The sequence below is a fragment of the Cydia fagiglandana genome, chromosome 5, assembly GCF_963556715.1.
Source record: "Cydia fagiglandana chromosome 5, ilCydFagi1.1, whole genome shotgun sequence".
NCBI classification, from domain to species: Eukaryota; Metazoa; Arthropoda; class Insecta; order Lepidoptera; family Tortricidae; genus Cydia; species Cydia fagiglandana.
The window spans coordinates 14,341,888-14,470,346 of NC_085936.1; the positions used below are offsets into that span (position 1 = coordinate 14,341,888).

The 128,459-nt window shown below is 36.2% G+C and overlaps 1 protein-coding gene across 1 annotated transcript; it reads left to right on the top strand.

Moving 5' to 3' along the window:
• The first annotated feature begins 27,266 nt into the window (after positions 1-27,266).
• Positions 27,267-112,643, top strand: LOC134664743 (tachykinin-like peptides receptor 86C). Its single transcript, XM_063521490.1, has 10 exons — positions 27,267-27,290; positions 32,083-32,284; positions 48,284-48,395; positions 64,920-65,021; positions 82,621-82,755; positions 85,509-85,586; positions 96,186-96,336; positions 98,045-98,241; positions 106,240-106,377; positions 112,509-112,643. Exons 1-10 carry the CDS (start codon positions 27,267-27,269, stop codon positions 112,615-112,617), a joined length of 1,248 nt encoding a protein of 415 aa, XP_063377560.1. The 3' UTR covers positions 112,618-112,643.
• Positions 112,644-128,459: the final 15,816 nt, after the last annotated feature.

The following is a 128,459-nucleotide window of genomic DNA, read 5'->3' on the forward strand; positions in this document are numbered from 1 at the left end:
TACACATATTTTTGAGAAAGTATCAACCTCTTACACCCCGAATTATAGACATGACGTAGAAAACTTTTTTAAAAATTGTAGGGTTCCGTAACAAAAAGATAAAAATGAGACCTTATTACTATAAGACTCCACTGTCCGTCTGTCTGTCAACAGGCTGTATGTCATGAACCGTGATAGATAGACAGTTGAAAATTTCAGAGAATGATATATTTCTGTTGCCGCTATAACAACAAATACTAAAAACAAAATAAAATAAATATTTGAGTGGGGCTTCCATACAACAAACGTGATTCTTGCCGTTTTTTGCGTAATGGTACGGAACCCTTCGTGCGCGAGTCCGACTCGCACTTAGCCAGTTTTATGACTACTCATTTATATATTCCAATCATATTTGTCTCTCGACCTAACTGTATGTTATCCTATACTTAATCTACTCTTTTCTTACAGATGCCGTTTCTCACGCCGTCACGTCGCAAATAGCATGGATTTTATGAATTGCGTGACACAATGAGAACCATAGTGAATATAAGTGAACAATCGAATTGTTTTGTGTGAAATGATGGGTTTTAACATGACTATGGACGCAGAAACAGAATTTGTGGGATCCTTGAAGAATCTTACGAAAATGCAAGAGGTTGAGGTAAGTACTTAACATTTTGTATACTATGTAGTATATGTTTGATATGTAAGTAAGTAACTATTTATTACGATTACGATGGGCGTACCTTAGAAGCAAATAGGTTGCACAATTTACTACAAATATAAATTATAGGTTTCAATTAGAAGTGCGTTGTGACTGTATTGCGGCAGCATCATAAATAATTAATATACTGGAGTCAGTTACGGATCGCTGCCATATATGACCCAAAAAATTTTTATTAAGCTATGAGCTTCATCACATATGATCTCTGAGTAATTCTAAGCATTTCTAGCCTCGGAGGCGATAAGAAGCGTGCGTCTAGTCGAGGAGGGCGGAGTACAAAGATGGCCGCCACCCGTCATCATACAAAAAAATCTGTTCTGGTCTTGGTGGCTACTAGGGCAAGTTTGGTATCATTTTCGTATAAACCGAAAACGTGAAATTCATTGCTGATATTTGTTTTTTTCAGTTTCATAGTATTTTTGCAAGAAAAACGTAAAAAGATAAAAATTTGGGATGGAGGTTTTTGCTTTGAGAGCTAATAACTTTTGTATAGTGGCCAAAAGTATCATACAAAAAATACTATAATAAAGCGCAATTCATGGAGCTTCTAAACATATACATGTTTAGTAATATCCTAGTGCAAAAAGATGGTGAAAAAATAATTAAATGACCGCAGCGAGGGTAGTTGGACTCTCGCTAGGCGGCGTTTATCTTACAAAATGGTCGAGTACGAGTATCTACGTAGGTAACTATGCTTACTTTGCTAGATTTTATGATGACGAATAAAATGCTTTCTGTATATTTAATGTCCGCAATTTCCAGTACACAGACATAATTCTGGTATAGGTTAAAAAAATAAACACAGGTATCCCCATGTCTAAAGAGGAGGGCGGCTCGCTTAACAAATAAGATCATGTACAACCGCAATTTCAGGTTGGGTTAGGTTAGGTTCGTTAGTTACCTTTTATCCCTCAGAGCAGAAAATAGAAGCCCCGCGAGGCGGGGCTTCGTTGGTTTGTCACCAAGTCATACTTGCATAACCTATATTAGTATGACAAATATACATAGCTGTTATGATTTCTAAATGTAAGCTCTCCGCATAATAGTTATTTGTTTTACAAGGGGGCAAAGTTGTTGTTTAACCGCTCGTGCTAATATTGATACCCGATCAAGCGAAAGATTTCAAAATTGAACCACGAGCGTAGTGAGTGGTTCGAAAAATGGAATCTTGAGCGTTGTAAGGGTTTCAAAGAACGAAGGTTAAACGAAATTTGCCGCCGAGTGAAACACAGAATTTTTCACCACACCAACCTGAAGCAAATATTAAATGTAAAATATCAAACAAAATCAAACCAAATCAAATCCAAATGAATGTTATGTGCAGGTTGAAGTTATTTATTAAAAACAACAAGTAAGTACCTATAAAATTACTTAAAGTGAGTTATAGAATGAAAATTATCGTGAAAATAAATATTTTGCCTCTTCCTAAGTAGTACAATTTCTCTTATAAATAGTGTTTTAATATTATCAGCAAAAATAAGAGCGCTATTTTATTAGAATAATTTCATTTATAATAGTTATTTCTCGGACCCAATTTTGGACCCGGGTATATCCTTAAACTACGTTCAAAAGAGGGGTATGGGCACTGTAAATGTCATCTCGCTTTGTGTGGTAGGGCACAGCACAGCGGATGTCATTCCAGATCTATCCGAGCAGAGCCCAACTGGGGAACTACGTACTTACCTCCACCTTACAGAAAACACCGGTCAAATAACACTAGGCCCCACTCAAATCGTTGCAAGTGCATTAAAATTCAAGTGCATAAAATTATGTCTGTATGATGAATTATGTATGGATGAAAGTATTTTATTCGTCATAATAAAATCTAGCAAAGTAAGCATACCTACGTAGATACTCGTACTCGATCATTTTGTAAGATAAACGACGGTCCGCAAGATAAACGAAAGTCCAACTACCCGCGCTGCGGTCATTTAATAATTTTTTCACCATCTTTTTGCAGTAGGATATTACTCAACGTGTATATGTTTAGAATCTGCATGAATTACGCTTTATTATAGTATTTTTTATATGATATTTTTGGCCACTATACAAAAGTTATTAGCTCTCAAAGCAAATATCTCCATCCTAAATTTTCATCTTTTTACGTTTTTCTTGTAAAATTACTATGAAGCTGAAAAAAACAAATATCAGCAATGAATTCTACGTCTCCGGTTTATACGAAAATGATACCAAACTTGCCCTAGTAGCCACCAGGACCAGAACAGATTTTTTTGAATGATGACGGGTGGCGGCCATCTTTGTACCCCCCTCCCCTTATTGCCTCCCAGGCTTGAAATGCTTAGAATTACTCAAAGATCATATGTGATGAAGCTCATAGCTTAATAAAATTTTTTTGGGTAAACTTCATAACTGACTCCGCTAATAATAATATGTTTTAACACAAAGATCAAAAACAAAGAAACCCCGTTCGAATCCTGGTAAGAGCATTTATGAAGATGTTTGCTTCGATTTTGACGGACTTTTTCGTCTAAAAATAAAGTTGTGCTCAAATTATTTTGAACACCTCGCTCGCTTAGCAACTTCTGCCGACTGTAGCATAAATGTAAAACAAGCGTTGTCATTGTTTATACAGCGGTAGTCCTAATTAATGTTCTGGTGATTATATAACAAACAGCAATTAATTATGATAATGATTTACGACATTAAACTAATTTATGTTAATCCTTACATTTACATTGAGTGCTTTTACTTTTTAAATTTCGGTTCAGATGCGATAGTGAACTTTTTATTTGTATGTAATGAGTTTATTTCTGCATATTTTCTACATTTGGTAAGTTATGTAAAGTACCGTCAACCGGGGTGAATACGGATGACTGGGGTGAATTGGGACCAAACTTAAAATGTGTTTTACCTTTACCTGACTGTATCTTAAATGCTCACATAAATTGTAACATACTAAATGTACTATTCTTTCTAATGTACTGTTTCTGAATGATGCAATTTGCGTGGGTATTTTTGTTAGAAATTGGAAAGTATTTTTTTTTTAAGTTTTGTCTGTATTCACCCCAGTCATCCCTATTCACCCCGGTTGACGATACCTAAACGAATTTGAATTTATTGCTGCTTCTTTTATACCAAATACTTAAAACATAGATTGTACTCCTCAAACGGTGACACTTTTGTTCAACAACTTTTAAAAATTATGAAGTATTTAGACTCCCTATTTTTCATACAAAATAAATATTATCTTCAATGGACGCCACCGCCATGCCATATCATTTGCGATTGACGTTGCTTGTCACGCCTTAAACATAACAAAATTCGCAATACATTGCGTGTTAGAATAAACTTAAAAGTGTATTAAAAATCAAACCACAACTTATTTTTAAAAGTTGCTGAACAAATGTTGATCCGTATGAGGAGTACAGCCTACAGTTAAATTTTTTGCTCGTATTACAGGCCACACCCGGTATTAGATGAAAGCTGTGCGCGATGTTCCGGGAAAAAGGGAAATATCGTTAAAGTTACGTCACAGGGATTATTTTTAATTAGGTACTCATCTTTTATAATGTTACGGGATAGCCTAAAATTAATATGTTCTTCATTAACGTTCAAAGAAATAAATTTAGCATGTGCCACTTTGGGTTCTCGTAAATTACGTACCTACCTATAAATTTTCCCCGTATCACCCAAACGGCAATCAAATTATCCCTACAACATATTAAATAAACTGAATACCTACCCATTACTTATTTGGCAATCGCTGGCACGTGTTCTATTCAAACTCTATATAAGTATGTACCTATGCATCCGGCTTAAAAAACGATTTTAAGATTTAAAAAATAAGACACCAATAATATATCTTATTATATTATTCCAAAATAAGTTACGGCAAATATGTAACAATTATGAATCTAATGCATAAAAAATGTTTATTTCATAGGAAAAAGACAGTAGAAAGACAAATAAATAACTTATGAACTAAATACATCTATAAATAATACAGGCTTTGCCTTCCCCTCATCTGGGAACACTTCTCGACAGTGACTCAATGCGTGTGGCTGTAGCTCTCCGCCTGGGCTGCGATGTTTGTATACCTCACAAATGCATCTGCGGCTCCACGGTGGAAGCTAATGGCCATCACGCTTTGAGTTGCTGTCGCTGTTCAGGGAGATTTCCCAGACACCACGCGCTTAACGACATCGTCCGTATGGCCCTAATATCCGCGAACATACCGTGTGTTCTGGAACCACCTGGCCTCTGTCGCACCGATGGCAAACGGCCGGACGGGTTAACTTTGGTGCCCTGGCAGAAAGGAAAGTGCCTACTATGGGACGCGACGTGCGTCAGCACTTTCGCCGCCTCGCACCTAAACCGGACGGTGCAGACAGCAGGCGCTGCGGCAGAGCTGGCAGCGTTAAGAAAGCGCATAAAATACTCCGACCTTGAGGCGAATTATTATTTTGTGCCACTCGCCTTCGAGGTAACGGGGTGTTGGGGGTCTGACGCCATAGCTTTTATAAGGGAGGTGGGAGGTAGAATCAGGGAGAGGATCTCTGACGCTCGCGTGGGTTCGTACCTGGTGCAAAGGTTGGCCATCGCTATCCAACGTGGTAACGCGGCAAGTATAATGGGCACCTTTGCACCCGGTACAGCCCGCGGAGGCCTTTTAGATTAAAATATTTTAATATTTAGATATATTTAAGTTACTTTTGTATGATTATTTATGTACCCTGTATATTCTTAATAAAATTGGTTTTCTTCAATTAAAACTAACAACCCTAAATATATCTATTTAAAATAAAATAAAGAATATAAAACTACTCAAAGAGACCTCCCCGCGCTACCCCCGGCGCAAAGGTGCCCATCACACTCGCTGCGTTACCGCGTTGAATTGCGAATAATGTGGCCATCTTAATGTTCTTAATGATCTGATACGTTGGGATCATATTTTAAAAGTGTCATCGTAAGAATTCCTTTCAATAATTACGTTGTACAATTATTTTCTTACGATAGGATGACTGGATAGCGTTTCATGTAATTTTAATGCCTGAAATATGAAAATAAATTTAATTAGCGCAACTCAAGCAAGACGCGAAAAGCAAACATGAGTCGCTTAACTTCAGACTCTTGTAAATCCTTCCGTCAGATTATGGGATTTTGGTATTATGAAAAGGTAAAACCTTGGATATATCTTTGTTAAGAGGTTCGAATGGATTTACCCGAATTTAAAGTTAAGCGACACGTGCCAACCATTATATGCAAGCAAATACAACTCATCTGCTAGGTACATCATGTACAGGCTTTAATTTCAGGATTTTCAAAGTATACTTGGTTACGGGAAATCTTATCTCTACAAAGGAATGAAATAAAAATACCCAGATAGATACTTTCAGCCTTTAAGATCTGAAATCGCGCCTGAGGCATGAAAAATAAAAATAAACCATCAAGAATATCAAGATACGGTTTTTGACAAAAGTGTAAATGTTTTGTTCAATTTTGGCGAGGGTGCAATAGTTATTTGTTTTACAAGGGGGCAAAGTTGTTGTTTAACCGCTCGTGCTAATATTGATACCCGAGCAACCGAAAGATTCCAAAATTGAACCACGAGCGTAGCGAGTGGTTCGAAAAATGGAATCTTGAGCATTTCGAGGGTTTCAAAGCACGAGGGTTAAACAAAATTTGCCCCCGAGTGAAACACAAAATTTTTCACCACACCAACCCGAAGCAAATATTAAATGTAAAATATCAAACAAAATCAAACCTAATTAAATCCAAATGAATGTTATTAAATATTTATCATCCAAAATCATCATTTAAAAGTCAATCTTACTAGCAAACATAAGAAAACAACTCAAAATTTGCATTTGATTTCTTTGCCTCACATGTGAATAAAATGCAACTTTGCTATCAGTTTTTGAAGTGCAGAGTAAGCCTTTCCGAGCTGGTGTGGTGAAAAATAATACTATCGGCTGTCGACGTATTGTGGTTGTTTGTAATAGAATGTTATCGTTATTTTCTTACAGTTTGCATTTTGTTTACGCCTTAGGTGTAATTCAGGTTGATGGATTTAAAATTACCTTTGAATTTACTACTTTGTTTAAGTAGAAAAGGGGAAAATATTCTTGGAGAAACAGGATTTTTATTTTAGGGTTCTGTAAACAAAATGGCAAGTAAGAAATCCTGTTTATAATTTCGTCATGTCCGTGTGTCCGTCTGTGCGTCTGTCCCTTCGTGTGTCTTATTCGTATGTCCCAGCCGTTTTACTCTAAAACTATAAGATATATTTTAATGAAAATTTTGAACGTCGGTGTATCTTGTAAATTACTACATGCTTTATAAGTAAATATACATTAGTATGTATAAGTAAAAATAACCACGATCATCCAATATGAAGATAGGATTACAGAGAACCTATCCGAAGCATTTGTACTACTCCTCTGGGGCCAAATTCGACACGTACAACTGTCAGATTTCGCATCCACGTCAAATCAACAGTTGATTTTATCGCATACTGAGTTATGATTCCATCAACGGTGGATAATATCATTTGGTACAACTAAAACTCCACTCTAAACTAAGGATGGTTCGGTTTAGTTTGCTTGTCACCCTAACTGTGGATTGTTAATGTCAAATATTAACATTGTACGTATTCGAGAACTTATGATTTTTCCCACATCAACGGGATATCAACACGATACGTCAAACGTCGCTTGTCGAATAGGGGTCCTGATTTTATTTCGAATTCGGGCCCTAATCCAAAACACGCTAGAGGCGTATCCTGAAAACAAGGTATACCTAAAAAATCCCTTTTTTAATATCGTTCCTCGGCTTTCGTTTCCATTTATAACATTGTGTTTTATTTACTGATATATGAGGTTTAAATAGACTTAGCCGCCGTAATATATATTGTTTTATTTCGGCTTCTATAGCTTAAGGGCGTGTTTACCCGTTAATTGTATTAGGCATTGTAAATGGGCTTACTATTGCTATGTAAAATAAATACAAATAACACAATTTCATTATATTGATTGCAATACTTTTGTACATCAATATTTGAAGGTTTTAATATTTTCCGAACAATTCAAAATCTCAATTATTTAAAACACTTCTGTTCAAAATAGGCGTACTTAATATTACTTTATGGAACTCCTGTAATGAAAATCTTTACGATCCGTTAAAATTAAAATAAAATCTCACCTTTATACTAAAAATGTCGTCAAAGTTAGGGCTATAAAATATATTTTATGCTGCCCTGGATAAAAGCTTGCCCAAAATGTTTTCGAGTGCATAAAAATGATATAATTTTTTAGTACACGTAACGTGTGATTTTATCTCGGAAATGGAACATTTGATAAAATGGAAACGTTACCTATATTTTTATGAGCAATTTAACATTGGATAATATATCTATATAATAAAATTACCCGAGTAGCTTTGGTAATGACATGCGTTATACAATGAGGCAAAATAAACCATTAAAGTGTATTGGCGTCGGTTATTGTGATTAGATAGGTACATCCATAAAAATCACGTGATGAAAAATTACACCTTCTTATCATGTTCATTCGAGCAATAAGCATACTTTGATTACCTAATTATTTCTGAAATAACTTGCTAAACGATCCATCAAAGGAAAATGTAACTGAAACGACTCGTTTGGAAAATGCAAAGGAGAAAAGTTTCTTTTGAGTGATCCTATAAGTTTTCTCATAAATCCACACATAATATTTTCCTTTTTAATTTTCCTTTCTAGGAACTTATTTGAAAGTATGGTTCCAGCCAATCATTTGAAGTGATTGTTGAACGTAGCGGGCAATTTATTGAGTTCTTTCAACAACAATTAAAAAACAAAAACATGAGTTCGTCCATTACTACAATATATTTATGCAAGCTGCTGTTTACTGCAAATTTATTCACTAAATAAGCTAATTCAAGGTTACCTTATACATTTTAAAACACTAACGTAAGTAAGTAATTCAAAACAGTGATAGGATTCGACATTCTAATTGTTTCAAGCCTAACAACTGCATGGACCGTTAATTTTGAAACCTTGTTAACTAATTCCTGTTTCAAGGTATATAAAAGTCGGGTGATCCAATTCCATATCATTCAAACCATCGCATTTGAAGGAATAACAATATCAAGATGTTCGCTAAGGTATGTTTTAATTTTATTACATACAAGAGTATCTCAAAAGCTTAAAGCTAGCCTAAAAATAAAACAACATTATCTTTCAGTTTGAATTTGATTGTTTCAGTTTCAGTGTGAATTTGTAATTCCTTATAAAATATGTATATCCGATACGACGACCTTATAAACCCGATTTATTTTTAGCATCAACCTGCTGGGCCTTTCATGACAATATTTTTGTCATACCTCTGTATACCGGGTATGGCCTGTAATAAGAGCAAAAAATTAAACTGTAGGCTGAACTCCGCATACTGACCAACATTAGTTCAGCGACTTTTAAAAATAACTTGCATTTAGATTTTTAATACACTTTAAAGTTTATTCTAAGACGCAATGTATTGCGAATTTTGTCATGTTTTAAAGCGTGACAAGCAAAGTCAATCACAATGATAATGACGTCCATTGAAGATAATATTTATTTTGTATGAAAAATAGGAAGTCAAAAGTGTATGGAGTGGAGCAAAGTACTGACTGTGAGTCGTTACAAAGGGACATCGACTCGGTTTTTTTCTGGAGCACCGAAAACAAGCTGCTGTTCAACCCGGCTAAGTGTTGCGTCTGCACTTTCAGCCGTGCTCATATGCCGTTGCATGCACAATATATGCTGGGGTCCGAGCCTATAAACCGCGTGTGTTCTATTAAAGATCTGGGTGTGGTCTTCGATACGCGGCTCACTTTTCATGAGCATATCCTTACGCTTGCTGCCAACTGCTTTCGAAGACTGGGCTTCGTTATACGCAACCTTCGTCAGTTTAACGATCCTGTTGCTATCAGGCTTGTCTATAATTCACTTGTAAGAAGCAAGCTTGAGACATCATCGATCGTTTGGCATCCCTACGAATCTACCTACAGTTTGCTTCTTGAAAAGGTACAAAAAGCCTTTTTAAGGTTTTTATACAAGAAAATGTTTGGATATTACCCGTTTCTTTATCCGACAAAGTATCTCCTTGGGGCCTTAGGTTACAACTCTTTGGAGGTGAGACGTAACCTTAGCTTACTGACGTTGGCGTGTCGGACCCTGCGCGGTGATTCGGACTGTCCAGAATTGGTGAGTCGACTTGTACGACTACATGTGCCAGACATCCCCAGGATAGCCCTCAGACCGCGGCGACGCGGTCTGTTGGCTTTGCCAGCGGGACGCACCGTGTCACGACTGAACTCTCCGCTGCTCCGTGCCCTCACACAGTTGAATGCACTCTTGGCATCAGTACCCGAGTGCGACCTGTTTGCGTGGCGTTGGGTGTCTGTGAGAAATGAATGCATAAGATTCTGTGAGGTGATGGATGCGAGGCCTACATCCGTAAAAGTGTAATTGTGGATGTGATAAGGGACTAGTGATTTGTAATTGTGTTATTTGTAATTGTTTGTTTGTACCTGATTGTTATATGTACCTTTGGTATATGTTAATGTTAAGTTTCATGGCGCATTGGATCTGTCTGTAAGGTCATGTAAACATTTTTTCAAATAAAATAAAATAAAATAAAATAAAAAGCCTTCATAATTTTTAAAAGTCGTTGAAATAAAGTATCACCGTTTGAGGAGTACAATCTATGTTTTAATTATTTGCTCGTGTTACAGGCCACACCCGGTATATGTGTAATAATAAGTTAGCTTTATGTTACGGCTGAAATATAAATAAGTACTCAAGCTCCGTGATTGTTAATCCATTTAGGATTCTAGCAATAGTTGAATTAAAAGAATAACTTAACTTGGAACTTAAGATAGAATCAAAACCATTGCAGCGCCATCTGGCCATTAAAGCGCGTTTATTCTTATTGTATTGCTTTAATAAAGAGCGGGTTCTAGCTAAATTGGACATTCCATAGCGCAAGTATTGAACAACCAATTTAGCTAGGACCCCAAATTGCTCAACAATCACGGAACGTGGCTGTATTAAAATACAAATAGGTATAGTAATTTTGGAGTTTTGTATCCAGATGTTTATACAGTGCCATTATACTAATTACTTTGAGAGATACGAAAAGTTCACCGATTTGCAAATAGTAATTTAATGGCCCGTTTCTAGTGACTTCGCATTTAAAACCAAATTCATTTACGAAGTTTTAAACAAAGTGATTTTTTAAAAGCATTTTAGTGGATTACATTTTTAAGTTTTTTAACATTTTAGCTTATTTTTCATTCCATATTCGTACGTTTGCGTACATGCTGAATCTAAGGATTGCGTTATAATGATATTTTAAAACTTAAATGTACTATATTCTGAAAAAAAAAAGAAATGAATAGACAAGAAATAGCTGGTAAACAACAAACAAGTTGGTATAAAACCAAGTTACTTTTGCATTTAATTATGTCTACATCCGAGCAAGAATATGGACAATAAAGACCCAGAATATTCAATCCTTTATTTTACCATTTGTACATATTTAGTTATATAGCATAAATAAAATATCATCCCCCTAACGGATTATTTATTTTTATTTTATTTATGTAGGATTACCAACATAATAATATAAAAATCATGACCGATGCTTATCTAGAACCACAACTTATAGTTGAACTCGAAATTGCTACGATATTTGACTTAAATAAAGAACTATCATTTCAAACTTCAATATCGCTTCAGGCTATCTAGAACTTCTTAGACTTCGGTTTCGTATTCAGATTCGATTAATAATTTCTACTAATAACGAATATAGCGATTACAATGGGATTGATATCCAATAAAAATAATATACCTATTTCAAATACCAATGTGATGAGATAGAGAAGATATTCGATCTATTTACCTAATAAGGGCTTAGCCAGTAAGCCGTCTGTCCGACTGTAAGTCAATCTGTGTAGTCTAAATTGTCATGCTTAAAACGCCTCCTCCAATTGCATAAAGCACTAAAATTTAATTTTATTTCTCGCCTTAATAATGAGCTGATGACAAAGTGATCCCGTCACTGCGACGTTCTTCTATTTTAGATCGCCTTTCTTGCCGCTTGTCTCTTCGGTTTCGCCCATGCCGGTGGTCTATCTCTAGCCGGCTATGGCACTGGCCTCGGTTACGCTGGCTACGGCGCCGGCTTGGGCTACGGTGGCTACGGAGCCCCAGCGACTTCTTACGTGCGCCGCGTTGACTACAACACTGGCGTTGGTGGCTACGGCGCTGGTTAGGACTTGGTGCATACGGTCGTGGACTTGGTGTTCACACTGACTACGCTGGCTGGTAGGAGAAACCCGATACGAAACGTAATTTTCTTGTTAGTTATCTCAATCTCATTCACAATAGTCTTCATATAATATATAAAAGATAAACAAAAGTATTAATTATGAAACTTGTGAACATCATAATATGAGTGACAAACATATTCATTTGTAAATAATAAAAATAAAAGAATACAGCCATATGACCGCGTGTTGCTTCTTATTTTTAGTGCAATGATTAATATTTACTCAATATTTAAATACCCTGGTACGCTAATCTGGCATTTTAGCCCTAAGCCTGCGTTTCCACCCAAGATGTGTAACGGATGCGTACCAGGAAAATGTATAAGAACTAATAGAAAATTGTCAACTATAGCTGCGCTAAGGTACGAGTAAGGATATGGGTCAATTTCTGAACACGATTTTTTTTCTGTCCGTGATGAAAATCGCGGGTTAGCATCAGATAATACTTACCATTTTTTTTTACATAGAGAAGCCACACTTTTACACCGGGTTCCATATGAATTCACTGATTGATTTTTAGAGTACACTTAAAAATACCTAACGGCTCAAATTACTACTCCCGTGCCCTGTCCGGAATCTACTTTTGAGCATAATGAAAAATCCTACGAAAAATTCTACGTTAGTATCACTAATTTAGTGTCAAATACTTAAACAAGATGATATTTACTATCACTGAGTACATACACTATTAACTTCATTGTGGGAAATAACTCGTGATCGAAGTTTAAATTTTGTCCGAGCGCGCGAGTAAAATTTCGTCGGCAAAACTCAAAGGGCTCTGACAGCCGACGTCTGTATCTGAACCGCCTCGTGTCCCGCCTCACCTGTACTGGCAGTATTCGGCTGTTTCTCAAAGCAAGCGGATGTACGTCAAGCCACGGCGTGTTCGAGCAAATCACATAAGTATTTCAGAATCCGGGTGGGCGACAATTTTTTTCTAATTTCGATGCCCCTTATAAATTTTATTTCCCACATAGCTTTTCAATAACAATTGTCATATTTAGGAGCCCTTTATGTATCTTTATGTAAGCGATAACATAACAGTTTTGTTAAACACGATTTAAATTTTTGGCGAATTTTTATATTACGAATTCTAATTTCCGTGCCCTAATTCCCATGGAATATTTACCTAAAACAGCTGATTAAGTGGCACGGGAATTAGAAAGTATTACATTTATTGTCAACAATTTTTTAATTGGGGGCACTGTAAGTTAATTAGCAATGTTTACGTCATATTATTATTACATATATGTATATATATATAATATTGGCATTGAATATATATTATATGTAATAATAATATGACATATATCTTTCTATTTTACATTTAAGCACAAAAATCTATGAACGGTTTTTTAGTATAAGTACTATAGTACATACTTACAGGGTGGACCCGAATAACCCGGGCAATTTTAATACGTAAGGTAAGGTGGGGTAAGACGACACTGGGGTAAGACTATCACTTGTATGGAATCCTCGTACTGTTAGTCTTGCGCCACCTTACCTTATTTATTGATCATGTTATAACATTAAAATATTATATAAACATAAAACTATTTTTGGAATTATTACATATTATAATACTGTAAAATGTGTCGCATCAGCTGTGTTGCCGCCCGCGAGCCTCCCGCGCGCGCGCCCTCCCCCCGCCTCCTCCAAATCACGTCATCGTGTTTACGCGGATGTCGTCGCCGGTCCGAAAGTCGCATCGAACCGGATTAGTGTACCTGTAAAGGGTACTGAAGATCGAGCGGCTCCCAAGGAGAAGCTCCCTGTTGCCAGTGTGGATGAGGAGGATTTCACACTGGTATCGAGAAAGAAGAAGGCGCGCACGGCGCCTCGTAAGACTCAGTGTGGTACCGCCGAACCGGCTAATTCTGGCTTGCGGATTGCTACACCGAGTAAGGCGCTGTACGTATCGCGCCTGCATTATACCGCCACGGCTGCTGAAGTGGTGGAATATGTACACCAGAAGACCGGCTACACGCTGAGGGTGTTCCAGCTTCGATCGCGCCACTACGTGCACTTCAACTCTTTTGTGGTGCGCGTGCCGCGACCGCTGCAGGAGACCATCGAGTGCGCCGACTTCTGGCCGAAAGGTGTCGTGTTTCGGAGGTTCCGGGGCAAACTGCCGAATCCGACACAAGAGCAGCCGATGCAACGGAGCCACGCCGTTTTATCGTCTAAATAGTGTTTAGTTTTAAGTTTATAAAATACATATGTATGTTAGTCTGTAAGGTATTTGTAATATGGGCCTTGTTGCCTGAATTAAATTTCTAAATAAATAAATAAATACCCGTACCTAAGGTTACATGAAACAAAATGAACTAAATTTACAAAGGTTTTTTTTTTGTAAATTTGACAGCTGACAGCGTAAGCCGTATAAAGTTTAAATATCTGGGAGACCGAGCTTTGCTCGGAAAACATATACCTACCTACCTAAATACTCAAAAATGCGCGTTTTCCCAGAGACAACCAGCTAGATCGATTTTTCATCTCAGAAAACGCCCATATATGATCAAATTTCATCAAAATCGTTAGAGCTGTTTCCGAGATCCTCGAAATATATACAAGAATTGCTCGTTTAATAGATTAGTTGTTATAAATTAGCTTTTCTAATAGGTACAAGAAAAATTAAATATATCCTATTCTTACTATATTATAAATGCGAAAGTATCTCTGTCTGTCTGTCTGTTATCTCGTCACGCTTAAGTCGCTGAAACAATATCATCTTGATAATACATATTTGGCATGGAGATAGTTTGAGGCCTGAAGAAGGACAAAGGATCTGGGGCCACGGCAGTGCCGTCGCCAAGTCGAGCAAAACAAAGTGGCACGGCAAATCTCAATAACATTCTATCTAAATAACATTTAATTTGAGCATGTAGTCTAAGAATTAATACACTTTAAAATCCCTTAGTTTTGTCACTGGCACAATCACTCTCAATCAATATTATTTTAAGGTACTTCTAGCATACAAGTTCCAAATTTGAAACGTAATTAGGTTTTAGCTTTTTAAGCCAATAAAAATCTAATAATACTGCAATATTAGTCACGTTCTAAAGATAACTGCATAATTAAGTTTGTAATCCTATAGAAATATATGCGATAACAACGTTACCTTTTAGTTCCTACAATTAGTAGGGAAAGTAAAGGTACACTACAATGGACGATGTGAGTATGAATAAAGATGTATTATGATATGTATATACATAGTTTCAGTATGGTATGGGTATGATTACCCGAAAAGAAGGACAGCCTACAAAAAGAGATGGGATCCTATCAAAAAGAATTCATGTAAAAAGATGCAAATCTCGCAACGCAGTTCTTCTACTCTACTACAAAAAAGTTTTGGGATGTAATGTGAAACCAAGTCGGTTATTTTAGTCAGTGCCAGGGGGTATTTCTTTAGCAAGTTTTTTTTAGGAAGATTATGATATTTTTGAGAAATTACTTAACCAACCTACACTTCGAAGATTTTCCCGCAGGGCAGGGACACCCCGTATACCTATGTGTAAAGTAAGGTGGGGTAAGACTAACTTAGTTTATTTTGATCGGGGCAAGACTAACAGTATGAGGATTCCATACAAGTGATAGTCTTACCCCGGTGATAATCTTACCCCACCTTACCTCATATGTGTTCAAACAATGTTTTGGGTTATTAATTTATGAAGGCAGCATATTCTATTTCTTCAGATTAACTTACACAATAACTTCTTCTTACTGTGCCCCTATTTATTTCTTAGTATCATTTCCTATAAGACCATATACCAGATCATACACCTTGTACCTATCTACATGCAGATACATAGTGAAACTTTTTAATGAATAGTTTTGTATGTAAAGGCGGACAAGTTTACGAAACTACTCAAAGTATTGTTTTGAAATATGTACATTTTACTAAGAAAGAGAGATTAGTTGCCATTAAAATAAAGGAAAGGATTAGTCAAATACGTAGTTTTTAGTGTAACATACTTTCGTAGATTTGTCGTTCGAAACTAAAATTAAAGAAGGTAAATATGTCCGATGCCACTTCAGTATGGTTGCAGTATATTATTGTAGATTAAAATATACATAAATAATAGTTTTAAGTACCAAAATAAGTTAAGAAAACAATTCCCGTGCCGTGTTCTAATTTCCGTCCTAGTAAAATCTAATTTCCATGGACACACTAATTCCCGTGCCCTGACCAAAATTTTAAATTTAAATAACTTTTATAGTTTTATGAATATTTTTATCCCATAAGAAAATTAATATTTATTATATTTTTTATCAAATTCTCAGCATATTTTTTTTTGTGTAATGTTGGTATTTCAAAATTCCATGGGAATTAGACAAAAATGCTCGTTTGGTGAAATTGACCCATATGTAAATGAAAAGATTTATTTGGTTTTTAGCAAACACAGTCCTCGCTACGCATCTTCGCGCATGGCTTAATGTAATCGCAGCCTTATATACCGCCGAACAAATCATGACTTTCAAGAGAAGGTGGCAGGTGGCAACTTGCTGTAAAGTATACCTACTAATCCAATCATACGGAACATTACCTACACATACGAGTCACTAACGCGTGTAAGGCAGGCACGTGTAGAGTCGAAAACATGAATAAGCCATTGCTTATATATTTGCTTGCCATAGTACATTTGCTATGCTGAACAATAAAGTACAAAATGTATATTGCTGAAAGTATTCGAAGCTCAAAGACGACCACGGTTTACCGTGTATTACGGACACCACACCACTAAGCCTACATCAAATATTGCTTTAATTATATCGCTGGATCGGCTTGTGGTTTAATAAAAAAAATCGCGAATTTATTCCATTCCTTAATATTTACATATCATACAGAAGTTAAGCACTTAATTTTTCCAAGATCAATCTACATAAATTAGTAATTACTTAGCATTATTTATTTTAAATAAACAAAAGTTTCTAATAATGCGATCAAGAGCGAAATGTTTATGTAACTGTACGTTTTTAATTAACTTCGGAAATGAATGAGCTCTATCGATAGTTTTAATAAAATTGCCCTGTTGACAGTGAGAAATGGTTTTCATTCCGTAGCTTCATCGCTTTTCAGGCCGTAAGGTACACTCTCATTAATAATGAGCGTGAGTTAATAAAGTTTACAGATTAACCAATGGAATACAACCTGAGTTGTAGGTATCATATTTAATATTCATATAGTACTTATATTATGCTGTGCGTGCGCCTGGGCACTTACCGCGAGCCTCGAAAACCGAAGTGTCGTCTCAGCAAGCTATAGAAATAACACATCAGCCTAATGGAACGTTTGCAAGATTGATAGTGATCGTAAAAGACTTGCCAGCTGATAAAACCGATAGATACTTAAAGGACTGGTAAAAAAATCTGATTTAACATAAGAATGAGAATGTAATTTTCACGCCACTGTTCGGAAATGTGGCAATAGATGGCCTAAAACCAAGCTGGAAAGTAGGCAATAGCTGTAGCACCTGAACTACCACTACTACAATGTTTCATTGTTATCATCATCTGTCATTGGTGACAGTTCGCTACAGCAATGAGTATAATTTAAAACATAAAAAACAATAAAAGGTATTTTTTTGCGCAACTTTTTCCTTCAAAAATAAAATTAGATTATTTATAGAACCAATTTCTTGTTTAAAAAAAAAAGAAATGTCAAAACCATTCACTTCATTTTTTTTAACAATTATCCATTCAGTTCACGCTTAAGGCGTTTTTTACATTTATAGCTGTTTGTGGTTTTTTTTTTAGCAAAAACGCTTCTAATTTTAGAGTCGGTTTGAAGCAAATAACAGAAAAACGCCTCTTAAAAGTGGTAAAAAAAGTAAAAAAGGCGGGATCTGAAAATACTTACTGAATTGGATAGTGTAAATTGTGTTTGACTAAAAAATATAAGAAACGCGCTCGTAGCAATGTACAAATTGCAGAACATTCCCAAAAAGCGGAAACGTTCTCGAGAATGTTCTCAGAACATTCCTGCAACATGGAAATTATTGTTTAAACAAGAGAATATACTTGATAGGCATAACTTAAAACTAAATGTTATTATGCATATATTACTGTCTATTACAGTTAGCTATTTTGTTGATGTGATAAGTTTACCAATAAGTTGCTTAAATTCTCACTTTATATCAGAGAACATTTCGACTTTCGACAAATTTTTCCAAAATTTTTTTTTAGTTTCATTAGAATCTAGAGGCCTCTGTCTCCCGCCATGCCAAATCTTAGCGCGCTCGGACCAACTTGAAAAAATTAAAAAAAAAAGTCGGCCATTTTGTTTTTTTTTAATGCAGTTTGTTTTGTCTCGGGGCCCTCTATGACATTTGGTCGAGCACCCCCCACCTATCACGCACCGTTTAAAAGTTGCCATACAAAATAAAAGTGGCCAGTTTTCCCGCAATTGTAGCATTTTTCCAAAAAAAAATGTTTCATAGGTATCTAGGGGTCCCCGAGATTCCGTGACCAAAATTTCAGCGCGCTAGGACAAAATTCAAAAAGTTTAAAAAAAAAGTCGGCCATATTGAAAAAAAATGGCGGCGTCAAAAACTGCCAGGGTCCCTCTATGACATTTGGTCGAGCACCCCCCACCTAAGTCTGACCATTTGGCCGGGCCGTCATACATTTTTCTGACCGGAAGCGGACGACCAAAAGTCGGAATTTTCTGGGGGTAAGGACTACACCTAAACTATCGTGAATATTCATGGTATAAACTACAATAAATAAATAAATTCTCGTTCTCGAGAACATTCTCAGAAGTTACCGAGAATTTCTCATGTTGAAAGTTTCGCAACTTTGGAAAGTTCTCGTGCGTGCATTGCTACGCGCTCGCTATAAAAATGAGTTCTTCTAGTAAAGAAAATGATATTCTTACGCAGACGCCTACTGAAATTCAAGAGACAGTACAGGCAGTGGCTAGTAATTTGCTACCAGAGAAATCGCGGGCTAGTACTTATAGTTATGCAAATGTTTTCTTATTTCCTCGCAGTAGTCGTGAAAAGCACTATGTAATGCCTCGGCCGGAAACGCTAAAGATGGACTCGTATTATTCGAGGGCCTCCACTAACGTGTCGGCCCTCGCACTCACTCGTCCATCGTTTGGCGGTTTTCCGTCCTCTCCTACAATGTACTATAAGAAAATCACATTCCTGAGTTTTTTTCCTTAAAATAAAAAGTAGAGGTTGTCAATTTCTTTAATACGCTAACTTGTCTTAATTAGCTTCACTCAGATTTATTTTTATATACTGAATCCCTTTATTATTAAGTACCTAAATTGAAAGTTATTATAACATAATAGTAGTAGGTAATAACGACATAATCATATTAGACGCCTTTTAAGTACCTACTTAAATTAGTTACGAGACCTAATTTTCGAAGACATAATTGAACTAAATAGATTAAGTTTTCACTTTTTTTAATACCTGATGTAGTATTAAGTATACATAATTATTTATTTACATAGAACTTACAAAATAAAGGTACAAGTGCTTAAACGCCCGGGTGGCAGATAAAAATATCCACCCGTAAAATAAAATAAGAAAATCAGCAACAAAATAGTAGGTTTCGTAAGTGCTTGTACAAACAGCAACACAACAGCAACCTGTACATCGGTGGACCTTATTACAAAAGGCATAAGGTCCAACGATGTACAGTTAAACAGTGTGGGCGATATAATGTACTAGCCCCAAAGGAATAAAAGTTTTCAAGATTGTTCGTCAAAAGTGAAAAATGGTTCCTACCTACGTATAATATTACCGTTGGGAAATAGCAGGCAAACGGACTCTTACTTCTTAAGTACAACTGTCACGTACATTAGATTATTTGAGACTCGCGCAGAGACTACCGCCTAAAATATATTATAGACGCCGCAAAAAAAACAACTGATAACTGGCTTTAAAAACGTTATATTCAAATAATAAATACGGCAACATTTAGATGCGTCCTTAGCATCCAGGAGCTTAATTTGTTTAAAAAGCTTTGTAGTGTACGTAGATGGTAAATAATATTTTAATGTGGGAGTCGGCTTCTGTGATCCGTCTCAAATGAGTGATCTGGTTCCTTTGTAACACGATTCGTTTTCTACCGGCGAGAGCCAGATTTGAGGAGGGTAATGTAACCTACTGGAATCTTAGAGCACCTTGAACCGAATTAAGCGGCTCACTTCTGGAAATAGATTCGTTTGAAGTGGAGTATGTTACCGGGGCGAAAGTGGTTTCGCGTAATGAACACATGGTATTAAATTATGCTTAAATTTCACTTGACTGGCGGTTAGAAATTGTTTGCTTTTTCTCACCTATTACAAATTGGTTAATCCTATCATAAGTATTGCCTTTTCGGAGTCCCGTAGTCAACTAGGAACCTTTATAGTTTCGCCATGTCCGTCTGTTTGTCCGTCCGAGGCTTTGCTCCGCGATCATTAGTGCTAGGAAGCTGCAATTAAGTTAATTTTATTATGCCAACAAAGTGGTTACATAAAAACTAGAAAAAAGTTTTTACAAAAGTGGGGATAAATTTGTATTTAAATATAAATAAATAAATTTTTCATTTAGTTGAAATGTATGGTGAGGGGTCTGGTTGGATAGGTCTTTTAATACCTACAATAGGGGTCTTCAATCACCGCTTTATAAGACACCAGTGTTATTAGGGAATGCAAATCGGTTATTTTCGGTTATTTTTTGTATGGAAATAATCGGTTTTTAACCGAAACCGCGGTTTTTTCCATACAAAAAATAACCGATTTGCATTCCCTAAGTGTTATGAATTCCTACTGGTTGTTGATTGAAGAATCGCATTACATTGAAGCAATATCGCATAAAAAAACAGTATCGAGATTGAAACCAAATTGAACTTTCTGCTGAATTGAGCAGAGTAAAGAACTTTTTACTTAAGTACCTAATAAAATGCACTTTTATAGAAATATTGAAAATCTCAGCCAGCGGATATTGAACCAACATCTTGAACAAATACGTTGAAGATCACTTAAATAAAAACTAGAAAAAAGTTTTTACTAATGTGGGGATAAATTTTGTATTTAAATATAAATAAATAAAATTTTTATTTAGTTGAAATGTATGGTGAGGGGTTGGTTGGATAGGTCTTTCATTACCTACAAATAGGGGTCTTCACCACCCCTTTATAAGACACCAGTGTTATTAGGGAATGCAAATCGGTTATTTTCGGTTATTTTTTGTATGGAAATAATCGGTTTTTAACCGAAACCGCGGTTATTTCCATACAAAAAATAACCGATTTGCATTCCCTAAGTGTTATGAATTCCTACTGGTTGTTGATTGAAGAATCGCATTACATTGAAGCAATATCGCATAAAAAACAGTATCGAGATTGAAACCAAATTGAACTTTCTGCTGAATTGAGCAGAGTAAAGAACTTTTTACTTAAGTACCTAAAATGCACTTTTATAGAAATATTGAAAATCTCAGCCAGCGGATATTGAACCAACATCTTGAACAAACACGTTGAAGATCACTTGAAAATAAAGAAACGGAATGAAAAAGTTGAAAAAACTAATGCCGGCGTTTAACCGGATATCGAGTTTAATTAAAAGTGAAATGATTTGTTTTTATATTGACTATAAGAACGGATAAATTTGCAGTTTGGTTGGTACCGTAAAATGGGGTGAGTAGGGTCAAAACTGAAATTCAAACCTCGATAACATTTTATTTTTACATATGATAACTGAATGGTGTATATAATAAGTGTTCCGGACGGACGGACGGAAGTGTTATGTATTTTAGTTTTTATTTTATTTTGGGTAGTTCCATTTCATATCTTTGACGATAAAGAGGAAAACCCACCTCACCCCGTAGTGCCTCATAATTGGGGTGAGAGGGGTTTTCATACAAAGGTGATTTTAGAGCGCTTTTACTGAATAAAACGATATAGTGTCATGGGTTATCTAATGTCAGATATGTTTTCTTTTACACTCCGTTGATTGCACGAGTTCAACGCTGCGTTTACCGCATTAAACAACTAAAGTTGCAATGAATAAATTATTTATGATTTATGATAATTTTCATAACCTAATGGAATCAATTAACTTAAGATTAATAACAGTCTTTAACAACATTTAATTACGTATGTTTTTTTGTAAAATTCATCCTTTTATTAATAAATAAATATTATAAGACATTTTTACACAAATTGACTAAGCCCTACGGTAAGCTTAAGAAGGCTTGTCATGTGAGTACTCAGACAACGATATATATTTTTTTTTTTTTTTTCAATAGCCTAGTTTGTGTCCCACTGCTGGGCAAAGGCCTCCCCCTTCTTCCGCCACTCGTCACGGTTTTGTGCATGTTCCCGCCAGTCGCTGCAAAAAGCGTCAAGGTCATCCCGCCATCTCTTTTTTGGTCTACCTCTGCCCCGGCTAATCTGCGGTGTCCATTCGGTAGCCACTTTGGCCCACCGATCCGGGTGCATACGGCAGACGTGTCCCGCCCAATCCCACTTAAGCTTAGCGGCCTTAACACCCACATCTACTATACCAGTTCTGGAGCGCAGATCGGTGTTCCTAACCCGATCGGTTCTGCGAACTCCTAGTATGCTGCGCTCCATTGCTCGCTGACAAATCTTGAGTCGGGACTTCTGGGCTTCCGTTAATGACCAAGTTTGGGCGCCGTAAGTTAGGATAGGCAGGATACACATGTCGACGAGTTTGCGTTTTAGTGTCAGTGGAAGGTTGCCCTTCATTAGCGCCTTCATGGACCAGAAGCTCTTCCAGGCGTTTTCGATGCGTCGATCGATTTCTTTAGACTGCCTGTTATCGAAGGATGCTATCTGGCCCAAATAGATGTATTCATCGACATATTGGATATCCTGCCCATCAACGCTGACCGTATGTTTCGCGCCGTTGGTCATTAACTGGGTTTTGGCCCTGTTCATTGCGAGTCCGACTTCAAGACTTGCCGTGCTAAGGTCTTGTAGCATTTCTTGTAGATGGGGTGCAGTGTGGGAGAACAGAACTATGTCGTCGGCAAAACGCAGGTTAGTCAACCTTTTGCCGCCGACGTCAATGCCCATTGCTTCCCACCTGGTCGCTAGCTTTTCGAAAATCTGTTGTAGGCATGCGGTGAACAATTTCGGAGATAGAGGGTCGCCCTGCTTGACTCCCTTTTCAATGCGAAATTTAGGGCCAGGAACATGCAATTTAATGCTTGCTGTACTATGCCGATATATGGTTCCAACGAGTTCAATATAAGCATTTTCGATACGTTGCTCACGCATTGCGGAGAATACAGCAGAATGCTTGACACTGTCGAACGCTTTACTGTAATCTACGAAAGCCAGGTAGAGTGGTATTTTGAACTCGTTGGATCTTTCCATTATTTGATTGATGCTATGAAGGTGATCTGTAGTGGAAAAACTTGGACGGAAACCGGCTTGTTCTGGAGGCTGGTGTTTGTCAAGCAGGGGGGCTATTCTATTTTCGATAACTTTAATAAATAATTTGTAAATGTGAGATATTAAGCTGATAGGTCTATAATTTCCAATATCTGATTTATCACCTTTCTTATGAAGGAGAATAATATTTGAGTGGCAAAAGTCTTGGGGCAAACGACCAGAATATAAGATGGAGTTAAACAGATTTGTTAAGTGGGGCAACAAGGTGGTCTTTCCTGCTTTCAGAGCTTCTGTTGTTACGCAATCTTCCCCAGGGCTTTTCTGGTATTTCATACTTTTTAGTGCGATATTGACCTCATGCCCTGTAATGGGAGGAATGGTATCTGAACAGGAATAATTATCCCTAGTTGTAGACGCAGAAGGATCCGAATATAGAGATGAATAAAACTTCGTACATATATTGGTTATTTTGTCTCGATTGCTATATTTTTTCCCATCTGTGTCTCTTATACTTGTTATCCATGCCCTTTCTTGCTTAGCTCCATGTTTTGCTGCTCTGAGGGAAGTGTGTGTCTTTATGGCTATTTCTATTAATTTGGTGTTGAAGTTTCTTATGTCACGTCGTATCGCACGTTTTACTTTCTTATCTATGATTGAATATTGGTCTCTGTTATGTTTGTTTTGCTCTCTGTAGTCTATTAAATTTATTGTGTGTTGTGTTAGTTTGTTGGTCTTCACTTTTTGCTGTTTAATTTTTCTGCTTGCCATTTTAACGCTATTGGTAATATTGTTGAATTGTGACTGAACATCTGGGCTTGTGTCTAAATTCAAAAGGCTAAATTGGTTTCTTAATTCTAAGTTATATTGATCCTGGTTCATTATTAGAGTTTATATATAATATATAAATACTTAAATACATAGAACACAACCATGACTCAGGAACAAATATCTGTATCATAATACAAATAAATGCCCTTACCAGGATTCGAACCCGGAACCATCGGCTTCATAGGCAGGGTCACTATTAACCACTAGGCCAGACCGGTCGTCCTATCCTATGCAGTTTTCCTATTCACTTGGAGTATGCCTCTTTCACCATCAACCTTTTCCTTGGTTTTCCTTTCATCTTATATCCCTCCAGCTCCACATTCATTCATAACTTTTCCCGTCACTTGACTTTCATCCCTCGGTATCACACGCCCGTACCACGTTAGGTACGCCATGAATATAAATTGTTGAAGATAGGACCTTAAAATTTAGAACTTACTCGTATTTGTCAAATTATATAAAACTCCAAAGCACAGCTACTAACTTTAAGATATTGTTTAAGTAGGTAAGTAGATTTAAGAAAATTTCATAAGTTCGTAGAGCCTGTGTATGATAATAATAATTGTCTGAAAATAAAAACCTATACTTTTATAGTATGGCCAGGCGTGGCTCACTCCGCGATTTCATCGCTTTGCTACAAGTAGCTAAAAGTACATCCGTTCGACCCCAATTTTGGGGTTTGCCATAAGCCGCGTGTCGCCACCTAGCGGCCATATCTGTGCTGATCGTGACAGACGCATTTTGATAGAGAGTGAGTCTTCTGTACCTAGTACTATTACCTATTTATTCTGTGGTATGGCTCAGTTTCGTAGTTCGTGTATAATACCTTAGTACCTATCAGTTATCCTGACAGGTAAGCTCGGGGTATCAGAGAAAATCTGATTAGAATTGAAACGTTTGCTGTTTTTTACGTGACTGGAAATATAATGTCTCAAATTGGCTCAGACAGACTTTAATACACCTACAAACGTTTGTGGCTGTTTTCGGATGCGTGAAAATACCTGTCGCTACGTTACATTACGAATATTTCCTTTGAATTTTAAGCTAGTTAACATTGTATTTATATTAAAGAGCGTTTACTGAATAAAATGATATAGGTAAGGGAGATAACTCGTAGATATTAGAGAGCGTTTAGCGAATTATTGTTCATTCTGCTGGAATTAGGAACAACCATACTGAAGAAGAAGAAGAAGAAGAAGGCCCGGGTATGTCCTTAAACTACGTCCAGGACCCGGGTATGTCCTTAAACCACGTGAACCACGTCCAAGACCACCGGTGGACGGGCAGCAGCGTCCCTCAAATTCGGTGTACTCGACTGCGATCGCCAACCCGCCTGCCAAGCGTGGCGATTATGGCATTCACCCCCCAAAAAAGGGGGAGGCCTATGTTCAGCAGTGGACGTCTTATGGCTGAGATGATGATACTGAAGAAGTATTATTTTTGTGCTATATCAATAATACGAAGCAAGTGACTTGTAAGGTTCTTCAAGCAACTCTTCTTCTTCTTTCTTTTTTTTTCTTTTTTCTTTTTCTTCTTTGGTTCTTGTAAGGTTTGTAAGGTTGTAAGGGTCAGCAAGTTATTTGCCGTCAGAGTTGTCAGACAACTCGGACATTTAATTTTTATTCCAATGAACGCATTGTTAGCTGAAGATCCCCTTAACTAACAGTGCATTCATTGGAATAAAAAATTAAAGAGTTGTCCATACCCCAATGACCTTCGATCTAAATCCCTGTTTTCGAATATTTTTTGTAGCGTATCATAACTTTTAACCCTGGATCATCATGGAGTCTGAAAGACAGAGAAGATGGCCGATGGGGTCGAAAAGTGCTCGAGTGGAGACCACGGACTAGCCAGCGCAGCGTAGGACGTCCACCCACAAGATGGACAGACAACCTTGTTAAGGTCGCCGGAAGACGCTGGATGCGGGTTGCTTCCAACCGGAGATCCAAGGGGGAGGCCTATGTTCAGCAGTGGACGTCTTATGGCTGAGATGATGATGATGATACCTTTTAACAGCAACGGTTTTAAGCGATATAGTAGGTATCCGACTTCAAAGTTCATTATGTACCTTGGAGGTATTTGGCTACAAAGTTGAACAATTTTAGGCCTAAATATACATTCTGGTTATAACTTTTGTGTGAATTAGTTTAAAGTTTAACCTCTGACCACCTCTAACCTCGGGTAGCCCCTTAATATAAATTTTAGTGCGCATTGAAGAATATACTCTTACCAATCTACGAAAAAAAGGAGAGCTGATACAAGTTACTCCATCTCTTTGTAATGTCACTTGCTGTTGGTTGTTGTTACGAGTAATAGTTGCTTTACAAGTAAGTAAGTAAAGGTTGACAACGCTAAAATTTGTGCACATAATATAACAAATTAATAGAAATTAAATACAACGGTAAATGTGTGCAAGTCGGTTTGTGTAATGGAATGACTAGTATTTCGTTCGCGTTGGTTGGTGTAATTGTTTTATGTGGTACTCGGGATTGTTTAAATCACGTGCCTCGCAACGCTCAAAATTCCACTTTCTTCCTGTCTCACAGTTGCTCGGTTGTTAATGCGTGGGCCATACTGAAAGATTCTGGATTCTGATATATGTGACTTATTTTTTCTAAGTGGCCAGTCCAGGAATTTTCACTATGCCCCTAGTATTAGCACGAGGGAGCATCCTTGTCCCGTAAAACAAATAACTGTCCTCCTCCTTCTCCTGAATCCGTACTATCGACTTCAGGCGTCACTTTATTATTTCTTTTTAAAGCGATCTATAATAGCCTTGCTGCAAGGCTATTATGGATCGCTTTATCCACATTTATCCACGTGATAAAACAACTGTCACTTTTCAACTCTGCGGGATAGAAAGAGACGGACACCGTTTTATCACGCTGTCACGTAGACAAATACGACCATCATATCCGTACAGAGTCCATAGAATAAATAAAGGTGGAAATTACTGTTACCAACATTACACTATTAAGTTCGTGAATAAATGATACGTAATAACCCAAATCAAAGTGTCGATAGTTATTCTAATTCAATGAAAATGAATGACCTTTGTAGAATAGAGGTAAATAACAAAAATTTTAGTTTTATAGTCACCGGTGGTGTTGTTTGCTTATTTGACAGGTTTGCGTGATATTAAATCTGCCACATGTAATAAGATTGACGGACCGCTTGTTAAACCATAGTTTAATTTTATTTCTCCATGTTAGCAATTTAAAAACAATCCTGACCCTTCTCGGGATATCAGTCCCAAAAATTACAATGCAAAGGATGGCCATGAAAATTATTTAAACTAATGAAAATTAATATATTTTTAAAAAGAAATTTGTTTAGTATTGAATTAAAATTGACAATTTGTTGACATCTGTTGTTAATTATACCATTTAGATGTAAAAAAACGGTCCAGATTCAAAATCAGCAGGACCTGAAAATATAATAATTATTAAAACAAAATGCTAGCACACATGGAGTCTGAAAAACTGATCACCATGACTGATGTTGACTAAAGTAACTTTACCCGTCGAAGAAAATAAGTAATTAAATAAACTAAGCGTTTCCTAAAAATAATTTTACACCATCTTAATATACTTAGTACCGATAAAAGGTTTTTACGCTTAATTACGTACAATTTGCAATTCACCCAGTCATCATTCACTTGCCCTTTTCTCATTTTCTTATAGCTGTATGTATAGTTCGTTTTTTTTAGCATTATAAAGAACTTGGAAGAAGGTAAGCGATTTCGGCATGTCTTTTAATTGAAAAACGCTTATTACAAATCAGTAACTATCATTTATGAAAGCAGAAGAATATAAATGATCGTATTAGATTCATAATTGTTACATATTTGCCGTAACTTATTTTTAAAATGTGTTTTTCAATTAAAAGACACATCAAGATTGTTTACCTTATTTCTAATGCTAAAAAAAACGAACTATAAGGTATTCAACGGCCTGGCCTTTGTCTTTTTAAGGTACAAAGTAGACCACCAAGTTCGGTTGGTAATTAAATAATAATAAAGCCAAAAGTAACATCACAAAAAAATTTGAATCTTCTTTGATTCAATTTATTTTAGGGATCCCGTGTGGAATACTTACTAACCACGATGTTACGTTAAGTCCCCAGCAAGTTCGGTTCTCCATACAAACTAAGTTACGCTCTCATTTTAAAACGACTCGCTAGACTATACTGTTGCTCTGAAACTTTGTACTTACAATAAAATAAGGTACTGTAAAAAGTTTATGTAGGTAGCTACAGATACCGGAGTTAGAAAAATACAGGGAATTTAAGTTTAACATACAAAACTTGTTTACACAGAAGCGGTATCATCATCGCATTTTTGTCACTAGTCATGCCATGCGTCACTTTCGCACTTATATTTTTGTAAGAACGTGACAGGCATGGTGACAAATGATAAAGAGCTGGCCATCTTAGCCCTACGGACTAGAGTTAGACCAAGAAAAGTCTGCAGCGATTTTGATAGCCCACACAGTACAACTGTTATTTATAAGTCATAATTTCACAGAAGTTTGACGTTTGAAATAACACTTGCACTGCGTGGGCTATCAAAATCGCTGCAGATTTTTCTTGATCTAACTCTCATATACCTCATGTCTGTGCAAAGTTTCATTACAACTCGTACTTTTAAAATGAGAACGAACTCCGTTTGTATTGGAAAGTGAAATTCGGCCGCGTTGCTGGGGGCTCTTAATGAGGGAAATCATTATCCAGCAGCAACAAATTGGCTGGTAGGATCGGGAAAATACGCGGAATTCATGAATTATTAACCTAACAATTTGAGACAGGAAAATCGTCAGATGTGAAGTGGAAATTAAAAAAAGTCAATGGCATTCGCGAATATATTGAGGGGACTTCCGGTTCGAGCGCACTCTTGCTTAATTTCTTTCTTTTTTGCTCATTAATATTGTTTGAAGTGTATCGTACCTACAGTGGGCAGTGAATGGAAAATTAATTTTGAAACGCGTTTAACCACCATTGTGGGTTCAACGGCCGGTAGTCCACGTGCTACTCGCTATCGCTTTACAAAAGCTAATAAAATCACTGTAAGTATACAATCTTGTACTACCCGTACAATTTTATTCCTACCTATTTAAAGCTCCTAATACCTTGACATTGGCGAAATCACACTAGACTGAAGCCATAGTTTTAAAATATACGTAATGAATGTATAAATTGAGCACATACTTAATTCACAAAGCACTAAACTCTTTAGTGTGAAAGACTTACAATTAGATTTGAGATCAACATTGTCTATGGTATTTGACATGTCATTGTGTTAAGTAAAAAAAGTAGCTGTAAATATGCGTCGATATTTTTTATCGATATAACAGGTACCTAGTATAGGAAACATTCATTAAAGGCATAGACTAGGAATCCTCTAGATCGAGTTTAGAGCAATTATTTCATGCAACCGATGCGATGATGCCAAAAATGCGAGGGTGCGCGGGACGAGGTGAGCGAAGGTCCGTGCCGTGATTGGTCCGTTCAAAGACACGGACGTCACACAAAGACACTTTCGACTCGAACATGGAATAAAATTACCGTATGCGTGGCAGAGGGGGTGGCGCTACTATGTCAGTCTGGTGGATGTCTTGTCTGTGGTTAAAGGTGTCAAAGGATTATGCTTTTTTAGCCTACTTTGCTGTCCCGCTGCTGGGCATTCTAGAAATTTTGTAAATAGCATTAATTGAATTTTATTTACTTACTTTTGTTACTTTATATTAGAATTGCGTAAATGACTTCACAACGAGGCATCTGTCGTATTTTTGAAGTGACAACTTATTTAGCGGCGCTGAGCACTTTTTGAGGTGGGGAAAAAATTATAAACTCGATTCAGCGTAACGCGTAACGTAACGCTGACGTCATGTGTCACGGACAATGTTATTCACCAAAGAACTTAGTCATAACGTATCATAATTAGGTCAATTATTTAAAACTGGACTTTTATATTAAGCAATAAAGCTCAATGTTCTAATCTTGTTTATGATGTTTACTCTCCGACAGCAGATCACCCACTGACAGCGTGGCTACACTTTACGCCTCACCGGTCTCACCGCAAACAAGCATAATATATTGGCTGTCACAACTTTATAAAGCAGGGGTCGTCCTTCATTACGCAATCTTTTACAGGCCTATTCGGATTTCGAGATAATCACAAGATCTAGAGACGATTTAGAGATCAACAAGATCTACATTAGATATTGACTAGATGTGACTTGGATATCTAAGTCATAACTTGTCGAAATCGTTCAAGAGGACCTCCAGAATCGCGGAAACGTCAAAATTTACATATCTATCTTACAAATATCTTTAAATTATCCATATCGTAACTTGTTGAAGTCTAGTAGAAATCTAATTCATTTTCCGAATCGAGCCGTTACACATTTTCGACATAGGTCTAGAATGTACAAGATTGCCTGTCAAATATCAAAAGTGCAACGAAAATCGGAATGATATCTAGAGTTATTTGAAGTACTGAATTCTGAAATAATATGTTATTTACTTCTGTAACAGTATATTTCAAGATATAGGTAACCAATTAAACGTTAAACGTATCTGCTAAATATATCTTTCCATATTTTCCAGTCCGCTAATGATCACTAATACAAGTTTAAACTAAAATATTTAATCGCAGTCTCACATAATTCTTTAACTGGTTCAGTTATTAATTTTTGTGTACGTTAGGTTGTTAATGTTGTTACTACGATACTTTCTTGCGCTAACGTTAATTAATAAAAACGCTAACAACGCTAATATAAAAACTCTAAACAATGCCATAAATAAAAAGCGTGTTTTAAGTAATAAATAATAACTTGTCTAGTAATAGTTATCTAGACTATTACTTTTTATCCCTGTATAAATTAAAAGTGAAAAAAAAAATCCCCTTTTAATTTATTTCTAAGCTTATAGCATCGTTTGCAGACGTTTCTGTTTAATACAATATTAATTTATCTCTGCATATTATTTGCATCATTAAAAAAAAATGCAATGAAATTGTCGTGTCTTTTTGTATACATCTTGTCTTCAGCTTGTCTGTCCTCCTCACCAGACAGCAGCGTTTCGTGGTAGTTTTAGGTGTGCTGCCGCGAAGTGTTGGAACTTAATTCCGCCGCCTATCCGTGCACTGAAATCGCTTTACACTTTTAAATCTAAATATCGAGCATACTTATTAAACGAACAAATCACTTAATTGTCTATTTTCTGTTTGCCTGCTTGCTTAATCACGTTACCCAATAATCTCACGGTCCGCAACGTTAAGCTTGCTAAAAATGATAACTACCGTCTAATTTAAGTTCATTTTTTGTTGTAGTTTCCCTCTTTTATTGTATGATTGTATTTTGTAATCTGTGTTGAAGTGCGTGTTGTCACTCATCTAGTTTTAGTTTGGATGTAGATTAGTTTTAAGTCAGGTACCCACTGAAAATCAGCGTCATGGCTTGCCGCGGCATTATGCTGAGTGGGGATCCTGTTTAGCATCTAAGTAGTTTATGTAACTTGTTCTGTGTGTTATTCTATACCCAGATGTTAAATAAATGTATTTCTTCTTCTTCTTCTTCTTCTTCTTCTTCTTCTCATATAACTCATAAGGACCCGGGTATGTCCTTAAACTACGTCCAAGGCCACCGGTGGACGGGCAGCAGCGTCCTTCAAATTCGGTGTACTCGACTGCGATCGCCAACCCGCCTGCCAAGCGTGGCGATTATGGCATTCACCCCCCAAAAGGGGGAGGGCCCATGTTCAGATTGTTCAGCAGTGGACTTGTTATGGTGGAGATGATGATGATGATGATAATTCATAAAATAATTTCCTCTTAGTTTAAACAAGGCTCTTGTCCCCAGGTGGTGTACACGTGGGAAATGGACTTCAACCGGAGCGTGCTGAGCGCCTCGACGCTGCTGGTGCCGCGGACGACGGCGGCACCGGCGCCGGCGCCGGCGCCGGGCATGCCGGCGTGGGCGCACAACTCGTGGGTCTGTGTGTTCGCCGCCATGCTTGCGGTCGCTATAGGCGGCAATGCCATCGTTATATGGATAGTCACAGGTGAGCTATTAAAAAAAAACCGGGCAAGTGCGAGTCGGACTCGCGCACGAAGGGTTCCGTACCATAATCCAAAAAAAGGCAAAAAATAACGGTCACCCATCCAAGTACTCACCCCGCCCGACGTTGCTTAACTTAGGTCAAAAATCGCGTTATTGTATGGGAGCCCCACTTAAATCTTTATTTTATTCTGTTTTTAGTATTTGTTGTTATAGCGGCAACAGAAATACATCATCTGTGAAAATTTCAACTGTCTACCTATCACGGTTCGTGAGATACAGCCTGGTGACAGACGGACGGACGGACAGCGAAGTCTTAGTAATAGGGTCCCGTTTTACCCTTTGGGTACGGAACCCTAAAAATCAGCACTTAAATACCTAGTAGTAGGATGGACGGACGGACAGCAGAGTCTTAGTAACAGGGTTTTACCCTTTGGGTACGGAACCCTAAAAATGATTGATTTAACACAAGAGAATGCAGCTTTTGCTTCTCTTAAGCAAATTAAAAGTTACCGAAGTTTTGGTTAATAAAAAAATCTGCGTTAGCGTAAAACGTTTTCCAATCGCTTTATAGTAAGTGGTTGGTTGAAAAACTAAATTAGGGTTGCTTATGTCTCTGCGTCTGCAAGTATCAACTGGCAATATTCTGATATAATTATTAAGAAGCATTTAAGAAACCAAAAAATATCATGTAGGTACATATCTTTAGCATGAAACTGTAGATAATTTCACATACGACGCGATTCGTAAAACGAATTAGAGATTCACTAGATATGAAATAGTAATAATTTGTGTCGTTCCACGGCAAAAGTTACCATTGCCCGGCTGAATATTGGAGCGGCGTTAATAATAGCGTAAGCGCCAGCTGCCATAAGGTACCTTTTGCCATGGAACGCCACATATCTTTACTATTTCATGTCTAGTGAATCTCTAATTCATTTCCCGAATCGAGTCGATAAGCTCCATGACAGCTAGAGCTCGCGATATATTGGCGTGCAGCTGCCCACGTCCTGTATATAAATTATGAAGTTAATCACAATAAAAAAACACAAAAATTACATTGTAACTTCAGCGTATCAAACATACTTTTTATGGAGTTCTCATATTTAATTATAATCGTATTGTTGGCAAACCTTTTTTTAGAAGTTATTCGGTATTTTCTTAAATGAAAGCGACTCGCCCTAACTTTTGACTGACTTCTCGAAACAACTTTTTGTTTATTAGTTAATAATAGCTTTTATTACATTGTCATGTACATGCTGCTCGTTGTTGTTGACTGTATGGAGTTAATGGATATGGATAAGTACCCAAAAGTTAATAAGGATTTGGCTAAATAACTTTTATACGCGCCGGGAATAAAATACATCTTATTATATTTAGTTATAATATAACCTTTTCTCAAACTTGCAGTAAAATATTGAAGTTATGTCTCTTCGGGTTCCGAAGTATTACGTTTCGGACGCGACACACTGGAACCCGCCCATACATTGCTGTGTTTAAAACTCAACTTAGCAATTATGGGTATTTTGTACTGAAATTGAAATATATGTATGACCAGGGAAGTATTGTACCTCATTGCAGCAAAATACCTTCATTATCAGTTGTCATTACGTAGTTGCATTATGTCAAAGGTCTAAGATTTCATATGTCACGTTCAGTGGTAATTAGCATCGATTATTAAATAAACTTGTTTCAAGTTATAGCAGGAATAATAACTCAAAATCCGCAATGTCTCATCTTGAGCAAGGTATGTTGATTACGTTTTACGTATTTTATATTCTAAAAACACTTTTGTGTTTGTGATATTTGGACAATAATAACTTATATTGTAATTTAATAAAAATGGTCATAATTCCTATAATGGAAAACATCTTTTGATACTTTTTAGGCACGATAGCTAAAAAAGTGGTCGTTATTATTATTCTTTATTCGAAAGCAAAAGATGTTGTCCATTTTTCGAAAACGGACGAAATTTTTTGCTCTGACTATTTGATCAGGCGTTTTTACTGTAGCGAAAATGTAACTTTTTCGCACTAAAACAATGATTTAGTGCGTAATATTTTACCCTAAGGTTACTTCTATTCATTTCGACGGTTTCAGATGAGAAAAGCGATTCAATTTTACTTCAACGACGAGAATTGTGCAACACGATATTTAAAAGTAAATACAAAACAATGAAAAACAAATTTGAAGACCTTTATAAATTTTTAATGCTTAAAACCAACTGTCCTGATCATCTAAAACACAAAATCATCATAGAGGCACGTAATTTTAAGACTCAATTCAATATAAAGTGGGCCAAGTCTAACAGCTATAAAAAAACATTCTTAGAAAAAGAGAAGACATGGCTCAGCGGTGAATGCCGATTTAAACTGCATTTTTCAAAACCAGAACAACAAAAAGGAGGGAGACCTCAAAAAGATTTTGTGGAATCCAGTGATGGCTCAAAACGCAGAAAAACAGCAGTTTTACGCAGCAGTTATTCCGCTGACATGTTAACATATGCTGCACAAATGAAATTAAGGGCGGAGCGGAAGTTATTAGAAGCCAAACATGTACAGCAGGTAATAACACCAAAGGAAATTTCGGAAAATGATAATAAAAACAAACACCTAGTGACACCTGTACAAGCTTTGTCTTTGATGATGGAAGCTCAACTATCAAAGAAACAATACAATATAATAAAAAATTATGCCCCTGATGTGTTCCCATCCTATAAAATGGTGAAGAAGGAAAAAAACCAATGCTACCCAGAAAATGTGACATGTACAGACATTGAAGCAGAAGTGCCATTGCAGTCCTTATTGGATCATACAACTTCTCGTCTGTTACAAGTTCAAGAGGATGTTATCACATCATTCAATCCAGAATGCCAATTTACCATGCACTACAAATGGGGCTTTGATGGCTCTTCAAGTCGCACGCAATACATGCAGAAATTTGTTACTGAAGAATGTGACGATAAATACATGTTTCTCGCTTCTTTGGTTCCTGTACGATTAACAATGAATGAAGAAGACAAAAACATAGTTATTTGGAACAATCCGCGACCCTCTTCCCCTCGCTTCTGCAGACCTATAAAACTACAGTATAAAAAAGAGACAACGGATCATTCAAAAACAGTTAGAGATCAGATAGAACGTCAAAAAAGTAGTTTAATAAAAACAAATGTGCAACTAAAAGATAAAATATATTCAATTCAACACAAACTTTATTTCACAATGGTAGATGGAAAGGTCTGTAACGCATTGTCAGATACTAAATCTACTTTGAAATGTTTTTTATGCGAAGCTACTTCCGGTGAATTTAATGACTTGAAAAAAGTACTACAGAAACCTCTGAGAAAAGAATATTTAGCATTTGGTATATCTGTTTTACATGCTTGGATCCGACTTTTCGAAGCTTTGTTACACATGGCATATAAATTAGAGATACGATCTTGGAGTGTAAACAAAATGCACAAACCAAAAGTTGATCAAAATAAAAAAAGGATCCAGACAGAGTTTAAGGAAAAACTTTCCTTAATAATAGATCAACCAAAACCAGGTTTTGGCAATACTAATAATGGTAATGTGGCTCGAAAATTTTTCCAAAACTATCTAATATCAGCCAAAATAACTAAAATAGATGAAGAACTCATACGTCGCTTTTACATAATTTTACAAACGATTTCCAGTGGCTACAAAATCGATACGTGTAAATTCAAGACATACTGTCTAGAGACAGCAAAGTTATATGTAGACCTGTACCCGTGGTGTCGTATGACACCTACTGTTCATAAAATCCTTATTCATGGAGACGCAATAATATCTGAGCACCTGATTCCAATAGGCAATTTAAGTGAAGAGGCCCAGGAAGCGAGGAATAAGGATTTTAAAAACTATCGAGAGAGATTTAGTCGTAAAACTTCCAGAATCGACAACATGACGGATGTTTTTAATAGGCTCTTGGTTTCCTCTGATCCCCTCATCACCAGCATACGACCTCTGCCAATTATGAATACAAAAATATTTCACCCGGAAGCTGTCGATATGTTTATCGATGAATATGTACCTTTATCATAGGAATATTTTTTTTATACAAATATAATGTAAATAATAATTATTATAAGCACTACTTGACATTACGAATGCAGAATGGTACTTTTTTTGCTTAATTTTACTTTTTGTAGTTTTGAGCACAGCAATGTATGGGCGGGTTCCAGCGATGAGTGGAGGGACTAATAAATCTAATAATAAACTTTCATGTACCTGACCTTTATGTATGTGACCTTTTAACCAACATTGAAAATATCGGCAAATTTTCTAAACAGCTTTATATAAACGTTACTTTGAGAAACGCAAACCAAATACATAGGATTGCCATCGCTATAGAGCGCGGGAACGCTGCCATGTGTCACGCAGGCAGCAGGCACCTTGCCGAGGGGCACAGGCTCAGAAGGTAGGTTTTATTATATTTTCGTATATCATCATCATCATCTCCTCCTAGCCGTTTTCGGCTACAGCGCCTGCTATGCTACAGCTGAGAGCGTCGCTGGTGCGCTCTCAGGTGACTGACGTAGCCAATCCTTGCAGCAAATGTGCGGCCACATTCGCTGCATGTCAGCACCCCTCCGACGTAATTATACGTGATGGATTTTTGTATTTAATTATACTCTGTTACATTAACTGACGAACTGATTAATAAAGTTATATTGTCAATCTATTAGGCACCTTCGTAAACAAAACTGAAAATGAAATATTTATTGCAGACTGTGGTCCAAATTTATTTTGTTAGTAGTCAGTTCGGTTATAGTGTTCAAATTAAACCACTTTATTATTATTAAATATATTGGGTCACTCACATATTTTAAGTCGAAAAACGCTCGACATGTTTCACTCCGTACCGAGGAGTGTCATCAGGAGCTTGCGTTTACGGTGACGGACCGGCGCAGACTACGGGCCGCAGCTCTCCGCGCCCGATGACTCGGCGCAGGCGCCGGTGGCGGCAGGGGGAGCGAGAAACTACCCTCGTTTATGGCATTATTGTCAAATGATGGGTTGCACACAACACTCACTACGTTCCCGTTCCCGTTCTTAATATATTTAATATGTCTGTGTCTCACGGAAGTTTTGTCACTTTATTATTATATTATTTTATTCCATTTCGTAGCGTGAAACAACGTGAGTTTGTTAAAGCTACACTAAATTATGGTATTCGAAGTTGAACCTTCTGACCAACATTGGCTTTTCTGTAGACAACTTCAAAAATTGATGTTTTGGAAGGCTGACATTTAAATTCGACGCTCGCAGCTTAATGAAAGATGCCTCAAATAAAACTAAGATAGAGACACATGAATCGAATATGATAAAATTATACGTATAATACACTGCACTATATAGAAACAAACAATCTTATGCATTCTCAATAGGTATTTGAGTAAAATAGTTATGTAATAGGTTTGTGAAAAATATTGATTAGGTATTTATTTCGTTTAATGTAATTTTTTTCTGTAACTTATAAAAGGCCGACTAATTGCTGACTAATTCTATTATAAGCAATAGCTTTTTTATTCTTTTACACAAGTATCTTTAAAACATGTCATACGGACCGAAATTACATCTACTTGCTGTTGGGAGTTTTCCCAAAGTTTATTTCAACAAAAATGAGCTGACTGTGCTAGTTAGAATGTGAGCTTCCAAAGTTACAAACTAGGCATGGAATATCACATATGTATGGCAACTGTAGGGTTAACTTCTCTTACTTGTATATTGTACAAGAAACTAGACTAAACTTGAAGTTAGTTTATTTAGGTAGGTTTGTGGTATTGGTACAGATCGTATAGATTAGCAAACTTGTTGCCGATTTCATAACGTCTTAAACTTCTTTGCATGGTGATGGAAATTTCCATCATGACATTGTCCTATGAATTAAAGGTACTTGATATTTATGATTGATATTTATTCTTAAAACTGTCAACTTTCAACGCTAATTAATTTTCCGGTTATTTATTTAAATTTAGGTACGCAGTATTTTATTTATAAAAATTAAATTTTATTATGTATTTTATTTATAATTAAAATTACAAATATCGGAAAAATTTGAAAAATCTAGAACTTGATGTTTTTTTTTGTATGTGCTAATTATTTACTATTTTACCTAGAATCAGCATAAAAAAACGCACATATCCACTCAACCGTCCGGCCCGCGAGACTGTTTTCCTGTCAACCGTCCGGGGTTTTTTAGGTTTTTAGCGACGCACGCCCCGCGCAGCGCATTCACAACTTTCTACAAAAATTGTAACTACACTGCCATCTAAATTTTTTAGAGCTAACTATTTAGTTAGGCTACGTTGTCGCATCAAGAGAATTAGTAAATAATGCCGAAATATTCCGTTAGATGGCTCTGAAATCAATTCTTTCTTCCACCCCTTTGGATAGTAAGGTTCCCGCGGACGGTTAAGAGCATATTTTTTTCGGATACTATGCTATCGTCGGACGATCAAGTGGATATGTAACATAGCTGTTGCCCGCGACTTCGTCCGCGTGGAATCTTATCTTCAACATTTTACATCTTTAGCTACCTATAATTTTCATATCCAAGCAATGTTGAAATTAAGTACTTTTCTTTTTTAGCAAGTTGTATGAAGTTTTATTTCAAGTGGATTTTGATGTTGGTTGCTGAAATTACTTTTTACCCGACTGCGGCAACGCAAAAGGAGGGTTATGATTTTGACCGGTATGTATGTGGGTATGTATGTATGTATGTATGTTCATCTGTTCCCTCATAACTTCTAAAGTACTTATTATATTTTAACAAACGATGTGTCATTCGAATCGTCTCAATCGTCCGCTGGTTATAGGCTATATGGCGTCACAAAAAAATGAACAATGCGCCCTCTAGAGGTCATAAAGTCACGAACCAAAAAACTAAAATTAAGTAATGATGATGTGTTATACATCATTGGAAAGAGCTCAATTAGCACATTTCAAATATATAAATATTGTTAGCTTTTGCACCCGGCTTTGCTTGCATGCGCCAGATAAAACATTAATTTTTCGGTTAGGCGATTCGAACTATGAATCTACAAGCGCTCTGGATTCTATTCCGCGTGTTACGCGACTACGGCGATACAAGAAGGTTTTTGCAAAAGAAATTTGTTTGGCTGCTATACATGGTGTTTTTTTAATGTCCTGCAACATTTTATAACGTGAATAGGTATAGAAGTCCTGATCAGCCAAAATGTACGAGTATGAAACGGTCAATTTTTTTACAAGATACGTACGCGTTCCGAAGCCGGACGCCTTCGGCGCCCTCATACTAAACGTGTCGGGCGTAGCCCGACGTACGCGTTCCAAAGCCGGGCGCTTTCGGCGCCCTCATACTAAAAGAGTCGGGCGTAGCCCGACATACGCGTTCCAAAGCCGGGCGCCTTCGGCGCCCTCATACTAAAAGAGTCGGGCGGAGCCCGACGTACGCGTTCCAAAGCCGGGCGCCTTCGGCGCCCTCATACTAAAAGTGTCGGGCGTAGCCCGACGTACGCGTTCCAAAGCCGGGCGCCTTCGGCGCCCTCATACTAAAAGAGTCGGGCGGAGCCCGACGTACGCGTTCCAAAGCCGGGCGCCGAAGGCGCCCTCATACTAAAAGAGTCGGGCGTAGCCCGATGTACGCGTTCCAAAGCCGGGCGCCTTCGGCGCCCTCATACTAAAAGTGTCGGGCGTAGCCCGACGTACGCGTTCCAAAGCCGGGCGCCTTCGGCGCCCTCATACTAAAAGAGTCGGGCGAAGCCCGACGTACGCGTTCCAAAACCGGGCGCCTTCGGCGCCCTCATACTAAAAGTGTCGGGCGTAGCCCGACGTACGCGTTCCAAAGCCGGGCGCCTTCGGCGCCCTCATACTAAAAGTGTCGAGCGTAACCCGACGTACGCGTTCCAAAGCCGGGCGCCTTCGGTGCCCTCATACTAAAAGAGTCGGGCGTAGCCCGACGTACGCGTTCCAAATCCGGGCGCCTTCGGCGCCGTCATACTAAAAGAGTCGGGCGTAGCCCGACGTACGCGTTCCAAAACCGGGCGCCTTCGGCGCCGTCATAGGCACTAAAGGGCGCAGCCTGATATAGGCGGCGCTCTGCGTGCATTTCTGTACTGAGGACGCCCTCGCAAAAGTAATATAAAGTGACTTTCAAAAGTTAGTAACGAAATCATGACCCCAAAATTAATTAAATAAAAAATAAGTTCAAAAACTAAAACCCGACTACTGCAAATCACGCTCTAAAAAGTATGAAACAAGATAGAATTCTTATCTAAAATTATCAAGCAGGAAATATTATAAATGTTACCATTTTTTTATATAAAAATACAACGTAATATAATTTACTGAATTTTTTATATATTTACTGAGATTCAGAGGATAGCCGTGGTCGTATGCCACATTACTTTTATTTTAAGTTTATAATCGTGGCATACGACCACGGCGATCCTCTGAATCTCTGTAAATATATAAAAATCAATAAATTATATTACGTTGTATTTTTATATAAAAAAATGGTAACATTTATAATATTTCCTGCTTGATAATTTTAGATAAGAATTCTATCTTGTTTCATACTTTTTAGAGCGTGATTTGCAGTAGTCGGGTTTTAGTTTTTGAACTTATTTTTTATCTTGTATTCTCATAATAGGTACCTATGCCCTTAATACAAAGATTAAAGTTCCGCACTCACAAAATATCTGATCTCCATACAAACTTTCAACCTCTTTCTCACCACCTTGAGGAATGATTTTCAAAAGTGCTTGAATTCGTTTTCATGTTTTTTATTTTAATACCATTTTTTGCAAAAAGTTCAAGTTCCTAGCTTAAAATTAAATTTACACCCCAAGACGAACTTTCACCCCCTTTTTAACCCCCTTAGGGGTAGAATTTCCTAAAACGTTGCAATTACTTACTTTTTTTTGTAATCGGCTATTATGTCTTTCTAAGAAGTTTCAAAGCATTTATTTTATTTTATTTTTTTTATTTTATTTTATTTTAGTACATGGAAAACCAACAGCGCTATATATATCCAGAAATTACAATAGAATCACAGAGCCAATTATAGGTTCTCACTTATAGAAATATAATAAATTATAGAAAGTTTTTGCCCAACTTAGTTATACATACAAGTTCACAAAGCACAAGAACAGATGATCTGTATGTATATGATCTATGTTTACAAAAATAAATAAAGAGATGAAAACCTTTTACGGATAGTACACATTTAATAATGTACCGAGCCCTGACCTGCGCCAGAATTATTGTCACCCATGAAGTATCTAATTAATTTATTTTTTATTACTGGTATGCTATCACTATATATGTCAATATCACAATTTGTAAGAACTTTATTTAAACTCATGCCTGCCCTGCATATGAAGCTGTTTTTCCTATACCTAGTAGCAGCAGCTTGGTTATTACTAATGGGACGAAAATGCCTAAGCCTCCTTGACGGAACATTAAAATAGATCTTATTAAGCAAATTTGGACAATCTACATTACCTTTTATAATATTTACTAAGTAAACTATATCTGCAATTTCACGGCGCTTAACAAGTGGGATCAAATGATGTTTCTTACACAGCTTGAGGTAGTTGGTAGAACTATAATTAACTTGCATTTTGTAACAGAGAAATTTGACGAATTTTAACTGCATACTCTCAACCCTATCAACATAAATTTGATATTGAGGATTCCATATCTGAGATGCGTATTCTAGTTTGCTTCTCACGTAAGCGCAATACAAGATTTTGAGAGTTTTGGGACGGGTAAAACAGATTGAACTACGCATTATAAAACCAAGTGACCTGGAAGCTTTACCTACTATACTATCAATGTGCTCACTAAAAATAAGTTTGGAGTCATGAATAATACCTAAATCTCTCATGATTGCTACTCGCTGAAGAATGTTATTTTTAAGTGAATATGGGGTATATATATTATTTGATTTACGAGAGAAGGTTACTGTAGAACATTTAGAGGGGTTTAAATCTAATTTGTTTGTGATACAATAGGTATCGAGTCTTCTTAGATCAGATTGTAGTGCATATGCATCAGCCGGTGAGGTAATTTTAGCAAAAATTTTCATGTCGTCCGCAAAGCTGAGTAACTTAGAGAACTGGAAGCAGGTACTTATGTCATTCACAAAAATGTTAAATAGAAGTGGGCCCAATATAGACCCTTGGGGGACTCCACTTGGTATAGATACCCAGCTCGACATGTAATTATTAATCACCACTAACTGACACCGATTTTTTATGTACGACTTAAACCATCTTAGAAGATCCCCTCTGATACCAATCAAATAAAGCTTAGATATTAAGATATCGTGATCAATACGATCGAAAGCTTTACTGTAATCTGTATAGATAACATCCACCTGATGACCATTGTCCATCGACTCAGAGATAAAGTCATTGAGTAAAGCCAGGTTAGACACTGTGGACCTACGTTGAATGAAGCCATGTTGAGTATCATCGATAGAATTTTTTAATGCTGACGAAATCTGCATCTGGACTATTCTTTCTAAAACCTTGGCCAAAATACACAATTTAGAAATCGGTCTGTAATTAGACACATCCGTTTTTGAACCTTTTTTTAAAACTGGAGTTATAAAAGCTGATTTCCAAATCGCAGGAACGGTACATTCCACGAATGACCGACGGAACAGCAGTGAAATGGGTTTGGTTAACGCTTTGGCACAGTTTATGTAAAACAAGGCTGGCACCTGATCGGGGCCAGCTGATTTATTAGGATCGAGGCTTAGCAAGAGTTTGGTAACCAAGTCACTGTCAACAGAGATGTTGGCTATATCAATAGCCGAGTCGGTATAGTTAAGAGTGTTGTTACAACCGCGTGGATCGCTTGCGGCAGGGATTCCAGGGTCTAGGAAACTTGTTTTAAAATAATCAGAAAACGCATTACAAATATCATTCCCTGAATTCACAGTAACACCACTGTAACACATAGTACTAGGTATCCCAAAGGACTTTGAACGAGATTTTATAAAGGACCAAAATAATTTTGGATTTTTACTTATATTATTCTCAATCGTTTCAATATAATTTAAGAAACAACGTTTTTCCATACGCCTGACTCTTTCCCTCTGATACTCGAAGGAGAGCAAATCACACCTATTACCATACAACTTAAACCTACGATGATACTTGTGTTTTTCTTTGATGGCTTTCTTTAGCGAGGATGAGTACCAAACTGGGTATGAGCATTTGGAAATAAACTTGTGAGGGACATACTTATCTCTTAATTCTTCAAATTTAGAATAAAAATAATCAATACACTGATCAAAAGTACGGCCAAAGAACTCAACATCCCAGTCTATCAGTAAAAGTTCGAAATTAATTAAGTCATAATTGGCTTTGTTATAAAAGTATTTCATGACCGGTGCGGATTTTAGAGATGTACAAGAGACAAATGTTACATTAATGTTTAATGCCTTGTGATACGGGTCTATGGGTACAAGCGGGTTTAGGCACTCACACACAGTCACTACGTCATTGCACAACACAAGATCCAATATCTTACCGTATACGTTAGACACTCCATTATACTGGTACAAGTCAAGATAACTTAGCTCATCGATCAAATTACACTCATCCATGGAAGTATAGTTAGATGGTAATAAATGTCGGTTACTTGACGTCCACACGATGTTACTTAGATTAAAATCACCGATAATTAGGAATTTATCGTCAGGATTATTAATCATTACTTCTCCTAGTTTATCAAGAAAATTAGAGAGTTGACAAGAAAAAGAGTAACCCTGCCCTTGCTTGCATAAGTAAACAACACATAAATGTAGCTTAACCGTTCCATTATTAACCAACAAAGTGAGCCATAAGTCTTCCGCCGAAGAATGGTAGGTAGGCTGCGGATTGACGGCCAATTCTTTCCGCGTAGCAATAATAACACCGCCACCTCGACTCTGGCCCGTAAGCGCCAGGTCGCGGTCACGCCGCCAAACTACATACCTGCTATCAAAAAGTTCCGAATCCACGATACCGTCCACAAGCCATGTCTCTGTTAAAAATATTACATCATAGGAGGCAAATAGAATATTGCGATAGAAATCTATAGTTTTGGATCGAAGACCCCTAACATTCTGATAATAAACAGAGAGTATTCCGTTATAGTTACTAGACATTATAAGAGGCTAAAGATAAAACACAATAGCAATTACATAATCCATAGAAATACGAGGCAGATTTCGTCCCAATAGTGTTAAATATATAATTATCGTCGTTTTTATACAAGGTACTTAATAATAAGAAACAATTATTTACGTATAAAAATGTATAATCCCAACCAAGCATAGAAACTATTCCATAAGTGCGACAAGGCAAGCAATAACAATAAGACGCGTAAGTGCTATAATTGGCTATGAGCAAAAGCGAGACAATCGTATTTTGCATAGGATAATCATCACATGCATTTTGGTAACAATAACAAGCGCAGGCGACAGGCCGGGCAATAGGCGGCGATAACAAACAGCATTCCACAGAGCGTACGGTTCTCAAAGTTTTATAATAATCTTTAGGAAAATAAATCTCATAAAAAATATGTGTTTTTGAATACTGTAGTACTAATCTATAATAACTACACACTACAACAGTTTGTTTAAATCTGCCTGATTATTAATAACGAATATTTTTGACGCATCGTCCTTCCGCACGTGTATTTTTCCGTACTTTACCCATATATACATAAAACCTTTCGGCTTAAGTGACGTCTTTGCAGTGGTAAGCAACTTTTTGTAGTCCGGGGTTAGATGGTCATTTAGGAAGATATTCTGCGCGTTCCCAACAAAGCCGATTTCGCTAGCAATAAGTTTCTTTTTTGCACGAGCAGAAGCAACGAAATCCTCTTTTATGTAGCGGTTGATAAATCCTACAATGATCAGTTTCTCCTTATTATTGTATGTTGGCACCCGCGAAATGTAATTAATGCTTGTTTTCTGGACTGGGTAGTCAATCGCTATTGATATCAGATCGAGGATTTTGAATAAATCTTCGTTTTGCTTTAAGGGTACTCCTTTTATCTCAACGTTGTTGAGACGCTGCCACTGGTCCTTATTTATATTTTCGCTCTTGAGGGTGTCCAGTTCTTTGTTTATAGACTGAATATCGCTTTTAATACCCGTCAATTCCGATAACTTGCTCTCAGCTTTGTCCAACCGCTGTTTATGATCGTCTAGCGATGCGCTGTTGAAATCGCAGGTTTTTCTAAGCTCGTCGATTTCCTTCTTTATATCCTTGACATCACGCACAAGGCCCGGCATGCCCTCAAGCTGGCGCTGAACGGATTTTATTTCCAGCATGATGGCATCGAGTGAAGCGGCCTCTGTACTTTTGAGCGGCGATGACTGCTCTAAAACTCGACAATCTGGACATTTCCATTGAGTTCTACGCGCACCTAGTTTACGGTAACCGACTTCGGTTACTCCGGCGCAACAAAATCCAATTAATTTATTGCACGTTGTGCATTGGGCACAGTCATTCACCTCACTATTGCACCGAGCACAAAACATGATAACTAATTTTTATTCTCAAAGTTTGACGACCACTGACTTTGCTGTCGGGAACTGTACACGTGTTGTTCGTAAGAGGGCTAGTAGCGTACTGATGATATATACTATTTGTAATAGATTCAAACTTTGAACCCAATTTTAACCCTGTTAGGGGATGAATTTTACAAATCGCTGAAATCACTTTTATTGTCTTCTAATAATATCCCCAAATACAAAGATTCAAATCCCGCGCTCGAAAAAATGTATGATATCCATACAAACTTTCAACCCCGTTTTCACCACCATAGGGGATGAATTTTCAAAAACGCTGATATTAGTTTTCTTGTATTTTAATTTAATACCTTTTTACAAAGTTTCAAGTTCCTAGCTTCAAATAAAATTTGGACCTGAAGACGAACTTTCATCCCCTTTTTAACCCCCTTAGGGGTTGAAATTCCAAGAACGTTGCAATCACTTTTTTTTGTAATCGGCTATTATGCTCTCTAAGAAGTTTCAAAGCATTTGTAATGGATTAAAATTTTCAACCCTTTTTTAACCCTGTTAGGGGATGAATTTTACAAAACGCTGAAATTACTTTTCCTGTCTTCTAATAATATCCCTAAATACAAAGATTCAAGTCCACCACTCGAAAATAATTATGATTTCCATACAAACTTTCAACCCCTTTTTCACCACCTTAGGGGATGAATTTTCAAAAACGCTGAAATTAGTTTTCTTGTATTTTAATAAAATATCTTTTTACGAAGTTTCAAATTCCTAGCTTAAAAGAAAACTTTAACCCCATACAAACTTTCATCTCCTTTTTAACCCCCTTAGGGGTTGAATTTCTCAAAATCGCTTCTTATCTCTTGTTTTCTTTATAAACGCAATCTCGTGTGCAAATTTCAACTTTCTGGCTTTTGTAGTTTCGGCTCTGCGTTGATGAATCAGTCAGTCAGTCAGTCAGTCAGTCAGGACACTTGCATTTATATATATAGAAGATAGATAGATATATATAGATTTCGGGCAAAAAGAAAAAAATATGCAAAGAAGGGTTAAAATATCTGTAAATACCTACGTAATGGAAATACCTACACCGTGGGTTAGGAATAACGGGAACTTATGGCCCTTGCTTCCTTATTAGTGCATACATTTAATTTTTAAAATTTCACGATATTGCCTGCAAAAAGAAACTCAAACATTTTTTTACCTCGACTGGGCTAGGGATTGCCAGCCTTTTGTTAGTAAACTAGTCGTCTTTAACACACATAGCCAGTGTTTTTCCTTGTATTGCAGTAATGTACTGTCAAGTGTATAAATATGATTGCATACATCTTAATGTCCCATAGTGGGCTGATCTATACGATGCGAGAACTCGCTTGCGAGTTTCATACCATTGCGGGTTTTGATTGGTCGATTGAATTGGACGTAATCAACAGTCCGCAATGTATCTAAAATCGCATGCGAGTTCGCACACCGTCTAAATCAGCCCTATCAGCCCGAAATTCACCGAAAGTGAAGGTTAGGTACTTTGACAGTGTACATCACGCGGTGGGCACGACGACTCTGGAGTTCTTGGCCTTCAAAAGGTTAAGAAACGTTTTAAACTCCAAATTAATCTCGTCACACTGTAAACTTTCGATGTGAATAAATATAGTATTTCACACCCTTCATTAGTAGAGCCCAAGCCGTGTTATACTTGGCTACGAATTTCTACGACTTAAGTGTGACCGCCATCATCATCAAGTACGGTTCGTTAAACAGTCGTGTAAGGTAATTTTGCGACGCTTATTCTGTATAATTTGGCGCCAACCAAATAAATATTTGTAATAGAAAATCGGCATTTGTGAATTGACGATTTAAACACATTTTAAACCTGTCGTTTCGAATGCTGCTCCCTATGACAGCTCATTTGTAAGTATATGGAATTTATTTCGCATAAAATGTTTGTAGACATTTTTCGAAAGTTTAGCACACTTCCTAATAAATACGAATGTAACATTACAGTAACAAACATACGGTATAATTATATTTCTTTAATTAAGCCCAACCAATATACTTCGAGGAACTGTAATTGGGGCCCTCATCAAACGCGAGAGGTACATTCAAAGGTAAAATGTCAAAAGGGCATGACATAAATATCGCATGGAATGCCGGGGGTACTTATGTGCTGGGTCATCAGAGTAGTTATTGTAAAAAATATTTAAATTTTCATATGTACCTAACCCAGTGGTGGGCAAACTTTCTTCATGGGGGACCAGAAAGTTTAGGAAATTTAAGTAAAGGGCCAGAATTGTAGCCAAAATTGATTCTGATTTGTGACATTCGTGGGCCAATGCCATATACTAATTATTTCATAGGACCGGCGGCGGGCCGGATAAAATGCATTCGCGGGCCGGAGCTGGCCCGCGGGCCGTACTTTGCCCACCACTGACCTAACCCATTAATTATGGAAATATTCGTTTGTCCGCAGCCCATCGCCGTATGCGCACAGTAACCAACTACTTCCTAGTGAACCTGTCTTTCGCCGACCTTATGATGGCATCGTTAAACTGCCTCTTCAACTTCATCTACATGCTGCACAGGTGAGTACAAAAAATTTCTTTATTCGTATTTGTCTTCGTAAAAAAAGGTGAGGTAGGACCTTGAAATTTCACCCATAATATACTTTTCAACTAAAACTAACTATACTTTTCAAATGTTAGCTTCACTAAATTTTTTTAAATTCAATTAACAGGGTTTTTGGGGGTCCAACAGTTTCTATACGGTCCGCTTGACCGTATAGAAACTGGCTAGTCTACTATACAAAATAAGAGACGGAAATAACAAAGAATATACGAAGACCCAAAGTTAAGCTAACTAAGTTTGACTTCTGGGAAAAGTTCTTTTTCGCACATTTTCGTAGTTTTCGAGTAATTTGGACGACATCATTTGTCGAACTACCAAATACCATGTGCTTGTCGGGCTACTCATAATGGGAGTGAATATATACTACACAATAGGATATTATAATATTATAAATGCGAAATTAATTCTGTTTGGTACCTATGGTTTATATTTATGAATTGGGACAAACCTTTAAAATGTGATTTACCTGACAATTTTTTTAAAACAAACCACACACAAATTGTATCATTCGATCGAAAATAATAGTACATTTTGTTTGAAACATGTGTGGGTGGTTATTAAAAAAAAATTCAGGTAAGTCACATATTCAGTTTTGTCCCTTATTCACTCCGGCCATCCCTATTCATCTCTGTAATATAAATAACAAATATACATTATATAAATATACTGTCAGGTAAACAAAAGACTGAAGAATACACCTAGCAATGAAATCGAAAGTACTTCAATGTCTTCTGTTAAATGTGCCGATTTTATGTACTTACTCAAGTAGACGAAACCGGTTAGGTAGGTAGTACACCATTATTTAATTTCCTTAAGAGTCGCATGAACCCGGCCTTCGCGCGCCGCCAAACACTCGAAGCACTAATTTTAAAATGAAATTCTGTAATTTTAAAATGAAATTCTGTAATTTCATTTATGAAATTAAAGCAAGTAAGAGTTTTGCATAAAACATTCTACTCGCTCTATTTTCTTTGTATTTATAACATTTTTTTGCAACAAAAACTAGTACCAGACCTAGAAGTATGTCAAGAAAATCTAAACATGTCGTTTTAAAATGAAAGCGTAACTCGTTTTTATGGGAGCGGCTTGATTTGGTCATGTTGGTGTTCTCTTAATATTTTATTTGCATATAGATACATATTAGTAAATATTTTAGCACAACCTACTTTTAGGTCTCTTAATTTTTAAGTATGTACTGTTTTCTCCAAAAGTACTGGACCAATTAAGTTGAAATTTGGTACACATATGTAAATTTATGACCCAAAGACGGACATTTTACGTAAATAAATGAATTTTAAACATGAAGGCAACTTTTGGGGGCAAAATATGAAAATTAAAAAATTTAAAATTATGTTTTGTAAACTATATTGTGTTACATATCAAATGAAAGAGCTCATTTTGAGAATCTCAAATTTTTTTTTTCTAATTTTAAAATAAATATGTTAGAAGTTATTTAAGAAAATAGCCAATAAATGACCATCCTCCCACTTCATCTCCGAAACTACTGTGTCTAAAATTTTGAATAAAATGTTTAAAATAGTTCTTCACCTCTATAGATGACGGGAAAACCTATTAGAAATATGCAGTCAAGCATGAGTCGGACTAATTACTTTGTTTTTGATCCGACCCCTACGGGTTTTTTAAAGGCAATTCACTCGCGTTTCACATATAAAAAATAAAATGTTAAAAATGTACGGAACCCTAGGAACGCGAGCCCGACTCGCACTTGGCCGATTTTACTTTTTGGTAATACTCAACCGGCGGAGGCGTGACTGTACTGTAGTAGGTTACGCTCAGATGAAATTAGCGCTCGATTTATCACGGGATCGCCAGAAAAGCTGTTCTAGAGTTTTGCACCTCGCAATGTACACTCGAAGTGAATTGCCAGCGTAAAGGTGAGCATAACTAGAGCTGCATGAGGGTCACACATCCAAGTACTGACCCCGCCCGACGTTGCTTAACTTCGGTCAAAAATCACGTTTGTTGATGGGAGCCTCACTTAAATCTTAATTTTATTCTGTTTTTAGTATTTGTTGTTATAGCGGCAACAGAAATACATCATCTGTGAAAATTTCAGCTGTCTAGCTATCACGGTTCGTGTCGTGAGATACAGCCTGGTGACAGACGGACGGACGGACGGACGGACGGACAGCAGAGTCTTAGTAATAGGGTCCCGTTTTATCCTTTGGGTACGGAACCCTAAAAAGAAATGCGAATGATAGAATTTTTGAATTCGTGCGACAAAAAGAACACCAAAACTTTTTCATTTCCCAACAGGATAATAATTTCGTTTGCTCTTTGAGCTTGAACAAAACAGTGCATTTTTACGTTTTTTGTCGGGTTACACACGACGACTGAGGGCCTACCGCGAACCACGTTCGACGTGTTGCCTCCCTGTCACACTTACGTACGAATTTACAAGTGCGATAGAGAGGCAACACGTCGAACGAGGTTCACGGTAGGCTCTCTGTCCCAGTTTTGTATTCCTTTAACATATCAACCGTTTGCTTCAGCTACACCACTACAAGTGTGACCTACGATTTCGTGTAGTTTTTACGGATGTTGAGGTCTATTTAAGTTGTTCTGAGGCGATGCACATGGTATGAGTAAGATGTGGGAATAATAGTTCTGGCTAGGATTATCCCGTCAGCAACTGTACTAAGTTACAGGAAACTGGGACGTGTACGTAATTACGAATAGGTTTTTAATTACTTTAAGAACTACCTTTTTAAGGTTTAATGTCTAGTTTTAATACGACAGGGAATAATGAAGCTAACGAAAAAGAGTTACTTCTTTATCGTGTGATTTAATCTAATCGAAATTTACTTAGTAGGTAGGTACCAATTGTTTGGTGCCTGCATTTCGGCAACTTGGCCACCTAACTTTTTGAAGGTATTTTATTTAAATTATTTTTTAATTAAGATTGAATCTCCAATAATCATAAATTTTGAGATGTGGCCGCACAATGCCGTACATATTGCAGGCAGGCGGCGCAATCTTTTATTAATGAACTCAGATAACATTTATTAATGTTTAAGAATTACATCATTTATTATGAAAGGTGCTTATGTTACAGAGGTCGGCGAGGGTGAGCTACTTGCCTTATAATATAACATAACACATGCTAAATTATAAGACACCTACATCGCCTCTGGTTATATGGGAGTGAAATATGAAGGGCAGCTTAAAGATTCAGACGATGTACTACAGGGTACCTAGCCAAGGTGACAATAGCTTGCGCGATGACAACGAAACCATTTGTGTCTCTCTACCACGTGTTTGTGTGACAGCGACGGTTGCGTTTCGTTCGCTGCGAAGCGTAAACTTTGGCATATTGGCGGCCCACCCAGAAGATAATCTTGACATTATTTTGAATTCTAAGTGTCCACTTATTAATTACAAATTCATGTATATAAATGTTTTTTAATTATTTTTTACTGTAAAATTAATTGAAACCAAAAATTATTGCAGAAAAATCTTTATGGAATGACGGGTTAACGCATTCATTGCCAGTGCGAGCTACGTGCTAGTCCTTCTACACTCGTAGTCGATTACGTGGTTTTATCCGCATTGTAGCGAAAAACGTCTACGAACAGAGAACCCACCTGCTGCCGTATTCGAACTTCAAGATATTCACAAGAAACGACACGTACTAGATCCATTCTAGATACGTTATAGTTTAGATATCAACTAGTTCTCTTTTGCAGTGCAATTCGGGCAACCAATGTCACTTTACGTTAGATAGAGTAAGATATCTATTACATGTGAATTGGATCTCTAAGTCATATCCTGTGGAAATCGTTCAAGAGTATCTCCAGAATCGCGCAAATGTCAAATTTGACAGGTTAGATCTTAAACATATCGTTATCGTATCTTGGTGATGTCTAAAAGATCTATATTTCAAAATCCGAATCGGGCTCCTGGTCTACACAGCGCAGCGAGCCGCTAGCAGTTAATCTGTTAAACTCGTAAAAGAACCTCCCGCTTTTCATATTCAATAATTCATACTTAATAAGTAGGTATAATGTGTAGGGGGAAATTTAGACTGCGGGGTAATTTAAACTAATCGAAATAACTTCCATGCTTTACATTGTTAACTGGAGTGTCATATATGTCCAGATAGCGAAACAGATGTGTTGTGTGTGTTGTGTATGACTTTAGTTAATAATTTAAAACCTGGAAGATATTTCAATTAAATTAAACTAAACCTGCACCTTACTCAGGTAAATAAGTATTTTGCAAAAATCATGCAACTGAAAATAAATGCGCATTTATATACTTAAATCTTAAGCCTAAGTCGAGATCTTAATTTAAAAATTTTTTTACTCCTAAAGGATTAATGAGTTTGAAGTGGCATTCAATCTTTTGGTCGAGTTTTATTTGACATTACTCTTAGAACATTCACGAGATTTAATGAGAATCATATTAAATAATACCAAAGGTATTCTTTTTTATTCTTCGTCCCTGTATTGTTTGCTATTACGTTTGATTTTGAGTTGCACAATCAAGAGCGAAATTCTGTGTAAAAACTGTTATGGTGTTGAAATTACACAATGCTCGCGCTTTTTTTAGATCATAATACAGTTGCGAAAAATTGTATCAGCAATCTGCATTCCTTTCTCTAGTAACTTCATCGATTTTAAATCTGATTTCTTGACTTTCACTCGATAGTAAAAAAAATACGAGCATAAAATGCAATAAAATTTGTTAGAATATTTTCACAAAAGCTAAAAATATGTAAATTGCCTTTTTTGTTCAGACTTACAGAAAATAATATTCAAAAACATGATATCCCGGGCACGCACAGCCATCTCGCTCAGTCTTTTTAGATAAAATATTTTTTTTGTCAACACAAAATAAAAACCGGCCAAGTGCGAGTCGGACTCGCGTTCCAAGGGTTCCGTACATTACTAAATTTTTAACAATATATTTTTATATAAGTATGTTAATCGCGAGTGAATTGCCTTTAAAAACAGAGATGTGAAAAATACTTTATAAAAAGTATTTAAATACAAAATACAAATACTTCCTTGATATACTATTTCAAATGCAAAATACAAAATAGTTCTTGAATTTGTATTTAAAATACAATATACGAAATAGGTATTTTCAAAATATTTTTATAAATACAAATACTTTGCGAAGAAAGGTACTCTGAATAGTGAATACCTAGTCTGAATTAAAAGTATTAGGTACTCGAAATTTCGGAGTTGAAAAGACTCTCTTTATTCTTTGAAAACAGTGAGATCCAGTCTTCTATCTAAAGTACAAATTTCTAGTTGTTTGCTGATATAACCGGTAAAGGCCAATTTTTTTTAAAGCATTAATTTAGATTTGTAATGTTTTACAGCTATTATAATGCCTCTCGTTGGTGTGATGAAAACGTCTCGTTTGTGTTTCACCAGGACAGAAAAGTTTGTTCTCCTTTCGTGCCTTGAAACCATCGCAACACTCAAGATTCCACTTTTTTTAACCACTTACTACGCTTGTGGTCATGTGCTCATGTGTGACGTTACTAAACAGATTCAACAGTTCCATGTTAAATGAATGAGATTGTAACTCCTACGTACATTAATACCTACTATAAAGCATTTTGTATTTTGAAAATAGGAAATAGGCCCCAAAAACTATTTCAAATAAAATACAAAATAGTTTTCTTCAAAAGGTATTTAAATACAAAATAGGTATTTTGCATTTTGTATTTGCATTTTAAATATGTACAAGTATTTCAAATAAGTCACATCTCTGTTTAAAAAACCCGTAGGAGTCGGATCAAAAACTAAGTAATTGGTCCGACTCACGCTTGACTACATATTTCTAATAGGTTTTCCTGTCATCTATAGGTAAAGACCTATTTTATGTGTTTTTTTCAAAATTTTAGACCCAGTAATTTCGGAGATAAAGGGGGGGGGGGGGGAATGGTCAGTTTTTGCCTATTTTCTTGAATTACTTCTAAACTGTTTATTCTAAAATTATAAAAAAAATATGTTTGAGGTTCTCACATCGAGCTCTTTCATTTGATATGTAACACGATATAGTTTGAAAAACTTTATTTTTTGATTTTCTCATTTACCCCCTAAAAGTGGCCCCCATGTTTAAAATTCATTTGTTTACGTTACATGTCCGTCTTTGGCTCACAAACTTACATATGTGTACCAAATTTCAACTTAATTGGTCTAGTAGTTTCGGAGAAAATAGGCTGTGACAGACGGACAGACAGACAGACAGACAGACAGACGCACGAGTGATCCTATAAGGGTTCCGTTTTTTTCCTTTTGAGGTACGGAACCCTAAAAATTAAAAGGTATAACACAAAATTAACTAAAAACTTGATAATAATGGTAAAATGTAACATTGTAAAAATAATTTAGTAAAACATTTGTATAAAGCATTTGTGAAATTGACAAAGAAATAAGATAATTTAATAACAATACATACATAATATTAAATCATGGTTATGGCTAGGACTGTGCATAGTTATTTTAAATAATTTGATGTCATGATGAGTTTAAGTATTAACGGTATCAAAAGCATTCTGCATCAAAAGCATTTGTAATTTTTCAAAGCTTTGTAACTTGACTCCTTAAGTCACATGTCTATTTAAGAATATCTCAAAAATACAAATATTATTCGCGCTCCTGATGCGATTTACTATTAAGTGAATCGCATTACCGAATGATGTATGGAATGCAATAGATCAAAGCTGTAAATAGAGGAGCTGGGATCTGAAGCCTATTTTTTTGATAAATTGCTTTACCGCGTGTCTACAAAAACACCTTAAATTGTAATACAACAGGCGATAAAACAATAATGATACTTGAATATTTTTTATTCTTACATTTTAATGCATATTACAGATCCTAATTTAGGTCTTGTTCTATATTTATTAGTCAACAAACAATGAATCTGAAATACTTATATAAAACTACTTTATAATAAAATTAATACCTAAAATTATAAACTAAACTCATCTTAATTGTTTGTCTGTAATATAAAATTATTTAATAACGGTAGATAATAAGATTTTAATGATAGAATAAATCACTGAACCAAATTGTATGTGATTTGCATAAGAGATGTGTGTTTAAAAAGTCCGTTACGAGTATCCTGTAACAAAATCGTACATATAGGTACCTATACTACAAATTCCAAATTTGTCCCTGAAAAATGCAAATTCGGTCATATTTTCAGACATGTTTACTTAGGGCCCGATTCAGATTTTGAAATAGACATCTATTAGATATCTTTTGGACATCACCAAGATACGATAACGATATGATTAAGATCTAACCTGCCAAATATGACATTTGGGCGATTCTGGAGATACTCTTGAACGATTTCCACAGGATATGACTTAGAGATCCAATTCACATCTAATATATATCTTACTCTATCTAACGTAAAGGTGACATTGGTTGCCCGAATGGCGCTGCAAAAGAGAACTAGTTGATATCTAAACTATAACGTATCTAGAATGGATCTAGTACGTGTCGTCTCTTGTGAATATCTTGAAGTTTGAATACGGCAGTTAGGTATATTCATCAAGCATCAAACTGACTGCGGCGTACTAATCTATGAAATCTAATATCGTCATTATCGTGCATGAGTACTCTGATTTCGTATCGAAAATCACTCCGGTCTCGTTTTGTTTTTTTCGTCATTAAATTCTATCTAATATAATGCGAATTACTGTTGACAGTTTTATCATGATTTATGTTGACGAAATATAATTTGCAATTATTGGTCACGAAATAATTAAACTAAAAATTAAAATTAAAACTAAAACTAAACTCTAACAACTATATACACATATTTACAGATAAAAAATGGGAGCTAGCTCGGCGCCGCCGGATGGTAGAGTGCCCAGAAGGCTGGTGGCATTGCCGCGCTTTAAACATGATTTGTTCATTATAGTATGAAAATCAGCGGGTTGCCTCTTACTTTTTAATTTTATACTTTTTCGTTCTAAAAGCCGCCACAGACTGCCGGACCGCACCGCGACCTTGGTGCGCCGCACTTCGTAATAACATAATAAAAGTATTTTAAATATAAAATAACAATTTAATTACTAATATAAGTAATTTTTATCTTTTATTTTATATTATTTTCATGAATATAGTGCTAGATAACATTAAAAATCAATTTAATATCATACAAACGTTTAACTGTGGCTGTATAAGATTCTGCCTTTGCTCATTTACGCAAGTGTGAGGTTTAAAAAATATTTTTGGTGTATTCCATTTGGTTCCCGCCTTATGAAATCGAGTAAATAGAATTCAACGAAAGAAATCAAGAATAATTTGTTTTTAACAATTCACTTACATAATTTTTTATAAAAAAAAAAGGATCAACGTGGGATTAGTAAAATTAAACAAATACCAATTGTTACAGGCGAGGAAATAAAGACACTATTTTTCCTTTTTGTTTCCACCCTGTTTTTTGTGGGACGGGGACGCAGAGGAGTGCACCACTTTTCTGCACTAGAGCATAAACGTATCACTTTCTGCGCACCTTTTAGAACAACAACGACTCACTTTCAGAGCATGAGATATGAAAAATAATATTTAATATAAGTCGTATTTCATTTATTTGATACCTATGTAGGTATATTACTGCCACTATTAAAAAAATTCAATATACCTCTCTGGTATTGCGGCGGTCTATAGTCTGTTTTTTTTTAGCATTAGAAAGAACTTCGCAGAAGTAAGCTTGTGGTTCCAAATCCGGCACTTTTAGCGGTAATAATTTGAAGTAAATTATATGTATTGACCATGCTACATTAGATAATTCAATAATTATTAACAATTAAAGAGCCTGATAAAAACTGCACGCTTGCTTCTCTGGAGTTCTTTCTAATGCAAAAAAAAAGAACTATATGTGGAATCATCTATGTAAAGGGACCTTATACGCGCAGCGTTGTATTTGTATGGGCGCATCGTTTATAATGGCGGAAGCGCCATCGACAGTAAGGTCCCTTTTCATAGATAACGTCACATATGTGCGACGGTACTCGCTTACCATCAGGCGTAACGTCTGCTCGTCTGCCTCGTCCTATATCATAAAAAAAGTATTTAAGGTAAACGTACTAGTGCTCAACATGCTAATGCCCAACAGATGACACCTTGCCGTCACCTCTATTGGCAATGACTTAATTTTCAAGATGCCATGTACTGGGACCGCGTCGAGCACCAGTATGTTTACCTCACTTCCATAACACAGAGTTTACATTTACCTTGTTTACATTAATAACGCTTTTCTTAATATTAATTCGCCTTGAATAACATGACGCATAGAATATAAATAAGTGTACAAAAACACGATTATTAAAAGATTAAACGAACTTACCTGTAAATGAAGTTCTATCTGTATTATACGATATGCCTAGCCCGAGACATATCATGCATATATTATTTCATTCGCTATTCAATTGAATAATATATGATATGTCTCGGGCTAGGCATATCGTATAATCCGATTGACTGATTCTCTCGCCAGGTAAATAAATATAATGCAAGCATCCTTTCCGTATATTTTCTTTGAACATTAAACGTACTCGAGCAGAGATATATATAACTCCGTATAAGATAAATAAACTCTAAGAAAAAAACGTGCCTCGGAAATCAAGAAAAAGTCATTCTCACATAGATGGCGCACACACCTTTAGCCTATTCTCGGCTAGATGGCGTGACGACACCCATTCATATTTAACAATTTTAACACATATATATCAGTGAATGATTATGGATCAAAATGAAATAAAAATAATAAAATCATTTATCCATATACATATATACATTTTTTCATAATTTTATACGTTTTCATTTTGAGTTTTAGTCGTGTGTCGATAGATGGCGGTAAATTTTCTGTGACTACAACATTCACAATGACAGGACCCCTCTGTACTAATATCTATTCTTTTTGATATAATGCAAGCATCCTTTCCGTATATAGTAGGGTGACAAGCAAAAGTCACTAAGTACTATCAAAAAATTAAAGTAACAATGCACTTTATTACACTTGTAACACGGTTTATTGTCCAATAATTTTAATGGTGTTTGTTAGTGACTTTTGCTTGTCACCCGACGATATTTTCTATGAACATTAAACGTACGAGTATAACTTCGACCTCGAGAATCCTAATAATTGTAGGTAGGTACTTAATCGGGGCCCGCTTTTAACCCTCGAGGAGAGGAAGTGCAAAAAGAGGGGTATTATAAGTTTGACTGTCTGTCTGTATGTGGCATCGTAGATCTCAAACGGATGGACTGATTTCGATGCGGTTTTGCGTGAAAGCGAGATTTTTTAATACGGTGGTTCTTAGCTATGACGGATATAAATAAATTGATTCAGCAGTTTCAAGGGTTGCTGTTTTCCAATATGATGTCAGGCATTTATGGCATAAAATTGATGTTTTTATTTTATTTAAAAATCTTGAAATAACTATTAAATTTAAAATTTATAGCCACTAAGTAAGAAATTTTAAATATCCATTCTGAACTTAGCGGTAACCCGCCGTGACTTTAAATGTCAACTAAAATCTATAAAGATAATTATTTCTTTACTTTTTAAGTTTTTTTATTATTATTCTTTATTGCGAAATATGTGCAGGTTCGGTTAAGCGTCCTAGTTGGTAATCGACTGGAACATAGCAGCTTCTTTGTATGAGGCTGCCTTATCATTGCCAGGCCACGGATCACGAAGAAAAGACGATTTGAATATCAAAGGAAACGAAACAAATAGAAAAAGGGTTGGCACACAATCGTGCTACTGCGTAAATCCGGTTCGGTAAATGCCAGAAGCAAATGTTTTTAGTTGTTGGGAAATTGTTTGTATTTATACCGGGTGTGGCCTGTAATATGAGCAAAAAATTTAACTGTAGGCTGTACTCCTTATACTGATCAACAATAATTGTTCAGCGACTTTTGAAAATAACTTGTAGTTTGATTTTTAATACACTTTAAAGTTTATTTTAAGACGCAATATATTTCGATGTTTGCTATTTTTAAGTCGTGAAAAGCAACGTCAATCACAATGATATGGCGCGGCGATGGCGTCCATTAAAGATAATATTTATTTTGTATGAAAAATAGGGAGTCAAAATACTTCATAATTTTTAAAAGTTGTTGAAAAAAAGTGTCACCGTTTTGAGGAGTACAATCTATGTTTTAATTATTTGTTCGTGTTACAGGCCACACCCGGTATTTAAGTACCTATTTATCGAGAAAACAGGGTACGGCCGTGACTAATTTGTTTGTTTTGGTCGAATTCGTGGGGCACTACTGTGTTAATGTTAAGGGTTAAGTACCATTGTGTGTAGATATTAAGCAAGTTCATATCATAACTTTAACGAAATTAAAAGCGTGTTGAGTCATAGATAAATAAATTACGAAACAAGAATGGTACCGTAAAACGGGGTGAGTAGGTTTCGCGGGGAGAGTTGGGGAGAGAAGATTTGAGAGGGGGGTGAGAAGGGATTTTAAGGCTATTGTTACAAAAATAATGTATTCCAATTTAAAATGGGGCTACACTAATACGCATGATAAAAAAAATCGATCCAGTAATCTTCCAAAATCACCTTTGTATGAAAAACCCTTTCACCCCAAATACGAGGCACTACGGGGTGAGGTGGGTTTTCCTCTTTAACGTCAAAGTTATGAAATGGAACTACCCAAAATAAAATACAAACTAAAACCACTTATTATATACACCATTCAGTTTTCACATGTAAAAATAGAATTTTATCGAGGTTTGAAAGTCAAATTTCACCCAACTCACCCCATTTTACGGTACTCCTGTTTCCAGAAGTTTTCTTCCTAATGATGTATTTACTTGATGCGTCGTGCGTAGGCAGTTCGACTTCGCTGTCGTCAGTAAGGGACAGTGGCGAATTTGCACTGCCGTATTCGAACTTCAAGATATTCATAAGAGACGACAAGTAGTAGATCCATTCTAGATACGTTATAGTTTAGATATCAACTAGTTCTCTTTTGCAGCGCAATTCGGGCAACCAATGTCACTTTTACGTTAGATAGAGTAAGATATCTATTAGATGTGAATTGGATCTCTAAGCCATTTCCTGTGGAAATCGTTCAAGAGTATCTCCAGAATCGCGTAAATGTCTAATTTGACAGGCTAGATCTTTAACATATCGTTATCGTATCTTGGTGATGTCTAAAAGATATCTAATAGATGTCTATGTCGCAGTTTTTGCCGCCCTAGGCCCCAGGCCCTGTAGCCGCTTTTTCTCAGCACCCGTCATATTGACTACATTTTGAGTTACTTATTTCTTGTTATCATCAGCGAATTTTTTGTCACAATTTGCCGCCCCTAAATATCTTGCCGCCCTAGCCCCGGGCCTACTGGGCCTTACGGCAAATCCGCCACTGCACTGGCAAGGGAACCAATCAGCGATTCGGGAAATGAATTAGAGATTAACTAGATACGATACCTATACTTTTTATGAAATTACAGGGGATCACGTGATGCTTTCCATAAAAAAGGATGCGCCGGAAACTCAGGCCCGGACACGGTCCGGTCTAACGTGAGTCATCCTTAATTAGCTCCACTCATGATCTCATGCAACCATAGAGGTACATTAATATAGAGTTGAAACGGGGGAGGGGCCAAACGACCGAACGAGATGCACTTATGGAACTTTCAGTGGGAGTAGCAAAGAAAGCCGTATTATTGCTTGTCCTTGTCACAGTCTCACTTTTTGTTTGTTCCCCACCATAAATTTAGTATGGTTTATGGTGGGCAACAAATAACCCGACCGAATTACGTAGATTGTTTTGGTATATTGTCAGGAATGTTAAAACGTGTTTTTAATATTGTCGCATTGCGTATGTTTTGTCCCTCACGGAGGCAAGCGTATACCACTTCTATAGGATGCTACCTTCTATGCTTGCAACGCATTAGGTTCGCAATCTAAAACTGTCTTACGTATAGGTACAATGGAGACGCCATGTCTAAAATTTTCGGTACAAAATAGTCTGCCGTTTCTTTGCGGGGGAGGGGCACATCAAATGTACGTCATGTCAGATAAACGTCAGTCCATACATATGGTTGACCATTGGCCGCCTATTTTCGACAGAGGGGAACGCCTGTTAATGGCGGCTCCATTGTTAATTACTCCAAGATAGGTACATATTTTGTCATAAATACTTATATCTGAATTAAAAAGTTTTTTCAAACTGTTTTAGTGGACGCTGAGTGGCACGTAGGAATGTAGTTTGCCTCGATAGTCCTCGAATCTAAGTTGATCCGATAAAAACTTTAACTAATGATGAGGCTATAAGAATAAATCTCTTCTATAAAATTTGCTATCAAAAAAAGACGACCTGTTAGACTGATAAATTATCCCTCAATATGCCGCTTCAGGCGAGGCGCGAACGTTAGGCGATCCTCCCCCGGGTGAGCAATCGCCATCTCGCGTGAAGTGTGAGCCTACATAATTTATCTGATATATGGTGTCTTTCCACACTATTTGTTCTCCTAAGCCCGAAAGATTTGGTTTTAATTTGACATAATGTTATGTACTCTGGTTTTATGACCTGGATTCCTGCGTCTTTATTAAATCGTGTTGTGCCATGAATGTCGGGATAATTGTCATTAAGGCTGCCCTTGTCCAAAGAAAATTAAGTCTTTCCTCACCCCAAGTAATGTTATAGCATGTTTATCAAATAGAGAAAATGACATTTTAAAATAGGTATATTTTAAAATAGGTAAAATAGGTTTTAGGGTTTTTATTTTATTTTTATGTACAATTTAAGGATTAAATGTTTTAGGTTATTTTATATTATGAAATATGAATTAAAAGTGTTAATTGAACTTTTTCAATTAAAATTATTACCTAAATTTAAAAACAATTATGTACTTGCTCAACAGAAATATGTTTTCAATGAATACCCCTAAAGTCATACTTAAAAATGACTCAATTATCATTTAGTTGATGTAGTGAGTACATAATTGCAAAAATAACTAAATGAATATTAGTTTTTCGTTTTATCACACACATAAGTATTTTTTGTTGAACGACAAAAAATTGCTTTAGTAAGGTTAAAATGTTACAATGCAACTTTTCGAATTTAATTTTATTCAATTAGTTTTGAAACATGACCTAAATATAAATAAAATCGTAGACACTATTAAATAATTATGACCTCAATCAGTGAGGTTTATCTATTAATCTTGATAAATCAAGGCATGGACTATAAAAGCATGTAATTTCAATCTTTTATAGCATGTAAATTACAGGTCTACGAAAAAATGCAGCTATTTTCGAACGGATTACAGCGTCAAGTTATTTGTTCAACTGAAAGTAATTACGGGTTTCATGACGCCCCCTAGCAATTAGGGGTATCATATACCGGGTGTAGCCTGTAACATGAGCAAATAATTAAAACATAGATTCTACTCCTCAAACGGTGACACTATTGTTCAACAACTTTTAAAAATTATGAAGTATTTTGACTCCCTATTTTTCATACAAAATAAATATTATTTTCAATGGACGCCATCGCCGCGCTTGCTTGTCACGCCTTAAACATAACAAAATTCGCAATACAATGCATCTTAGAATAAACTTTAAAGTGTATTAAAAATCAAGCCACAAGTTATTTTTAAAGTCACTGAACAAATGTTGGACAGTATGAGGAGTACAGCCTACAGTTTAATTTTTTGCTCATATTACAGGCCACACCCGGTATATCGTTTTAATTTACCCATTAAAATGCTCTATAACGTTGTAATAAGCCTACATTACGTTCAACATTGAGTTGGTGATTAGGTAGAGTATAAAGCGACTGACTTAATTAGAAGGCTGTTTTTTACAAGCTTTTATTTAGTTTCACCTGACCGTTGTCTGTCTGTCTGTGTGTAATCAAATCATGCAAGTTAAATTTGATCCACTTCCCGGCTTCCGATTGAGCTGAAATTTTGCATACATACGTAAGTTGGGTGACAATGCAATATTATGGTGTCATCGAGCTGATCTGATGATGGAGACCGTAGGTGGCTATTAGGAACTCTGTGATAAAACAACGAAACTTAATTGTGTTTCGGGTTTTTAGAATTGTCTCGATGAGTATTAGTTGCCTGTGGAGAAAAAGTACAGTCGGCGATAAAAGCTTATACCTGTAATGAAATTTTTGCCCAAGAATTTATTTTTCTCATTTAACAAATTAACATGAATATTACACCTATATTATCACATATTTTTACTCTTGTCGGTGGAGCAATTTCCATGTTTGACGGTCCTATACCTATAAGCCAACACAAAGTAGTATAATTTGAATAGTGCCATTTTTTTTGTAGAAAGTATTTTTTTTATCTTACTCTCTCTCAGTACATTTTATGTGCATGTAAGACAAAATAATAAATTGTAATAATATATTTAAGGTAGGATTCTGGATAAAGGCCATCACATGGGGTAGGCCCATAGTAACGTACCCAGGAAAAAAGATATGAATTACACTTAGTTTTAAAATTAGTTACAATCTCTATTAAGTTAAAATTACTATCGAAAAGTTAAAAATATTTTTTTTCTCTTTAGCTTACCTTATTATTAATTGATGCCCAGTCTGTTTTTGTCTTAACTTTTCTTATCTATATGTACCTATCTCGTAATTATAAATTGAGTAATTTCAACATAAGTAGACAATTATAAATTATCTACAACCTTACAATCATTAAAATAGTTTCATGTCAACTTAACGATTAAATTCATAATTAATAAAGTTATACAACTGCTGGCGTCTAGCTAGCAAGTGAAAGATCCACCTTGAATTTTGTTAACGAAGATTGATTGGTTCATCAGTGATAGAATCTTGCTAACGCTCATAAATTAATATTTCATGAGTACGAAAGAGATTTCAAGACTATTGAAGTTCCATTGTCTCAACTTCAAGACTATTGAAGTTCCATCGTCTCAACTTCAAGACTATTGAAGTTCCATCGTCTCAACTTCAAGACTATTGAAGTTCCATCGTCTCAACTTCAAGACTATTGAAGTTCCATTGTCTCAACTTCAAGACAATTGAAGTTCCATTGTCTCTTTCGTAGACATCAAGACTGTCCGATTAAAATGAATTGAGTTAAAATGGACTGCTCAGCTGTAAACCCACTCGAATGTATCAAATTATTCGATTGATATCACGCACTATAATTAAAAATTCAGCGCCAGTACCTACACAATATAAAGGTACTTAATAATTGTGAAATCCACTGACGCTTCGAACTATGTTAAAGCTTTGATGGCGTGTGCTGGCAACCGTAGCGAAGCCATTTTTACTGCGTTATTTTGATACATTCTGTATCCAGATATTGCAGTGTCATAATATGATTTTAACTTAAAATTTAAATTTAAATTTTTAAGTATATATTTTCACATCGTATTTTGGCTTCTCTTTTTATTTTTCATTCCTCCTCCAATAGTATAAATTGAGTACCTATTTAATATTAAATGAGTGGTTTCTTTATAGCGACTGGGTGTTCGGAGTGAGGTACTGCCAGCTGAGCAACTTCATCGCCAACGTGACCGTTGCAGCTAGCGTGTTCACACTTACTGGCATATCCTTTGACAGGTAAGGTAGCTGTTATATACTATGCATTATTTTTCATAGAGATCCTGTTAGATAAGGTATTTTCAGACCCAACGTCATAATTACATTTTGGAGCACAGAGACGCTCAGTTGGTAACCTTGCAACTCAGCCGAATAGGGCGTAGCTAAGATGCCGATCGCTTACGCTCCGTAGCGATCGAAAGGCAACTGTCACTGTCGCACTAATATGGAAGAGTGATAAAGAGACATAATGCTTTTCGTTGTCGAAGCGATAGCGATTGTAACCTACAGGCAGGTTACTAGATAAGTTACTTTGATTTACTTACATCCGATTTAATTGTTTATGCGTTCTATAAAAAATACCTACCTAATAAGAGTTTTCATATTTCTTAGCAACATATTACACATAAAGCAGGATTCCTTCAGCAGCAGACTTCCAGGCCAATTCCTTGATATCAAAATGATATCTAAATCATATCATTTTGTTATCGCTCGTGCATCTCGTTCGCGCCAATACGTAGATATCATATACTCGTACATTGAAACGTTTGAATTGACCTCCTGAACATAATTCGGACAATCAAGGGGCATTCCATGAGCTGTCCGGTACAAACTCTTTTTTTCGTAAACCTAGATATAACCCACATTTTTCAACGTTCCAAGTCGATAATCACATCCTTTGTAACAGAAAAAAACTCATATATAATCATAAATAGGTACCTCCACATCTCTAGAAAATTGCGTTTGCACGGTGTTACAACAGAGGAGCGTTTCGATATTTTTTTCTTTATGGAATTTTTCCATAAAGAAAAAATATTATGTTTATTGAACAAAAAAGAACCATGGAATGGAATGGAAAGAAGGTCGTAAAACAAATGCTACCCCTGTACCCTGCTGATCAATACTAAAGTAGATAATAAATTATATGGACCCGGACGAGCTTTACTTGTACTTTTTGGGGTTCGAGATAACGTCGTTGAGAGAAGATTTAGAATAGAATAGAATAGAATAGAAATAATTTTATTCGTAAGCACAAACACAAAATAAAAACTTATACTAAACAGAGAAACATAAAAAAGAGAAAGTGCCACGAAATGGTCTCACCTCAGCATGTTGCTGGCGACTTCCAGCGCTGATCTTCCGATAAGACCATCCGGTGAAACAATCACGACAGGTAACATGAATAACAAGAGAATTAACAACAAAATTAATACATACACAAGACAAAGATAGTAATAAGAATACAAAAGACAAAGATAGCAATTAGTCAAGAATACATTACAATAAATTACTATGTATAGTTTTACTACGTACAGCTGCGTACAGCTACGTATTTAGACACACAATTTGTTCCGGAATGCAAGGCCGATGCTTTTTCATTGATTTGAATCAAACTAGGTGACATTGGGTTCTCATTTGATAAAATTAGCCTAGTAGCTTGTTTGTTACTGCACGACACCTTGCACTTTGAGACTATGCGCTGAAACTTGGCATAGTTGATTGTTAGCTGATCTTGAGCAGATACAGACCGGGAGCCGTCGAGAGCCACGTCTCATTTAGTGGGGGGAGGGGGGAAGTTCGACGCCGCCGCGCTTCACTTGGAGCAACATTTCTCTAAAACAATACCTATTAGGGCATGTGATATATCATTTTCGGATAAATTAAGGATGAAAAATCTAGTTTTGGAACTAAAACAATGCACTTTCTAACAAAAAAAAGCGTAAAGTAGAAAAGACTAAAAAACGTAACTATTTGTGATTTTTTCATAATTACCAATTTTTTTTTAAAAGTGTAGCAGGAATCTGAAAACAAAAAATACAGTCGTAAAGCTACACTTATTGCGTTTAAGAAAATATATAGTTTATTATACAAAACTGTTGATAAATGGGAGATAAAAAATAATATTACGCGTGGGTCAGAGTGATCTCAATACAAAATATTATGAATGTGGGAAAGTTACGTTACGTTAAGTTTTCAGATTCCTGCTACACTTTAAAAAAAAATGGTAATTATGAAAAAAACAAAAATACGTTTTTTAGTCTTTTCTACTTTATGCTTTTTTTTTGTTAGAAAGTGCATTGTTTTTGTTCCAAAACTAGATTCCTCATCCATAATTTATCCGAAAATGATATATCACATGCCCTAATAGGTATAGTTTTAGAGAAATATTGCTCCAAGTGAAGCGCGGCAGTGTCGAACTTCCCCCCCTCCCCCCCACTAAATGAGACGTGGTTCTCGATGTCTACCGGTCTGTTTCTGCTCAAGACCAGCTAACAATCAACTGTGCCAAGTTTCAGCGCATAGTCTCAAAGTGCAAGGTCCCCATACCACGGTGTACAGTAACGAACAATATAGTATTGTGTAGTATAAATAAAATTAATGATTATTCAAGCACACAGAAAAATAAAAAATCATTTTCTTTTTCCATTTCACGGTTAAGTAGGTACTTTGTTATTCAATACTTACGTTATGAAATATAAAGTGCGAAAATCCTACACGGCTTAAATAAGTCTGTATAAATATAACACGTGCCTATATATTTTACTGGAACACGAAAACGTGAGCATACTTGCATATATCTGCGAAAAAATGTTACTCTGAGGCATGAGGCGTAGGTACCATCGCTCATAATGTTGACTGTAGACCTTATGCCTTATGTAATAAGGTCACTGATGTACAGGAGTCTTTATGTATGTTAATGGTGATAACAGCAATTGCGAAATTAGATGCAAATAAATTCAGATGTTTTTATCTATCTTTTGCTGAGTATTTCAGACACGTTCTGGCATAATGTGACCCGAATTCTAAATCTAGACAAAAGTAAACTGTCCTTATTGTTGTTATAGATATTTTTCGCGACATCGCCATTGGCTTGAAATTTATCAATATCTGTAAGTATTTATTTTTCGACCTTCGCTCAAATCCATCAAAAAATATGTGACGTTCCACGGCAAAAGGTACCTTATGGCGGCTGGCGCTTACGTCGCATAGCACCGCAATAATATTGGAGCGGAATTAATAATAGCGTAAGCGCCAACCGCCATAAGGTAGGCCCGTGGCACCGTGGGACGTCACATATAGGTTTTTATGTACGAAAAATCATTTCGCAGCGTTCACACTGTTCACAGGATATAGAGGTGTCTGGATGTTTCTTCGGATTGAGATGTTACAAAAGGATCCCACGCGGTTTATTTTAGGTACCTTAGATCCTAGCTTAGAAGCGCTAGTGGCCTAGCGGTAAGAGCGTGCGACTTTCGATCCGGAGCTTGAGGGTTCATACCCCGGCTCGTACCAATGAATTTTTGGGAACTTATTCGAAAGAGTACGAAATATCATTTGGTGTTTTCCAGTTGCAACATCACAGTGGAAAACATCGTGAGGAAACCAGACCAATCCCACAATAAGTTTCCCCTCTGGGGTGAAAGGTTAGATGGCAGTCGATTACGTAAAATCTAGTGCCTACGTCAATTCTTGGTATTAGTTGTCGAACGGACTCCAAGGTCCAATGAGCCATTGCAAAGTGCCGGGATAACGCGAGGAAGAAGAGAGCACCAAGCCATCATACGTGTTTATTTCTATTATTCCCCCATACACCGGGTCAATTCACAAAAGAAACGGGTCATAGACTTTTTTAATGAGTTAAGGATACGACTTGGGGTCCCTTTGTTTCCCATAAAGTTTTGAGTCATAATGTATTGTTTGACACAATATATTATCGTTAGTCATAAAACTGAAACCGTTAACTTTTCAGGATTTTCCTAAGGTTATGCTATAGATAGGTTAGGTTAGGTTTGTTTAGTGGCAATCCTGAAAAGTTACGCGTTTCTGAGAAAAACCAATTATGACTAACGAAAATTCGGACAAACAATACATTATGACTTAAAACTATTTGAGAAACAATAGAGACCCTACGACTTTCCTGTAGATATCATGAAATAAATGGACTTTAAATTTAATTTTTTTTAATTATCATTTATTTAAGGACCAACTGAGATCATTTTTGTTAGTACTTACGACTATGACTTATAAACTAACTCTATATGCTATACAATGTCATTTTGTTACACATGTTATAGAGATAAATAAATTAATTGAAATGAGAAAGAAATGAAATTAAATCAAAATATGATATAAAAAAACGATTTGATTTAATGAAAATAAATAATAATATTAGAGCCTTAAATTACAAGTTAAAGTTAATAATGTCAATTAATAGAAAAATGTCAAAATATTGATTAAATGTCACTTCGATCAATTTCAATTTCTGCGCTTTCTTAGGTAGTTCGCCTCACAAGTTATGGTATCAGTGTACGTATTTTACATATTGGTTTAGGTGTATAGCACAGCCGTGGTTGAGATACACACAGTCTATACGTTCCGAGATCATTTTCAGGATACTGTTGGTACTGGCGCGGATCCGGCGCACCAGGGATGTACATCGCTTGCGCATACTCGCGTAGAAACAGTCAACCCGCGCCTCGGCAAACATCCCTGATGCACTACAGTATCGCGGCAGCCCCATCAGTACCCTGAAAGCGTTATTGAACTGAACCCGAAGAGCATTGTACCGTGTAGCTGTGTAGTTCGCCCATAGGCCGCTAGTATATAGGGAAGTACAGTACGCTCTGAAAAGAGTGACCTTGACCTGTTTAGAGCATTTAGCGAACCTACGGGCGATCATATTAGCTCTAATAGACAATGCTCTTCGTTCGCGTTCAATGTCTGTATCGTCTTTAAGGTCAGATGTCACAATATGTCCGAGATACTTAAATTGTGATACTACAGTGAGTACCTCCCCGTATAGTGTTATAGGTGGGATATCACATGGGCACTTGTTTCTAACCTTAAAGACCATACATTCGCTCTTTTTAACGTTGTATTTTAAACCATGACTATTCGCGTACCGTTCACATATACCTATCAGCTTGGTGAGCCCACAGGGAGAGGCACTCAGCAGCACCATATCGTCGGCGTAGCTGATATTGTTTACGCATACTCCATCAATATGGCACCCGATACGGGTGCTGCTGAGCTCCTCTATCAATGCGTTTACATACAGGTTGAAGAGCTTAGGCGAGGTCAATCCACCCTGCCTTACTCCACACTTCAACCTGTATGCATCCGAACATGCTCCCGCCCATCTAACTACATTCGATTGGTTTTGATACCAGTACTTCAGGACTTTGTTTAAGTCTGGTGGCATGTTAATGTCCTTTAGTTTTTGCCAGAGAATGTCATAATTAACCATATCGAATGCTTTCGATAGATCAAGGTAGCATGCGTATACATTTGTCTGTCGGTCCGTGTAGTATTTGACAGTATGCTTAAGACCCAAAATTGCACTTTCGGTCGACAAACCAGATCTAAAGCCAAATTGATTGTCGTGTAACTTTAGATACTTGTCAATATGAGAATTAAGCACACTGTCAAACACTTTGGCTACTATGGTCGCAAGCGAAATTGGCCTATAGTTGTTTTTGTCACTGATGTCACCGGTTTTGTTTTTTTACTATTGGCACCACCACAGTCCTCATCAGGTCATCTGGCAGGAACGCGTGGCTGATACAAAAAGTGTACAGCATGGCCAGTACTCTTGGTAGATGCGGTCCAGCATGCTGGAGGTGCTCAATACTGAGGCCGTCATGGCCCGGAGACTTACCCCTTGTCATACATCTAATGGCTTTCTCAACGTCGTGAGCCGTAAACTTGGTAGTTGTCCCCTGGCCATGACGAGACCCAGCATCCGCCCCTACCCCTGGAGACTGTGTTGATGTCAATGGTGACACAACTTGAAAAAAGCTTCTAAACATATTGGCTATGCTTTTACTGTCACTGATACCCTCGACGCTCACCGGAAGGCCCGGTTTGGGATTGAGTCTGTTAGTGGACTTCCAGAAACTCTTAAAATCTCGCTTAGAGTGGTGCTCGCATATAATATCCAACTTAATTTGTTCTTCATTCTTTTGACACCACTTTAAACGAGATCTAAAGATTCTTTTACTCTCACGCATTTCCTCAAACACTTTTCCTACTTTCGGTTTAGAGTGCAACAACCAAACCTGAAACTTTAAACGGGCCGTCCTATGAGCCTCGCTCACATACCTGTTCCAGCCAGCTATAGGTTTTTTCTTTTTGACAATATTCGGCCTTCCACTTACAATTGCTGATTCAGTTAAAGCGCTTATGATCTTACCGTAATATTCCACGATAACCTTTTCATGACTAGGGTCCGTACAAGTGTAATCCCAACACTGGCAGCCTTTAAAGCCAGAGTTTTTTGCCGGACTCTTATAGGCAATGCTTTGGAACAACCAAAACTTCTACCGCTTAAAAGCTGTTTGATTATATGTACATAATTGATTCAGCCACAGTAAACAATTCAAACAATATTAAACACTTCGTCAAAATAACCCCTCAGGCGGCAAACATCATTGACGAGTTGTTGCGATAAAATTGATGAGTTAATGATTTAAAATTCAAATTTAATTGATTTATACGGCGCGTTGCAGACTGCCTGCCATTTTTCGTGTTGTCAACAGAAAAACGCCGATTTTGCCGAACATTGTTGACCCAGCAGGCAAGTGATCATTCGGCATGCCACAGATGTCGTTAGAACGAGTTATTCCAATTTCGTCGTCGTTATTGCCAAAAATGCTCGTTACGGGTTTACGACTAAAACGGCAATGCGGTAGTTACAAAGTTGAAGACAATTATTCTTTGATTGAATAATAGCCGGAAAGATATACGCTTGCTTGAAATATGTTTTAAATTATAATAGCCTGAATTTATTAATATAATTTTACTAAGATATTTACAGATAGAATATGCAGGAATACCTACCTGACTGGAATCAGTAAAAAGCGAAATGAAAGTCAATTTATACATGTAAAGCATTTTCATTTACTGAATTAAGTACCTACTAAAGGATTTACATAAAAATTCTACAGAAAAAGCACATTTGTAATAGATGCATAAGTGTATATGCACCTGTACCGGAAAGAATATAAAGATATTGGTAGTAAATATACTTACTTACCTGTTAAACTAAAAACATTAATTGTTATAAATTATTTCCAATTCGGCATACCTACTTTCGGTCCGTAATGACTGGAGAATAAGTCAAGATAGATGTGTAGGAAAAAGTTAGACCAAGAAGATGGTGCCGGCACTGCCATATGTTTTATACCTCGTAGCTGAATATTCAAACAGCAGAGTGGTATCCTTCAGGAAGGTTCCTCCTCCGAATATTACTGAATACTGAATCTACAAATAGGTATACGGAGTCATACAAAAACTACAAAGCCATTATTGATGATAGTTGTTTTCCTGTACCATATTTAGGAAATTATTCATATTATATGTCTCAATTGTTTAACACATTCATTACCACTAAGTGCTACGGGTTACGCTCGTAGCGCGTAGCCACGGTTTCGTCGTATGTAGCGCGTAGTCGCTACGAACAGTGTACCCGACAGTCGGGTTCTTGGTGTTGAATATGTTAAAACCCTATTTGCTTATAGTACATATATTAACACCCAGGCTGAAATACAATCAGTAAACTGCACCCGAATCTGCATTTCACGTAGCGAGAATGGGTCGAAAATGTGTTGGTAAACCGCACTTTTTTGTGGCATTTTGATTCTCACCTCATTTTCCATTTAAATCAAAATTATTTATTGCAAACATATTACATAATTAAGGTAGGTAGGTAGGTAAAACGGTCATGCTACTGCTTCTCTTTACTCTAAAACTACTAAATTGATACGAATTGATTCGCTACTCTAAATTCCCTTTTAGAAGTATAAATTTTATGCAAGTAGGTAACATTCGCTACAGCAAATAACTTGTTAGCAGATTTCAGTCTGACGGATTTGTGCCCGCTCGTAGAAAAAGTGAAACGTTTTTTTCTTATATGTAAATTCGATGTGGACCTACCTGCAGACATACCCAAAAGTAAAGGGCTATAAACGTTAATATCACCGCTAAAATGTGCATTTCACGAAGGTATATGCTTTCCTCTCATACCGCGCAGGCAGGTTTCGAGTTTCAATACAGTTACAAGCACAATACTGCGAAATTGCATGGAGAAATTATGAATGAATTCATTGATAGAGTCACCATGCACTTTTGCGGCTTATGGTACTTACTTGAAACTAGCCAAACGGCCATGGGCGTAGTTGGTTACGTACAACCTTGTAATCAAATGCTGTGCCATATTAAGGGCTTTTATAGCTTTTAATGAAAATAAAAGCACATGCTACTATCACATCAAATGTTGACCTTCCGCACAAGCGTATAGGTTATAATAGTTACTACCTTAAATACAGTTACTTACAGTACCTATTTACAGTTAAACTATCATAAGGGTTCAATAAAGACAAATGGTTGTTATTTATGCCAAAGTACTTAGCAAAGTATTGAATAACAACTGAAAACGTTTGAAAAATAAAGTTACATTAACGAGCCATAAATATTAAATAAAGAATTATTCATGAAAAGATTTGCGACAGCGATATTGTATTCAAAAAGTTGGTAGATAACATTATCTATATAAAAAGTTAAAAACTGAAATATTTATCCCAGTGTTGATCCAGACGTTCTGTTGACGTCGTAGCATAATCTTCATAATATCTTTATTGCGTTAATGTTGGTACAAATAAATACAGGTGATATTTACAAAATTAAGGCAGAACATGAGACCCTGTTAGGGTATTGCAAAACTATAACTAAAACATACACAATAAATCTGTAACAAGAATAAAATAATACAAGACCGAAGAGCTGGCGGCTACCTCGCACAACGTATCAGCTTTGCGATACAGCGGGGAAATGCCGCCAGCATCCTTGGTACAATGCCTCAGGGGCCTATTTTAGATTTAAGCTAGTTATTAATTACGTTTAGTAGTAACACTGTATATATATTGTATGTAAATAAAATAAATGTTTTAAAAATAATAATACAACTATTTTTGATATCATATATATAAAATTGAAAAACCAGAACGGGATAAAAAACGAGAGAAGAAGCGAGATGGCGCCTTACAAATTTCTAAAAAAGTTTTTGACACGTTTCTCGAATACGACGCACGTATGATAAGAAAAAACTGTTCCAATCTATTATCTAAATATGAGAATATAACTAGAACATAAAATGTATCGCTTTCGATGCGTATTTAATTTACAATAAGCAAATGAAATTTTCAAAATAACTTTATTCGGCCATCTCTCGGCAACTCTCGGTTGCTTTCGTTTGGCGGTGCTACAGATTAGACCAAAAAATCCGTAAGTTAAAGTAAACTAAATTATGTTTGTCATGTTGGTATACAGGTATTTCTGAGTTTTTTACACGAAGTAAAATAAAAAGTGCTGTCAACCTCAACCTTAGTCTATAGAGCCCATACGAGTGATTTATGTCATATATGACTTATCATTCTTATCAATCAAAGTAATTACTATATTATTGTTATCAATTTGTATTTTGTTGTTTTAAATTTATTTTTGAGTTATATTATCCAGATTCACTTTAACGGCTTCGGCAAACATTGCCATTCGTCCGGGGAACGGGCTAAGAATGCTGAGATGGGCCAAAAATACAAAATTGATAGTAGTTATGTAGGTAGATTAAAGTGCATGTTCAGATATTATTGAGCGACCTGATAAAAATGAGCAAATATACAGTCAGCAGTCAGCCAAATATCGTAATATAATTTTGTTGCCAATAGAAATAAGGATGTGGTCCGATATAGTGGCGAAATATTGAGAGACAAAAGCGGCTAAATTCAGTGGTGGCTCGGACACTTAGAGAGAATGGGAGAGGATCGTGCCGTGAAGAGAGCGCAAGTACTTGGGACAACAAAATGGGAGACGCCCGAGTGGACGTCCTAGGTACCGCTGAAACGACGTAGTTGCTCAAGACCTGCTCAACCTCGGCCATGGCGACTGGCGAGAGCTATCGCAAGACCGAGAGGACTAGACTACCTATGTTTGTATGAAAAGGCGATTTAAGGGCGGTGGTCGTCCATATTCGTCTTAAGGCGAAAATTAATCTAATGAACGTTTTTGCAACTAGGCTTATAAGAACAAATAATAATTTTATCTTGAAACAAGTTTTAAATAAATACGTGTAGATGAAAAAATACAATCTTGCCTTTTATCAAATCACATCATTTTTTGACAAATTTGCGAATTGAGTTATCCAAATAACGGCTACAAATAAGAAATCCCTATCACAGTTTTAAACCATGGCAGGGTTGAATACATAATAATGTCGGTATTTAACTAAACATAAGACGAACTCTTTATTTCATTTACGCGAGCGGAGCTGCGGGCCCCGTCTAGTTTATATATGTAATTCAAAATAATCTTCTATGAAATAAAAACAGTTCTCAGTTAAATATCCATTCAAATGGTTAACAAATTTACCATATTTTTCATCTTTCGTTATTTCTTTATGAAGTTATTGTAAACTCGTATGGTTGTCATAATTATGAGGGCTCTTACTGCTCATTTGCAAGTTACTACTTGGTAGGGCTAATCTGTCTTTATGACGCAGGTTCATGTGATATGTGCAATGATCTTTGGCCTTAGAATATAGGGTTGGGTGCTTTCGGACAAATTTACAGGCTTCTAAAATATACTAAGATGATAGAGTCAATTTGATACCTAGTAATTTCTTAAACGGTCTACAACTTTCAGGGGTTTCTAGATGGTCAAGCAAATCTTGTCAGTAGATAAAGGCACGAAATTCAAATTTTCTATGAGACATCATCCCTTCGCGCCTGTATTTTTCAAATTTGCCGCCTTTTTCTACTGACAAGATCTGCTTGACCAAGTATATATTGGCGAGAATCCTGACGCATTTCTTTTTTTTTGTAGGATAAACAGATCTGTACGGATATGATGGTCGTTCTTGTCTACGTGACAGCGTGATAAAACAGTGCCCGTCACTCTCTATCCCACGGTGTTAAAAAGTGACAGTTATTTTATCACGTGGATTAAGATGGATAAAGCCATCCATAATACGCCGGCTGAAACCTCGGTGCTGTTATCCCACAAAATAATCCCATATTGGACGCGTAATACCTCATGGCCGGTTTTAAATCTGTATGTTTTTTTTTTATATTCCTAAGAGCATAGGTAAAACTAGATTTAAAGCAACGTTTTCTACATTTAGGTTTTCCTCAAGTTTATTAATGTTTCCATCAAGATTTATACCCAGCAGACTACAATTGTTTATTAATTGGAAATTTAAATACTTGCAATTTAATTCTAGTGGTTCTCTCTGATAAGGACGAAAATTAATTAAATTAGATTTTTTTAAGTTTAATTCTAGGTTGTGATCACCAAGCCATTTTATTATGATATCGAGTGTAGTAATTAATTTGGAAACTGCGTCATTATTATCCTGGCTTGATAAGACTATGAAGATATCATTTGCGGACATGATTCGCACTCGAGCTCTAACCTTTTTTGACATGATAGGTCATCCATGGCAGTATAAGTATTAAAAATATATCCCAACGAGGGCTTAAATTTACTTCCGAGACCTAGGAACAACTGGGTACTGATTGGGCCGACCAAATTGCTTGAGAAACATTTTACTACCACTAACTGGAATAAAAGTCGTAAAGTGGTCATAAAAGTGTTATTTTGTGACAGGTTATTGGGTGGCAGGTTGCTTTGACTAGGCATGTTATTTTTATGTGTGATAAATTGCTTTGGTGCCGTATCGTATTGTACAAAGTAGTATGACCAGTTAATCTAATATACAATCCACGAATAAGAATGAATCTTGAAAATTTGTAGGGTTCCGTACCTCAAAAGGAAATTATATTAATTCCTTTTGAGGTACGGAACCCTACAAATTTTTTAAGAAGTGTGTAACCCAGCGATAAAACGGTGATTGGCGTGATTGTTTATTATTTTTCTAATCCCTCTGTGTTGTTATTGGATGCTACAATCTAATAAACACTTTCAATACCAGCTAACTTCGACATTTAATTCACGTACGACTAAAAACTGCAAGCAATGTGTAACAGGACGTTATTTGGACGTTTTCTACTCGTATTTTCTCGATAGTTGTGTTCCAGTTTTCCAAATTGCAAGCTATTCTTTCCACGCAGCGTGCTGATTTCACACGGTATATACGAGTATATATTGTAACATTTGTAACTAGGTTGCACAAACTAAATCTGAAGGACTATCTAAGTTCTAACTTTAAATCTCATGCATATTATTCTATTACTAAGATCAGATACCAATCTTAATGCAGGCGATATGCATTATGCATATCATATATTTAATTTATTAATATATGTGATCTATAAAGTTCGAAATGATCTGCATATCGTAATATTCTCGTACACATGTTACATTAGAAAACTCAATAAATTGATTCTTTCCTATTATTCTCGTGCGCTTTAATGTGCATATTTGTTTCGTTTTTTTCATTGAATGAGTGATTTAATGTCTTATGTGACATCCAGTTGTTTTGACACTAGTCACAGTCACAGAATAATTGTTAAAAATATGTTTTTTTTACCCGTACTGCCTGCCGTATTCCAAATGATAAACTTACTTACTAAACTTACTTGATTGGCGCGATAACCTAAAATTAGTTTTGGCCTCTAACACAAGAGCACGCCACTTTGCTCGGTCCTGAGTGTTATCACGCCAGCTTTCGCTGACGCCGAGCTCATGGAGATCTGCCTCCACTCTATCTGCCCAATGATATTTAGGATGACCAACAGAACGGTGTCCAGTCGATCGACCCAAGTAGGCCTATTTGGCTGCCCGACCTTTACCCTTCCTTCACTCATTGGAAATAATATTAGTATTTGAAATAGAGCTACTACTACTAAGTAATATCGAGAGCTACTATTAAGATAACAAGCTTAAGTCTCATACCTACAATCACCTAATATAAACCTCTAATGCTATTGAATGCTTTGGGGTAATCTTACAAGATAAGCAGGCTTAATCTAAGCTATTATAATAAGAATATTATAGGCAGCGATATGAATAAGTCTCACTGATAAAATTATTATAGACGTGAAAGTTTGTGTACCCACTTATAACGTAATGGAATAGCGGATTTATATTATGAAGTTTAGCACATAGATAAACTACCCGTATAATGTGTACCCTATCTCACGATTTAATAATACGCCGTCGCTTTAACGCAGTTACTATGGAGGTTGAAACTTAAAGCCTTGCCCTCTTATTCATAAACGTTTACTAAAGTTGACAAGCCGATAATAATCGTTTGTGCCTTACCATACGTATTGGTATGGTGGAAAGGGACAAACGATTATTATCGGCTTGTCAACTTTAGTAAACGTTTATGAATAAGGGGGTTGGTTTCTAGTTATACGTAGGTCCACTGCCGGCTGCTGCATAATAATTAATTTACATTTGAAGACAGCAGCATTTCCATTGGCTCCGTATTTGACTGTGGCGCCTTCCTAGTATGGCGTATGGAGCACATTGCATGCCTACCTGACAGTTGACACTGTAGACAGCTGTCAAATAGTATGAAAATCCTGTTTCATTATAGTTCTCATTTTTCCTACGTATTTGCCTGTCGAAATACATAACACCATTTCACACATTGCCATAGTACTGCATCAACCCTTAATAAACGCCTTACAGAAAACGCTAACCAAAAATAATAGATAGTATAGAGGGGTCCTGTCATAGTAAATGTTGTAGTCACTGTAAATTTACTGCCATCTATCGACACACGACTATAACTCAAAATAAACACGTATAAAATTATCAAAAAAATTAATATATATATGGATAAATGATTTTATTATTTTTATATCATTTTGACCCATGTTCAGTCACTGATATCTATGTGTTAAAATTGTTAAATATGAAACGGTGTCGTCACGCCATCTAGCCGAGAATAGGCTAAAGGTGTGCTGATATCTATGTGTTAAAATTGTTAAATATGAAACGGTGTCGTCACGCCACCTAGCCGAGAATAGGCTAAAGGTGTGTGCGGCATCTATCCGAGGATGACTTTTTCTTTATTTCCGAGGCACGTTTTTTTCTTAGACTTTATTCATCTTATACGAAGTTACATATGTCTTTGCGCGAACTAAACTGATTAGTTGTGACAATACATATTAAGCGTCGGCGCTCACACCATGCCAATACTAATGCGAGTAATGCGGTACTATACGCGACGTAAACTCCTACGCCATAAGGTCCATTTTGATATGGATTGTCACAATTCATTTTGAAAATAAAGGGGATTATCTAGATTGGTTTGTTATATACAAACAAACTCTAAACTAATATACTGCTAGTCTGCAACAATTTTGTCAATGGTACCTTCTTATGATTATCTAATACATAAATTTATTTTTGCGTTGTTTGTTATGAACGTTTGTCCTCGTTTATTTATGACTAGTAATAACCATGCGTCATATTTATCATAGTAGTTATTTTAGTTGTAGCTTTATTGTAGTTTTTAATTTTAGTTTGTAATTGCTTTTTTTGTTTATATTACTTGTATTTCTTGTTTGAATAAATAAATATCTCTGCGTCATATCAGAAATTCAAGCTCCGATAAAACTTTCTTGTTAAATTGGGAATGATATTTGGTAATGACATTTATGTGGAATGCTTAAACAAGAGATTATCTTGTGAAATTATTAGTAATAACGAATAAATATGGATAGGTAATAAATTATTACCAATTCATATTTATTCGCCATTTAAATTGCAAACAACAACTGTTTTCAGAAACGAATCAAACGTTTTTGTTTTGTTTAAGTTGTGGTAAAATATTTTGAACGCAATTTGATTATAAATGGCTTCTCTACACAGCAGTTATAAAATATTAAAAGTAGAGTCAGAACTACAAAAGTGCAGCGTTTTTTATAGCCCAGGCAGTGCAAATGTTATTTATAAGTACGTCAAAATTTGATAGAAGTTGCACGGCTAAAATAACATTTGCACTGCGTGGGCTATCAAAATCGCTGCAGACTTTTGTTGATCTAACTCTACCTACAAAAGTATAAATTTATTAGTACTTTTTTCAAAATGTTCTTCACGGAGCACTTTGCTTTTGAAAATACGTTAAATGTGGTTCAACTATAAACACTTGTACTTTTTCCTCAGTCATCCGTTGACTACGAAAGCTGTAGAGGGTTCGAAAGTTAGGGATGTAGTATAAATTCAATATACACGATAAAATCCGTTTTCTTAGTTTTATTTTATTAACACTTGACTGACAAAAATAATACGGTAGCAAAATTATTTCATGCCTGTGTGGTACGTAGGTACCTTAAGGGTAACATTCCATTTCTAACGATAGCTGCACTACTGTCAATTTTACTATAGAAATTGACAATGACAGTAGTGCAGCTGCGGTTAGCAATGGAATGTTACCATTATCGTCACTGATTATCGGTACTGAACGAGTCGCTGTCATTGTCAATTTCCATAGTAAAATTGACAGTAGTGCAGCTGTCGTTGGAAATGGAATCTTACCCTAAGGTAGGTAGTTTGTTGACGTTTAATCATTAAACACAAGAATGTTCCAGTCTGTCGTCATGGAAACATACACAAGCACCTATAGAGCTATATATCTAACTGTGTACTAGTGTAGAAAAATTCCTAATCTAATTAATGTTTAACGTTCAACGGCAGCACTTGGCAAACTAATGTTGGTAACAATTAACAAATATATTGTCGAAACTTTGTATTGTTGAGATAGGCAAGTAATAATGGTGCTACTTTACCCCACGGTGCGATAATTAGCCCATTACGTATAATATAGTCAAAAACTTAAAGGGCCATATGTACAGTCTGCAGCAATAGTTGCTAAGCGGGCGAGGTGTTCAAAATGATCTTGACACGACTATAATGTTAAGAGAATAAGAGCGCGTTAAGGTAATTTTGAACACCTCGTCCGCTTAGCAACTTCTGCTGCTGACTGTAGTACTGTAAAACATTGTACGATATATTATGTGCCAATAGGTAATTAGGTAATATCCAATTTTTCGCACTTGTAAAGTAATGTACTATTAGGGAAACATTCCTTTAAAACGTTATATAAAAACAAGAATCGGCTACACAAAACAGCATTGTAATGGTCACGCTAATCACAGAAACGATTTATTAAACGAAGCACAATTTAATTACAGGGAAAAATTTACAATAATTAATAGGTGTTGGTATGATGAGGATGTTTTTTTGACTGTTATAGCAACGCACGCACGTCCTGTCACGGTCGCCAGATGTAATGGTCACGCGAATCACTGAAAAGATTAGTTAACGAGGCACAGTTTTATTTACAGAGAAAATTTACAAGAATATAGGTGTTGGTTTTATGAGGATGTTTTTCAGACTGATATGACAACGTATTCAACTTTTTACAATGACAAGTTTCTAGAATGAAATAAATAATTTTCAAAATATAAACCTAAATGAACCTCTTTACAGTAGTTAGAGCAGAATAAGTCACAAGCATGTCATCATACGAGTATTATGGTCTTCATCAGTAGTTCTATATCATCAAACACCGCTTTCCTAGAGAAAACGCACGACTTTAGTATAGTTCCTAGGTACAAAAAATATTCAAATCACAACAGGTGTGCCCATATTTGCCAAAGTTCTTTTCAAACAACAAAAAAGTTAAATTGGACCAGCTGTCTTCTTAGAAATCAGGAAACATACAAAAACAATATCCCGACGAATTGAGGACTCATTCTTTCACGAAGCCTTCTTCAGTAACAATTTTGTCGTTTTGTTTTGTTGGGAAATATTTGTTTTTAATGATCAGCAAAGATTTCTCAGCGGAATACAGAAAAATATGAACTAATGGTAATGCTATATCGGGAGAAAAGACTACGCAATTAGGGTAACGATAGCATTTTAACGAATTGTAACCAATAAATGATCAAAAGTATTCAATACAGCATCGTTTTCTTTAGTATTTTTTTGTTCAGTGTTATTCTATTAATGTGAATAAGGGTTAAATTAACGGTAATGTACATTATTATCTAAAATGTATTAAATTATTAATAATCATGACAAATAAGTATTTCAGAAAAGCGTTCATTTATTATAATATAATTACTAACCCCCTTATTCATTAACGCGCTGAAAGCCTCAATTAGCTAATAACCGTTCGTCTTTATCTGTCATTTTAACTTATGTATTTGTAAGAATGGGAGAGGACGTCACCGAAGTATCGAAACTGAAATTGAACTTGCATATATGCACGGTAGGTCTATGTTGCTCTGTGATCTGTTACCGAATAATCCGCCTTTGGCAGGTCCAATGACCTGCGGTGCAGATATATCGGTCATGGGCGTCCAAAAGGTTAACTAAGGGTAACATTCCATTTCCAACGATAGCTGCACTACTGTCAATTTTACTATGGAAATTGACAATGACAGCGACGCGTTCAGTACCGGTAGTGCAGCTGCGGTTAGAAATGGAATATTACCATAAATCAGGCCCGTAAAGGTTTATGAATAAGGTGGTAATTTTTCTCTTGTAAACAGGTCCTTTGCGATATAAATCTATTTATCTCAGTTAATGAATGATTAGTCTAAGGTTCACCTCGTAATAACAGCTTTAAATCCAGTTTTTATTGCAGGTACCAGGCGATAGTGCGGCCGATGCGGCCGCGGATGTCTAAGACGTGCTCACTTATCACGATAGCCGTCATCTGGGTGAGCGGCATGCTGCTTGCTGTGCCTTGTCTGCTCTACTCCACTACCAAGGAATACAGGTACCTACTATACAAACTGTTAACTGCTGAAAACGATTCAACGGCACAACTTCATTTTCCGAAGTACGCGCACCTCACTAGCGCATTGGAAGGCGCCATCTTGGATTGACGCCGGTGAGATCGATAGCGTCGTTTGGATTTTGATTATTATGCGTTTTTATAAAGAATTCCATCGTGGCGGAATGTTTCTTGTATTATACCTACTACCCATACACTAAACTGAAGATCGGGGTTGTAACGCAAACTTTGTTTCTTTTGCTACGACGTTGCGAGGGTGGAAGATAAACACGGATTTGCGGGTACTATATTAAATTAATGTACACGCTTACATTCGATTCGCTTGCCTAAATCAATGACTCTTATTCTTATACACAATAAAGTTATTGGCGCTCCATACTTTTTCAATCCCGTAATTTTTGGACAAAGCTTGTTTGAAGCACGTTTCTATGAGGTTGCTTTCCGCCAGGGCTGAATCCACTGCCGTCGAATCTATTCCGACCCAAATCGAATTAAAGATATAACTTTAGTGTGATTAGCGAAAATAAATTTAATATATGAAATAGCAGACAGACCCATGATTAACTATAAGTTAGAAAAAAATATAAATAGGTGTATCCGATATCCGAATATCTAGTGACGCGTCACACATTATTCGGAGGTAGGTAGGTAGGTAGGTTAATAATACTGAAAGAATGAGAACTATATGAATCAGGAGCCCGATTTCGAGTTAACAACATGTTACGGTGTAAACGGAATTAAAAAATCATGCTTTGTACCCTTATGTTTTTCTACGCCTTACAAAATAAAAAATAAGGTTTACAAAAGTGCAAACAGCTAATAAAAATGTGTGCAGAATTAAAATTACTCTGGTAAAACAAATCCGTAAGTAGAAAAGGTTGTGCGAAATTCATTATTTGTACGGGAGATCGATCCTTCGGACCTATATTTTTTATATTTGCCGCCTTTTTCTGCTGACAAAGCTGGATTGCCAGAATATAGATAGGTACCTACCCTGCCAATTTAAGTGCGCATTCAAGAAAATTCTAACGACACCAAACCCAATGAGCTTGCGTTGTTTTCTCTCTCCATTTTGATCTCCGTCATCAAATCATAATTGTTTCAGAGCTTTTTCCGTCTTTATTTTAAACGTTAGCATTCTTTTAAATACAGTTAACATATCGCTTTTTGTCAACATCAACGGAAGTATTCAAATTATCGTGTTTATTCATAAAAATTGAATATAAAAATAAACACAAAATACAATTGTATTGAGAGGGTGACTGACTGACAGTCCATTCGCTAGTGAGAATTTTTTTAAGAAAATTCATTCGCCCGTAAATAAAATCTCTCTGGTCTTTATCCATTTCTAGCTGATCGTCTGCAGGATAGAGCACCTAGATGCACCTAGGTATACGTGAGAAAATTATTTACGTATAATTTAGGTACCTAAACAAGATATCCGCTGAGTATATTGGCCAGCTCACTGAACTATTTTACTGAGGTGGAATAAGCAAATCCTATAGCATATCTTATCAAACGAATTTCCGCCGGCTGATTCAGCGCTACATTATTAGTTTCGAATACATATCGTTTTCCGACGAAGGACAATTTTGTATTGGTTAACTTCACTTCACTAAGTATAAAATTAAACACAGATATTATTCAAATGATGTTAAATGGGTTACTCACGCATTATTGTCGAATAAACGCTCGACATGTTTCAATCCAATTTCTGAGGATCTTCTTCATAGAGCACTGCAGAACTGCCTTTTCTGGTCAAGAGCGTGACGTGTACTACAAATCGATCGAAACATGTCGAGCGTTTATTCGACTTAATAATACGTGAATAACTAAGGAACTCATTAAAACTATTTTGGGAGTTTAAGATTTTAATTCCTAAACAATGTACCTATGTGCTTTATACGTATATAAATGTCACATCTGTAATGTGATTAGTTTTATTCATTACGTGATAAAAAGGAGCATTAATTCTGACGCAGGTGAGATTCTAGACCTGATTATACTACTTACGTAATTAATGCTGAAGTAATTCGCTAAATGAATTTTCTTCTGGTAATTTCCTTAATGGGTAGGTACGAAAATTACGGTTCTGTTGTTAAAACACCGCCGGTCCCGTATTCAGTGGAAAGTAATTCAATTTGAAATTGAAATAATACCAATTTATAGTGTTTTCAAAGGGAAAGGTAGGGTGACATTCGATTTCTTTTCGTTCCACGCCATTGACGTTTCAGGCCAATCCTTTTTTAAAGGGGCCCACTGATTAACAGTCCGCCGGACGGTATCGGCCTGTCAGTTAGAACAAAATTTTGACAGTTCCGAACAACTGACAGGCCGATACCGTTCGGCGGACTGTTAATCAGTGGCCCCCTTAACAAAAATAACTTGAATCCTAATGTTAATAATGTTATGTTCAGAGTTTTGGTACTTAGGTAGATACTTTAGTACAAAATTTAAATTTATCATTAATGATATATGATTCTCATCATGGCTTTCGGCATTGAGGGCCCATAAAGTCTATGCCCTGATTGATTAATACTCGTATACAATATATTATCGATTATTTATAGCTAGGTATACCTTATATTAAACTTTAAAAAACGTAAAAAAGAATTTTATACACCTAAATTTGGAAAAAAATGTTTACAGAACTATATATGTTCCTAAATCTAGGTTTTGTGAAATGCCATTTTCTCGGAACGTCAGAATTTATAATTTCGAAACATTGTTGGCAGGTCGAAAGGCACACTCAAGACGGCATGCTTGCTTGCTTGGCCGGACGGGCTGCCAGACGTGTCATACATGGATTTTGTGTAAGTAAAATATTAATTTTTACCTAAGTATTTACTTTATAAGTAGCCGTTCGCTCAGTTTTAAAATTGTACGTAGTATGAGAACTACAGTTTGAAGTTTATATTTCTCGATTTTGACTGGTAGGTATATATGATATTGTATACTTATCAAAATTGTGCAAAACGCATCGTTTATGAAATCGGTTGCAAATGGCGACTCTAGTGCCGCTAAAAACGAAACCGATTGGAGAACACCTTGAGCCCAAAACGGGGGTAAGTAGGTATTTAAATAAAATACCTACTATTTCTCGAGGCTTTTGTGTCTGCGAGTATATGCGGGTGTATTGATATTAATTAGCTAATTCATTAACAATGTCTCTAGTTAAAGTTTTTAACTAGCGACATCACTAATTGTGTTTGACAGACAATCGAGTCGAATAAGGTACATAGCAACAAGTATTTGGTTTTCAGACTTTAAAAACTGAAACTCTAATTTCGTTTGAGCCAAACCTCAAATCGTTTCGGACATTAACTGTCTGGAATTAATGTCCCAATTTTCATGCAGCCTTCATTTGCTATATGCTGCATATTAATAGACGTGGGCAAAATGTCCCAAAACAAATCAAACACAAAATTACTCTTACGCGGAGACTGATTTGGTTTGAAATACTTGTTACAGTTTTGATCTTCTTTTGATTAGACCTTGATGATCGTCACTAGGCATCTCACTTGTGCACTAAAAAGTGCGAGCGAGAAACCTAATGAGACAACTTTTTCACGCCTCCAGAAAGGGTGAGTTACCGGGGTTATAAAAATAAGATCAAAACCATAATTTTAACTCAGAATAGGCCTCCAGCTGTCTTATTCCAATATAAAGTAACAAGCTGCTTATTATTTATAAAATTTCCAAAAGTTTCGCTTCTGATGACCAATAGAAGCATCATATTTGACCGCCAATCTTCAATAAATTGAGGATTGATAGAAAATGGCTCGTATGTCTTTGAGTTTACGATTAAAAAAAACTTGTATTCTATTATTTGTGAATTGGATCAGGGGGCCGATTTTTGAATTCCGATCTCTCGATTTCGGCACTCATAAATCGGTGGAAAACGGACAAATGCTAATTTTTTTAAATACGAAAGATAGAACTTCGGAATGTAGTGGTATTGACCACTCATTTTCAATTCTATTAGTAGAATTTAAATGCCTAGTAGTGGAGATATTATTGAACAAAATACACGAAATCGAGCGGTCGAAATTCAAAAATCGGCCCCTGTACCCTGTACCTTCCTACCGTACAGTTATCTGCTCAGTCACAAATGAAATAAGCACTCATGATAATGCTGTATAAAAAATATGTCGTCTAGTTCGTCTACGTAGGCGTGGTAGTAACTGATGCAAGTCAGTTAATTAATCTTCCACATTCAAGACTTATTTTGGACGTGATTAAACGTGATTGATGGGTCTAAAGCTCTTAACGATATATTGTTTATTCAAAGGTCATTAAACACAAATGTCACATTTATCTAGATTTCTAGACGGACTTGTAAACATAGTGTTTGTTCATAGTGGTGTTTTACATATTATGAATTATAAAATATCGGCTTGATGCGACATGAATCAGATATGTCTGTATCAAAAGTGACGTTACATATAAAAACGTCGTAGATAAAATATGCTTTTACTTATAATTTCTGCGAAATATATTTTAGCTGCAGATAAAAGTGCGACAATAGGGCGTAAAATACGCAACAACTTTAATTTGCTTCGTTTCGGGCTCAAATACTAAGCCCTGACAAAACCCTTTTTGTGCTCACTACGACACATTGGTCGTCACAGTGCTTTCGAAAATTTTCGCTACAAAGTGTAATAAAAATACAGACTACCTACGGCTTTTATTATTAGGAATGCCATCTTATTTTCTGACGAAGCAACATTTGGTTTTCAGGGATAGTAAATTATGTAAGATTTCTGCTACTTAAACATTCGTCTAAAATCTATCATGCCAAGCATAAAGGCGTTTCGGATCAACATACGTGGTATAAAGCGTGTCCGCACAATACCAACACTACACATAATATGGGTCCATTATATTATCTAATCTAATATCTTTAAACTAGAAATTCTTGTTTATTTTTATATTTCGGGGATCTCGGAAATGGCTCTAACGATTTCGATGAAATTTGCTATAAGTATGGGGGTTTTCGAGGGCGGTAAATCGATCAGCTAGGTTTTATCTCTGAGAGAACGCGCATTTTTGAGTTTTTATATGTTTTCCGAGCAAAGCTCGGTCTCCCAGATATTGTACTTAAATTTCGAGAATTGCACAGCGTGAACAATGTTTAAACATCAAAATTCGATCCCCTTATTTGTGTGACGGTTCATTAAGCAAACAATGTTCAGCAGAGAAACAAAGACTGCCGTATTCGAACTTCAAGATATTCACAAGAGACGACACGTACTAGATCCATTCTAGATACGTTATAGTTTAGATATCAACTAGTTCTCTTTTGCAGCGCAATTCGGGCAACCAATGTCACTTTTACGTTAGATTGCGTAAGATATCTATTAGATGTGAATTGGATCTCTAAGTCGTATCCTGTGGAAATCGTTCAAGAGTATCTCCAGAATCGCGCAAATGTCAAATTTGACAGGTTAGATCTTAAACATATCGTTATCGTATCTTGGTGATGTCTAAAAGATAACTAATAGATGTCTATTTCAAAATCCGAATCGGGTCCAGAGGTATTTGAAACTGATGAGTGTCTTCCCAAAGGTACACACATGGGATAAAAGCATTCTGAGAACAAAGTAATCTCAAGTATCTTATAAATAGATTTTCTTGTCATGCGGTCAAAGGTACTTTGATGTAACCTTGAAATACGATCTAAGAAAAATATACGACTTTATTTGAGTTTGAAAATTAAAAAATTTACCGAGAATCGATAATTTTACCGATACCACAGGGCGGACACGCCATACATCAAAACTCGTTTGCGTGTATATGTGTGAACGGCACGTTTGTACACGCGTCATTGTGTGAGTAAGTCGCTTAGGGATACTATTTACATGTTTTTGAGTTCACGGAGCGTTATCGTTGTACTCGTAACGTAAATATCAAACATTTTTATTCCTTAAATTAAAGAAACAAACATAATTTACAAGATGGTTTTTTCTCCTAGATCCTTGCTATAATAAACTTTACTGTTCTATTCACAGGTCACAGCTAATATTATTTGAACGTATATGCGAACTCACCCGTAACCCGTAAAGCCCGTAAAATATTACGTAAAGTATGGTGCGGCAATAAATTACCAAAAATGTCATGTCGAATTGTCGATACACAATTAGCGTGGACTAAATATAAATAATTACAAAACGCTACTTTTTAATATATGTATAATAAAAATAAATGTTCTTTATTTCGTGAATTTGAAAAACAACCATACATCGCAAAATACATCGGCATTTTGAACGTTGCGTCATCGCGCCGCGGCGTTGCTAGCCGAACTGAGAGTATGTCAGGAGTCCGTCAGAACTCAGTCGCGGGGCGAGGTAATCCGAGTCGGGGCGGGGCGGTGCGTGTCCGTTCTGTATGATAATACTATTACTTATTCTGTGCCGATACTGTCAGTAATGATCAGGGAAAAAGCGCTGGTGGCCTAGCGGTAAGAGCGTGCGACTTGCAATCCGGAGATCGCGGGTTCAAACCCCGGCTCGTACCAATGAGTTTTTCGGAATTTATGTACGAAATATCATTTGATATTTACTAGTCGCTTTTCGGTGAAGGAAAACATCGTGAGGAAACCGGACTAATCCCAATAAGGCCTAGTTTCCCCTCTGGGTTGGAAGGTCAGATGGCAGTCGCTTTCGTAAAAACTAGTGCCTACGTCAAATCATGGGATTAGTTGTCAAGCGGACCCCAGGCTCCTATGTGAGCCGTGGCAAAATGCCGGGATAACGCGAGGAAGAAGAAGAAGAAGATGTCAGTAATGATCTTTTTAAAAAAAAAACAAAAAAAAACATTTATTTAAAACAACACAACTTTTAAAAGCATAATTATATAAGTAGTTACGACTTAGTACCAAACTTACTACTTAGTTAGTAGTAGTAGTAGTTAAAATAATAATTATTCACTAATATATTATATATTGTTAATTCGGGATACTTTGATATAAAATTGAAATGTAAGAATAAGTACTTATGCGTTACCACCGAATATGTAGGTTCCTAGGTATCGAAAATGTTTCTAAATAAACTCTCAATTCAATTATTTGTAGCTAACTATAGTAAACTATATATACATTTTATTTCACGATAGTTGTCCCTTAACTTCAAACTCTGGTAAATCCATTCGACTCTTTCAGCAAATATCTACTCTATTACCTTTTCTTAATACCAAAATCGCATAATCTGACAGATGGATTAACCCATTCAATTACGTTAAAACAAAATGTTAGTGCTAACATGCCGTATTAATATTACTTACCTTTTTAAACATGTTGTTAGTCATTTTGCAAATTCATATACAGGGTGGAGGGGCACGACGATTCTTTCCGCAAAAGGGGGATTGTTTAGCCTAAGCTCTATATTTTCTCCATAGAAACTATGTTAATATGGGCAACCGTTTTTAAATTATGGCCTTTTAAACATCCAAGCAAAAAACTACTTAGTTCTAACTAGTTCTAATTCTAACCCTAACATGTCACAGGGTCAATGAAATTACTTGTAAACAATCAGTATACGACAGGAAATTATGCTAATTTGTTCTAACCACTCTTAGGTCTGATTACAACACGGTAAGAATCGTTGCAGGATTTTCGCTTTCTTAGTGGTTCCACTTGTTCAATACTTGATGAATAAAGTAGTTATGTTTATTCCTTAATATGAATAATACTAACCACATTGTTTACAACGACAGTTCAAATTGTGACATTGACAACCACTCAAAAGTACGCAATCGTCTTATAAATATCTCTGGTTTCCTTGACTGATGAAAAGGTATTAGTTTCTTAACACGTTTCACAAAATTATTTTCGAATAATTGGAAACTATCTAAAATAATACAAGTAGGTTGTGTTTGATGCACCAAATGAACTTGCAAAAATGAAATACTAAGAATAAATCAAGAATAAATACTTCTTAAATACCTAACTAACAAACCTCCTTTCGTGGTAGGAAATAGACAAGACGTCTGATGTTTGAAATTAAATTGTCGTTGAACTTTACTTCTAATCATCTAATGTCATATTCTTCAAATAAAAATGCCGTTGTTAGATGCTCGTGGTTATTTAAATTTGTGGGGCTGTGTAAAAGATATGATGTACCAAACGGAATGTGAAACTGCGGACGAAATGAGACATTAAAGACTAATTGCTGCTTTTGACAATCTGCGGAGGAAAATTGACGAAGGGCATACACTATCGCATGGGCAATGTGCGCGGGCTCGGGTGCGGGCTGCGGCGTACATTATAAGATACGGGGGTACATTTGAATACCGTATGTGAAGAGAAGATAGTGTTAAATATTGGCAAAATGTAATTATCTAAGAAAGTAATAAAATTGTTGTTTGTAATATTTTTGCATTCATTTGATTTAATTGTCATTTAGGTATACGTCATTCATACATCATTGCGATTCTGTCAACGATCGGAAAAAAGCGTTAAGTCCCGAGCTTTCCCGACGGAGATCCTTAATCTAGCCGTCATTTGTGCACATGCTAGGTATAAGGTTATCACCACAGTTAAAAAGTAGAAAATTTGGTATTTTTATTTTTTACTCTATTAACGATTCTTACCATTACCAATCTGCTCTGTATCACTTAAACGACCTAATACTTCCGGGAAGGATCGTCGTGCCTTTCCACCCTGTATACCTAATCAGACGATCGCTCGGCGCTGGCAGCGTTCCAGGCAGAATGCGGTACCTCAAGCCCCACATGTAACCTGAGCTTCATAAAGCTGAATAACCTCACTAAAACCTCTGCACATATTACATTTTGTTAGTATGACGGTGGAATGTATGCAACGACATGGCCGAGAAAGCTTTGAATAATGAAAACAAAACAACTGGTGGGGTTAATCGGCGAGAAAGTTCTTGTATTTTGTAAGTAGCATTTATACCTATTATAAACAGAGTAACTAAGCTAGCAGTTAACTACCATGGCAATGAAGAGCATAACTCAATAAGTCAATACTAATAGAACATAAGCATAAAACAAGGGCAGTAACTGCGCGAAAATTTGAAGTCCCCCGGGTTAGCAACTATTTTGGTGATAGAACTCTTAGAAAAAGAGTTCTGTATTTCCTGAATAGTCTACCCGAGAACATTCGGCATGAGCCAAATAAAAATAAATTTAAAAGTGCCCTATAACTGTACCTATTGCAAATACTTAAGTGACAGTTGCACATGTGCAAGTGTCACTAAGTGTTTAGATTTAATAGATTTAATAGGTAATAATTTAAAATTAGTACTCACTTAAATACATGTGTATGTAGAGACTCTTACCTGCAGGCAAACTGTAAATACAGTTTTGCAGGGACCTGTTCAATTATATGTTCTGTACTGTGTGTTAATAATAATAAATAAATAATAAATAAGCTGTATTAAGGTAACATAAATTAGTATTAACTTAAGCTAGTTAAGTTTTTACGATGACATAAGTAGGTAAATTTGTATGACTTAGCCAACCCAATTATGCTCATGGTGTATTTCTTAGCGTTATCCTCGCCACTCGATTTTTTTTCTCAATTAAATCTTTTAGTTAACTTACTGCTGCATAAAATACTATTGAGTGATAGAAAGTAAGAAGAAGATTTTATTAAATAATTAACATTTATTTCAACGTTATTATTAGAGTCTTTTTAATTGAAATTTTTCCATTGTTGACGTAGTTATTCTTTTGTAAAAGGATTTCGACTGTAAAAAACCTTTATAATTTCTTGTTTCATTATAGACACCCCTAAGTATTATTTAAATGACAATTAAAACAAAATTATAAAGTCCATGGGTGCGTTGCCGGTGATTTATTATTTTAAGCAGATGTTAGCTCCAAACATTTATTTTTATTTTAAAATATATTTTGTCTGTTGCTCACATAGAACTAACTATACACAAAACATAAATTTTCAAGCAGGTAATTTCAGCAAAATGATAAAATATGAATGAAATATACTCGAGAGCAATAAGAACACAGTATAACAAACGAATACTGAATCATTCTACGGGTCTATCCCTTGGGTACACCTTTGGGTATAGAATATAAATATGCTCTTGTATTTCACCTAATACTGACTTTTTTGCGTTAAAAGGTATATGTAAAACATGTGTAATGACCAATTTACTATGTATCTTTTGAGTCCTTTTGTCACAAAAAGTATAATTCCGTGTGTAAAGTTTTTGATCTCGTGGTAATATACTGATTTTATTTTGTAGAAATGTGTATTTAAATTGAAATAAAAAACAAAGACAGGGGAGTAGCTATGGTTAATATACATTAAATCGTGTCAAATTATGTCGATATCCAGAGAGAAAAATGGGGGCCTCATTTGCAAGAGGTCGTCCAATTTCCTCTTAAGGCGAATTTAGACACCCTTCGAGTCATATTAAAAAAGCTAGAAGCTGAGGGCCCGATTCTGATTTTGAAATAGACATCTATTAGATATCTTTTAGACATCATCAAGATACGATAACGATATGTTTAAGATTTAACCTGTCAAATTTGACATTTGAGCGATTCCGGAGATACCCTTGAACGATTTCCTCAGGATATGACTTAGAGATCCAATTCACATCTAATAGATATCTTACGCTATCTAACATAAAAGTGACATTGGTTGCCCGAATTGCGCTGCAAAAGAGAACTAGTTGATATCTTAACTATAACGTATCTAGAATGGATCTAGTACGTGTCGTCTCTTGTGAATATCTTGAAGTTCGAATACGGCAGTGATTTATTTTAGACCGTATGAAAGCAGTTACAGTGCTTCTTCTTTGTTACTTTTCAACTTGTTTGACAACGTTATATTTAACCCATAACGAGACATCGTAACTTTTCCAGCATTTTTGGTGCAGCGGAGTGGTGCTAACGGAATCGGTATAAACAATTTCAATCCTAACGATTAATTAGCATTAATTACGTTAATATTAACCTTAATTTACCATTTCAATTATCTAGGTATACCAATTCCGTTAACACCACTCCGCTGCATCAAAAATGCTGTAATTAAAAGTTACGATGTCTTCCCATAACCTACAATCCATTTGATATTGGCAGGCAAGGCCAGTACAAACACTATATGTATACAGTATGGACCGGGATGTTAAATGAAATGTTATTTTGGTTCGATAGTTCGACGGATTGACTCAGCGTGGTATTCAATCAATCAATTGTTCAAATATTATGATTTAAAACACTAAACTAACTAGCTAAGTACTGTCATTCGTCAAACCAGCTAAGTACTGTCATTCGTCAACAATTAAATTGATTTCATTGTATAGCAAAAGTTAACCATGTTCACAATGGAGTTACTTAAATTGTTAATAATTTTACGCTAGGGTGCAGAACATTTGGACTTCTATTATTAATCAGTATTCAAATTTAAATCAACTATTCTATACTCTATAAATAGAAGTTCTAAAACTAATTGGTTTAGAAGTAAACTAACTGCTTAGAGCGGTTGACACTTTTTTAAGAACATTGTCAATCGTTTCAGATGTCAACCAGTGTAGTCAGTTATGTTGTTTTTGTAAACATTCCTTCAATTACTTAATGACATTTAAATAAATACTTTCTAATTCTTCAATTTATACATGCTTTTATTTTCGTTACTGTGTCAAAAAATGTATTTATAAGTGTCCCATGGGACAGTAGTGCCATTAACTTAAAGTAAAGTAAAGTTAAAATGATGCAACTTACAATCGAAAAACGTATAAGAATACGTACGAGCCAACCAAATACAGCAAAAATAGTCAATCGGCGTGATTCGGGAAATGAATTAGAGATTAACTAGATACGATATAGTAAAGATACGTAAGACGTCCCACGGCAAAAGGTACCTTATGGCGGCTGGCGCTTACGCTATTATTAACGCCGCTCCAATATTATTGCGGCTCTATGCGACGTAAGCGCTGGCCGCCATAGTTACCTTTTTCCGTGGAACGTCACATATCTTCACTATTTCATATCTAGTGAATCTCTAATTGATTTCCCGTATCACGGCGCCAGCCACCATAAGGAACCTTTTGCAGTGGAACGTCACATATCTTTACTATTTCATATCTAGTGAGTCTCTAATTAATTTCCCGAATCGAGCGGAATATATCGTTAGACGCGATTCGGGAAATGTATTAGATATTCACTAGATATGAAATAGTGACGATATGTGGCGTTCCACGGCAAAAGGCACCCTGTGGCGGTTAGTGCTTACGCTATTATTAACGCCACTCCAATATTATTGCGGCCATAAGGTCCCTTTGCCGTGGAACGTCACATATCGTTACTATTTCATATCTAGTGAATGTATAATGCATTTCCCGAATCGCACCGGTTGTCAGAAGCTCGGCGTGTTCAGGGGTTTGTAGAAACCGGTTCAAACCTATGCAGATCAGAAGGGCGATTCTATTTAACAATGTGTTAGAGTTTTGATCCTGTTTTGATACGACTTTGAATATCGCTCACGCTGATTGGTGCAGGCTGAATTAAATGATAATCATGCGTGAGATGCGCACGAATCACCAAAACGTTCGTGAAGGTCGCATCAAAGCAAGATTAAAAGCATAACATATTGGTACTTACCCCGGTACTTGGTACTGACCCGGGTATGTCCTTAAACTACGTCCTAAACCACCGGTGGACGGGCAGCAGCGTCCCTCAAATTCGATGTATTCGACTGCGATCGCCAACCCGCCTGCCAAGCGTGGCGATTATGGCATTCACCCCCCATCCGGCACGTATGGAGGTCCAAGGGGGAGGCCTATGTTCAGCAGTGGACGTCTTATGGCTGAGATGATGATGATATTGGTACTTACATTAGAATCGATATCTAATCAAAAATATGTTGCGAAATAGTTTTCTTACAGAAACTGTATTGACACAACAATGTTTACGGCTTGGCAGGAGCAACCTTAGTGCTTGGAATTTAAGACGTCTTGGTGAAGCTTGTAATTTTACTGTCACAGAAGAATAGGATATTTTAGGGTGATGATATTTTTGTAGTGTAGGTACATAAGTATCGGCTCGATTCAGGAAATGAATTAGAGACTCACTAGATATGAAGTAGTAAAGATATGTGACGTTCCACTGCAAAAGGTATCCTATGGCGGCTGGCACCGCGATTCGGGAAATGAATTAGAGATTCACTAGATATGAAATAGTGAAGATATGTGACGTTCCACGAAAAAAGGTACCTCATAGCGGCCGGCGCTTTCGTCACATGTCGCCGCAATAATATTGGAGCGGCGTTAATAATAGCATAAGCGCCAACCGCCATAAGGTACCTTTACCTGTGGGAAGCCACATATCTTTACTATATCGTATCTAGTTAATCTCTAATTCATTTCCCGAATCGCGCCGTATGTTTTAATTTAGTAAATTAAATTAGTATTTTTTTTGGTCCACAGGTACCAAGTGTTATTTTTCGTAGTGACGTACGCAGTGCCAATGCTGGGCATGACGTTCTTCTACTCCGCGATGGGCCGCGTGCTGTGGGGCTCGCGGTCCATAGGGGAGCTGACGCAGCGGCAGATAGACTCCATCCGGTCGAAGCGGAAGGTACTAGTTTCAGTAACAATACAAAAATCATAGCTGGAAAGACGTTCTGTAATGTATAGTTCAGGCAGCGCTAGATAAGGCTCAATATGTAAGGATAGATGGAAGCGGAAATTGCAAACTGACGTAGGTAAGTATGAAGTCCCTAAATCATTTTTCAAATTTTCTACAAAACTTATGCATATTTTGCCTGCAAAACCTACATTAAAGTTAGTTCCAAACGTCCCACAATCTCTTGACAAAAATGTACTCTCAACTAGATTTTATTTTCCTAGACGCAGAGCTCACGTTTAGCTAAAGGTAGCGTATTGATATGCTAAGTAGCTGTCATATTTCCTTTCACAAGAGATTTATGCGCGAGAATTTCATAAGTTTTAAAGAAACGCGACATGAAAGAACTTCCAATAGGCACTTACGGTATTCTTGCAATCTGACTGGCAAAACTGACACAAACGATTTTTGCTAGAAATCTCTTCGGCATAATCATGTTTACCGAATTGCAAAATCCTATAAGTTTTATGAGCACATTCGGGTCAGAAATATTAAGTAATTTTAAAGTAGTTATAAATTCATGTTGCAATGTTTTTCCCTATATTATTCCATATATATTCCATGATCAAGGTTATAGATAAAATTAACGTCCGGGTAATTGACTCATCAGGTTAACCGGCCCGCTATCGTTAAGTTTATTTATTATTGGAGTATTAATAATTCCTTGTTGATGTAATTAATATCTGACGTGGGCAGATAGTATAAAATTGTGTTTCAGCATTAGGTATGTTTTATCTGAATTTATGTTGTTATTATTATAGGGATGCAAGATGCATGCTATTTCATGATTAGAAAAAATACATTAAGGGGCCCACTGATTAACAGTCCGCCGGACGGTATCGGCCTGTCAGTTAGAACAAAATTTTGACAGTTCCGAACAACTGACAGGCCGATACCGTCCGGCGGACTGTTAATCAGTGGGTCCCTTTAGCTACTACCTAATAATAATTATATTTGTAAGTAAATAAACTCAAAAGGTTCCAATTTTGTTATTTTGGCTATGGGAGTTCTAAAAACTAGCTCAAGGGAATAATATTCCCTTGAGCTTTTGCTGCTTGAGAAGTTTATATTATATTCGATCCTAAAAAATCATTTTATTAAAATAGAAATCCCGTTGAGAATTATTTTGTCATATTGTTTAATTTACTGCTTTATTTTATATTTTGTAATATAAACACGCAATCGAGATCCAGATTTTAAGTAACAAAATAAATTATATTTATATTTTAAAGACAACATAATCTTTTAAACGTTAAACATTTGTGTACCTATTTATATCTTAATCCTCTTATTCATAATTCTAATAATAAGCAAACATCTGGTAAATTCTGTATCTTTCTAAAAAACTACAATATGAAAATAACAAATAGTTTCAAAAAATATTATAAGGACATTTTTACACAAATTGACTAAGCCCCACGGTAAACTCAAGAAGGCTTATGTTGTGGGTACTCAGACAAGGACATATGTAATATATAAATACTTAAATACATAGAAAACAACCATGACTCAGGAACAAATATCTGTATCATCATACAAATAAATGCCCTTACCAGGATTCGAACCCGGGACCATCGGCTTCATAGGCAGGGTCACTACCCACTAGGCCAGACCGGTCGTCAAATATTTTTTTTAAATTCTCATGCTAACTTCTTTTCAGGTTGTGAAGATGTTCATATTAGTGATAGTGATCTTCGGTATCTGCTGGTTGCCTTACCAGTCATACTTCATCTACACGCACTTCAACCCGTCGATCTTATACAAGAAGTACGTGCAGCACGTCTATCTGGGGTTCTACTGGCTCGCCATGGCCAACGCCATGGTCAACCCGATCATCTACTATTGGATGAATGCGAAGTAAGTGACATGATGTTTGGAAAGATTTAATTTTAGAATACAATAGAATAGAAATACATTTATTTATGACAAACAAACACAGATGACAAAAACTTGTTGACATATATACAATGTATAACATTTAGTGAAAAATGACATAAAAAGGTCACAACTCAGCATGTAGCTGGCAAAGCCAGCGTTGTAACCCAGTAAGTAATTTTACTTTGAAATTGATAGGTTCTTGGCCTTATTTACTTTTAGTAACTGGAGACGCTCTCAAAACTGTCACCGATTTTTGCGGGGAGGGGCACGTCAAATGTATGTAATGTAACCAATATTAAGCTCAAACTGGATTTGCAAAAATTCAATATAGATAATAATATGAGATAAAGGAAAAGTAGAAAAAGTTACTGTGTAAAGTTACTTAATTTTACCTGACACAATATTTGTTTGTAATAACTTTTTGAAAGTCATACTTATTTTACAATTTACGTTATAGAGGTCTCAAATTCGTACATATACTTAGTACCATTAAACATCAATTTAACGGATAAAATTCGTTAATCAAATTGTCATTTAAAAATATTTCTGTTAATAAATATAAAATAAACTGTTGACGAGAACGGTAGATGGTAGCACTTGCTTTGGCAATGTATATACATGTGCAATTATGTTTCCGATTCAGGCTAAAAGATGGCACATCCTTCAATGCGCACGGTAGGTATACGAGTAACTGTCAGAATTTTGACGGCTAAAATCTCATGGCTCCTCTACACGATGGGCGAGCGCCGGCCACTCCAAGGGACGCATTTATGCGTTAGAGGGAGCAAGTAATATTGCTATCTCATTCTACCGCATGGCTGCGTCCCTTGGTGTGGCCGGCGCTGGCCCATCGTGTAGAGGAGCCATCAATTATCATGCCAACAGAAATTAGAAATACTCGTATACGCACTCACATTGTTCAGAATAAGTCACGGCCAAATTTTTATCCGAATATTACGTTTCACCGTACACGAGAATGTACCGAAAAGAAAATACATTTACACAATGATGTTCACCTTTTATCATTTGAACTCAATCACAGACAAGACCTCCACCAGACTGAGCATAGTCGCGCTACCCCCTCTGCCACGCATACGGTAATTTTACTCCATGTTCAAGTCGAAAGTGTCTTTGTTTGACGTTCGTGTCTTTGAACGGACCAATGACTGCACGGGACTTCGCTCACCTCGTCCTGCGCACCCCCGCATTTTTGGCATCATCGGTTGCATGAAATAATTGCTCTAAACTCGGTCTAGAGGATTCCTAGTGTATGGCTTCAATAAAGAAGATTGTGTACGCTATAGGTAGGTATACATTATAGAATGAGGAAGAGTGTTGCTTATATTACGAACATCGTTTAGTTTGTTCGTATTTGGATTCATTCAGAATATATTTTTTATATATTGAACCAAATTCTAGTACTCATGTTTTACATACAATTTATAATCACTATTCTAAAGGTATCGTTAGTTTGCGCTAGCGAAACAATTGAAATCCATTACAAATATCATATTTGCATTTACGTATGATGCAAAATTACTCACACGCAGCACTTGCATCAATATATGTGACGTCTCACGGGTAAAGGTACCTTATGGCGGTTGGCGCTTACGCTATTATTAACGCCGCTCCAATATTATTGCGGCACTATGCGACGTAAGCGCCAGCCACCATAAGGTACCTTTTGGCGTGGGACGTCACATATTCGAATGCCGCTTAAATTTAATATAAGTACGTAAAGTAAATTTCCGAAGTGTTAGGTAATACATCGCTTACTTAATATTGCAGAATGTAAAGCTTGCTACGAAGCCTACGACGTAGCAACTGATAACTGGTATAGAATGGCTATAACGGCATTAAGTCCGCCTGTTGTATTTTTTGTATGTGCAATAAATCAAAATAAAAATAAAAAAATCAAAATTCTTTATTCAATAAAAACATGTACAAATGATCAAAGGGATGGAGCCTCCCTGTAAGCAAAATAAATGCTTGTGTTGGGAGACACCGCTCTTCCTTACATAGGTAACTAACTACAACTACGTGGTAAACTATTCAACTAAACTTAACTAACTAAAGTAAGCGATAATACCTTTTCGGCATATAAATAAATAAAGTGCCTTACTCTACTAACAAAGAACCACCTTATAGTTTAATAATAAATGAATAAATAACCGGGTAGCGTAGCTAATTCGGTTACTCAATTTTATTGACTTCAAGATGGACAGTCGACTAATGTTTAGGAGGCTTATTCGAACTTTAAAATTTCATCTTAATATGTCATCTTAATATCTGTACATTTCGCTCATATCATTACAATTATTATAAGTGCAGGCGAGTATGGGCGAGATGCAAATCAATATCAATAAATCATTTGCAACAAATTAGCAACAAATTTCATATTGGTTTCCAGGCAATTAAATTCAGGTTGAATGAGTTATTTACATGATTATTAACAGGCGGTTTCATACAAGTATAATATTATAAATATTATAATATCATCTTTTCACTGACAACACTACAATTAATTTAATAGTTTGATAAAATCAAATCCGCAATCCGCTTCGTCGGGTACGACAGGTGGTTAGATATTTGTGACACGAGAATCTTGATTTTTGGCTTTTTGCATTTCTGTTTGCTTCCGCTATTAGCGACCTCTAGTAACAATGATCCGACCTTGATCACAATGCCATCTAACGGGTGTCAGAGGGACTCGCTCAAATAAGGTTGTATCAAAACTTAGGTGCGCAACGTCAAAGTTTTTTTTTAGGGTTCCGTAGCCAAATGGCAAAAAACGGAACCCTTATGGATTCGTCATGTCTGTCTGTCTGTCTGGCCGTCCGTATGTCACAGCCACTTTTCTCCGAAACTGTAAGAACTATACTGTTGAAACATGGTGAGTTGATGTATTCTGTGAACCGCATTAAGATTTTCACACACAAATAGAAAAAAACAATAAATGTTGGGGGTTCCCCATACTTAGAACTGAAACTCAAATTCTTTTTTCTCATCAAACCCATACGTGTGGGGTATCTATTGATAGGTTCAAAAATGACATGGAGGTTTCTAATATAATTTTTTTCTAAACTGAATAGTTTGCGCGAGAGATACTTCCAAAGTGGTAAAATGTGTAACCCCCCCCCCCCCTGTAACTTCTAAAATAAGAGAATGATAAAACTAAAAAAAATATATGATGTACATTACCATGCAAACTTCCACCGAAAATTGGTTTGAACGAGATCTAGTAAGTAGTTTTTTTTAATACGTCATAAATCGTAAACCGCAATTTTATTATGTTACTTGCTGTTACGGAACCCTTCATGGGCGAGTCCGACTCGCACTTGGACGCTTTTTTTTTCAATTAACCTCGTTAGCTTTAAGTCTCGGTAGCTCGGCTGGTAGAGCGGAATTGCGAGTTCGAATTGCGCCTGAGACAGTGAGTTTTCCACTTTTTCTTTACTTCTACGATCACAATTTGTTTTGAACGAGACGATTCCGTGAGCATTGGTGGCATGAAATTCCTGGCGCCTGTAATAACGCAGATTGCATTGTTTTTAGGGTTCCGTACCCAAAGGGTAAAACGGGACCCTATTACTGAGACTTCGCTGTCTGTCCGTCCGTCCGTCCGTCCGTCCGTCTGTCACCAGGCTGTATCTCACGAACCGTGATAGCTAGACAGTTGAAATTTTCACAGGTGATGTATTTCTGTTGCCGCTATAACAACAAATACTAAAAACAGAATAAAATAAAGATTTAAATGGGGCTCCCATACAACAAACGTGATTTTTGACCAAAGTTAAGCAACGTCGGGAGGGGTCAGTACTTGGATGGTTGACAGTTTTCTTTTTGCTTTTTTTTGTTTTTTTTTGCATTATAATACGGAACCCTTCGTGCGCGAGTCCGACTCGCACTTGCCCGGTTTTTTAAATTATTCTGATATACTTTTTGGGTTGGTGAAGGATACTACTTCTCCAAGTCTAAAGGTGGCCACTGACGAGCCTTCCAACAGTCCAAATAGCGTGGCTGCAATCCAAAATCGGTCCGTGAATATCAAAAACGTACAATGTTTAATATTAGGATGCCGTCCATTTGGATGAATCTATTGTAACGGCATACATTTGGAAGGCTCGTCAGTGGCTTACTTTATACTCATACTAAATATACTTGGGGTAATTGCGTTTGACCTTTCGTTTCGCTGCAATGAAGCTAGTAGGGCAACACATTTTTTGCAAATAGGTAAAGTACATAGTCAACTTTTGTTGAGAGACACGAGATGTTAGTGAGAAAAATTAACGTTCAAATTTCAGTTATATTCCTTCCAACGAAAGTTGAAGTTGCTGTGAAGCAAACAAAGTTAAGGAAAACACTACCAAAGTTTTTATTACGTGTACGCGTTGAAGTTAATAAGGTTTCAGCAGGCTGTTCCAAATTAGACCCCTTTGTAGCTGAGGTTACTTTGTTTCATTTTTACGATGCGGCGTAATAGTTTAGCCCTATAAAAGCTTTATTTTGAGGCATAATGCAAATGCAACAAGACTTGTTGTAAAAATTACATAACTAGTTGTAAAATTTATATATCTTGTTGTAAAACTTGTAAAATATGGGCTAAGGAAATTACATTGTTGCCAACTTTATTTTAACACTCGTAGCGCGTAGCTACGTTTTCGCCGTATGGAGCGCGAAGTCGCTACCAACAGTGTACGACTGTCTTGTTCTTGGGGCCCGATCGATCGGATTTTGAAATAGACATCTATTAGATATCTTTTAGACATCACCAAGATACGATAACGATATGTTTAAGATCTAACCTGTCAAATTTGACATTAGCGCGATTCTGGAGATACCCTTGAACGAGTTCCTCAGGATATGACTTAGAGATCCAAATCTAATAGATATCTTACGCTATCTAACGTAAAAGTGACATTGGTTGCCCAAATTGCGCTGCAAAAGAGAGCTAGTTGATCTAAACTATAACGTATCTAGAATGGATCTAGTACGTGGCGTCTCTTGTGAATATCTTGAAGTTGACTGATGAGAACGACAGGGATTTGATTTTTAAATAGGTGTAGGTTGACTGACTGCCCTGCATAGAAACTTGTTTGGAGGGGGAGACAGTTATTTCTGCACCTTACTGTACCTTGTACCTATGAGGCCACGTACATTGTGACATAAAAATTATATCTAAATGGTGTCAGCTCGTGCGTCTCGCTCGCGCCAATTATACGGAGAAGTACGAGCAAAATCTACGCGTGACTGACTTCATTTAGATATCATTTTTATGTCACAGTTTGAAAATTGGCATGCAGGTTTCAAAGTCGATTTGTTTGGCACGCTTTGCGTGATGGACTCAAAACTCATTTGAAGTGAATTCATGTTACGTAAGAACTTTATTCGGAGCATGAGGAGGCAATAAAATATTTTGCTACGCAAAGACTGTTTCATAAGTTTTACAAAGTAGGTATATTGTACATAAACCTTGATAAAATCGCAAATAACTTAGTGTTGACATGTTTTCGTGTTTTCGTGGATTTCGGGTTATCGTTGGAACATTTTGTCTTTATCGAGGCTCATTAAATCAAGTTCGACATTCCGCTGTTAATAATTTATGAAGCTTTTTTCTGGCATTTGGTCCCTACGCAATGGAATGTTAACATTTTTACTGCCGGCCTATATTAAGTAGTTAACATTTGCTCGTTTTTAATAGTACCCTCTTCTTCTTCCTCGCGTTATCCCGGCATTTCGCCACGGCTCATGAGAGCCTGGGGTCCGCTTGACAACTAATCCCATGATTTGACGTAGGCACTAGTTTTTACGAAAGCGACAGCCATCTGACCTTCCAACCCAGAGGTTAAACTAGGCCTTATTGGGATTAGTCCGGTTTCCTCACGATGTTTCCTTCACCGAAAAGCGACTGGTAAATATCAAATGATATTTCGTACATAAGTCCGAAAAACTCATTGGTACGAGCCGGGATTTGAACCCGCGACCTCCAGATTGCAAGTCGCACGCTCTCACCGCTATATGTAAATATTATACTCACGTATCCATATCCAGTAGTAAGGGTTAACCGTGTTTAACCGTCGATTTTAAATGGTGTATTTTATAATTAAATACAATAATGTTTTCGCGGGAATAGAAAATTTATTTCATGTACATATATACAAGTATGTAGATACCTATATTCTGAGTCAATTCCAAGTTCCAGCTCTCTATTTGGTTAGATCTGACAAACCCGGGGAGAATAAAGGCTTGTATTATAAACTTTTATAGTTTGTCAATGAAAAGACGTGATTGCTTTTTGATGGGCTATATAACCTGTTCATGGCAAAACGGTTAAGATTGATATCTTAAGGGTCCTATATAAAAACCAGCCGCGGAGATAGGCGGTAGGTACTTAATTGAGTTCGTCCGAACTATTCAGAGAACATATTGTACATTACTAGGAAACAAGTCAAAGTCGGGGTTTTCGGGGACGATAAATCGATCTAGCTAGGTTTTATCTCTGGGATTTTTGAGTTTTTATATGTTTTCCGAGCAAGGCTCGATCTCTCAGATGTTATATTCATTATACAAGAAAAGGAGTCCTCCATTTGAATAAATGTATCTTCAATCCAAAAAGTTTCGGATGATTACCCTAACATAACAAGATAATCCCAATAAAAACGTCAAATCGTCAGTTTATTCAGTTTTGAGTAGGCACCACTTTAATGGGCGTTAGATCGATAAAAAATCTGCTCAGAATTTTACTAAAGGATCTATTTTTGATATTACATTCGGAGCAACTCTTTCACACTTTTAAGTTTTGACATCGACATATTCGATCACTATTACGTAACTTACTTTCCATGCATCTCGCACGTACTCACCTAGTGCAAGCGAGATGTTCCAATACAAAGTAGTTCAAATACGTAGACATGAGCAAAAGTGGTGGTAGCCGTACTGTTCCTAATAATAGTTATTAATAATGTTCGGCTAAATCTATTTTCTCGCTGAATGCAGCGTACTTAATGCATAATGCATAATGATGCATGTAAACGTTTAAATTTTCATCCACAGCCCGTTCGATATACATTAGTCGTTAATGATGATTAACTTAATTTTGTACAAAGTGCTCTTCTGATCAGATTATGTTTTAGAATATACACTCTTAGCTTAAAGCTACACTTAGGTTAATATTTAAACTAAACTTTGGCTAATTTATTAAATCTTTTATATTTGTATTAACCATTTAAACACAATGACCTTTTTACTTATATACTGGTGTCATGAGTGGTTATTAATTGTTAAATTTATTTTCATGTATTTACACCATAACGACATTATTAACTTTTTCCCAAATTTTCATACAATCACAATATATCACTTTTAAATAACAGTAAATAGCGTATTCGTCATAATATTGTATTCGGTTACCGCATGAAATGAAACTATTGAAACGGAGTATATCGCGTATATTGAATACATACTACATCCCGACGTTTCGAACCCTTTACATAGTTCGTGGTCAACGGGTGACTGAGGAAAAACTGTACTGTGCAAAAACTACCCACTTACAAAATAATGAACCATAATAAACTAACTATAAAAGCCAGTTAATTAGAATAGAATTGAATAGAATAGAATAGAAAAACGTTTATTGCAAAAACCATCTACATACAGCACCACACATATAAATTAAAAAAGAGGATCTTATACACTAAACAGTTAAAACTATTAGTAGCTTAACTAACATGCAATAATAATCGTAGTCTTGATGCTGCTATAGAGGCTACAAATGGACACCACGCAGCATATGCTCTAACATAATATATATGCTATAGCGCTGGTCTTCCGTGGAGCCCAGGGCACTGGCCAATTAAGGCCAGTTATACATGCAAAATTGGTTCATAAGGCTAGTTCTACAGTACAACTATTTTCAAGTAAAGCTAAAAATACGCGATAAAGCGTATTCGTCATTGAAAAATGTGTTTTACCCCCCAGGTTCAGGACATACTTCCGCACGGCCATGTGCGGGTGGCGCGACGCCCTGCGCCGGCGCAAGCGACCGCTGCCCGACTCCCCACCGGACTACCTCTCACAGTCGGGCAGCCGATCCCGTTCAGGTTTTTACTCGTTAACGTAATTATTATTTAAAATGATGTCTTAGGTAACGATTTTGTATCACTATTTATGATTTTTTATTTTAATAAAAAAGGGTTTTGTTCCGCTGTTCTGAGGTTCCATTTTTATTTTCTGTTACTTTTCAGACAACTTTAAGAACGCCATAATGCCTATAACGAAGGAGTTTGCTCTTATTGAGAGACGAAATCCTTATTTTTTTATTATTATTCAGTTACTTATTATTACAATAAGTTACAACTTTTTTGTTAAAGACAATGCTCCAGAAAACTACATTTTGTTTGACTGTGGAGTCACACTATACTATACTTTATTAAATTTAAATATTATAATAGGTTTACATTCGGAGTTAAAATAGGTAGGTATATCATGAACACACTGTAGGGTAACACATCAGGGGTATAGAGTATTCAGGAGATACCTTTTTAGACTGTTTGTAAATCTCATTTTTTGGGCTCTTGTACTATGTCCGCGGGCAAAGTGTTCAGTAAATAGGGTAAACGTTTCTTTAGTGTCCTATCGCCGTAATAATTATACAACCTAGGTACTTCATATTTGCCCGCAGTTAGAGCTCTGGTATTATGACTATGTTTGACTAGATCCCTGTGTTCATCAGGCAATAAAAACAGACTTATAACTAAATAAATAACTAAAATAAATGTATTTCTTCTTCTTCTTCTTCTTAAATACAAACGGGTAAACAAACGTTACGCATTAAGGTTTCAGATCACAAAATAAAAAAAACCGGCCAAGTGCGAGTCGGACTCGCGTTCCAAGGGTTCCGTATATTACATCCGCATATAACAATTTTTAACAATCAGTGCCGGATTAAGATATTTTGATGCCCTAAGCTTTTCTAGGTGCCCCCTCTCCCTAAGGTCATCAAGATTACATTGATTTTTTTGGTAAATTGAGAGAAGTTCATTGCCGCATTACAGCTGAGAATGAAAATCAGTCACATCATTTTATCACGAAAATTGACAGTGCCGCAGCAGTAATGTTGCAACAGAGTACCTAATGCTGTTGCAGTCGCCACCCGAATGTCACCTTTATCATAGCTTAGAAAGTAATAGAAACGCAAGCGAAGCGAGCGCGGAAATTTTTCAATATAAAAACGCAATATGATAGACAGTTGTATTTTTTACTTTTAGTATGGAAATCAGTCACATCATTTTATCACGGAAGTTGACAGTACTGCAGCAGTAACGTTGCAACAGAGTAATGTTGCTGCAGTCGCCACCCGAATGTCACCTTTATCATACCTTGTAAAGTTATTGAAATCGCGAGCGAAGCGAGCGCGAAAATTTTTCGTTATAAAAACGCAATTTTACTTTTAGTCCCAACCAGGCGGGAATCCAGGATTTCATTCAGAGAAGGGATGGGTAAGTTTTCTATCAACCTAGCTTCGCATAGGGCTCGATATTTAAGAGTCTCAGCGAGGTTGTTTTCATGCATAAAATATGCAAGAAAGCAGAGCTTGGAATTGAATTGGCGAAGTGTGAGAAAGGCAGTAGTCCCAGTTGCGAAAGAGGAAAGCTTGGATTTGGATCCACGCCCAAGTGTAATTAAGGCAGAAGATCAACTTTGCTGTAAGGCCTCGCATAAGACCTAACGCCGAACCGCAAAAGAGTGGGTTGAAATCGAATCTATGCATGTAATCACGACTCTTTCAACCTGGCATTTTGGTCCCCCCCCCCTGAATGTGGTGCCCTAAGCACGTGCTTGTTTTACTTATTGGTTACAAAGTCTTTATTAATTCAACCATTAAAGTCGACGAGTGCAAAAAACTTTAAGCTAGCTCTCAATTTAACTTTTTTTTTTAAACATTATTTTTAATTTGACCTTACAATTACTCGTAAGTAGGTAAGACCGTTAAATATTTAAAATGATTATCTTATCAGAAAATTATCACCAATCACTCTAAGAAAACTACTACTCTAAGTAATCCGGCACTGTTAACAATGTATTTTTTATGTGAAACGTGAGTGAAATCTCTTTTAAAAATCCGTAGGGGTCGGATCAAAAACTGTAATTAAGTCCGACTCACGCTTGACTGTACATTTCTAATAGGTTTTCCTGTCATTTATAGGTATAGACCTATTTTATGTATTTTTTTCAAAATTTTAGACCTAGTAGTTTCGGAGATAAGGGGGGGGGGGGGGGAATGGTCATTTTTTGCCTATTTTCTTGAATAACTTCTAAACTGTTTATTCAAAAATTATAAAAAAATATCTTTCATTTGATATGTAACATGATATAGTTTAAAAATTTAATTTTTTCATTTTTTCATTTACCCACCAAAAGTGGCCCCCGTGTTTAAAATTCATTTGTTTACGTTACATGTCCGTATTTGGGTCACAAACTTACATATGTGTACCAAATTTCAACTTGATTGGTCCATTAGTTCCGGAGAAAATCGGCTGTGACAGACGGACAGACAGACAGACAGATAGACACACGCACGAGTGATCCTATAAGGGATCCGTTTTTACCTTTTGAGGTACGGAACCCTAAAAATGAGCATTTTTTCACCTTTTTACAAAACATTTAATATCTCCGAAACAAGAAACCCTCATAAGGTACCTTTTCCCATGGAACGTCACAATTGAATGCGTAACATTTATTTTAATACTTATACGTATCATCCACCACTTTTATAGTGTTTTTTCCTTTCGAAACTACCCGAATACACCTTAAAATAGTTTTATGATCATAGTAAAAAACCCAATAAAAAGTATTATATTATTATACATATACAATTTTCTTCACCACAGTTGTTCATATTGTTATTCCTCAAAACCAGATTTATAATGGCACTTTGTCCTTTAGAGTGGCAAATTTCATTCAAATGCAAATTTTGAGTTGTTTTCTCACGTTGGCTGGTACATGTACAATGGACGTTTAAGTGGTGATTTTAAATTATAATTATTAACTAGTATTTATTTGAATTTGAAATTGATTATGTGTCAACGCGTTAACAAAGTTTGTATAACAAAATTCCTTATTATTTTTAATGTAGCTGTTAAAAATACATTCACTCAGAAAATGTTATAAAGTTAACAAATGTTTCTTTATTCCTCACGTTAAACAAATTTCACGAAAGATGCCTAAATAAAATAACGAGCAGTTGAGGTTTAGTAATAACTACATAATTCACTCTTCATTAAAGACACCTATTTGTTTTAAAGAAAACCAAAATTGGTAGGTAACAATTATAAAGAACGTGTTTTTTCATAAACTTTTAAATTGTGGATAGAACTGACTATCTGCCTGATTCGAACTTTAAGATACGTCAAAGGTTACGGCTAAATACGGTATGGATAATATATCTATATATTATGTCAGTGTCAAAAGTGTCATTTTTGTTTGAAGAAACGTCACATTTGACACTGACGTATCTAATCCATATCGTAGGTATCTGGTCGAAATATTAGACGTATGTTAAAGTTCGAATAGGGCCGTATTACATTTAAATCTTCATATACCTATACGAACATTTCCTAAATGACCTAATAATTCAGTTCTTGTCAATTTGGTTACGGAACCCTAATATGTTAAGTGCCCACCATTTTTAATGAAGACTGTTGTGATAAGATGAACATTAACCAAAGGCCAAGCCATTAGCCATGGTTTGTCAAGTTTTTTTTTAAATGAATGTTCCGAAAAATGTATTATTATTATATAAGTGAAAAGCGTGACGTTTGTGAGCGGAGTGGTTTAAATTTGGATAGCAAATTTATGAGAGCTTGTTCTTGTTACAATGAGTGATGAAATTTTACACTCATTACAGTTAATTGTGGAATATTCAGTGAACTGAATAATTATTCTCTGCTTTGCATGGTAAACAATCATGACACATTACCTATTCGTACTAGGGTACTTCAGATTTATTATACATATGTAGTGCATAACGATTTGCCATTGTATTTTCACGGAAACGTACGAACGTGTCTTACCATTTCAGTCAGTCTCGGTACAAAAAGTACTAAGATGGGCTGAAGTAGCATGACATATTTGTCATGCTACTTCACGAACGGTTCCGAGAAAATACGATGGAAAACAGTTATGCACTACGTGTGTACGTAGACGTAGGTATTCGTAATGTTATTCGTGTAATTTCAACACCTAGATACTTAGGTGTTACTAATACTTGTTTTTATGTTACTAAGTCACTGCCTGTATCACAAAGATTATACATAAGTAGTATAAGTACATAACAACCAATATCCGCACTCTATCAGTATAGTTTCCGTATTAAATATATGACCGGTCTAACATAACGGCAAAATTAGGGGCCTTCCCAGGCACTCTGCTAATAGATATAGTGAGTAGGCTATTATTAGCTGCTAGTAATAGCCTACCTACTCACTCTATCTGGGTTTGGCAGGATTCATCAATCGGGACCATCCATTTGTGTAAGGACGGTAGCTCAATTGCTCATGAACAAAACACTACAGCTACAAAAAACTTTGTATGCGTACATAAATTTTGACCGGTACGGTATTTATGAGTATACTTGAATGGACGCAATTGCATTATTTTGAATATTTAGAATTATTTTAAATGAAACAATGTTGAGTGCAAATAAAATTCAATTTCGATACAGGCGTGATAGTCAAAAGTCAAAGTCAAAAATACTTTATTCATGTAGGCCTAGTAACAAGCACTTATGAACGTTTTACATAATAATATATTATCTTAAGCTAATTATCAGAGCAATTTATTGAAGTTAATATTATTCCATAGTAATATTGGATTATTATACAGATCAAATTTAATACTAAGAATTTCACAAAAAGATCGTCAAACATAAAAAAAAATTGTATAAAAAATACTAGTCTAGAATGTTTCTAGAATAAAATCTAAATGTCAATAACAAATGTCAATAAAACTTAACAAAGAAGTACATACATTGAATTATCTATTTCGAGTCACCATTAATCCCACGTTGTTTTATCACTCATGTAGTCTTGTGTGGTATAATAAGCTTTAGAAATAAGTTTACGCTTTACATAATTTTTAAATTTATTAATTGATAATTCAGTAATATGGTTTGGAAGTTTATTATAAAATCTTACACAATTACCCATGAATGATTTTTTAATTTTATGGAGCCGTGTGAAGGGCACTGCGAGCTTATGTTTATTTCTAGTATTAATATTATATGTATCTCCTTTCTGGATTTCACGGGCCTATAAATCCCGGTCTTTTGATAGGCTTGCGTGGGGACACAGATCCAACACGTAGAGGCCCCTTGGAGAGCTTTTATGTCATGTAGAACGCCTGCTGGAACCCGTTCACAGGTGCAACAATAGACACCCGTGAACCGGTCTCAGCAGGCATTGGGACTATTGTAGAAAAAGAGAACAGTATACCGGTCTATGGAATGAAGTTTGGGTGAAGTTATATTATTATTAGTATTGATATTTATATTTAATATAATTTATACTAATTTTGGACATCTTATGATTTTTTGGGTCTTGTGAAAATATTACGCCATCTTTTGGCAGCTTATCGGCATGACTATCAGTGACATTCTCCTTATTTTAATTACGTTACAATTACTGCCCGATTCGAACTTTAAGATACGTCAAATATTACGGCTAGATAAGATATGGATTAGATATGTCAGTGTCAAATGTGACGATTCTTCAAAGAAAAATGAAAAGAAAAGTGACATTTTTCTTTGAAGAAACGTCACATTAGACACTGACATATCTAATCCATATCGTGTCTAGCCGAAATATTTGACGTATCTTAAAGTTCGAATAGGGCCGTTAGTCAATTTAATGAAACACATTAAATTACACCTAGTCTTTATTAATCATACATAGAATATGATAGTCTACCACATGTGGCACATGTAAATTAAAATTAAATACCTTCTATTCTATTACTTTATTAATAACTAAATATTAGATAAATATCAATTTATTTACCTTATTTTACTATTAAATTGTTAATTATTAAAGTTATTCGAGTTGCTAATAATTTACCATTAATGTCATTCATATTACATTGTATGGTTGATACATTTAAAATTCATTGTTTTTCCTTCCCAATGCATTTTCATTGCCCGTATCGAACTGGCTACTATTCTAATAATTCCTCTGAAGTATGCGTATCCACAGGTATAGAGGAACCGCGCGACTTAAGAAGAAATGTAGTGAGCGAGTGGCCGCTATTGTCGTGTCGGGATCGGCCAGGCCTGCGGTCGCAGAGACCGCCTTTGCATGCTAGCTGCCCGCGCTGCCCACACTCCTACTATGATGGTAAGTGTAGAATGTAGTGAGCGAGTGGCCGCTATTGTCATGTCGGGATCGGCGAGGCCTGCGGTCGCAGAGACCGCCTTTGTATGCTAGCTGCCCGCGCTGCCCGCACTCCTACTATGATGGTAAGTGTAGAATGTAGTGAGCGAATGGCCGCTATTGTCGTGTCGGGATCGGCGAGGCCTGCGGTCGCAGAGACCGCCTTTGCATGCTAGCTGCCCGCGCTGCCCGCACTCCTACTATGATGGTAAGTGTAGAATGTAGTGAGCGAATGGCCGCTATTGTCGTGTCGGGATCGGCCAGGCCTGCGGTCGCAGAGATCGCCTTTGCATGCTAGCTGCCCGCGCTGCCCGCACTCCTACTATGATGGTAAGTGTAGAATGTAGTGAGCGAGTGGCCGCTATTGTCGTGTCGGGATCGGCCAGGCCTGCGGTCGCAGAGACCGCCTTTGCATGCTAGCTGCCCGCGCTGCCCGCACTCCTACTATGATGGTAAGTATAGAATGTAGTGAGCGAGTGGCCGCTATTGTCGTGTCGGGATCGGCCAGGCCTGCGATCGCAGAGACCGCCTTTGCATGCTAGCTGCCCGCGCTGTCCGCACTCCTACTATGATGGTAAGTATAGAATGTAGTGAGGGAGTGGCCGCTATTGTCGTGTCGGGATCGGCCAGGCCTGCGGTCGCAGAGACCGCCTTTGCATGCTAGCTGCCCGCGCTGCCGACACTCCTACTATGATGGTAGGTAAGTGTAGAGCAGTGTTTTTCAAACTGTAGGTCGCGACCCCCTTGTGGGGCCGCAAAACCTCTGCCAGTTTTAAAACAATACATAAGCGAAACATTTTGTTTGTACGTACTAAGGGGGTCGCGTTATGAAAAAGTTTGAAAAACACTGGTGTAGAGTATAGTTTTGTCATAAATAAAAACTAGAAAAATATGTTACAGTAATAATCGTAGAATATTTTTATGAAAAGTGTTCAAAATGCGAAATTTATATTATAGGACACACACTCGGTTTATTAAACTAGCTTCTCCGTCAAATTATTTTGGTTTCTGTCTATAATTTTTGTGATTTTGGTTTAAACAAAATTTTTGTCTCAATTTTTTTTACGCTACGCTAAAGTAGCCGCATAACTTATGAATTCATGTTTAAGAATCCTCCACTATCCACAATCCCACTATCAAGATTTTGTTAAAGTGCCAGTCTTACCTACTCATCACGTCGTTTCATAAACTTAAACTTGAATAAATATTTCACAGGAAGTTTTTACAGGACTCTGGCTTCGGAGTTTAGTTTATTCTAAAAATATAACTGAAGTACAGTCGACGTCAAAAATATGTTTACACTTTTGCACCTCACTCCTTTGTAATGATAATGAGGCAAAAAGTGTCAACGTATCTTTGACTTCGACTGTACCTATTTGTAGATGCTGTGTAATTATTATGTTTTTTGTTTCAGCTTATATCCATGGACGAAAAGTGTAAATTAAATAAATAAGTCGACATCAGGGACTGATTGATATAAAATGTTGTAAATTTTGTAAATAAAAAAGATATATGTTTTAAATAGGTAGGTAGTTAAGTAAAAATAATAGTATTCATAAGAGATATAAATGTTTAATGTTTGGAAATGTCTGAGTGGTGCTCATTATCGAAAATATTATATTACACATATTATAATACCTTGTGGCGAATTGTTATTTTGAATATTATCAGTATTTCCATACTTAAATCAAAATTTAGATCAACTCGTAATTTGGGGTTGTGATTTGGACGAAATACTAACTGTTGTGTTAATTATGGCTTTCGCAAACATTAAATTACCATTATTTAACTACACAAACAGGTCTACCGCGATATAACTCAGCTGAAACGTCGGAATTTAAGGTAAAAAAATTAAATTATATCGCGGTAGACCCGTTCGTGTAATCAAATACATATGTGTACAAAACGCGAGAGTTTTAAAGTGTTATATTAATTAACTATTGTTTATCTTAATTTTTAATAGAATATACATGAAATTAATGTTACAACACAATTTTCATTGTGTTTGAAAAGACTATCATTTTTATATAACTGGCATAGTGTTGCAGTAGGTAGCGGAGTTGGCACTTGCTAAATTGCTATATTGATTAAAGTGATCAGACGCGTAGTCTAATAAAACATGGTCTTCTCTTCCCAGAGTGACACAAGCCTACGTCACAATAACATGGCCGCTATATGTAGCGCTGTCGCAAGATGACGTAGGCTTGTGTCAGTCACGTGACCACAAAAGACGGGAAGAGAGTACCAGGCGGAGTATATTATTATACCATGGATCAGACGTATGTACAGTGATAACGGCCTACTTAAGTGTTGGATAAATAGTGATGGGACCACATGGAAGAAGGAAATTTGCTGAAATGTGACTTGTAATTACGTTTCCTTGAAATTTCTATGGGAAATTGTATTTAATTAGAATGATGATAAATAAATATTTGAATATTCGCTTTAACTCCAATAAGGTAACTTCAAACCACTTTAAACACTCTGTTTTATTTATACAATTGTTGCTAATGTTTTGTTTATACTTTATAGATTACTATCAGATTATTACAATAAACATACATTTTATTATTAATAAACTTAGATTGAAACCCCTTCTAAAAACTAAAGCTGAGTTAAAATAATTTATTTTATTGATGTAAGTAGTGCATAATTATTTTCCTTTATATTTTCACGGAAACGTACCCATGTGTCTTGCTATATCAGTCAGTCTCGGTGCTAAAAGTACTCAGGTTGACTGCCAGAAGCATGACGAATACGAACGTTTCCGAGAAAATACGAAGGAAAACAATTATCTACTACACCTGTACCAAGACTGGCACAAGAAAGAAATGATTGGCGATTACTCCACCGACAAGAGCAATGATGATGATCTGTACCACAGTAAAGTTCAGGGTTGTACATCAACATTCTTATCATCACTACTCGCAAAGGTGACAACATCCATCAATAGTGACAAACTGGGTACCTTACTTCGTCAAGTTGACAAAGGCGTGAGCGATAGCGAGCTGTCGAAACACCGAAATTCAATTGGTAGGGTCTTTTGTTGTTTTATATTAGGTTAGGCCAACAAAATACTGACACTGGATACTCAAACAAATGCCTAAACTGTTAAAAAAGACAAAAAATTGGTTAGTCAAGATTTTTTGCGTAAAATATAATTGCATTATTGCAACTACCCTAGTAGTTCGTCAGTTATTACTGGACACTGTTAGCTCCTCTTTAAAATCAGTGCATTAATCGAAATTATTTTTTATTAGTCCTTTCGTCGGGTGGACGGACAGAAAAAGTGAATGGAAAATGTTACTCGCGTAAAAATATCAGAAAATTTGGTATGTGAAAAAGTATCTGAAAATGACTCATCGAAACGTAACTCCCAATTTAGGTTCGATGAAGACACAAAAGATTAAGTACCGCTATTAAGCCAAAAGTAATTATTTTAATGAATTAATAGCCTAATAAGTAACAACTTTAGTAAAAGGAAAACCTTTAGTTAAAATTGACATAGCTGGTTCTTCAAAGGAAAAAATACCCTGTTCAGATTTAGGAATTTCATTAATTAACAATTCCAAGAATTCCAATTCCGTCCGGAGAAAAAAGCGGCAAATTTAAAAAAACATGTAGGCGCGAAGGGTATTCGTCCAGAAAATTTGAATTTTGGGCCTTCTTCTACTGACAAGGTTGTTTACCGGCTATACTTAGTTACTTACTACAATTAGTTCGAAGTTGGTATTAGTGTCCACTTCACTAAGGCGTCGTCGCCCAACTTCGTAAATCTTCAATTAACCCTAAAATTTAGCTTCGTCTAGATAATCTCGGAATTTTGTTTAAAGATCAGTAGGTAAATAGGTACGTAGATTGTTAATTTGAGCATGAAGATTTATGTACCTAGGTGTTGATTACAAGGATTATATTTCTTGTCATTTGATTTTGATCGTTGATTTGGGTAAACGGCTAACGATGATGCTTAATATAACTGGGTAGGAGTAGGAGGATCATATCATACCTCGTCTTAAGACGAAAGCTGACCGAAATAATTTGTTAGTAAAAATATAGAGCAAACTTTATGCGCATATTTATCGGCTTTATCGCATATCCGTAAGTAAGTAGGTAAGTAATTTAGCCAGTTTGGAATCTCAAGTAATGACTAAATAATAAACAATTCAGTCCTGTTTAAACTAGAAATCAGCCTAAGCGTATCCCGCCTTTAAAATATGTTTTAAAATGTTTTGTACTTACTATTTAATTTGCAGATAGTCTATCGTGTCGTTTGATTTCGACTTCATATATTGAGCTTAACAACAATAATAATTTAATAATAATTTAATTTTTTTTTGCATACATCTGCGAAGAAATTCAAAGGTGTATGTGAAGTCCCCAATCCGCATTGGGCTAGCGTGGGGACTATAGCCCAAGCCCTCTCGCGCATGAGAGGAGGCCTGTGCTCAGCAGTGGGACGTATATAGGCTGAAATGATGATGATGATGATGATATTGAGCTTACTGCTATTCTCACTATGTGAACGAATTAGAGCTTGACATGTTTTCAGTACCAACAGAAGTTAACTTAAAGTTGTAAAACACTTATTTGCCTCATAAAAATTTAAGTTTTCAAAACGTTATAAATATTTATGTACAAAGATAATTAATATTTTTAACTGCCTAACTTTAGTTTTAGCGTGGTTTATTTTTATTAACGTGGTCGAGTTTTCTCATCTATTTTTAGGAAGCTTAGTTTTAGAGCCTCCAAAGTTTCAAATGTTGGTATAAAGTTTTCACTAACATGACATTGACAGACATCCGGAACGTTAGGTACTGTAGAATAAAATATTGCAAAAGTTGCTCTCAAAATTGTATACCTTTATTCGGTGCTTATTTTTCTTTTCAAAGAACAAAGTTAACAAAAGTTAAATAGGAAAATAAGCTAGAATTTTTAGAGGTGTAATAATGTAATCATCACAAAATAACATCATAGTTTCGATTCAGATTAACCAGAGCGAGGGTATTGAAGTTTCGAGATAGTGAAATTGGCTTGCGTCAAGATGTAAGTAGGTAAGTTCTAGCGAGATGAACTTTAAATCAAAAACTAGTTTTTAAAGTTCCTTTGCTGCTCTAGAGTCGAAAGTGAATCTAATTTCTCTCTTAGCTTCTGACAAAACCGGAGCTAGAAAGAAGTACCCAGCTCAAAGATAAATGTTTAAGTAGACAAAATAAGTAAAAACTAAGTTTTGTAATTATGTTTTACAAACTTTTAAAATGATCTTGCGTCTGAGATTATAATTATATCAAATACTTTTAAGTAGCTACTTTTTTTTGATACTAGTAGCTACTTAAACATTTACAAAAAAGCATCCTTAAGGGAATAAAATATTATCATCTCACTTAATTTTTCCTTTGTGTTCGTAACAAACGTAAATAAATTGGTTTAACATTGAGTGCGCACGTTCGTCGTATGTTTTTTGTAAACACGACCTTTCTAAATATGCAAATTTCTTAAAAATGCGCTACTTTTCTCATAAATTTGCATTAGGTAAACAGTATCTCGTTACTCGACTAGAGTTTAGCATTCGTATTATGTTTATACCTACTTAATATGTATACATGTACAGTCTGTCTAAGCTGACTCTGCATCGATATTAACATGTAGAAGCACCGCTACTGTTAACGTAATTTTTTCACGTAAATTGACTTTGCCATTCATATGCAGAGTTAGGTCTAGAGAGCTGAACTCTACAAATACTGCTCGTTTATTATATTGGATTTGCCCTTTGGTAATAAACTTGCCCTTCAAGTGAAGAGTAAATGGGCTTACGGGTTTTTTTGATGACAATACAGACGAAATTAATTAGAATGGCGACCCTTTTAGTGTTTATTATTATTTAAAGTACATTAATATGCATGCTCACGCTTCAAATAGATACAACTGATGTAAATAACTACAGTATTGGTATTCTGCGAATCATGTTAATTGCGTACCATTCTCTTCAACTGCAAACCTGAAATCGTTTCAAACGGATTCCAGAATCTTATTGCAAATTTCATCATTACACTGGGTAATTATAATTTCTCGCAGCTAAAACGTTTGACTCAAGTAAAACAAAATAAAAAAGTAGTAGTATAAAATTTAATCTAAGTAAATCGGCTCAGCAGCTAAAGCGTTGAAAGGTAACAGACGGACAGAATCACTTTCACCTTTATAATATTACTTGGGTATTATTTAACAATAGCAGTTTAATGAATACATTCTTGTAATGAGTTAATATTAGTTCAACATCCTTAGCCAAGGCGAAAGACGCTTAGTCCGATTTATGTTTTAAATTTGTAAAACTTACGATTACAAATAGGTAGTTCGCTCATTAACAAATCGAATCAAAAATACTTCATCAGTATTACGACATAACTCGGTTAAACTTGTGAGTAATATTTCAGTAATATAATATCTTATATTATACTAGATAACACGAACAAGTCAACTCAAAATCTCAACAGTGTCCCGCGACACATTATAGTAGGAGAAGTTATTTTGGGCATGAAATATGTATATTTTAACGCAACTGTCCAAAAATAGGAGTGCATTGGGTTTTTTTTAGTTGTTAAATATTTACGAATTTTCTTAGAACAGTTGATTCTAGGGTGTCGGCACAGTTGGTTTGTATAAGGCGCTCTAAATGAATATCCTAAAAGCCTACTTTCCTTATTGTTGTCTCATAAGTACTTCGTTTTAGTTCGAACAACGCGAATTATCCTTCTGTCCTCCGTGTCAATAATTCAATTCAATACCTATTGACAGTGGGATTATGATGTTTATATGTAATTATTTCAAATCGACTGTTAAATTTCACGGTACTTAAACGTTAAAAATCTGTGACATATATGTGCATAATAATATGTAAATCTGCTCTAAATACATATTTATTTCTAAGAAGCAGAGCTTAATATGTCACAGAAAGTATAATATACAATTAATTGTACAGATCTATTTAAGTAAAGACATAGTTATAAAATATATAAATTTGTGAGAAATGCTATCCACTATTGTAATAAAGAAAACTCGTTTATAGCCAAATAAGTACATCTCAATCAAATTGATGAATGCTCATAGGTAAAACTTCAATGTAAAAGTTGTTCAATGTTAAAAAAACTGGTCAAGTGCGAGTCGGACTCGCGTTTCAAGGGTTCCGTACATCACACAATTTTCAAAAGATTTTTTTGTACGTGTAACGTGACGTGAGTGAAACGCCTTGAAAAACCCGAATGAGTCAATCAAGTTTTCAACACATGTAACATGAAGTTTTCTGGCGTGGTGGCTTATATCTCTGCAAATATGCAAAGTAGCTTCTAGATAGGAAATTAAATGCCGAACAATAGTACAAGGTGTCTAAATGCGAAGACTGAAGACCGAGCTCCGCGTAGGGCTGAAACTCGGAGCGTCCAATGGGTCGCGCTTCCTACAACTTCCGCAAGTGTTTTAAAAGCGAAGGCCGAAGAGAGATAATACCTTCAGGGTGGCCAAAAAATAAGTACATTCCCGTAACCAGGGAGGTATTGGGATTATACCTACCTACTGAGCAACATTTACTATGGGACCCGAAATCGCGAAAAGAAATGTATCCTCCCATAGAAAACGGACCAGTCAAAACGTATGAAACAGCCAAATTTTTCTTTGCGATTTCGGGGTTGCACGTCGGCAACGGAAATACACTTAGTTTATTTTTTGGCCACCATGTATAGTGCTTTTTAAAACACGTGACAATACCTAGTAACCTAATCAATCAGTACTACAAGTAACATTGCGGCTGTGTGCCAGATACAGCTTAGTCGCATTTTTTATCTTAAGTCCGACTCACGCTTGAAGCTAAAGGCACGTCTCTTCGGGACGCTTCGGGTCTTCGGCCTTATGCGGATTTCGGCCTGGGGCCTTCGCAATAGCTGTCTAGAACTCTAATACATCACGTTTCACGGCTGTGTCCCTAAAAAACCTAAACCGCATTTTTGTTCTTAAATCCGACTCACGCTTGACTCTAGATTTGTAATAGGTTTTCCTGTCATCTTTAGGAAAAGGACTATTTTGTGTATTTTTTTCAGAGTTTTAGACTTAGTAGTTTCGGAGATAGAGGGGGGGGAATGGTCATTTTTTGTCTATTTTCTTGAATAACTTCTAGAATTTTTATCGTAAATTTATAAAAAAAATATATTTGAAATTCTCACAATGAGCTCTTTCGTTTGATATGTAACTCGACATAGTTTGCAAAACTTTGATTTTTAATTTTATGGTTTACCCCCCAAAAGTAGCCCCTATGTTTAAAATTCATTTGTTGACGTTACATATCCGTCTTTGGGTCACGGACTTACATATGTGTACCAAAAATGGAACTAAATTGGTCCAGTAGTTTCGGAGCAAATTGGCTGTGACAGACGGACGGACAGACAGACGCACGAGTGATCCTATAAGGGTTCCGTTTTTTCCTTTTGAGGTACGGAACCCTAAAAATATCAATGTTCATTACATTTAAGGTGATTTGATGTAAAACTATTGTGATAAACTTGTATTGTTTTATTTGTAATTAGATGTTAAAATATTTTTTGACCAAATAAAATCCGAATTCCTGATATTATTTGTTTGATTAATACAAGTTGACACTCATGAGCATACCTCTGCTAACTCGGGGCACTAATACTAATTGATGTAGTTTATTGACGTAGGTATATTTATGCATTTGCTAAAAATTCTGTATTTAATTACTGTCAACAGGTTCAATATTATGATGTATACTATAATATCGAGGCTCTTAAGGTAAAAAACTTTAATACTTACCATCGCTTTAGAGTTCGTGCCCTGAGTTAGCATAATAGATGCCCATAAGACAGAATAAAATTCTAGTTTTTCAAGGCAACGAGCACAAAAGTTAGTGAATTTAGCTGTTCTAGCTAATCATTATCGTATGAACGATTAAACCTTGAGTGAAACAGAGTACAAATCATGTTTTTAAATTAAATAAGTGCATAAGCGCATTGTAATAGTTATGCCTACTTGAATAAACTATTTTTTATCTTTTTATCTTTACCTTTTATTAGAGAGGCTATACATAGATATGCTAATAAAAAATTAATTACCTACTTATAAATTTAAAAAGAAACCAAGCCACCCTTGTTTCCATCTACCACCCGGCCTCGGTCACTGGCTTTGTCACTTTCTTATTAGCTGTCTAAACTGTATTAACTTAAACATCTACTTTTTTCATAAATCGCAAATTAATGCCTGCATTATTATAACTACCAATATCATACATACAATGAATACAATGACATGACTATAAAAGGAACAAGGAACAGAGCATTAGAATATTTATTTTTCCATTTATCATGTATACAGGACACAATTGTTTATTAATCAGTATAGTATTTATCTCATAACTATTTTTTTTTACTACTGTTACTCCGCTGATGGTTTATAAATGGTATTTTTATTGTTTAATTTATATCAGCTACAGTTTTGTAGCATTTTGTTAAGTTAATTTGGATGGTTAAATTGGAAGGATGCAGAATAAGAAATAATATAATTTGTCTAGCATTGCAAAAGCAGAGATGTCGCCAAGCACAATACAACTCTTAATGCAATGGTACTTATCATCAGAAACGCCGACGAGTTTTTTTTTTAAATACCAAAGCCACGGCCGTAGGATTTTTAACAGTTCTATTAAACGCAAAAAAAATATCGCGAATAACAAAAAATTGTTTCTGGTCGGATTCAGTTTGTACCAACAGAGCCATCAAACAACCTAAAGTTGCACAGTTAGCATCAAATATAGCTGCAAAAGTGGTAAAATAGTTCGTTACGCTATATATACGGTATATATAGTACGGTGTGACGAACTATTTGGCCTCTTTGACTTCTACAATACATTTGACACTGACTGTGCCCTAGGATGTCTCCGAGTCCGTTGTAAGTTTGAAATCAAATAAGCTGACTTTAAGTTCCATTAAACTTGACGAACAAGGTCGGCTTGGAAATGCTTTCTAAATATCTTTTATCAAATAACAGGGTAAGTACCAGAATGTCCTTGCCTTCAGTTTCTCAGACACAGGAAAGTTTATGAAGTAAAGGATGAACTACAAGTACGTGGAGTTACTTCCACCTTCTGGCTCAGCTGTGAGACGCAGTGTGTTTGGTAAGTAAAATGGACAGCGGATCGGCGTTTCTTGCTGGATAATAACGAAAGTTAACAAAAAAATCAATACAATGACGATTTTCAATAAGTATATTTTTCACCACACCAGCTCGGAAAGGCTTACTTTGCGCTTTAAAAGCTGACAGCAAAGTTTTATTTTATTCACATGTAGGAAGGAAAAGTAATACAATGCAAGTTTGGAGTTGTTTTCTTATGATTGCTGGTAGAACTGCCTTTTAAATGATGATTTTGGATGATAAATATTTAATAACATTCATTTTGATTTGATTTGGTATGATTTTGATATTTCACATATTTGCTTCGGGTGAAAAATTGTGTGTTTCACTCGGGGACAAATTTTGGTTTAACCCTCGTAATTTGAAACTCTCGCAACGCTCAAGATTCCATTTTGGAATTTTGAAATTTTTCCCTTGCAGTATCAGTATTAGCACAAGCGGTTAAACAACAACTTTGCGCTCTTGTAAACCAAATAACTACATACTTCAAGTTACAAAAATAAGAAGTTTAAGACATCTTGCGATAGATATGTCCAAAACTGATGACAATAGAACCAACACTACCAATAGTGACCACTTTTCATACAAAAAAAACTTCCCAAATCGACCATACTGTCTGTGAGAAATCATGAAGCAACAAAAATTACGACGAGTTGAGACCTGCTTCCTTCGAAATCTTGAAGTAGGTACGTTAAATAATTCAACCCATACAATGACGTCAGGTTCTGGCAGTTCTATGATTCAGGTTTCATTAGTTTATTTATACCGGATAAGTGGCATCACTGGGGGTTCAATTTTGCCAGTCCGCCGTGAACCGTATTGGGAAACAAAAATACATTACCAGCAGGTATATTATCGCTCCAATGTGAATATTAAATCAGTTTCCGGCGGATGAGGTGAGAATTTAGTGAGCGAGCAGCTTTGCTCAGCGAATAATACCCCAAAATTGCTTTAAGTTATTTGCGAAAGTTTCTGACCGTTCAACCTGGAAGGAGAGTTAATTTAAGAATAATATTTTTTTCAAGCAAGGAGCTAAACTTACTTAATTTAATAAATGCTGTTATAAAATAACAAAGGTTACTGCGTATCGTATCATTGAATATTGATTAGTTAAATACTACAGCAGTATTCTAGCTATATAACATATGGGCGCCACAGTTAGCGTAATACTTACGTTAAAACTTCAGACAAAAATAAATAACACACGGCCTTCAAAAGAATGAGAATGTTCGCTGTTCCTTTTTCTTAGCGTTTCTTATATCCTTTTACGATTTTCTGTAGTAGCTAATTTACTTAAAGCAAATTGAATCTCCACGTGAATTTAGTAGCTACTCGTAAACTCACTGGCAGTATTTATCTGGTCTAGACCAATTTGGTCTCTTGCACAAATAATATATAATTTAGACTACGTTATCACTGAATTTTCAAAGAACACGAAAGTAATCCTTATAGTTCTTTACATCGAGGGCCACCTTTCTGGGCGAGCCTAGACATCTACAGAATATTTTTGCCATATAGGCGGAATAACAATATAGGGTGACTGGTTATTGGCCAGTATGTAGTAATTGGCCACTCTTAATAGTAATGTTTCAATAGGCTTGTTTTTTTAGGGTTCCGTACCCAAAGGGTAAAACGGGACCCTATTACTAAGACTTCGCTGTCCGTCCGTCCGTCCGTCTGTCACCAGGCTGTATCTCACGAACCGTGATAGCTAGACAGTTGAAATTTTCACAGATGATGTATTTCTGTTGCCGCTATAACAACAAATACTAAAAACAGAATAAAATAAAGATTTAAATGGGGCTCCCATACAACAAACGTGATTTTTGACCAAAGTTAAGCAACGTCGGGAGGGGTCAGTACTTGGATGGGTGACCGTTTTTTTTGCTTTTTTTTGTTTTTTTTTTTTGCATTATGGTACGGAACCCTTCGTGCGCGAGTCCGACTCGCACTTGCCCGGTTTTTTTCTGATTTGTAAGGAGTGGCCAATTACTATATACTGGCCAATGACTATAGCAGTCACCCTAACTAATACCTACCATTTCTGATCCGCTATGATAGATATAGAAATGGCAAATGAAACTTTTTAACCATACTTATTTAAGACAAAGTTAAGTAAGTACCTATGTATGTATGAATAGTTATTTGCTTAATTTCAGTTTATCTAAATATAAATATTAGGAATACTTAGTTAATTTTAAATTAAAGTGTTCGAAAGACCTAACGATGTGTAACAAAGCTAATCTTTGTCGCGCCAACCTGGGGGACTACCGCGAAAACCGAAATTCGCAAATTGCGGGGATCTTTCTCTTTTACTCCAATGAAGGCGTAATTAGTAATTAGAGTGACAGAGAATGATGCCCGCAATTTGCGAACTTCGATTTTCGCGGTTAATAGCCCAGGAACCAACGTACGTGTTTGTCCCAGTCGTAGTGAAAACCGCTGGGCCGGGTTGTTCGGAGGCCAAGAAGTTGATTAGAGACTTGGGGCGGCGTATACGCGACAGAGGGTGCGATCCCCGTTCAGGCTCCTACCTAGTCCAACAGATATCGCTTGCCATCCAGCGCGGTAATGCCGCTAGTATCTTTGGCACTTTTGGGCTGGCCCCACCCAGCCCAAAAGTGCCAGTCGGAATGGGGCTGATAGTGTAAGTAGGATGGTATATTTGTAATGTGTTTAGATTTTAAGTTAGGACATTTATTTTAGTGTGTATGTAAATTGTTAACTAGATTTTAAGATTGACATTGAATGTACCTACCAACAATGTTTATGAATAAATGAATGAATAGTATCTTTGTCGTCACTTTAACATTGAAAAGGTCCTCAATCTTTCGCCGATGCTCTTCACAAATAATACTGAACGCATAATTGAAATTGAAGGAGATTGCTTGGCAATTTGTTGTGCGGTCATGCCGGGGCAATCGGCCGGAACAACGAAGAGTGGAGTGTTATTGTGTCCGTAAGTGTATCGGAAAATCAGACCTAAAACGTTAACGTATAAGACTGAATTTACAGGAAATAACAAACTAAATGTCTGAATATACTGGATGGTTGTTCGATGAGATTTCTGAAAAGGTAACAATGCATTGTATACGAGCTTTTCTATTGTGGAGGAATTATTGGTATTTCCATTTTTCTATCTTATCAGTGAGAACAAATCAAGCAGCTCTTGAAAAAGACTTTTAAAATAAAATAACATTAAACGACCACTCAATGCATTGAATTTAGAAATGTTTATTTGGTTTTATGTATTTATGTCTTAAATTTTATGAAGAGAAGAATAGTATGAATGTGAGCGATAGTATTTAGGACTTCGGTATAGGGTTGCCAACCGTACTATATTATATAGTATTGTACTATATTTTAGCTCTCTGTATACTTTTGGAAAAATTATAGTACGCTGAAATACTATATTTCCGATTAAACGTATTACACTCATGTTTAGTATTTTATCTAAACGTACTATATTTTTTTGAAATGTACTATATTTTTGATGCATTATTCTGGAAAATACTATATTCCACCAAAAAAAGTTGGCAACCCTACTTCGGTAAGACAATTTCCTTTAATGACCACAGTTGAAGGGTTCAAATCGACGAAGTTAAATAGGTACAGCAAATGATGTCATTCAGCCCTGCGTCTCGCTCGCACCAATACATAGGTACCATCATGTTCCGCTATTGTTGCGCCAGTTAGGGTCCTACCTAAATTGGTTGTTAAATACTTACGCTAAAAAATACGCTATACAATTTCCAATTTAGCAAGAACCCTAAATGGCATAACAAGCCCGTGTAGACTGTACGACCGAAATGGAATCGGCGACTGACAACATTTAGATGTAACTGTCGTCGGCCGATCGTAAGATCAGGCATATCGTGAAATTCCTAGGCATATCGTGAAATTCCTAGGCATATCGTGAAACGTGAAAATCTTTGACTCGTTCCCTGAGTCGCGTAGCGGGGCTCCTATTTCTGGGCAGTTTGACCTTCGGGCATCTGAAGCAACCTAACGAACCTATCTTACCTATATATTGCTTTAATGTGACTATTGTCAAAACATTACACAGAACATTATGATCTGCCTGATCTTACGATCGGCCGCCGACATAACAATGTACGCTCGAATTGGTGTCATGACCTCTATTCTATATATATCTGTTACGTTTACAGCGGCGAAAAAGAAGCGGCATCGGCAAAACACGTGAGTTAGAGTTCCCCCACATATTATTATGTAAGGCTTTTTCGTTCTTATTGCGCGTACATAAATTGGCTATTGGCTTTTGCCGAATGCGCGTCGATATATCTGGGGAGACCCATTCATTGGAGGTTCGCGGCCCGCGCCGCGCTACGACGTGCTACAAGCGCGGCCTCGTGCTACGCGTGCTTACAGAGAGCCTACCGCGAACCACGTTCGACGTGTTGCCACCCTGTCACACTTACGTACGAAGTTACAAGTGCAACAGAGAGGCAATACGTCAAACGTGGTTCACGGTAGGCACTCTGGTTTTTGCTCATTAGCGTCATTAATACCTATTCACAAACGGCTTGAGAATTGAATACAAATCTGCGCTACCACGTGCCTCGCACGTTTCGCTGCACGATCTCGTTTTCTGCAATCCTCAATAACTTCATCACAACATACTCATACGCAGCCATCATATATTTATGTTTTACTTAGAAATTAAGAAAATGTAACTTAACCGAAAATATTACTGGATATGTTAGTGGAAATAGAAAAGCTAAATATACCTCACCGCCGACGCAAACATCAACAAGTCATTAACTCAGACATTAAAAGTGTCCACGCTATTTTAAGAACAAACACTGTTTACCTTTTCTATCCAATCTTACTATTTTTTCAATACGCTTTATCGTACTGTGGTTTTTATTACGCCTCTTTTTGGTTCATTATCGAGGATATAAAGCATCTTGAGTATTTTTTTCTTCATTATAACTATGCTCATTCATTATTCATTTAGATAGCCTGATCAGGTTGAGTTTGTACGCTATTAGTATCAAGTATTATTTATGTAGGTAAGATATATAGAGCAAGCATTTTAATTAAGTTGGAAATAATGTTTTTAACCACTTCCATGGTTCTTATGCGGTTAGTAACAATAGTAACAATACCTACGAAATACCCATTTATCAAAATTAATTAAATGGCAATTAAGATTAATCATAGTTATGTTTTATTATAAGTCTTCAAACATTACCGATCTTTTTTGTTAATATTTTTTGGAATAAATAATTAAAGATCTTTTGAACAAATCCCATTCTAGCAGTTTACTGGACTTAAACAAGGACAAATTAGTTTTCCTATAATATATATGTAATAATATATGTAATAGTTCAAATCATAAAATATTGTGTTGACTAATTACATATTTTATAAAACAGTGAAATTCTACTTTTACGGCTGTTACTAACCCATTTATTAAAAAAATATTTTTGTGTTTAAAATATTTAAACTGGTAACTGATGTAATTTTAGTTCAATTATCGCTGGACATGTTTCCTCGAAACGGTTCGAACACGTCAAGCAATAAATTTAATAGAATTAAACGAGTAACCCGTATAAAAATAAAATA

Coding starts and splice junctions, on each gene's coding strand:
- LOC134664743 (XM_063521490.1), top strand. CDS start 27,267: ATGAATGACCTTTGTAGAATAGAG. Junction 85,587..96,185: donor GTGTCATACATGGATTTTGT/GTAAGTAAAATA, acceptor TTTGGTCCACAG/GTACCAAGTGTTATTTTTCG. Junction 106,378..112,508: donor TCAGGTTTTTACTCGTTAAC/GTAATTATTATT, acceptor GCGTATCCACAG/GTATAGAGGAACCGCGCGAC.